The sequence below is a fragment of the Brassica napus genome, chromosome A10 (genome assembly GCF_020379485.1).
Source record: "Brassica napus cultivar Da-Ae chromosome A10, Da-Ae, whole genome shotgun sequence".
Lineage (NCBI taxonomy): Eukaryota > Viridiplantae > Streptophyta > Magnoliopsida > Brassicales > Brassicaceae > Brassica > Brassica napus.
In genome coordinates this window covers 16,799,156-16,930,405 of record NC_063443.1, presented here as the reverse complement: position 1 = coordinate 16,930,405, position 131,250 = coordinate 16,799,156, and the positions used below count along the sequence as shown (strand labels likewise).

The 131,250-nt window shown below is 36.8% G+C and overlaps 32 protein-coding genes, 1 long non-coding RNA gene and 3 pseudogenes across 49 annotated transcripts in view; 17 read left to right on the top strand and 19 right to left on the bottom strand.

The window, feature by feature from the left end:
- LOC106370667 (probable protein phosphatase 2C 69) overlaps positions 1-88 on the bottom strand; it is a 6,728-nt gene extending 6,640 nt beyond the window's left edge. For both annotated transcript variants that reach the window (XM_048742414.1, XM_048742415.1), the window contains exon 1: positions 1-88. This exon is cut by the window's left edge and continues 174 nt beyond it. The gene's annotated coding sequence lies outside the window, so the exon portion shown is untranslated.
- The window catches only part of LOC125579066, a 10,972-nt gene extending 8,382 nt beyond the window's left edge, over positions 1-2,590 (top strand). The window contains exon 2 of the long non-coding RNA XR_007317023.1: positions 2,374-2,590. This is a non-coding gene — a long non-coding RNA (uncharacterized LOC125579066). The remainder of the gene's footprint in view (positions 1-2,373) is intronic.
- On the top strand, positions 266-2,108 carry LOC125579065 (sulfated surface glycoprotein 185-like). The gene is made up of 2 exons (XM_048742421.1): positions 266-808; positions 1,070-2,108. The coding sequence occupies exons 1-2, from the start codon at positions 266-268 to the stop codon at positions 1,445-1,447; spliced, it is 921 nt and encodes a 306-aa protein (XP_048598378.1). The 3' UTR covers positions 1,448-2,108.
- LOC125579064 (aspartyl protease family protein At5g10770-like) lies at positions 2,351-5,884 on the bottom strand. Of its 3 annotated transcripts, none has more exons than XM_048742417.1 (4): positions 5,637-5,884; positions 3,990-4,105; positions 3,422-3,850; positions 2,351-3,330 (listed from the first exon to the last, which is right to left on the bottom strand). In XM_048742417.1, the coding sequence occupies exons 1-4, from the start codon at positions 5,792-5,794 to the stop codon at positions 2,507-2,509; spliced, it is 1,527 nt and encodes a 508-aa protein (XP_048598374.1). In that variant the 5' UTR covers positions 5,795-5,884; the 3' UTR covers positions 2,351-2,506. The 3 variants fall into 3 exon arrangements, with proteins under 3 accessions (XP_048598374.1, XP_048598376.1, XP_048598375.1); XM_048742419.1 differs by having other exon boundaries at positions 5,718-5,870; XM_048742418.1 differs by having other exon boundaries at positions 3,990-5,873.
- Positions 5,885-7,775: 1,891 nt separating this feature from the next.
- LOC106372454 lies at positions 7,776-11,766 on the bottom strand (annotated as a pseudogene).
- Positions 11,767-12,561: 795 nt separating this feature from the next.
- Positions 12,562-14,644, bottom strand: LOC106372450 (annotated as a pseudogene).
- Positions 14,645-14,857: 213 nt separating this feature from the next.
- On the bottom strand, positions 14,858-17,190 carry LOC106372449 (aspartyl protease family protein At5g10770). The gene is made up of 3 exons (XM_013812665.3): positions 16,862-17,190; positions 15,911-16,345; positions 14,858-15,834 (listed from the first exon to the last, which is right to left on the bottom strand). The coding sequence occupies exons 1-3, from the start codon at positions 17,082-17,084 to the stop codon at positions 15,011-15,013; spliced, it is 1,482 nt and encodes a 493-aa protein (XP_013668119.2). The 5' UTR covers positions 17,085-17,190; the 3' UTR covers positions 14,858-15,010.
- A 4,285-nt stretch (positions 17,191-21,475) lies between these two features.
- On the bottom strand, positions 21,476-22,793 carry LOC106370666 (enhancer of rudimentary homolog). The gene is made up of 4 exons (XM_013810663.3): positions 22,714-22,793; positions 22,416-22,521; positions 22,092-22,212; positions 21,476-21,778 (listed from the first exon to the last, which is right to left on the bottom strand). The coding sequence occupies exons 1-4, from the start codon at positions 22,714-22,716 to the stop codon at positions 21,679-21,681; spliced, it is 330 nt and encodes a 109-aa protein (XP_013666117.2). The 5' UTR covers positions 22,717-22,793; the 3' UTR covers positions 21,476-21,678.
- Positions 22,794-23,181: 388 nt separating this feature from the next.
- Positions 23,182-26,146, bottom strand: LOC106372448 (transmembrane 9 superfamily member 8). The gene is made up of 7 exons (XM_013812664.3): positions 25,902-26,146; positions 25,451-25,615; positions 25,254-25,363; positions 25,049-25,160; positions 24,851-24,963; positions 24,613-24,763; positions 23,182-24,521 (listed from the first exon to the last, which is right to left on the bottom strand). Exons 1-7 carry the CDS (start codon positions 26,007-26,009, stop codon positions 23,364-23,366), a joined length of 1,917 nt encoding a protein of 638 aa, XP_013668118.2. The 5' UTR covers positions 26,010-26,146; the 3' UTR covers positions 23,182-23,363.
- A 287-nt stretch (positions 26,147-26,433) lies between these two features.
- On the bottom strand, positions 26,434-27,941 carry LOC106372447 (CBS domain-containing protein CBSX3, mitochondrial-like). 4 transcript variants are annotated; one of them, XM_013812662.3, is made up of 6 exons: positions 27,759-27,941; positions 27,337-27,603; positions 27,171-27,252; positions 27,026-27,099; positions 26,886-26,946; positions 26,434-26,801 (listed from the first exon to the last, which is right to left on the bottom strand). In XM_013812662.3, exons 2-6 carry the CDS (start codon positions 27,595-27,597, stop codon positions 26,659-26,661), a joined length of 621 nt encoding a protein of 206 aa, XP_013668116.2. In that variant the 5' UTR covers positions 27,598-27,603; positions 27,759-27,941; the 3' UTR covers positions 26,434-26,658. The 4 variants fall into 4 exon arrangements, with proteins under 4 accessions (XP_013668116.2, XP_048598368.1, XP_013668117.2 ...); XM_048742411.1 differs by having other exon boundaries at positions 27,751-27,893; XM_013812663.3 differs by having other exon boundaries at positions 27,670-27,761.
- Positions 27,942-27,959: 18 nt separating this feature from the next.
- Positions 27,960-29,910, bottom strand: LOC106372446 (protein POLAR-like 1). Its single transcript, XM_013812661.3, has 2 exons — positions 29,176-29,910; positions 27,960-29,048 (listed from the first exon to the last, which is right to left on the bottom strand). The coding sequence occupies exons 1-2, from the start codon at positions 29,396-29,398 to the stop codon at positions 28,291-28,293; spliced, it is 981 nt and encodes a 326-aa protein (XP_013668115.2). The 5' UTR covers positions 29,399-29,910; the 3' UTR covers positions 27,960-28,290.
- A 169-nt stretch (positions 29,911-30,079) lies between these two features.
- On the top strand, positions 30,080-32,097 carry LOC106372445 (ribosomal RNA small subunit methyltransferase H). Its single transcript, XM_013812660.3, has 5 exons — positions 30,080-30,545; positions 30,637-30,867; positions 30,952-31,020; positions 31,096-31,288; positions 31,543-32,097. The coding sequence occupies exons 1-5, from the start codon at positions 30,159-30,161 to the stop codon at positions 31,965-31,967; spliced, it is 1,305 nt and encodes a 434-aa protein (XP_013668114.2). The 5' UTR covers positions 30,080-30,158; the 3' UTR covers positions 31,968-32,097.
- A 50-nt stretch (positions 32,098-32,147) lies between these two features.
- LOC106372444 (argininosuccinate lyase, chloroplastic-like) lies at positions 32,148-34,406 on the top strand. Its single transcript, XM_013812658.3, has 5 exons — positions 32,148-32,564; positions 32,644-33,024; positions 33,195-33,343; positions 33,428-33,884; positions 33,964-34,406. The coding sequence occupies exons 1-5, from the start codon at positions 32,247-32,249 to the stop codon at positions 34,216-34,218; spliced, it is 1,560 nt and encodes a 519-aa protein (XP_013668112.2). The 5' UTR covers positions 32,148-32,246; the 3' UTR covers positions 34,219-34,406.
- Positions 34,407-35,922: 1,516 nt separating this feature from the next.
- On the bottom strand, positions 35,923-37,218 carry LOC106372443 (CBL-interacting serine/threonine-protein kinase 5-like). The gene is given in 1 exon segment (NM_001315892.1): positions 35,923-37,218. A coding segment is annotated over 1 exon segment (1,296 nt).
- A 1,880-nt stretch (positions 37,219-39,098) lies between these two features.
- LOC106372441 (protein ALTERED SEED GERMINATION 2-like) lies at positions 39,099-46,280 on the bottom strand. The gene is made up of 19 exons (XM_048742410.1): positions 43,681-46,280; positions 43,483-43,551; positions 43,319-43,396; positions 42,901-43,035; positions 42,718-42,825; positions 42,517-42,645; positions 42,325-42,440; positions 42,123-42,240; positions 41,902-42,007; positions 41,593-41,729; positions 41,339-41,509; positions 41,139-41,249; positions 40,915-41,026; positions 40,363-40,697; positions 40,107-40,197; positions 39,895-39,990; positions 39,726-39,796; positions 39,521-39,648; positions 39,099-39,435 (listed from the first exon to the last, which is right to left on the bottom strand). The coding sequence occupies exons 1-19, from the start codon at positions 43,750-43,752 to the stop codon at positions 39,354-39,356; spliced, it is 2,265 nt and encodes a 754-aa protein (XP_048598367.1). The 5' UTR covers positions 43,753-46,280; the 3' UTR covers positions 39,099-39,353.
- Positions 46,281-49,001: 2,721 nt separating this feature from the next.
- On the top strand, positions 49,002-50,497 carry LOC106372440 (probable CCR4-associated factor 1 homolog 10). Of its 2 annotated transcripts, none has more exons than XM_013812654.3 (2): positions 49,002-49,245; positions 49,364-50,497. In XM_013812654.3, exon 2 carries the CDS (start codon positions 49,409-49,411, stop codon positions 50,243-50,245), a length of 837 nt encoding a protein of 278 aa, XP_013668108.2. In that variant the 5' UTR covers positions 49,002-49,245; positions 49,364-49,408; the 3' UTR covers positions 50,246-50,497. The 2 variants fall into 2 exon arrangements, with proteins under 2 accessions (XP_013668108.2, XP_013668107.2); XM_013812653.3 differs by having other exon boundaries at positions 49,344-50,497.
- A 3,156-nt stretch (positions 50,498-53,653) lies between these two features.
- Positions 53,654-55,895, top strand: LOC106370665 (zinc finger protein 3). The gene has a single exon (XM_013810662.3). It carries the CDS (start codon positions 54,976-54,978, stop codon positions 55,702-55,704), a length of 729 nt encoding a protein of 242 aa, XP_013666116.2. The 5' UTR covers positions 53,654-54,975; the 3' UTR covers positions 55,705-55,895.
- A 4,266-nt stretch (positions 55,896-60,161) lies between these two features.
- Positions 60,162-61,418, top strand: LOC106370664 (auxin-responsive protein SAUR50). The gene has a single exon (XM_013810661.3). It carries the CDS (start codon positions 60,685-60,687, stop codon positions 61,129-61,131), a length of 447 nt encoding a protein of 148 aa, XP_013666115.2. The 5' UTR covers positions 60,162-60,684; the 3' UTR covers positions 61,132-61,418.
- Positions 61,419-63,325: 1,907 nt separating this feature from the next.
- LOC106415682 lies at positions 63,326-64,746 on the bottom strand. Its single transcript, XM_013856445.3, has one exon. The coding sequence runs from the start codon at positions 64,574-64,576 to the stop codon at positions 63,413-63,415; it is 1,164 nt and encodes a 387-aa protein (XP_013711899.2). The 5' UTR covers positions 64,577-64,746; the 3' UTR covers positions 63,326-63,412.
- Positions 64,747-67,963: 3,217 nt separating this feature from the next.
- On the top strand, positions 67,964-70,177 carry LOC106372438 (polynucleotide 5'-hydroxyl-kinase NOL9). 2 transcript variants are annotated; one of them, XM_013812651.2, is made up of 9 exons: positions 67,964-68,106; positions 68,363-68,558; positions 68,629-68,726; positions 68,804-68,843; positions 68,931-69,088; positions 69,186-69,369; positions 69,450-69,627; positions 69,709-69,808; positions 69,897-70,177. In XM_013812651.2, exons 2-9 carry the CDS (start codon positions 68,392-68,394, stop codon positions 70,076-70,078), a joined length of 1,107 nt encoding a protein of 368 aa, XP_013668105.1. In that variant the 5' UTR covers positions 67,964-68,106; positions 68,363-68,391; the 3' UTR covers positions 70,079-70,177. The 2 variants fall into 2 exon arrangements, with proteins under 2 accessions (XP_013668105.1, XP_013668104.1); XM_013812650.3 differs by having other exon boundaries at positions 68,031-68,164.
- A 133-nt stretch (positions 70,178-70,310) lies between these two features.
- On the bottom strand, positions 70,311-73,252 carry LOC106372437 (probable receptor-like protein kinase At1g80640). 2 transcript variants are annotated; one of them, XM_013812648.3, is made up of 10 exons: positions 72,753-73,252; positions 72,234-72,374; positions 71,880-72,136; positions 71,681-71,813; positions 71,529-71,598; positions 71,360-71,456; positions 71,179-71,278; positions 70,972-71,090; positions 70,800-70,889; positions 70,311-70,719 (listed from the first exon to the last, which is right to left on the bottom strand). In XM_013812648.3, exons 1-10 carry the CDS (start codon positions 72,901-72,903, stop codon positions 70,567-70,569), a joined length of 1,311 nt encoding a protein of 436 aa, XP_013668102.2. In that variant the 5' UTR covers positions 72,904-73,252; the 3' UTR covers positions 70,311-70,566. The 2 variants fall into 2 exon arrangements, with proteins under 2 accessions (XP_013668102.2, XP_048598366.1); XM_048742409.1 differs by lacking the exon at positions 72,753-73,252 and adding an exon at positions 72,490-72,709.
- Positions 73,253-74,445: 1,193 nt separating this feature from the next.
- LOC106372435 (aberrant root formation protein 4) lies at positions 74,446-78,145 on the bottom strand. The gene is made up of 12 exons (XM_013812646.3): positions 77,940-78,145; positions 77,435-77,650; positions 77,181-77,330; positions 76,931-77,003; positions 76,667-76,833; positions 76,522-76,581; positions 76,301-76,451; positions 75,666-75,976; positions 75,514-75,585; positions 75,359-75,436; positions 75,027-75,176; positions 74,446-74,879 (listed from the first exon to the last, which is right to left on the bottom strand). Exons 1-12 carry the CDS (start codon positions 78,000-78,002, stop codon positions 74,619-74,621), a joined length of 1,752 nt encoding a protein of 583 aa, XP_013668100.2. The 5' UTR covers positions 78,003-78,145; the 3' UTR covers positions 74,446-74,618.
- Positions 78,146-78,317: 172 nt separating this feature from the next.
- LOC106372434 (trafficking protein particle complex II-specific subunit 120 homolog) lies at positions 78,318-83,389 on the top strand. The gene is made up of 10 exons (XM_013812645.3): positions 78,318-78,813; positions 78,934-79,140; positions 79,255-79,437; positions 79,514-79,623; positions 79,705-79,764; positions 79,904-80,192; positions 80,362-80,654; positions 80,950-81,830; positions 81,937-82,830; positions 82,922-83,389. Exons 1-10 carry the CDS (start codon positions 78,403-78,405, stop codon positions 83,143-83,145), a joined length of 3,552 nt encoding a protein of 1,183 aa, XP_013668099.2. The 5' UTR covers positions 78,318-78,402; the 3' UTR covers positions 83,146-83,389.
- A 2,863-nt stretch (positions 83,390-86,252) lies between these two features.
- Positions 86,253-87,083, bottom strand: LOC106372433. The gene has a single exon (XM_013812644.3). It carries the CDS (start codon positions 86,824-86,826, stop codon positions 86,377-86,379), a length of 450 nt encoding a protein of 149 aa, XP_013668098.2. The 5' UTR covers positions 86,827-87,083; the 3' UTR covers positions 86,253-86,376.
- Positions 87,084-87,587: 504 nt separating this feature from the next.
- LOC106372431 (mitochondrial inner membrane protease subunit 1) lies at positions 87,588-89,306 on the top strand. 4 transcript variants are annotated; one of them, XM_013812640.3, is made up of 5 exons: positions 87,588-88,174; positions 88,284-88,445; positions 88,528-88,752; positions 88,856-88,966; positions 89,054-89,306. In XM_013812640.3, exons 2-5 carry the CDS (start codon positions 88,317-88,319, stop codon positions 89,087-89,089), a joined length of 501 nt encoding a protein of 166 aa, XP_013668094.1. In that variant the 5' UTR covers positions 87,588-88,174; positions 88,284-88,316; the 3' UTR covers positions 89,090-89,306. The 4 variants fall into 4 exon arrangements, with proteins under 4 accessions (XP_013668094.1, XP_013668096.1, XP_013668097.1 ...); XM_013812642.3 differs by having other exon boundaries at positions 87,944-88,174; positions 88,535-88,752; XM_013812643.3 differs by having other exon boundaries at positions 88,052-88,174; positions 88,279-88,445; positions 88,535-88,752.
- Positions 89,307-92,567: 3,261 nt separating this feature from the next.
- LOC106372430 (putative protein TPRXL) lies at positions 92,568-94,337 on the top strand. The gene has a single exon (XM_022693617.2). It carries the CDS (start codon positions 92,814-92,816, stop codon positions 93,480-93,482), a length of 669 nt encoding a protein of 222 aa, XP_022549338.2. The 5' UTR covers positions 92,568-92,813; the 3' UTR covers positions 93,483-94,337.
- A 1,875-nt stretch (positions 94,338-96,212) lies between these two features.
- Positions 96,213-98,686, bottom strand: LOC106369971 (la protein 1-like). Of its 2 annotated transcripts, none has more exons than XR_002654562.2 (8): positions 98,299-98,683; positions 98,029-98,220; positions 97,723-97,865; positions 97,493-97,641; positions 97,284-97,406; positions 97,133-97,188; positions 96,885-96,934; positions 96,213-96,791 (listed from the first exon to the last, which is right to left on the bottom strand). XR_002654562.2 is itself a non-coding variant. In XM_022693044.2 (8 exons), exons 2-7 carry the CDS (start codon positions 98,186-98,188, stop codon positions 96,930-96,932), a joined length of 591 nt encoding a protein of 196 aa, XP_022548765.1. In that variant the 5' UTR covers positions 98,189-98,220; positions 98,299-98,686; the 3' UTR covers positions 96,215-96,791; positions 96,885-96,929. The 2 variants fall into 2 exon arrangements, 1 of the variants encoding a protein (XP_022548765.1); XM_022693044.2 differs by having other exon boundaries at positions 96,215-96,791; positions 97,133-97,143; positions 98,299-98,686.
- A 1,582-nt stretch (positions 98,687-100,268) lies between these two features.
- Positions 100,269-102,969, top strand: LOC106370661 (clathrin light chain 2). Its single transcript, XM_048742408.1, has one exon. The coding sequence runs from the start codon at positions 101,392-101,394 to the stop codon at positions 101,959-101,961; it is 570 nt and encodes a 189-aa protein (XP_048598365.1). The 5' UTR covers positions 100,269-101,391; the 3' UTR covers positions 101,962-102,969.
- A 165-nt stretch (positions 102,970-103,134) lies between these two features.
- LOC106370660 (probable glycosyltransferase At5g11130) lies at positions 103,135-105,729 on the top strand. The gene is made up of 4 exons (XM_013810657.3): positions 103,135-103,550; positions 103,691-103,887; positions 104,465-104,819; positions 104,895-105,729. Exons 1-4 carry the CDS (start codon positions 103,323-103,325, stop codon positions 105,555-105,557), a joined length of 1,443 nt encoding a protein of 480 aa, XP_013666111.2. The 5' UTR covers positions 103,135-103,322; the 3' UTR covers positions 105,558-105,729.
- A 135-nt stretch (positions 105,730-105,864) lies between these two features.
- LOC106372428 lies at positions 105,865-106,995 on the top strand. Its single transcript, XM_013812637.3, has one exon. It carries the CDS (start codon positions 105,867-105,869, stop codon positions 106,587-106,589), a length of 723 nt encoding a protein of 240 aa, XP_013668091.1. The 5' UTR covers positions 105,865-105,866; the 3' UTR covers positions 106,590-106,995.
- LOC106372429 (vesicle-associated membrane protein 713) lies at positions 106,668-108,284 on the bottom strand. The gene is made up of 4 exons (XM_013812638.2): positions 107,880-108,284; positions 107,513-107,703; positions 107,136-107,299; positions 106,668-107,014 (listed from the first exon to the last, which is right to left on the bottom strand). The coding sequence occupies exons 1-4, from the start codon at positions 108,097-108,099 to the stop codon at positions 106,924-106,926; spliced, it is 666 nt and encodes a 221-aa protein (XP_013668092.1). The 5' UTR covers positions 108,100-108,284; the 3' UTR covers positions 106,668-106,923.
- Positions 108,285-108,878: 594 nt separating this feature from the next.
- Positions 108,879-110,548, bottom strand: LOC106372427 (adenine phosphoribosyltransferase 5). Its single transcript, XM_013812636.3, has 6 exons — positions 110,147-110,548; positions 109,923-110,033; positions 109,680-109,772; positions 109,433-109,582; positions 109,282-109,340; positions 108,879-109,116 (listed from the first exon to the last, which is right to left on the bottom strand). Exons 1-6 carry the CDS (start codon positions 110,235-110,237, stop codon positions 109,048-109,050), a joined length of 573 nt encoding a protein of 190 aa, XP_013668090.1. The 5' UTR covers positions 110,238-110,548; the 3' UTR covers positions 108,879-109,047.
- Positions 110,549-114,711: 4,163 nt separating this feature from the next.
- On the top strand, positions 114,712-116,136 carry LOC106370659 (ethylene-responsive transcription factor SHINE 2). Its single transcript, XM_013810656.3, has 2 exons — positions 114,712-114,791; positions 115,157-116,136. The coding sequence occupies exons 1-2, from the start codon at positions 114,712-114,714 to the stop codon at positions 115,638-115,640; spliced, it is 564 nt and encodes a 187-aa protein (XP_013666110.1). The 3' UTR covers positions 115,641-116,136.
- On the bottom strand, positions 115,990-119,326 carry LOC106372426 (DEAD-box ATP-dependent RNA helicase 15). Of its 2 annotated transcripts, XM_013812634.3 has the most exons (12): positions 119,210-119,326; positions 118,965-119,078; positions 118,728-118,828; positions 118,336-118,508; positions 118,019-118,250; positions 117,815-117,933; positions 117,221-117,277; positions 116,940-117,124; positions 116,696-116,840; positions 116,514-116,597; positions 116,354-116,417; positions 115,990-116,253 (listed from the first exon to the last, which is right to left on the bottom strand). In XM_013812634.3, exons 2-12 carry the CDS (start codon positions 119,075-119,077, stop codon positions 116,243-116,245), a joined length of 1,284 nt encoding a protein of 427 aa, XP_013668088.1. In that variant the 5' UTR covers position 119,078; positions 119,210-119,326; the 3' UTR covers positions 115,990-116,242. The 2 variants fall into 2 exon arrangements, with proteins under 2 accessions (XP_013668088.1, XP_048598363.1); XM_048742406.1 differs by lacking the exons at positions 118,965-119,078; positions 119,210-119,326 and having other exon boundaries at positions 118,336-118,619.
- Positions 119,327-119,460: 134 nt separating this feature from the next.
- On the top strand, positions 119,461-122,996 carry LOC106372425 (DEAD-box ATP-dependent RNA helicase 15). Of its 2 annotated transcripts, XM_013812633.3 has the most exons (12): positions 119,461-119,566; positions 119,706-119,837; positions 120,063-120,163; positions 120,383-120,555; positions 120,652-120,883; positions 120,970-121,088; positions 121,626-121,682; positions 121,779-121,963; positions 122,063-122,207; positions 122,311-122,394; positions 122,491-122,554; positions 122,656-122,996. In XM_013812633.3, exons 2-12 carry the CDS (start codon positions 119,725-119,727, stop codon positions 122,664-122,666), a joined length of 1,284 nt encoding a protein of 427 aa, XP_013668087.1. In that variant the 5' UTR covers positions 119,461-119,566; positions 119,706-119,724; the 3' UTR covers positions 122,667-122,996. The 2 variants fall into 2 exon arrangements, with proteins under 2 accessions (XP_013668087.1, XP_048598364.1); XM_048742407.1 differs by lacking the exons at positions 119,461-119,566; positions 119,706-119,837 and having other exon boundaries at positions 120,272-120,555.
- Positions 122,997-123,218: 222 nt separating this feature from the next.
- Positions 123,219-128,052, top strand: LOC125579062 (annotated as a pseudogene). The gene has a single exon (XR_007317021.1). The product of XR_007317021.1 is annotated as an uncharacterized LOC125579062 (transcript).
- The last annotated feature ends 3,198 nt before the right edge of the window (positions 128,053-131,250 follow it).

The following is a 131,250-nucleotide window of genomic DNA, read 5'->3' as shown; positions in this document are numbered from 1 at the left end:
ACTCACAGCAATACGTATTAATTACATAATTTGGTGGGTCATTTTATAACCATATCCCTTTGCTCATTAGATTCCGAACTGGATGTTCTTAGACTAAAGGCTAGCCACATATCACATACTGACATATAAGTAGGGTATAAAGATGATTTTTATGAGGTAAAACCTCTCAGGCCCAGGTCCCTATGCTCGCCGCTTTGATGGATCTCATCCGCTTCAACTCCGCCGTTCAGCCTTCCTCCTCCTGAAGCAGATCTTCTCTTCCGTCATGCTCCTGATGAGGACTGCTCCTGCCCCGTCGCGCTTCAGGCCTCCTCCCGACCCACCTCCGTGTGGCCGCTTCCATGGATCTCTTCAGCTTCAGCCCAGTTCTTCAGTCTCCAACTTTAAAAAGCAGCTCTCTTCTCCCATGGCTCCGGTGGTGACTGCGTCTTCTCCATCGCCACTCCATCTACCGCCTCCTCTGTTGCGACTCCGTCTTCCTCCAGATCCCCCGCCGCCGTGGTCGTCTGCTACTGTGCCGTTTGAATCTATCTCCCCGCCGGAACCACCGGACCCTCCCGACGCTTCCTTAAGTCTCGTCATTCATCGGCTCTTTGACACACCATTCACCCTTTCTCAAGCATCTTTCAACATTCCAAATCTGGCTAGTGATGGTGTTGTCTCTCTTGTGTTCGTTGATGGCACAATATTTGGTTCTAAGTGTTTATATCCTGCAGTATGCAGTGCGATTTTTAGCCGACTTGTTGTTTGGAGACGTCACTGTTCTTCTCTCACTTGTGTTGGTTCGCTTACTCTCCCGTTCATTCTGGTTTGTCTCCTCTCCTCAAGCTCAGTTTGTTCTCTTGTAGAATGGTCTGAGAGGTTTGTTGTGTATGTAGCACCAGATTTGTCGGTTATGGACTTAGTTTACAATGTTCCAATGAACTTTGTTTCATTTGGTTCTACCTCTATGCCTGTTGATGGCTCTCAGGTCGCCTTAGTGCGATCTTCTACTGCAGTATGCAGTCTCCTTAGTGTATTCAGTCCAGCTCTTGGTGCTGTGATTTCGTGTTATCTTTCTTGGTGGCAGATTGAAGGAAAACTCGTTGGTACGCTTATCCCGGTGAATCGGGTTATGGAGGAATTTCATTACCCAATGGATTCCTTTGTGGAGCAGTTTCTTTTCCCAATATTTCCTTCTATGTGGAGTGAATTGGATGGCCAAGCGTCGCTAGTATTGCAAGGATCTTCCTCCTGGCTGATGCTCTTCTCTGCCTTTGTTGCAGTGTTTGTGACCTTTGAGGTTACACGGTATGCAATTATTCAAGAAGATTATGAGATCTTTCGATTTTTTATGGTCTCTTGTGATGTTGTCTATCGTCAATCTATCTTTTGCTTAATCTATGTATGGTTTGTTCAGTCCTTAGTGGCTTTGATGTACTCTCCTTGTGGAGAAAAACTCTTTTAAATTTCTAATGAAAGCTTGGTTTGAACAAAAAAAAAAAAAAGATGATTTTTATGAAATCAGCTATGACCACTAATTTAAGATAGTGTTAGAAAAGTCTACCGTGTTTATAAAGCTAATATCTCAACACTCTTGTTGAACCATAAAAAAAAAAGAAACATGCTAGACACAAAACTGTTTAGGTCTTGCTTGCTTTACCCCTATGACCCTTAGAAGAAGCTTTGAACATAATATCACTGCAAAAAGCTTGCACGAGACCCAGCAATAACCCTAGTATCAGCGGCGCCCTTGACGTTGACACTATGTTCCTTACTTTCTTCTCTGGCTTCTCTTTCTCTCAGCAGAATCTAATATGTCCAACGCAGGGTCAAAGAAAGAGACAACAGGATCAGCGGTTAAGGCCAAAGTCATGGGAAATGCAATCCCTACAATCTAAACCGTGCAACCACCATCGCAACCGTACAGAACACTGAGTTCGGAACCACAACGAGAACGAGGATTGAGATTACTAATTGAGCAGAGACAAATCGATTAAACCAGTGTATGTATTATTATTCGATACTTTTCTAATTTTATGATCTCTTTTGAAAGAATCTGAAACAGTTTTCATTAATCTCAGTCAAATCAACATTCCCCCTTTGTTAATTAAATACTATGTTTTTCATTGAGACGTTACTTATTTAATGGAATTTAATTGAAATTGGCCGGTTCTCCTTTGTAATTTTTGTTGGAAATGTTTCTTCCTGATGAACCAGAATTTATGGAATAGTCCACTTTCGTCGGAAGAAATAAAGAGTGTGATGTTTGACCTGACTCAAAATCTAAATTCAAGCCGGGATAAAGGAATGATATATGAATGTCCCATAAGCATATACCAAAAAAAAACTATGTACTTTGAGCTGTGGATACTTAATATGATCTGTATTAAGATAATGAGTTATAAACTTATACAATAGAAAGAGATGTGTTGCATACTTGCATCCAGGCAAAACGTATATCTCGTGTACTTCACACACGTTTAAGGATAAAGCTCCTTTTAAAATACAAACTTACTCATTTAAATCAATTACAACCATTGGGAGCAAACCCAACCCGACCGCCCGGACCGTCGTACACAACTTGTAGCGTCTTCTGTTGAACGTTCCCTAGAATAGCCACGTCATCATCCTTGTCATTCGCTATGAACGCCAAACAAACCTGCGACCTATCGGCCACGAACAAAACCCCTATCGGTTCAAGCTCCACGACGGTACCGCCTTTGAAGGAGAAGGAGACTTTTGGGACGTCTATGCTCTCCACGCCGGTGAAGTCGTAGCACGTGTCCAGCGGTGGCAATCCCGCCGCGGCCGTGTAATTCGACATTTTTTCCTTAAACGCGGTTCGCAGCGCCGCGTAGGCCTTGGGAGGGAGGCGAGTGATCACGGTGCCTGAGTCGATGATAGCGCCGGGAGTGGAGAAAACGGTTAGAGGGATCTTGAGCTCCTTGTCGTCGACGGAGATACCTACGATGTCTAGGCCGTATAAGGATGAGCTGTCTTTGACTGTGGAGACCGGAGTGTATTTGAGGAGGGAGTTAGATAGTCCAGCTGATCCGAAGGTGAGATGGCCAGTGTACTGTGGGGAAGACGGGAGGCAGTAGGAGAATATATTGTTGTAGGTCTTTGCCGTCTGCGAAGGAAATGAGAATGAGCCGCGGCCAAGACCGAGGAGACCGGCTATACCGGTGAAAAGTCCTTGGTTGTTCTGACCGCAGCCGAAGTTAAGACTGTCGAAGACATCGGAGTTTAAAGTAAATTTCTCCTTGGCCATAAATCCTTGGGTGAAGGATTTATCGCCGTATCCGGCAAGGTAGATGCAGTTGGAAGCCGAGCATTGTTTAACCAGACCTAATCAATGGGGCGATTATTATTATTATTTTTTTTTTAACTGAGTTTAAATTTTAAAAATAAAAATAAAATAAAAAACTGAAAATCGAACCTTGGGAAGTGAGAGAATCGCAAACGGGAGATGAGCAGGAGACGTTGGAGTAGGAAGAAGACGAAGAAGGGTTAAAGATGGGCTCCTTTTGGGAATAGCACTTTCCAGCACATGGCTGGCATTGCGTCCACGTTATATCGCTGCCTGTGTCGAAGAACAGAGACAGGTCGTGTTTCGGCGTCCCGATTCCGACCGTCACGACGTAGTTTCCATAACCGAATGTGATCCCATCTCTAGCAGGTAGGTCCGTTGACTGGCTTTGACTGACTCTGTCTCGGGCTGTTAGCTTCTTTGAAAGTTTAGAGTGGATGGATTTTACGCGCGCCTGGTCGAGTCGGAGGATCTCGTCATGGTCGGCTTTCTTGCTGCTTAGACTCGAGCATGGGCCGTGTCTGTGCACCACGTGCAGCGACGACTTGGTATTAGATGCTGAAATCAATAGATTAGCGTTAGAAAATATCCAAAACTATTACCAACCTCTGTTAATTTTAATCGGCATCTATCATCATATATAATAGAATGAATCGTTAGAGACTGAACTGTAATACTAGCTAAGATAATATCTCACCTCTCGGAGAAAGAACACATGATGATGATGGTGAAGGAAAAAGAGAGCTGGCTTGAATTCTGTGAAAAGAAACCTCTCCACTTTCTCTCTTTTGAGCTCCATCAGTACGACCCCAGCTGAGCCATACACAAAGAATTATAGTTACAATATTCAACGAACTCTTCATATTTTACACTTTTTCTCACAGTAATACTTATAAACTGTCGCTCTATTAATTGCATGTAATTGGTTGGTCCTTATATAACCAAATTTCTTTGCTCTAGTGGATGTTGTTAGACTCAAGTCTAACCACATATCACGTACTTACAAAAGTAGGGTATTGAGATATTCATGAAATCAGTTTATGCCCACTAATGTAAGAGTGTTAGTTAAGTCGACGTGTTTACTAAGTTCAAGCCATTGACATTAGAGTCTTTTATCACATATATTTATATTATAATAGAAGATTCTATCAAAAACTTGAGAAATTCATACGTCTTTCACATAAATTTCTCAAGATTTTGAGAGATTTTCTCAAGCATTTGAAAGACTATTTCTTTATAATATTGAATATATATGTTAATTAAGAAGTTTTAATTGAGAAACTTCCACTGCGTTGCCTAACACTTCAACTGAATAGAAGCGGAACTGATCAGGGCTGAACTGTAATAATATTAGTTATGAGCAGGATTATCGGGGGAGAGAGGGAGTGTTTTGTGGGTTTCTTAAGGGGGACACAAAAAAGCAAAAACCGGTTGCAAAATAGCTAGAACAAGGATCATTATTCGCTGATTTTTCTTGCATTGTTCGCAGGTTCCATTAATATGTGCTGACCCGCAATTGGTTCGTTTTTATTTTTATTTTTAATCGGACAAAAAAAAATAATAATAAAAAACTCATTTGGGTTTTACCGTTAATTATGGTCTGAGATAATATCTCACCTCTCGGAAAAAGAATACATGATTGATTTTTTTTTTTAATTAAGAACACGTGATGATGATGGTGAAGGAAAAAGAGAGCTGGCTTGAATTCGGTGAAAAGAAACCTCACCACTTTCTCTCTTTTGAGCTCCATCAGTACGACCCAAACTGAGCTTTACATAAAGGATTATAGTTACAATATTCAACAAATTCTTCATTTTTCACTCTCCCTCACAGTAATACTTATAAATTGTCACTCTATTAACTGCATGTAATTGGTTGGTCCTTTTATAACCAAATTTATTTGCTCAAGAAACTCTGTAGTAAATGTTGTTAAACTCAAGGCTAGCCACATATCACATACTTACATAAAAAGTAGGGTATTGAGATATTCATGAAATCAGTTTATCCACTAATGTAAGAGTGTTAGATAAGTCTAACGTGTTTATTAAGTTAAAGCCATCTACATCAAATACTTTTCAAAAAAAGTCTTTTATCACATATGTTAATATTATAATAGAAGATTCTATCAAAAACTTGAGAAATTCATACGTCTTTTACATAAATATCTCAAGATTTTGAGAGATTTTCTCAAGCATTTGAAAGACTATTTCTTAATAATATTGAATATATGTGTTAAGAAATTTTAATTGAGAAACTTCCACTGCGATGCCTAACACTTCAACTAAATAGACACGGAACTGATTAGGACTGAACTGTAATAATATTAGCTAAAATAATGTCTCACCTCTCGGAGAAAGAACACATGATGATTTTTTTGGAAAATAAGAACACACGATGATGACGGTGAAGGAAAAAGAGAGCTGACTTGAATTCTGTGAAAAGAAACCTCTCCACTTTCTCTCTTTTGAGCTCCATCAGTACGACCCCAACTGAGCCACGCATAAAGGATTATAGTTACAATATTCAACAAGTTCTTCATTTTCACTCTCCCTCACAGTACTGATACTTATAAATTGTCACTCTATTAACTGCATGTAATTGGTTGGTCCTTTTATAACCAAATTTATTTGCTCAAGAAACTCTGTAGTGGATGTTGTTAAACTCAAGGCTAGCCACATATCACATACTTACATAAAAAGTAGGGTATTGAGATATTCATGAAATCAGTTTAGGACCCCACTCATGTAAGAGTGTTAGATAAGTCATAAGTCTAACGTGTTTATTAAGTTAAAGCCATCAAATACTTTTCAAAAAGTCTTTTGTCACATATATTAATATTAGAAATGAAGATTCTATGAAAGTACGTCTTTCACATAAATTTCTCAAGCGTTAATTTGAGAGATTTTCTCAAGCATTTGTAAGAATTAAAATTTCATTATAATATTGAATATATGTGTTAAGAAATTTTAATTGAGAAACTTCCACTGCGATGCCTAACGCTTCAACTGATTAGACACGGAACTGATTAGGACTTGCATGCTTTAACCCCATGACGCATAGGAGAAGCTTTGAACTTAATATCACTGCAATAGCTTGCATGAGACCCATCAATAACTCTTTGATATTCCTTACTTTCTTCTGGCTTGTCTTCCTATCTCAGAATCTAGTATGTCCAACGCAGTGTCAAATAAAGAGAATACAATAGGTTCAGCGGCTAAAGCAAAAGTTGTGGGAAATGCAATGCCTACAGTCTCCCGTCCAAATGAATCCAACCCCAAAACAAGTCTTAAATGAAAAAAAAAAAGTCTTAAATGAAATATATATTACAGTCTAAACAAGTCTGTAAGTTTTGTTGTTAGTATTCATGTATGTACTAAACTACTAATAAATCATGTATTGTACAAGGATGTACCTTGGTTCTCAGAAGAACACACAAGAACAATTGTAAACGAATAATAGTTAAAGAAAAATAATTTTTTCTTTTAAGACAAATCATTTTTCTGCAACTTGGTCGGTGGTCGGTAATGAAAGAAATATTAAGACTAAGAATATTTTAACTTTAAGAAAATTTAAATACTGGTGAATACTTAGTTATAAGGTGCTTACATCAAAGTGTATATATATGTCTATGTAAAAATATATAAAAATAATTGATAAATATATAAAGATACTGTTAATTAATATTAAATAATATTTTTGTTTAAAATAACACATGAAAGATAAAATTCTTAAAATAACATTAATTAAAAATAAAATAGGTCTAGACATTAGTGATATTTTTCATATAAAAAAATAAAATTGTATCCGTAAATATGGGTGGGCACAGATCAAATATCCGAGTATTTGGAGGCATTCGTGTCGATTCGATCTTTAGCCACCTGAATATTCGGTGACTCGGATATCCAAAAAATTTAAATTTTTTAAAGAATATCTGATTTGATCAGTAAATAAAATAAAAAATTTAAAATAAATGTAAATCTAATAATAATATTTTAATATAAAAATAAAACATTATTTAACTTCTTAAATTCAAATACCTAATATAATAAATTTCATACATAAAAATATTGTAAAACTTATATAAACTATAATATATATAACATATATATAATTCTGTACATATATGTATATATATATATGCATATAACGGATCGAATTAAAAATTCGTTTGTAAAAATATTTGTATTTGTGATTTGCTTCTTTTTAAGATATTACATTTTAGTTATTGATTTGCTTCTCAGAGTAACGGATATCCATATTATTTTTTTGTTCAAAGCAAAACGGAAAACGAATAGAATCAAAATTTATGAAGATTTTGCCCAACTCTATCAGTAAAAAAAAAAAAAAAAAATATATATATATATATATATATATATATATATAATTTTTTTTGACATGATATATATAAGGCTTTTGATTCGTTATTTGTTTTGATTCAAACCGAAAATCTAGAGTTTCAATGAAATTATGTATGTGAATTTTATATTAAGAAATAAAATATATAATATGAATACATTTATGAATATAGTATGAATACACCTTTACATTTATTGTCAAATTATTATGAAGCTGCCACATGTCTATTATAATGTGAATGCATTTATTACAATATTTCTCATTTAATGTATAAGGGATAAGAAAAGAAACTATTGCATCCAAACAAACTTATTCTCGTACACATTGATGAAGGATAAAACTCTTTAAAAATACAAACTTACCAAATTTTATTATGATCAAACTACATACAACCATTGGGAGCAAACCCTGCCCGCGCCCGCCAGCTCCATCGTACACAACTTGTAGCGTCTGCTACTGAACGTTCCCGAAAATGGCTACGTTACCAACGTTAGTATTGTTTGCAAACGCCAAACAAACCTTGGACATATCATGCACGTACAAGACCCCTTTCGAGTCAAAAAAAAAAAAAAAAAAGACCCCTTTCGAGTCAAAAGTTCCACTACGGTGCCGCCTTTGAAGGAGAATGAGACTTTAGGGATGTTCACAGTCTCCTGACCGGTGAAATCGTAGCACGTGTCGAGTATCCGTGACCCCGACGTAGTCTTATAACTCGACATCTTTTCCTTGAACGCGGTTCGCAGCGCCTCGTAGGCCTTGAGAGGGAGGCGAGTGATCATGGTATCGGACTCGACTATAGCACCTGCTGTAGAGAACACGGTTAAAGGGATCTCGAGTTACTTGTCGTCGACGGAGATACCTACGACATCGAGGCCATAGAAGGAAGTGGCTGTCGAGATGAGAGTGTATTTGACGGAGTTATATAATCCTCCGGATCCGAAGGTGAGATACTGAGATGGCCAGTGTACTCTGGGGAAGAAGGGAGGCAGTAGGAGAATATGTTATTGTACGTCATCGCTGTCTCTGCCAAGCCCGATAAGCCAAGCGGCACCGCTGAAAAGTCCTTGGTTGTACTCTCCGCAGCCAAAGCTAAGACTGTCGAATACATCAGAGTTTAATGTAAATTTCTCCTTGGCGAGAAATCCAGAGGTGAGCGATTTATCGCCGTATCTGACACCGTAGACGCAGTTGGAAGCCGAGCAATTTCTATAGTGACCTTGGGAAGTGAGATAATCACAAACCGGGGATGAGCAGGAGATGTTGGAGTAAGAAGAAGACGACGAAGAAGGGTTAAAAATGGGCTTCTCTTGTGGATAACTAGTTCGAACACATGGCTCGCATTGAGTTCACGTCAGATCACTGCCTGTGTCGAAGACCAGAGACAGATCGTGTTTCGGCGTCCCGATTCCGACCGTTTGCTGAACCGATCGTTAATCCGTCTCTAGCCTGTAGATCCGTTGACAGGCTTTGACTGACTCTAGCTCGGCCTGTTCGCTTCTTTGAAAGCTTTGAGTGTATGGATTTTACGCGCTCCTGGTCGAGTCTGAGAATCTCGTCATGGTCGGGACTCGTCCTTGCTTGCTTGCTGCTCAGACTCGAGCATGGGCCGTGTCTGTGCACCACATGCAGCGACGACTTGGTATTAGATGCTGAGATCAATTATTTAGCGTTGAAAATATTAACCTCTGTCGGCACCAATCAACATATATTAGCTATGATAATCTCACCTTTTGGAGAAAGAACACAAGGTGCTGATGATGAAGGAAAAAGAGAGCTGGCTTGAATTCTATGAAAAGAAACCTCTCCGCTCTCTCTCTTTTTGAGCCCAACTGAGCCATACACAGAGGATTATAGTTATGATATTCAATAAATTCTTCATTTTACACTACTAAATACATGAAACTGGTTAGTCATTTTATAACCAAATTTCTTTGCTCAAAAAAGCTCTGTAGTTGATGTTGTCAACTCAAAGCTAGCCACATATCACATACCATTAATATGTAGGGTTATGACCATTAATATAAGATAAGTGTTAGAAAAGTCTAGCGCATTTATAATGTTAATAGTTCAACTCTCTAATTGAGCCAGCAAAAATAAACCCAATAGAGAAACGTTTTAGGACTTCCATCCTCTTACCCCATGACCCCTAGAAGAAGCTTTGAACCTAATTATATCAATGCAATAGCTTGCACGAGACCCCATCAATAACCCCCGGATCAGCGACGTTGATGTTGACACCATGCACTTTACTTTCTTCTGGCTTCTCTTTCTGTCATCAGAATCTAATATGTCTACGCACTGTCAATGAAAGAGACAACAGGATCAGCGGCTAAGGCAAAGTCGTGGGAAATGCAATGCCTACAATTCTAATTGAATACATCTTCAAAACATTAAGGAAATTGTTTACCAAAAAAAAATTATATATATTAAGGAAATCTAGTAGAATCGCTCCTTGTATTTTTACTTTTAATATACATCATGTCTTACACAAGTATAACTTGAGTGACGAGTCTCAGAAGAATACACGAGAAAAGGATTTAGTCTTCGACTAATGAGGGACGTTGTAGCCTTGTAGGTCCACCATATCCTGTCAGTTTTCAAGAAACCAGGGGCTCAACCAATAACTGATAAATATATAACAATATTATAATTAACTTATTGTATAATGCTAAAAATCCTATAATGATCAGAGAAAATGGTAAGGTTAATTAAATCTGAAAAATCATGTAACTGTTCATTAAAATATAACACATCAGATTATATAAACAAAAAAAACCACAATAACATTTTAAAGAGAAACGCATAAAGTATATTAGCAAAACAAACGCTTAAAAACGTGGCACGTCTATAGTTTAGCATTATGAACGTGTTACGTATATACGACAATTTATTTCTTTCTTTTCTGACATAGAGTTTTTTTTTTGTAACTGGCTTCACATAGAGAGTTTGTTCGTACGGTTTTCAAACTAGCAAAGAGAGAAGTAGAGAACGTGTTACCGCTATTTTTATTTTTATTTTTATTTTAAACAATGTTTCCAATTAAAGAAAAAGAGAAAAAAAAAAACAAACAGTGTTTCTAATAACAACTGCATGCAAGCAATCAAACAACTTAAGATATGCATATATTATAACAAATGCAACTCACTATAATTGGGATTCTTAAACATATAACGTGTAGCTTGTCCATCATGAAAGTAGCTGCATGATCGTTTTTAGGTGTTTCGATTTCTGATAGTCTCGGTGTAGCTCCCCCAACCTAGCTCGCTCTTGCTCTTACTCACGTCCTTGACCGGTATATCTTTAGATTCGGTTTCCCTAGGTCGGTCGGCGAAATTATTTGACAGTCTAGAGTGGATGTAGTCTAAGCGTGCTCGATCGTGCCTGAGGATGTTGTCAAGGTCGAGTCTCGTAACTTTGCCTCTCCTAAAATGCGAGCGCACGACATGCTTGTCCACTACGTGCAGCGGCTCCTTGGTATTTGATCCTGAGCAAATTCACGATAAAAGCAACATACGACCCAAATTAACATAAATTAACAGAAAGCACATGAAGATTGAACTGGTTAACAAAGATAATAATAACCTGTTGATGAAAGAGAGCTGAGTTGAACTGTGTGATAATCCACTTTTCTACTCTCTCTTTCTTGAGCTCCCTCGGTACAAACCCAATTGAGATATACCCAAAAGATTAGTATGATATTCAACACATTCCTCATTATGCTTACTAATATTACCCTCTCCCTAACAGCAGCAATATTAAGAAATGTCACTCAATTACATGAACTTGGCTGGGCCTTTTATAGCCAATATGTTTGCTGAAGAAAGTGTCTTGTTATTGGTGTTATGAAACCCTAGACAAACAATATATGCATAAATATATCACATAAGTTGGGACCCTCTTTCCACGTCCAGTGTACTAAAGGGGTTGTAATATTCCAAGTGGCTTACAAAAAGGGTTGTAATTAATTTTTCACTATATGTTTGTTTCATTCGGTGTGTTTTGTCTATATTCCAAGTCTCTAAGTCTAGCCGTATTAAAGGGGTTATAATATTCCACCAACTAAGCAATTGATTGAGCAGTGAATCCAGCGAACTAGTTGCAAATATGCTATTGTAAAAGTCCATGATCTTCGTTACTTTACTCGTTACACAAGAAATATTTATATCTAGTAAAACCCAACATTTGTAATTCGGTCACGTTTGTCGGTTTGACTGAGTTGAAATTATATTCCACCAGTTTGAATTTGAATTTGCACGCACGCGTCACAAAAGATTTCTTCACAAATCTAGAAGAACGTCTCTCTCACCAAAACCGAATATAACTCAAAGCAATATCTGCATGGGCTCTTATACAGGCTCCTAAAACGTTAAAAACATTTAGTTTGTTCACCGACATCATTTTGTATTGAAGTAAAAGCATGATTAATGGGAGTTCTTCGAATAAAGTTATTATCGGAATATAAAAAATCGTCTTTTAACTTTTAACTAAAAAAGTTAAAACTCGGCTCTGTATGAATGAACCAAGACCAACTGTAAGTCTGTAACGCCCCTTATTTAAGAGTCGGTTTTTACTTTTTTTAGTTAATAGTTAAAAGACGGTTTTATATATTCTGTTAAAAACTTCAAGAACTCCTGTTAATCATGTTCTAATATGTAAATTAACAGTTTGGGCTTTTAATACGTCATTACCGAAACCAATTAGTTTGTTCACCAACATCAGTCTGTATTCGAGTAAAATATGTAAGTTAACAATTTGGCCTTTTACACTTAGCTAAACAAACGCTTTAAAAACAATATTTGTAAAAGAATACGTACAAAAATACAAAGAGAGATAGAGATATGTATACTGCGGAGTGCAGGAATCGGGATGTCTATGCAAGTGTTTAGGAGGAATTCTTTGTTACGCTTTTTAAATTACGTGTTGAGAGAGATTTATAGATAGGGCGTTTAACCAATTGAGTGTACGACCATAGGTCAGGCGGTCAATCGGTTTCTTTCTTAACTCACACTTAAAAGCTGTTGAGTTTATTATGTTTCACTACATACAACCATTGGGAGCAAACCCGACCCGCCCGCCAGCTCCATCGTACACCACTTGTAGCGTCTTCTGCTGAACGTTCCCGAAAATGGCGACGTTACCAACGTTAGAATTTTTTGCAAAAGCCAAACAAACCTGCGACACATCATACGCGAACAAAATCCCTTTCGAGTGAAGTTCCACGACGGTGCCGCCTTTGAAGGAGAAGGATACTTTAGGGATGTCCACAGTCTCCTGGCCAGTGAAATCGTAGCACGTGTCAAGTAGCCGTGATCCCAACGTAGTCTTATAATTCGACATTTTTTTCTTGAACGCGGTTCGCAGTGCCGCGTAGGCCTTGGGAGGGAGGCGAGTAATCACGGTGCCGGAGTCTATTATAGCACCGGCAGTAGAGAACACGGTTACAGGTATCTCGAGTTTCTTGCCCGCGACGGAGATACCTACGATATCGAGGCCATAAAAAGATGCTCTCTCTGTGGCTGTGGAGATGGGAGTGTACTTGAAGGAGTTAGATAATCCACCGGATCCAAAGGTGAGGTGGCCAGTGTACTCTGGGGAAGAAGGGAGGCAGTAGGAGAATATATTGTTGTAGGTCATCGCCGTCTGCGACGGAAATGAGAATTCGCCGCGGCCAAGCCCGAGAAGTCCGGCAGCACCGTAGAAAGCTAAGAAGCTTCCTTGGTTGTTCTCGCCGCATCCAAAGTTAACGCTGTCGAATACATCAGAGTTTATAGTAAATTTCTCCTTGGCGAGCAATCCAGAAGTGAGCGTTTTATCGCCGTGTCTGGCACCACCGTAGACGCAGTTGGAAGCCGAGCAATTTCTATAGTGACCTATAATCAATGTGGTGAAATTGTTTTTACAAATTTGTTTTTTCTTTTACAAAAAAAAAAAAACAAATTGAAAAAAAAGCTGAAAGTTAAACCTTGGGAAGTAAGAGAATGGCAAACCGGGGATGAGCACGAGACATTGGAGTAAGAAGAAGACGAAGAAGGGTTAAAGATGGGCTCGTGTTGCGGATAGCAAGTTCGAACACATGGCTGGCATTGAGTCCACGTCAGATCGCTGCTTGTGTCGAAGACCAGAGACAAAATCGTGTTTTGGCGTCCCGATTCCGACCGTCACGATGTAGTTTGGTGAACCGATAGTGAATCCGTCTCTTGCCCGTAGATCCGTTGACTGGCTTTGCCTGACTCTATATTGGGCTGTTTGCTTCTTTGAAAGCTTTGAGTGGATGGATTTTACCCGCGCCTGGTCGAGTCTGAGGATGTCGTCATGGTCGGGACTCGTCCTGGCTTTCTCGCTGCTTAGACTCGAGCATGGGCCGTGGCTGTGCACCACGTGAAGCGACGACTTGGTATTAGATGCTGAAATCGATCAATTAGCGTTAAATTTGTCAACATCTGTTTATTATTCTTGTCAGTAACAGTCATCATATAAAGATAATATATCACCTCTTGGAGAAAGAACACATGATGATGATGGTGATGGAATAATAGAGCTGACTTGAATTCTGTGAAAAGAAATCTCGCCACTCTCTCTATTTTGAACTGCATCCGTACATCCCAAACTGAGCCAAACACAAAGGATTATAGTTTTGATATTCAACAAATTCTTCATTTTACATTCTACTTAATACATGGAACTGGTTAGTCATTTTATAACCAAATTTCTTTGTTCAAGAAACTCTGTAGTGGATCTTGTTGAACTCAAGGCTAGCCACATATCACTATCTTAGTGACCATTAATATAAGATAGTGTTATAAAAGTTAAGTCTACATTCAAGTGTTTAAAGTCTAGCGCGCGTATTAAAGGGGTTATATTCCACCAACTAAGCAATTGATTGAGCAGTGAATCCAGCCAATTAGTTGCAAATACGCTATTGTAAGTAGGTCCATGCTCTTCGTTACTTAACTCTGTTACACAAAGGAAATAATTTATATACAGTCAAAAGCAACATTTGTAAATTGTAATTCGGACGTTTGTCGGTTTGACTGAGTTGTAATCATTTTCCACCAATTTGAATTTGCACGCACGCGTCACAAAAGATTTCTTCACAAATCTAGAAGGACGTTTCTCTGACCAAAACCGAATATACTGTAACTCGAAAGCAATATCTGCAGACTGCATGGGCTCTTATACTGGCTCTTAAAACGTTTAAAAAACACTTAGTTTCTTCACCAACATCATTTTGTATTGGAGTAAAAATATGTAAATTAACAGTTTGAGCTTTTACAATAAACGTGTACCATAGACCATCACGTCCTCATACAAATTATACACTTGGCGCCAAATCCACAAATAAAATTTACCCATATGTTTTCATTAACTACACCCATTCGGAGCAAACCCGACCCGCCCGGCTGCACCGTCGTACACAACTTCCAGCGTTTGCTGCTGAACGTTCCCAAAGATGGCAGCGTTATTATCATCGCTGTTCCCCGCAAACGCCAAACAAACCTGCGACATCTTAAACGCGTACAAAACCCCTTTCGAGCCAAGCTGCACCACGGCACCACCATTGAAGTAAAACGACACCGTCGGGATCGTCACCGTTTTTAACCCGGTGAGATCATAACACGTGTCCAAGATCGAAACGGCCGACGTATTCTTATACTGCGACATCTTCGCCTTGAACGCGCCTCGCAGCGCCGCGTAGGCCTTCGGCGGGAGGCGAGAGATGACGGTTCCGGAATCGATCAGAGCTCCCGGAGTGGAGAACACCGTCGGAGGAATCGCGAGTTTCTGACCGCCGACGGAGATTCCGACGATGTCGAGACCGTAGAAGGAAGTGCCGTCGGTGATCGTGGAGATCGGAGTGAACTTAACGGATCTGGAGACTCCGGCGGATCCGAAGGTGAGGTGTCCGGTGTAGCTAGCGGAGGAAGGGAGGCAGTAGGAGAAGATCTTGTTGTAGGTCGCCGCCGTCTGCGACGGGAAAGAGAGCTTGTCACGGCCGAGGCCGAGAAGTCCGGCGACTCCGGTGAAAAGTCCTTGGTTGTTTTCGCCGCAGCCGAAGTTAACGCCGTCAAACACATTAGACGCCGTTAGTGTAAACTTCTCCTTGGCGAGAAAACCAACGGAGAACGATTGATCGCCGTATTGAATACCGTAGACGCAGTTCGAAGCCGAGCATGTTCCGGAATTACCTAACCGGAACCGGTTAACATAACCGGATCAGAAATATTAAACCGGATTTACAATAATTGAGAAAAAGAAAAAAACCTGTAGCAGAGGAGAGTGAGCTACACTCAGCCGATGAGCAAGAGACGTTGTGGTACGAGGAGGACGAAGACGGGTTAAAGATTGGTTCCTTTTGGGAATAGCAAGTTCGAACGCATGGCTCGCATTGAATCCACGTCAGGTCGCTTCCTGTGTCGAAGATCAGAGACAGATCGTGTTTCGGTGTTCCGATTCCGAGGGTTACGACGAAGTTTCCTGAACCGTAGGTGCTTCCGTCTTTAGCTGGTAGATCCGTTGACTTGCTTTGCCTGACTCGATCTGTGAGTTTTTTCGACAGTTTCGAGTGAATCGAGTTTACGCGCGCTTGGTCGAGTCTGAGGATCTCGGCATGGTCTGGACTCTTGGCTTTGGCACTGGTTATACGCGAGCACGTGCCGTGTCTGTGCGTCACGTGCAGTGAGGACTTTGTACTGGAAGCTGAGTAGATAAGTTCACGTTAGAAACAGCAATAAAATGCCCACAGATTTTCTTAAAAAATAAACATTATTTTGTGGTTGTTGATGTATATTATTATTCATATATTATCAAACAATGTAAAATAGAAAAATTTCTTGAAATATTATCAACTATTGGAGTCTAAAACATAGTTGTATTCATGTTAACTCACTAATTAACTAGCTAGGCAGCTAGCACGATATTAATCACAGCTATATGTTTGTCAAGCATAGACATCTAACTATATCACTTTCTATTATCATGTGATGGTAATGTTAATGCAAAATTTTGGTCTTACTTGTAACTTAATTAACTTAACAACTAAAGTATACGTCTGTATGATCTTTACATAATAAGGACACCAATAACGTAAGTATATACAAGGACTAAATAACACACACATATATATATATATAGTACGCTATATACTATATTCATCTATCTTTATGTATATAACTAGAATTCATCAGAAATTGAATTGGCCAAGGGAATATTTACCTCTTGTAGAAAGAACACAAGGTGATGATGATGAAGGGAAGAGAGAACTGAGTTGGATAGTATGAGAATCAATCGCCCTCCTCTGTTTTTCTTGAGCTCCCTCGCTACAGTCCCAGTTGAGACATACACAAAGGATTATTATGATATTCAACAAATTCCTATTAAAGCTCATTTTTGCTCTCTTCTTCTCCCTCACGTTAGTAGAAGTGTCACTCAATATCATGATAATGGCCGGTCCTTTATAACCACTCTTCTTTGCTCATGAAAGTCTCTAGTGGAGGTTGCTAAACGTAAGAAGCAATCCACTCATCCAAATATATCTTCATTTTGGGGACCCTATTCCATTGTTTCACTATCCAGTCAGATAGCGACACATCAGCTGGCAAAGGAGTATTATTGTTATTTTATGTGTTTTCTTCTCTCTTTCACACACCGATTTTAGCACAATCAAAGGGGAATAAAAGGTGAATTTATTCCACTCAACTATTCATTAAGTTGTGTATTAAGTAGGTGTCAAATTATGCATGGCTGTGAGATGCTTATAAATTAGTTTGTGACATAAACTAAAGTTTCAATTATTTGAATTGTTCAACGATAACACATGTATGCAATTTGCTCATTAACTAATGCGTGATGAGTCAATTCATAAGTCTTATTATTACTAAGGAGACTAATATTCATTAAATGCAAACAATAGTTAAGGTTGCTTTTACATTCAATGGATTTAAAGTAATGAAGTAGTAGTATCCAACAAAAAGGAAACAGTTTATTCAGGCGATCATTTCACATTCTATCGCTTGATTCTAGCTAACTTATACATGTGAGTAACATACCTTTTTTTTTGGGCAACTGTGAGTAACATACCATATGCTTGTAATTAATTGGGAACAAAGGTGTTGCTTCACGTAATCAATCTCAATGGTATTAATTATACTATAATCTTTAGTAACCATTTGATAGATTAAATAGTCTTTACATGAACGTGTATAACGTACAATAGTTTAATTAATTTACCGTAAAGTAATTGTGAAGTTAGACGACGGTAACTGAATTACATATAATCATTACTAGATTTTGACCCGCGCTTTTAAAGCGCGGGATTATTAATTTGTGAATTATTTGTTGTCGACATATTTATTAATCCGTGTTTTTAATTTTTGGTTTGGTTTCAGTTTGATTTTTTTTAGTTTTTGGTTAGATTCCGGTTTTTTGTTCAAGAGATATAAAAATTAATTTGACTATTGATGAACTTGGGTTTTGATTCAGTTTAGTTTTTTTTTTTCAGTTTGGTTCAGATAACAATGTTAGTAACTTGATAAAAATTCCGAGTTTGATTCCGTTCTAATTCAGTTACCGTATTTCAGATCATTTTAAATAATTTCGGTAAAATATTTTTCTTTTGGATTTTAGAGATAAAATATCGGATAGCTCAGATAAATTTAAATATTTCAGATAGAGTTATTTGGATGATTCAGTTCTAATTGAGAAATCAGAGTAATTTTAAATATTAGGATAAAAAGAAATAGGGCAACCTGTTTTTGGATAGTTTGGTTTTTACTATTTTTAGAATATTTTATAATTTTTAAACTAAAAATTTTGTGTATACCAGTAAAAACTCCAATATTATTGTCAAAACAAAACTCCAATGGAATATTATATAATTATAAAAATAAAATAATTAATATTTTAGGTATAAAATTTATTTTGGATATTTGTGTATGCATTCAGTTTTGATTTTTTCTTCTTCTAAAGATATATGAAACATTTAAATTATTATGAACTCGGCTTTGGTTTCATATTTTTTTGCTTCTATTTGAATTTGGTTATTGATTCTCGATTTATATATAGAGGTTTAAATCTGTTTTTAAAATCTGTCTTCTGTTTGAAAAATAATTGATTCAAACTTATTTTTAGAGATACATATATATATGTATATATATATATATATATTCTAAATATTAAGATTGTTATCGTATTAAAACAGTTGCAAGTATCCACTAAATAATTATAGAATATTTTTAGTATTTCAATGTTTATAACTATGATTTTTTATTCAATTTCCTCGATAATATATAATTAATAAATAATGAGAATTTAGAGGAGTTTTCTTAAATTTTTGCTAACTATTTGTTAAGATTACATAATCTTTGTTACAACAATATTGGAGTTTTGTTTTGACAATCGTACACATGAGATTAACCAAAGCAACTAAGACAAAACATACTGCCATAAACAGAAGGTCCAAGAATGACAACCTCAATCTCCATATCTAAACACCTTTGATCCCAGCCTGTATGAAACCTGTATATCCAAATGTTTGCTTGTGGCCAATCTTGTTGCAACCGAAAATACCACAGATCTGTTGAATAAAGCTGCAGCCTGCAGAGTTTTCCAAGTACGGTTATCTACTCTGAAATTTAGATGAGTTCATCCCCTGCCGACGGAATCGCTGATCCAAAATTTTACCACATGCTAAACTTTACGAAACCTCAGTCTCCTTGTAAACGTGAAAGTACCTTTGAGATCACTTTTAATGGAAGTGATTCTTGTATCTTCACCTTACCAAAGATTCTAGAAATATTGATGCTAAGCGAACAGATCTCTCAGGATCCTTTGACTTGCCAGAAGACAAACACAAATCCCCTGAAACACTAATTGAGCCTCAAACAAAACCTCGGTCGTCAACTGCGAGGCACCCTTAGACAAATCTTTTTCGTAATCACCTTGTTCAAAACGCCCAACTTTGATCTTCATCTTCCTCGAAACTTCAGACATATCATGTCATCGTAATCACCTTTAAAATCGTTTCGGACACATCGCCAAACTACACAGCGGTTACCTTCTTGAATCCTCTTTTGATTCACCAGAACACAACCAGAAATCCTATAAAACCCTAATTGAATTAAACCTCAACCAAAACTTCGATCTTCATCTTCTTCAAACACTCAGAGATATAGCCTTCAAATTTGCCTCTGTCAAAAAAATCCTATATGCATCATCACCTTTATTGTATATTGGAAATCATCGTTGAAACCTTCCGATACACAATTCTGTAATTATCTCTTTTATTAATATGAGTAATTAATATATTAAACATTATTAGTAAATATACCTGTTTTGATAATTAGAAAAGGGAATGGAATGTTTTGTAATAAATAGAAAATTTTAGGAGCAGATTCATAAGAAGTATTCTGCTTTAATAGTATAGATATAGCTGTCAAAAAGTTGAATCCACTTTATTCAAATTTGCAATTTCTTAGAAAGAAGATGACTAGATGCGGTCAGCTGATTGTAATTTAGAACCGAAAACATCCATGTATGATTGAGATGATAAGTCCACAAGAACATCAATTAAGTGCATGTGTGGGCCTCGTTGTGTTTTGCGGAAATTAATGGTACTAATATGATAAGTATAATGATTTACGAGTGGGAACTAAAGATAAAGATTCTTCATAAATAATCTTAATGTAGAGGAAGTGGGAGAAAGCTGGAATCTGAATCATAATTTCTAGAAACTTAGAAAGTGACTAATCGCTTTAATTATATGCCTTTCGGAAGCTCGAGAGCCGTCCAAACTATTATTGTTCACAGAAAGTTCAACACTTTTCCAAGTTGACCGTTCACAGAAATTCAACGGTTATACAAATTTGCCATTCACAGAAACTGTTTTTTGGTGTGTTACATGCATTCATATAAAAAATGAACATATATACAAGAAAGATAATATTGTGGTGGTACACTTATTAAAAAAAAGTGAAAGAGAGACCATTTAACAAAGAGTAATGTGGTTTTGTAACTGAAATTCCTTTTTGGATTTATACTTAGAAAATAGAAAGCTGATGGCTGATGTAGCAATATCATGGGAACTTATTTCTTTTTCTTTTCGTCCCACCATGGATTATGTTTTTATCCGATGAGTTTTCCACTAAGATAGAAATTTAATACGAATTTCCACTCATAGTTTATAGTGGGTAGATGTAAAGGGAGAAATGAAAGGAGTATTATCTTATGAGAATAAATTGATTTTAGGTTCATGTAAATATAATAACATTGGATGGTATGTTATAGTTAGTCTTTGCGTGTGCATATAAATATTGCAACTATCTTCCTAGCGTCGAGATGCTAAAACGCAGCGTGTTAATTTGGACCGACTAATTCATTTGCAGCGTGTTACTAGCGCCAAGCAATTAATTTCTTTGTTGGATAAAAATTGACTCAGAAATATCGATTAAACCGAACCGTACCGGTTTGGAAGCCGAGCACCTGCATGGGTTTGGGTTGTTAAAAGGCCCATTAGATAACTTCCTGCGTTGCGGAAACGCCCATCCAAAATCCGAATAATAGCTGAATCCGTGTAAAAAGTTTCCCAATCCGATTTGAAGAAACGGGTTTGGACTTTGGACTGTGGGTGTGAAGGATTTTTTTGTTCTTCCTCTTCGTTGTCAGTTTCAAATATATCATAATAGTACTATTAATCGCTACCCCCTCCCCCTCCTCGAGTTGGTTAGTCTGTATCAGAAGAAAATCTTGTGTTCATTGACAATCCTATCATGAGGAATATCCATGTGGACTTTATCATGTTATGTTCTCCTTGTAGCATTTTTAAGACTCAGAAACCAATATAACCTTTTCCTTTTTTTTAAACAATACTAGTGTTCAAGGTTAACACACATCCAAGTACCACCACAACATCATATTCTTTGAATGCATATAACATATTGTTACATTAGGAAATTATATATTGCATAAAAGGGTTATAATAATGTTTTGAGTAGCCTCTCTTAAGTTTTAATATGTTCTTCAAATGATAGTTCTAATTATCTCCCTCCACTGGCAAGTTTCTTGAGATGGTGAAGTGCCTTGTGCTTAATCCACTGCCTGTCATATGGCAGATAAGCATTCATGGAATGTTCATAGCTGCATAAGAAACCAGTGTGGATTTGTTAGAATCACTGTAACATATAACCACCAAATACTTATGATTCTGAACTAGTACTTTTAACCATCAAGGTAGCAACGAGCTTTTAGTATCAAATCATTGTTAGTTTTCTTAAACAACATCAGGATCCTAATGATGTGTCTGTACAGGTACTTTCAAGAGCTCAAGCGACTGGATTCAAGAAGAGTTTTCAACTCTTAAGCAAACTAACGGTAGAGACATGGACCTTTCAGTAAACTGATGGGAGAAAATGAACAAAAGCATCAAAGAGAGAGGGAGAGGGGGACTTACACCAAAGCGCTCAGGTCAGTAAGACCATCGATAAAATTGTAAAGATCAGCAATGTCATAACTAAGATTCCTGAGGGATGGGTTGATTTCCTTCAGCTTCCTTTCGTATAAGCCGCAGATACCTGTTCAAATGTCAGCATATGTAAGGAAAACAATTAAAAAGGTACCAAGTAAAAGCAAGTTATCTGAACATCCTAACAACTAACAGAACTATACAAACTATCTGCTATACCATAAAGACAAAAACTCAGCATCATCATAACAACAGTCAACAACTGAGGTAAAGTTAGCTATAAGCTAGTTTATTCGAATAAAAATAATAAACCATCGATAGCTTGGCCTATAGAATCATAGTCCATAAACGTCCTCGTAGCTCTGCTTGGTGAGTTTTGCAACAGGATGATGGTGTGTCTACCGTTCTGATTATTTGCCTACGCAACAAAGAGGAAGCTCAGCTTATAAGAACTGAGAGCATCAAAACAAAATCGAAAACCTAGTTTCTTCTCTGGATAACGAAATCGAATTTGATCTCAGCAGAAAGACTATGCGAGGATTTCAAACGCTATTGACTAAGGAATCAATTAAACTACAGTAAAAGGAACATCAGAGAAGGAATCGATTACCATCCTCAACTGGTAGTTTCACTCCGATAGTTCAATTGAAGACGAAGAAGACGAAGACGAAGACGACGAATATAATAAATACAAATACTTAGGGGGCAAATTCGTAAAATGGTACAGAGTTTCTGTCTCTCAACACGTGACATCTGTTAGTGAGATAAAACAGTGTGTATTCCATTTATGATATGAAAAAACGACAATCTGTTTCTGTCGTTAGCACTTAGCAGTGTGTATCCTCAGTAAATCCAAACGACACATATTCTCTTCTAAATATGAGAAACGACATGTAGTTAGTTCTCTCTTCTGTACGATTGTACCAGTCTTCACACTGTTCGAAAACACAACAGATCCGTTTTAAGTTCCCACCATTACAGAAGCAAAAGATATAACATCATCTTCATCAAAATGATCATAAATTCATAATGTGGAACGAATGAATCACATATTCTCGCTACAAATGGCATGGAAAGATTTCTCAAAAAGTGTGTTATTAGACAAATCAAACAAAAATACAAATATTATATCGTTTACATATAATAAAACCCCCTTTTGTTCTGCAACAAGAATAGACCTAAAAATGCAACAAAACCATTTTATAAAAAGAAACGTTTCCTTCTTTGTTCCTTCATCACCACCACCATCATCATCATCCTCTAATCGATCTTAACCGACGAATAGATGAGCCTTGTGAACCACAGACAAGCATAGAACCCAATTGTTCCCGTGAGCACAAAGAATGCATATGACGCGATCAGCATGTACCCAAAGTAAAGCATCGCCGACACCAGTTTTGTGATCTGAAGCTTTGTGAAGAAGTAGAACGTCGCGTAGAGGAATAGATACAGAGCTGAAGATCCCGATGTTAAGTAAGATCTCCACCACCAAAGGTAGTCCTCACTGCAGAGCTGGAAGTAGCAGAGTACTACTGTTATCTCGGCGCAAGTGACGATGAGGATCACAAAGACGAGGAAGAGGAACCCGAAGATGTAGTAGAACTGGTTGAGCCAGATGGATGTGAGGATGAAGAAGAGCTCGATGAAGACTGCACCGAAAGGCAGGATTCCTCCGATGAGGATTGAGAAAACCGGGTTCATGTACCAAGCTTGCTCTGGGATCTGCCTTGGGATTTTGTTGGTTTTCACCGGGTCATCAACCGCTGGTTTCTTGAAACCGAGGTACGCGCCGACAAAAACGAGAGGAACCGAGATGCCGAACCAGAGGAAGATCAAGGCGAACATTGTTCCGAAGGGAACTGCTCCGGATGACTTCTGCCCCCAGATGAGAGCGTTTAGGACAAAGAAGATGGATGAGACGACTGCAGGGAACAAGAAGGCTGTCCTGAAGGCGATTCTCTTCCACTCTGTTCCTTTGAACATTTTGTAGAGACGTGAAGAAGCGTAGCCAGCAAAAAGTCCCATGAAGACCCAGAGTAGAAGCATGGCCGTCATCAGACCACCCCGGTTCGAAGGTGAGAGGAACCCGAGCATGGCGAAGATCATTGTGACAAGTACCATGCCTAGACATTGGACCCCTGTACCAACGTAGACGCAGAGGAGATCAGAATTGGCTGGAAGTCTGAAAACATCACCGTGGACAAGCTTCCACCCTGTCTCTTCTTGAGCTTCTTCTTGAGTCTCGAGCTCGTTGTATCGTGAAATGTCACGGTAAAGGGTCCTCAGCATTATCATCGCCACCATACCAGACAGGAACAGTACGATCATGAGAGAATTAACAATGGAGAACCAGTGAATTTGGTTATCGTTCATCAGAAGATACGCATCCCATCTAGATGCCCATTTCACTTCACTTTCCTGAAAAGGAGCAACAGCAGGCAAGCAGAAAATTATTAAGAACAAGAACTCTATCGCATCTGTATAAGACGAAAAATCACAAAGTACTTGCCTGGAAATCAACATCATAAGTGAAGATGATCTCCTTCTTTTGTTCAACTTCTTGAGGGGTAGACGAGCTAACCACCAGACGCTTTTTGTGAGGATCACAGGTCGTCAGACGGGTTTTCTCACTCCACTCTCCATCGTATTCATGCTTAACACTACAAATCAAAGGGAAAGACTATCAATCCAGAAAAACAGAGGGAGACCCAAGACATATTCAAAGTATGGACAAGAAAGAAATGCACCTATAAGGTTTAACCTCAAATCCCACAATCCTCGCAGCATCAGTTTCTACATCTCTGTGATACCGGACTGTAAATGCCAAGTGATTGTGCATAAAGAACTTCTGCTCTTTGCTCTGTGTATACAAAACGCAATTTAACAAAAACGAACTACTTCACATACATTTGAAAGAATACTGCTAACAATCGAAACATACTTACCCCTTCATACTGGCCTTTAAGACCAACATGATAACCAAGCTGATAAACAACAGCGGGAGAGCCCTGATCCACTCTTTCGATTGGAACCACAAGAGGAAGGTTGTCAAGTATCCTACCACACACACAGAAGAAAGACTCGTAAAAAAACCGACAAAAGAAGAACATATTCTCCATACAAAGAAAAGTTACTATTTTTTGGTCATACATGTTGACACGGTACTCATCATCAATCTTTTCTTTAAACGCTTTGGCTGTCTTGGCATCAAGAGTGACCCGGCAGAGAATATTACACATCTGCGCCTCCCGCATTTTAAACTGCAGTTGTTTCAAAATCCACAAAGGTTAATAGAGATAAAGTACAGAATGATCATTTAAGAGTCAAAAATAGCAACAAAGACAAACCGAGTATGGGGCATTTTCAATCCGGTCACCACGAAGCACTTCTCCAAGATTCTCAGTACTATCCACAATCTTCTTAGGTTGACAAAAGGGAAGAGAGTAATACGAGTACGGAAGCTGAGTTTTGATAGAGGTTAACTTATTCACTTTGACCTTCAACTCATCACCCTGCAAACAAAAGATAAATCCGAATTTTTCCCAAATCCTCAATCACTAATAAACTAACGTAAACAATCAAATCAATGTAGCTCCTCTAAAGTGCCGACATTGTCCAGATCGAGAGACTGGCGAAAATCAAGCTAAACGTCGGTGCATCAGCACACCGACTCTCATTTTAAGTACTGACTAATCCTAAAGGCAATCAACACCGTAGCAAGATCGAAAGCTCAGATCGAGGAGATCCAATTCAGATCTAGAAGCCTAGGAGGAGCACAGATTCGAACCGTTTTTTTACCTTTTCGAAATCCTGAGGAGCGACACCTGGGAGGTAGAAAGAGTGAGCGGCGTGAACGAAGAGCAGAAGAAGGAAGGCGATGGCGGATCTCTTAAGCTCCATACCCATGGCTGTTCCCAAAAAGGAAAGTTTAGAAGAAAATGAGCAGATCTGAAGCTACGCTCTACAGTTTGTTTATTATCTTATACACTCCAGAGACGAAGACCCCGGAGGATTGTAATGTGATACATCCCGGTTTGTTATCCGGTTCGATCCTAAACCATTCTATTCGCCACGTCACTACTCACGAAGCCTTTCAACAAGTTATCCACTAATGGGCTTATATAGATGAGCCCACGGTATCATAAACCCATGCTATTTCCTTTTTCGACTAAACCCATGCTTAGTTAATTAATTAATTAACAAGCATTGCTAATCAATCCTCCTTTGTAGGCTTGTACTGACAAATATTTTATTTAGATCTGCCTTTGTAATGCTTTTTCCTTAAAACTCATTATGATGGATTTATCTAGCGAAATTAAACAAGATAATATATTCCAAAAAGAGATGGGAGTCTTTGGTTTTATTATCTTGCAGAGAGTAGCATAAAAAAGGGAAAGCACAAGAGCTTAGTCTTGACAAGTTAAGCAATTGAAACAGCAGATTAAAAACAACAAACAAACAAACATCAGACAACAACCAACCAAGACTCCATATATATACATCCATCTTAAAGCTTTCGGAGATTCATCAAGCACCGAAGGCTAGAGTAGCGTCTCTAGTAACCGCCCTGAATAAAGGCATTTAGGCGGTTAAGCTCCTCACGATGCTCAGTCACCACTGCACGGACCACATCTCCAATGGACACCATTCCTATCATGCCCTTGTCTTTGATCACTGGAATGTGCCTGATCCTGTTATCTGTACACATAACAGTCACAAACCGAGTTTTTTAAATTAAACCCAAAAAGTCTGAATCTTTAATTGAGAAAATATGTCCTTTACCTGTCATCAGCTGCATAGCGACCAAGACCTTGGTCTCTGGAGTCACGGTGATAAGCTTATTCTGCAAGTACCAATTCACAGATCCATTACAGCTCAATCCCAAAAAAAAAAAACAATTAAATCTTATTAATGTTTCATACCTCTTCAGTCATAATGTCCCCTACTTTTGTTGATTTGGATGATCTCCCTTGCACAATGATCTTCCTCAGATAATCTAAAATATATATAGCAATGTCAAAACACACAGAACAAAAGATTTGAATGACAGTTTAAAATTTATCTTACCTCTCTCTGTAATAATACCAGCAAGAGACTGCTGCTCACCAGGTTTCACAACAACCAAGGCACCAACATTGTGTTGTGTCATCTAACCAAACCAAAACCAAAAACACACATCAATCCCCAAAAAAAAACACACTTTCAAACCGATATGGCTCTATGGATTACTTACGGATTTAACAGCATCGTAAACAGAGTCATCAGTGGTACACCAAAGCCAAGATCCATCAGCGCTTTTGCCTTTGGCGTTCATAACATCAGAAATGGTTGTGCTCTCGAACCCATGCTCCTCCATACGAGCAGGCTGAGTGGACTCATAGCGAGTAGACAACACGGAAGGCTGAATCGCAGGGTTGACCACACGGAGATGCTGCAGCAGAGATGATCTCACAACGTTTCCACCGGAGACAAACGAACGAATCACAGCTTGCATCTTGACCTAACATCAGATTCAAATCAATCAGCTTACAGATCTAAAAGGGAAGCAACAGTAATCAAACTTAACAGCTAGAAGACGAAACTAATGAAGCTAGATCGAGAAAACAGAATGATCTGTATCAAAAGAAAGGTATAAGATGAGATGTACTTCAGAACCTGAGCTTGGAGAAAGAAACGGATCGGGGGAGGGAAGCTTGAGAACCCTAGAGTAAAGGTAAGAGACAGGTGACGAGAGTTGAGTGGAGTGTTTCAAGGGGTTTCTTATGGATAATAATAAATAACCTTTTTCGATAGTGATTCACTGACGACTTTCTCACTTTTTTTTATCCTTAAAATTATATATTATTAAAAACTTAATGATGACTGTGCATTTAATTATTCTGGCATACTCTTGCACTATCATTAGGCCCACTTCCAAACTCTAAAATCTCTCAGGCCCACTTTGATAGAGCTAGTTTTGGATTCAAGTGAATTATTTTGATTGTTTTGGTAAAATTAATATCTAACAGAAAAATATTTACAATTTTTCATCCCAAGAAGAGCATTGCATGAATTGGCATGTCTTTCAATATCTCTTGCTCCACAGAAAATTGAAAAAATAAAGGATCCATTAAATAATAACATGTTGTTTATCCACAAAAAATACAGACATTCTTGTTGTGTAATAAAACTTGAAAAAACAAATTTATTACCTAGAGAGAGGGTACTGACGAGTTTGAGAGCTGTGGTTGATTCTAGAAGGTTGAGGAACATGTTCAGAGACAATGTAAGCAGTGTCTTTCCACCAAGAAGCTTCAGCCTCCTTCACATGAAGCCTTTGCTTAGCATCTTCCAATGCAGTTTGCAGCTCATTTATCTTCTCTTCTTGTCTTGTCTCCATTAGCTCATGTAGCTTTCTCTCTAGCTCAAAGGGACACACTCCTTGTTGTTGTTCCTCCATTGGCCTTATTCCGCTTGAATCTTCTTCACACTTCTCTTGGTTGTGACCAATCTGAAGAAGCTCAAACTCAGCTTCAAGTTCTGCTTCAAGCTGATCCATGTCTTCTCCAAAATCTTCCCCCTTTCCCTTAAACACGTAACGTTCAAAAGAACCTTCACCTCCAACAGACAAAGATGTCTCCATTAACTGTGGAGAGTAATAGCAATCACTAGAAGTTTCCACAGCGCCACTTGTGGTTCCACACTGCTCTTGCTTCCCAGAGGCAAACCGTCGTTGTTTTCGCCTCAAATCATCATTGTGATCTTGCAATAACTTGTCTATTTCGTTCCTTAACTCAACAAACTCTTGCTGTTTACGCCTCATTTCATCGTTCTTGCATTCAAGAAGCTTCTCTATATCGTTACGTAGCTCGACTATCTTGTGAATCTCTTCTCTTCCATTAGCAATCAGATGCAGCAAGTAACAACTCATCCCAATGCTGAACAAAAACTCCCTTCTTCGCAGTTCTAAAGACATAAAATAAATTAGAGTTTTTAGTTTTTATTTATTTGTTTTGCTAACTAATAAATTACAATTAAGACGCAAGTTTAACGCTGTTCTGTTCATGCAGAGTACAAGAGATTGGAGTTTTACCGGAATAGATTGTCCCTGGCGGCGATTCTGAAAGTTGGGGAACTCCATGATGATCATTTATGATCCTCGCGCAGTCACAGTCTCTTACACGTTCTTCGGCCATAGCCTTCTTCTTCTTCCCTTTGACCTTGACCGGTGAGGGAAACAACCGAGCCATGACTCTCCGTGGAGAAAGATACCTGATCCTGATGCAACCTGCTCTCGCTCTTCCACCGTCGTCCATCGGGATTGAAGAAAAAGAGAGAAAGAGAGAGTGAGAGAGAGAGGAATGTATTAATGAGAATCACGAGAGAAACAGAGTGTTCTTTCGACTTCCATGCATTTTTGGGACTTTGGAGGGGAATTTTTTGAATAGTGTGGAAACTCTTTTAATGCTATCATATGATCTCTCCTCTTCTTCGAATTTTAGTAATACAAAATCTATAATAATTGGGCTTGAAAACAAAACAAATCTATTAATAAATGGTAAAGTTCAATTCACTATGTTTCTTCTGCTTGATACATAGTGCAATTCAATACTTTGAACGTGTAAAAAACCAAACAAATCTTTAAAGTACAATTAATTAGGGTCAAAAGTATGTTTGAAGATCCAAGGAGAAGAACTGACTATGTTTTTTAGCCATAAATAGTAATCTGAGTAATGTAACGTGGACCAAATGAAATGGTATTGTTGACCAATGTCGCTGGCAAAATACCACAATAAATTCGAGACAGGTTGTCGTTTGAATAATCTGTCTTTTCTCGGGCTAATTTCCGATGAAGAAACTGGAAAAAATAATTTCGTGTTAACTTCCTGCCGTTTCTAGGGAAACGAAACCACGCGCATTTCGCTGCTTTAGAAACCGAAAAGGATGTTGTTTTACGCTATTTATAGGCCCATATGTTTAAAGGCCCAATATAAGAAACGCAGTCTCTCTGTCTCTCTCTCTGGAGTAAACTTGTTCATCTCCACAATGGCGAAAGAGGCATGAGAAGAAACGGATATGGCGGGAGCGATTAGGGTGAAGCATATGTTCCTATGCTCTTCGATTCTCGCGAGCAACAACAACATCAACAAGGCTCTATCACGCCTCCCTCGTCGTGGTATCAATGTAATCGCGGGAAATCTGAGCTCCAGCGAGACGAAGAAGAAGGAGAAGGAGAAGAGGAAGAGGAGGAAAGAGATTGAAGTCGCGAGAGAGACGGCGGAAGCAGTGGTGAAAAAGGAGAAGAGGAGGACGCGTTCTAGCAGAGAGTATGAGATCGGCGACGACGAGGCTCCGTCCTCGCACGTGCCGGTCATGCTCGGAGAAGTTATGGACGTTTTCTCCTCGGTTCGGTTGAGAAGCTTTGTGGATTGCACTCTTGGCGCAGCCGGTCACTCTTCTTCTGTAAGTTCCTCTTACTTAGGAGGAATCAACTTCTTATGCTAAGTTTAGTGAGTTGAGATTTTTGAATGTGTAAATTTGTGTGTGTTTTCAGATTATTCAAAGTCACTCTGAGTTGAATCATTTCGTTGGAATGGATGTGGATCCTGTGGCTCGGAAACTGGCTCATTTTCATATTGATTCCCTTATGCATCCAACTTTGAAGGCTTCTATTGTGTTGAAAAACTTTAAATACATTAAGTCTGCGGTTGCTGATTCGCATCCGGAGCTGTTGGATGTAGGTGTTGATGGTATTCTCATGGACCTGGGAATGTCATCTATGCAGGTATGTTTTGATTTTTGTGTGCTTCGTTTCCTCTTGTATTGTTAACATCTCTCACTCACACTTGAAAATATTTTTATCGGACAGGTAAACAATCCTGAAAGAGGGTTTAGTGTACTTCAACAAGGACCTCTTGATATGCGCATGGATCCTCAGGTTAGTTATATAGACAAGTGAATGAAGCTCTCCCCTTGCTAAGTTCTTCTAAAATATTCGCTAACAATGTGACAGGCGAGTCTGACAGCGGAAGATATAGTGAACTCTTGGCCTGAATCCGAACTAGGGAGGATTCTACGAGAATATGGCGAAGAAAGCAATTGGCATTCACTTCAAACCAGAATTGTTAAAGCTAGACTTACTGGTGGGTTACATTCTACTGGTGACTTGGTGGATCTCATTAAAAGGATGTCACCACCAAGCAGAGGTATATATAATATAAATTGAGTCCTCTTTTTCTCTTGTTTGCTTCTAGTAATCTGTCTTTGATTTCTTGATTTGCATCTCAATGCGAGTTCCATATAGTGTTCATAGCTATAAGATATGGTTTCTAGGTGCAAAACACATAATGAATGATCCAAAATAATATCCTGAAAACATCAGAGTTTATTTTTACCTTATAGCAAAAGATGATGATGATCATTATAGTCTTATTTGGACGTCCATTTGAAAATGCTCCAGGAGGCAGACAAGGTTGGATAAAGACAGCAACACGTGTGTTTCAAGGCCTAAGGATCGCAGTCAACGACGAACTCAAGACACTACAAAACGCACTCTACTCATCCTTCGATGTTCTCTCCCCAGGTGGGAGATTAGCAGTCATCTCCTTTCATAGTCTTGAGGATCGGGTAGTCAAACAAACGTTCCTCGACATATTGGGGTTTCAAAGAGAAGAGACAAACGCAGAGATGAGCGTAAGACCAGAGAGACAAATCGAAGAAAGTATAGACAAGGAGCTAAAAGAGAAAGAAGCGTGGATCAAACAAACTGTAATCAGTTCGAAAGGGGTAATACTAACAAAGAGACCTATTACTCCTTCAGAGGAAGAGGAGAAACTGAACCGCAGAGCAAGGAGTGCTAAGCTAAGAGTTATTCAGAAGTTGTGAGTCACTGCTCTATAAAATGTTTCCCTTTCTCTCTTATGGTTTTGTTAGTTTTTGTTTTATCAGAGTGATTAAACCGATATGTACCAAAACAGAGATTTTTTCCCCGGTTTAATTTCAAATTTTCGAACCAGGCCGGTTAAAATTCATGATTCCTTTAACCATACGACCACTACCTACCTAAGTATTGAGTCTCTGAGTGTTGTCGCCTCAAAAAGTCATTTTAAGACCTTGAAACCCTTGTCGTGCCTCCTCTTCCTCCGGCACCTAACCTAACAACCAATGGGAGCACTTGATCTCTCTCTCTCACAGAGTCTCCTCTTCTCTCCGTCCCGCTCCTATCCTCCCTCCTCAACACCCCGCTCCGTCTCTTTTCTACCGCCGGGAAGCAAGTCACGGTCTCTGCCTCCCTTGCGTTCAATGAGCAGCCACGATGACAACGACACGGCCTCCAAGGAGGTGAAACTATGGGGTGGAAGGTTCGAAGAGAGCGTCACAGAGAAAGTGGAGAAGTTCACAGAGTCCATTTCCTTTGACAAAGTTCTCTACAAGCAGGACATCATGGGCAGCAAAGCTCATGCCACAATGCTCGCTCACCAGGTTTTTTTCACTTCATTCTATTGTCATCTTTGTATTTCATTGGTAAAGTCTTAATCTTTGGTTGTTGTTGTTATTACAGGGGCTTATAACAGATTCCGACAGGGATAGCATATTGCAAGGTCTTGATGAAATCGAGAGGAAGATTGAAAGAGATGAATTTGAGTGGAGGACTGATCGAGAGGACGTGCACATGAACATTGAAGCTGCTCTTACTGATCTAATCGGCGAGCCTGCTAAGAAGCTTCACACAGCTCGAAGCAGAAACGACCAGGTTGCTACTGATTTCAGGCTTTGGTGTCGTGACGCTATCGACACAGTCATCGTCAAAATCAAGAATCTTCAGACGGCTCTTGTTCAGCTAGCTTTGAAGAACGAGGGTTTGATTGTTCCTGGTTATACTCATCTCCAGAGAGCTCAGCCTGTTTTGCTCCCACACGTCCTCTTAACTTATGTAGAGCAGGTCTGGTTTGGAAGCTCTCCTTTGCTCAAGTTTTAGTTTTCTGCTTAGGCTATGTTAGTTGCATTGGTAGTATGTGCTTAGAAGCATCATAGGTTCTTGCATTTACTGAAATGAGATCTCTCCAACGCTGTTATCTCATATGTATGTTGTTGTGGTTAATGTATGGGCAGCTTGAACGTGACGCTGGTCGTTATATCGACTGTCGAGAGAGACTAAATGTCTGCCCCCTTGGAGCTTGTGCTTTGGCTGGGACTGGTCTACCTATTGATAGGTTCATGACTGCAAGTGCTCTTGGATTTACTGAACCAATGAGAAACAGGTTTGTTCCTAGTTACTACTTCTTGTTCTCTAATCTTGCGAGGTTGCTCATTTATTAAGTCTTCTTCTCCTCTACTTCAATCAGCATTGATGCAGTTTCAGACCGAGATTTCGTGTTGGAGTTTCTATATGCGAACTCCAACACAGCCATTCATCTATCGCGTCTCGGAGAAGAGTGGGTGCTCTGGGCGTCTGAGGAGTTTGGTTTCATGACTCCAAGCGATTCTGTATCAACGGGTAGCAGTATAATGCCGCAGAAGAAGAATCCAGACCCGATGGAGCTCGTGAGAGGCAAATCTGCTCGAGTCATAGGGGATCTGGTCACTGTTCTGACACTGTGCAAGGGACTTCCTCTTGCTTACAACCGTGATTTTCAAGAAGATAAAGAGCCTATGTTTGATAGCACCAAGACGATAATGGGAATGATCGATGTCTCTGCGGAGTTTGCGCAGAATGTCACGTTCAATGAAGAGAGGATTAAGAGAAGTCTACCTGCTGGACACCTTGATGCTACTACTCTTGCTGATTACCTTGTGAAGAAGGTAATGTTGTTGACTTGTCCATTGCTTTGTAGCTGGATCCAATAAGATAATATATCTTTGTGTGTGTTTGGGTCCACAGGGGATGCCTTTTAGGTCATCACACGACGTTGTTGGGAAACTAGTTGGAGTTTGTGTGTCAAGAGGATGTGAACTTCAGAACCTGAGTCTTGAAGAGATGAAGAAGCTGAGCCCTGTGTTTGAAGAAGATGTGTTTGGGTTTTTGGGAGTTGAAAATTCAGTTAATAAGTTCAGTTCGTACGGTTCAACTGGATCAAACTGTGTCGCTGAGCAACTTGGCTACTGGGTCAAGAAGCTGAAGATAACTAGCACCTGAGTTTAAACCTTGACGCTAATTGTTTCAGCGGTTTGAGGAAGATAGGTAACATTGGGGTTCCTTCCCTAGCAAAACCCCCCAAAAATAAAGCTTTGTTGAAGTTTATTTTTATCTGAAACCGACATTTTTGTTCAAGTTCTATGATACAATGTTTTTATATTTTTCAATGGCAAGAAGATTTAACTTAATCCACTTTACAAGACCACTTAGCTTGTTCAAGTCTTGCTTTACATATGATATGTAAAAAATCCAACCACATGAGAGTTAGAAAGAAGAGGGAGGAGTCCAGTGAGGTTGTACATGTGCATCTCTGGGCGGTTCAAACTCATGGCTGGTTCTGGTGGCGAGGTTGTACAGACTAAAGTCTTCGAAGGTCATGAAGTAAATTGAATTGGACTCGAGACAAAGATCAAGAGCTGGCCTCTACGGAGAAAGGATGGCTACTAAACAGGAAGACGCAGAGATCTCCTATTTCCTCTGTGTAGCACAATGTATCTGCAACGGGAGGACATAAGAGTACATGCCACACACACACATAGGAGAGTTAAATGTGACCAAAATAACTTGTTACTAAATGGTAAAGAGATATATTACCATTGAAGAATTTAATAAAATGCATTATGCATTTGGATGTAAAAAATTTGAACATGGAGGAGCCCACGTGAGATGGATCCCCCTTCTTCCATAGGAGATGAAACATCTGTTCATGTTATAAAAATGTATATTATCCTTTCGTTGTTCCAAAATTATCATTTTCCATTTTTATTACCACACACACATTGACACACGATATGCAGCAGTCATGATCTCATTGGTGTTGTCTCTACACATACAGTTCATTTTCTTGATTTAATAATAATATCATTTTGATGGTGGAGTCATTTTCACAATCCTTGTCCTTGAATCTCATGTTAGCCACTGATTGATGCTTCTTTCGGATTATTGGTCTGAATAATGTTAGTTTCTACAGGAAGCCTCAACTCTCTTCAATTGGGACGTGCAGTGGATTGAATTTACAGGTGAACCTCATCTCTTACTCTTTTGTTTATTTTAATCCTTGTTCTTGTCTGTATTCGTTTTAACTTTTTGGAGGACTTTTCTTTTATTTAGCTTCGATTCTTGTAGAATGATGGAGTAGTCTTAAAGAATGTATCGTCTTCACAATAATGCCTAATGACAAACTGAAATTGGACATGTAGAATATTCATGAAAAGTCTTCGGATAAACAAAATTATTTTGTTCTGACTTTATCCTCTCCACTCCACTAACTCTAATAGTATAATCTTCAATGATTTTGATTTGGTTAACAAATGGTGTATCTTTTCAACGTCTCTGAGACACTAAACGCGGCAGTGTTGGTAACCAATTCACTCATATAGCCAGTTTTTCTACCCTAAGTTCACTAAACCAATCGCATTGGAATTTTAACTGCAATAAACCAGTTGGTAACAAAATTCCCAATAAACCAATCTGGTCTATCTCAATGAATCCAACTCAAAAAAAAAATTCAAAATATATTGAGCTATAAATATTAATAAATCATGCTGTATATTTTAATATAGATTTTTCATAATTTTAAAAATGCTAGCCATTAAAGCTTAATTATATCAAACCAAACAATATTTAGGTTCAATGTAACAGTTCTTATGCTACAAATACAATACATTAACCGGTAAACCGGTGCACTCAAAACCAAAACTCTTGTTAAACCGTGCCATGACCATCGGGTATTTGATTAACCGCGGTATTATCGCCGTGCCATGACCAAACGATGTCGTTTAACGCAGGCCTAACTTCTTCGTAAAACCTATTGTACTCGAGAGTATCTCCCGCCGATTTGCAGAACTCCACCACTGACATCTCCGGCGCCACTTCGAACACTTCCGCCGTCATCGACAGCCGTCCCTTCCTCCCTTCCGTTTTCCCCTCAATCTTCACTCTGAAATCCTTCGTCGTCTTCACATTCATGTCCATCTCCTTCGTAACCGTCTCGATCTTCTCCATTATCTCCGCCGCCGAGGACCGCGACGTGAACACCGACTGAACCTTCCTCTTGCTCTGGAACAAGCTCGACAGATCGAACCCCGACGACATCGAGGAGATGAACTCGAAGGCGTTGAAGAACTTCGGCGAAACCGCCTCCGTCTCTTCCCGATCGTCGATTTCGAAAGCTAGCGGCGGATTAAAGTTTTCCCGGAGCCACGGCGTTCGCATGATCTCCGTCACCGAGATCCGTCGATCGGGATCGACGACGAGGAGCCTCGAGACGAGCCTCCTCGACTCCGGCGAAAACCACGGCGGGAACTCGAAGTCCGCTCGGAAGATCTTCCGGTACATGTTCATCAGATTCTCGTCGCGAAACGGCAAGCATCCGGCGAGAAGCGCGTACAAAACGACGCCGCACGACCATATATCCGCCTTCGCGCCGTCGTACCCCTTCTTACGCAGCACCTCCGGCGCCACGTAAGCCGGCGTTCCGCACTGCGTGTGGAGCAGTCCGTCGTGGAGGATCTGCTCCGGGAGCGAGGATAATCCGAAATCGGAGATCTTCAGATCTCCGTTCTCGTCGAGGAGGAGATTCTCAGGTTTTAAATCGCGATGAGAGACGCCTCTACTATGACAAAAATCAACGGCTGAGATTAGCTGATGGAAATATCTACGAGCCGCGTCCTCGTGGAGCTTGCCTTCTTTGGAGATTTTGTCGAAAAGCTCGCCGCCTCTAACGAACTCCATGACGAAGAAGATTTTGGTCTTGGTGGCCATGACTTCTTTTAGCTCGACGATGTTTGGGTGGCGAACGAGTTTCATGATCGAGATCTCGCGTTTGATTTGTTCCATCATGCCTTGTCGTTTCAGTACGTGGTCCTTGTTGATGACTTTGATGGCGACGCTCTCGCCGCTGGTGATCTCTTTGCCGTAGTAGACCTTCGCGAAGGTTCCTTTGCCTAAAAGCCTCCCCATCTCGTATTTTCCGAAGAGAACTCGACGTTCTTCCTCCATTGATATATTATTTATAAGTGGTGTTTATGTACGTACGTAGAATGAAATGGAAAGTGATATTAGAGTGAACGGAGGATGATTAAGAGAAGCTGTTTTGTTGATACATGAGAACTTGATAATATCACTCACAGCTGAAGAAGAAGAAGTGCAATTTCATGTTCACCATTGGAGGTGAGAAAGTAGAGAGATGAAGATGATAATGCAGAGTGCAATATGGGAACAAAAGCCATGGAGTGGAGGAAGTTATGAGGTGTCGTCGTTTTATATACACTCACTCGCTCACTCTTTCACTCATAACCATATGTAATAAGCCACTCATTAGGCAATATTTATTTAGTTTTCTGTATATAGCAGAATATTTCTATGTCACGGTCTGTTTCGTGAATTTACACATTTAAATTAGCTATCAAATTATTTGTATTTTATGTGTTGTTACAAAATGGTATGAGAAAATGAAGAAATATCAAAATATTCCTTTTAAATTGTTTGCAGTTAAAAACTAATATAATGGTGCTAGGACAAAAATATTTTCTAGTTGCAGCACCTGAGTTAAAAGGATCCAGACATGGTCGTTTGAGTTGAATTTTCTTCATTTGCTAATTATTTTCCCAACTAGGTCAAAAAATGAATATAAGATACGTTATTTATAAGAATACTTGATAATATACAATTTACATCACCTCACTTGGTATACAATTTACCAAGAATTAACAAAGAAATTTTTATTGTTGCTGCAATAAACAAATTTATATGAAAAATGAGTGTAAAACCATCAACGTCAAATGTAATAGACTAAAACCTGAATAATGAATAGCTAAACTGGTGAATGCATATGATACGTCTAGTATTTTGTTATCATCAGATAAAGAATAAGATGTCTATTATTTTTGTAAGTTGCTTTTTAGTCGATAGCTAGAATGCTATAGACTATATAGTTTACACATTTCCTGTAAAGAATATATTTTTCCTTCGACGTCATAAAATTAATAACTATTATTATGAGCAATAGTAATTAATACCGTCGAAGAAAAAGGAGTAGGGTTTCAAGTAACTCTCAAGAATATATCAATTATTGACAAAAACTTCTAAACACACCTTAAAATAATGTCAATAATTCTCTCCAACGGTCTAATGCCTTTTGTCCCCTTATCTTATTAGGTAGTTCCACCCAACCTTTCCAATATAAATTTTAAAGCTTAATTTAACATCATTTTCATAAACTAGCATATTTACCTAACTTTTATATAAATAGGTCAAGATCATTTGTAATATGCATATATTTAGTAACTCAAATCATCTCAAAATTTTATATAACTATTAGAGAAAATACCAATGACCAAATGTCTTCAAAAGTGCTTGAGAAAAGAAAATTAAATTTGAAACAAAAAACATTTTTAGTATCATGATACGGTTCATGCATATACTTTATCACATGCCTTCATATCCGAAAGAAAAGCTGACATCGCATATAAATTATATTAAAAAGAAAGAGAGAAAGACATCTCTTACAATATACAAATAAGAAACTACATACTTTATAAATTCTCAACCAAAAGGAAACCGTAAAAGTTGAAGACATGTTTCTTGTTTTGTGAGGCTCAATAAACAACCATCTCAACAATAAATATACATATTGCGTTTAGTAAAGAATGTTTTAGAACGATTAGGTAGGAATTCGTACGTTACAAACCATTAACCAATAATAATAACATCAAGAAAATCTAGTAATGCAGAAGCACGTAGGTGGGATCCGTGAAAAGTTAAAGTATAGCTGGTCATAATTTATACTAACAATCAAATATTAAACACGAAGATCGGACACACACACCCTTGACCCTTGTGGTGTGTCTCTCCAAACGAAACAGAACAAAAAATAAAACTAAATTTCAAAAGAGAGGAGATTGATAACTTGCACCCAGAAGAAGTAAATATCGCACTATACAGTATACAACACGAGTAAAAAAAGGCTAAAAGGAAGCTGTCGATGAGTTTTACAGGGACAAAGCTTTTGCTGCATTTGAAAACTTAGTCACAGACTTTATTTTTCATTATTAAAATTCAAAGCCATTGATACTCCACCAGCACCTTCACAAAGCAAGCTTTCCCTTTACATATACAGTCCCCATCCTGTTTTTTTAGCTCTGAGTACATTCAAATGGGTGAAAGTTCCCTTCTGCAAACTCTTGCATCCTAAACCTCTGCAGAAGCTCCACAGACCTACAAATGGATAACAAAACACCAAAATTTAACTTTACAAACTCTGATTCCTTCTGCCTTAGCTTAGTATCACAGAAAATCTCACAGAGGGTTCTCTCGATTGCGGCTTAGCTTCTGTTGATTACTCTCCATTGCTTCCACTACATTGGCTGTTGCAGGTCCAGCTGATCCACCCGCTACAATCGATGGCACTGATGCGATTGGACTCCACATCTCCACACACATTTTTTCAACTTCCAAATGTTAGTTTAAGAGCTCTTCAATTAAAAATTGCATGGGCACTTGCTTACCTTTATTGTGTTATCGATTCCACTCGTTGCTACAACGCTGTCAAACGGATGGCACTGGATGCAGTTCACAACTAGAAACAAAAGATAAATTTTTTTAGCCAACTAATGAAATTCGAGAAAAAATGATTTATATATTAATGGAAAGAAGTGATAAACAACAAACAAAAACCTGCTTCATCGCCAACAAGTACTTTCATAAGCCTCCCCGTCTGCTTCTCCCATATAAACCACCTACCATCATCACTTCCACACGCAATATATTCACCTAAAATGTGGTAATAAATGTTCACAGAAAGTCAATAACTATGTAATCTTTTTCCTACCTCGCTGGAATTGCATTCAGATGAACATAAAATTTGCAACCCGAACACAAAAACGCACCTCTCTGGCCGAGAAAACTGGCTTGCTTAATATCAGTTCCAATGTTACAGTGGCCAATATATCTACGCTTCATATCAATGGCTCCCTCCGGCTTTAATCACCAAGAAACCAATGGGGTAGATGGTATACATCAAGTTAACGAGGAGTATGAAACACAACACACAAGAAACCAAATACTAACTGGAACACAAATTTAATATGCTAAGTTTTTTTTTTCTGAAATACAATCGAACAGTTGCATAATCTGAAAACTAACCTGATAAGAGGTTCTATCATTTTGAGATGACGATGCAGTTCCTGAGGAGCCATTATCACCAGAATTTTCTATGGGCTTATTATCATCACTTACTCTATGAATTCTTAGATTTAGGCTACCACGCATAGCATTCGAGTCTGGATCTCCTCCTTCATCATCTGACATGGAAGTTTGAATATCAACCTCTAATTCCTCATCATAATCAGACTGGTCTCCTTCGGATCTCGACATATCATGCGAACTGTCACTGTTCGCCTCTGATCTATAAAGTATGTCGCTCAAAGAAAGTACTCTACCAGTTCCTCCTTCTGGCTCCTCTTTTTTGTCAGCTCCAGCTAATTTGTCAATCAAAAAACAAGTACATGGATATTAAAATGTAAAAATAAGAACCCTTGATCTGTATTATATTCTCGTAATTGCTTACTAGTAACAGATGATTATAATTTATGAAAAAGCGAAAAACAATACAACTAAACAGGAACAGCAAGAAAATATATAAAACAACTAAGCAGTTTCATCTAGAAGAAAAGACATACACTAAAGGTCACAAACCTGCTTGAAGATCCCTTTTAATGCTCTCCACCTTTGCCACTATATCAGCATCCGATGGTTTCAATTGTTGTGCAGCAGTCGCAAAATCCAGAGCTTCTTTACACTTTCCCAACTGCATGAAAGCACGAATATATACGAAAATGGAAAGGTGACCAAAATAAAGGACCAACAGTATGTCAGATCGTAAAATAAAATTTTAACTGCAATCAGAGCTATGAATTTACTTGCTGCAATGCTTCAGACATGTAGTAATGTGCTTTAAAAGATGAAGCATCAATTCTCCTTGCATTTTGGCAATCTCTTGCGGCCATATGAGCATCATTCTTCCACTTCCTCTGGAAAATAAAGAATTCAACTGATTGAGATTATCAGCGAGGACTAACGTAGGGATTCAAGGTAATTACAGGCACCAGTTTTAAAGGACCTTGAGCAACAATGCGGCACGAGTACAAAGGCATTCATGCCTTACGGCTGACTCAATATCATTAGAATGCGCATCCAGAACTTCATTAGCTGCCTCAATTGCATAGAAAATATCCGTACCCTCTTCTAAAGAACTTTTAGCAAGTTCTACCAATTCGGTGCACTTCTTTAACTGAAAAGAATAGAGTCAGATGCACTAAGCAAATGGGATGGCAAGGTCACTTTATGAAACAATTACAATAGGGATGTGCGTACCATTGCAGCGTTGCCATTTCTGTGAAAGCCATTTTGAGTGGTGGAAACCTGAGGTGTAGATTCTACATCATGGAGAATGTTACTCAAAGAAAAGAAGTTCGCTACATCTCCTGGTGTGTATTGCATGGTTCCAACGCCTACATGTAACAAATCAAGGTAAGAATCAAAGTACAGCGAGAAGAATCAAAACAAGTTTCGTTCCAATATGAATATTCACTTCTTTCTCTTAGCAAATGCAATTATATACCCGTATGCTTAACTATTCACGGAATTTAAGCTTAAAGCAGCAAGCATGTAAACTGTAAATACCATTATTTACATTCATCAGGTACACATGCTCCCCGCTGTAACTGAGCAAAACTTCTTCACCATTAGGACTGAAAGTTACATGAGTTAGGTGCAAATTTGTTCGCCCCTGAAATATTCCAAATACGTAGTGGACAGTGAGTTTGAATTAAAAAGCCTTTTATTTAAGAACACAGCAATGCTGAAGTAGAAGAGTATATTAATATCAATCAAATAAAACTAACACGTTCAGAAAGATGCATGGGACAGAAATAATTGACACATGGAGGCGGAGGCATCCTTTTCCGACATGATGTCAACGGAGGGAGCATCCTTCTATCGTACAAACGAGCAAACGCATCACTGTCAAAGGAGAGAAAAAAAATAACTAAGACGTTAATTAAGAAAAAGGAGAGAAATTTGATTCACAAACACGGTGACAAATACCTCCCACCAACGAGAAGTAGGTGTGGTCTTGTGGCACTTATATCACACGACTTCAGGGACAGAGTCTGCTTAGGAGGATCCGCTAGTGCTCTTTTGGCTCCACTTCGCAGGTCAAGCTGCAAAACTCAGAGCTATCAACAAGGCATCGCAAAATTCAGAGCTAATCAACATGTAACCAAATTTGAATATTACAAGAACACTGCGGCAATCTTGGTGAGCGGATCCAGCAGGAGGACAAGAGGTGGATTCACGGAAATCATGCTGCCGCAGAGTCCCATCTTCGCTAGCACTCCATACAACATTGGGGTTGCCTGGTTCGACCTGCATGATGGTAAAAAACAAACAGCTGAAAATGGAAGACACCAAAAAACTTATTAAAAAAAGAGGTCTTACAGCTAGCTTTTTCACTCTCCGCGTGTGGCATTGGTACATTGCCGACGGTGTAAGAGCATTGTCATCATCTGCTCTACCTCTTAACCCGGCTAGATTGAATAGCCTAACCTATATAATATATGACAAAGACACATCCCAATGAATACCAAATTCAATACCGAAAAAGGAGTGAGTTTAACATACTTCAGCATCTCCAGCACCAGAAACGACAAGCTCGTCAGAGGTTTCAGGGACGAACTTGGTACAGAATATATTGGCAGTATGCCCCGACTCTACAGAATGCACAAGCTTTCGACTGGAGTAATCCCAAATATTAACCTACAAATTACAACCAAAAAAAAAAAAATTTTAACATTCAATACAAGTCAACACTACAGAACCTCTCAACAGAAATCAGATGCTCAAACGGATTATAATTTACAAATCATTCACTCTCCTCCAAATCTATAATAACAACAATATGAACTTTTATCCACTAAACATCACTCCGGATCACTATAAACTGTTCTCTGCGACATCTTAAGCAAACCAAAGACGCTCATAAACAAATTTTTAGTTTATCAGGATAACGCAAGGAAGGTTAAAGGAATCAGATATTTACCCTTAAATCATCTGATCCAGAAACCAAGAGTGATCCAGTAGAGTTCCATGAGATAGCATTAACACAGCCTTGATGTCCCTGCCACACACACACACACAATAAACATTCATGAATTCAATTAAGTTATAAATAAACAAATCCAATAATAATAAAAAAAAGATTACCTCGAGTTCCTGTTCCTGGGAGAGTCTACGAACCAATGAAGAATGTAATTGCATTCTTTGATCAACGTCCTACACATACAAACAACACTCCCACAAAGACTCAATTAGTTTTGGGTTACACTAAGCAATGAGCCAAAATATAAAGTGAAGAAAAGTCTGATTGAGGAAAAGTAAAAGGGATTGAATAGAGAAACGTACATGACTTGGCTCCGTGGACCTCGAGTGGAGGAGATTGAAGATGTTACCATCATGGAAGCTTAGATTTTCCATGCTCGAAAGCGATCGCCACCACCGATCAGATAGAGAAGAAAGAAAGAAGCTCGAGACAAATACACAGCAAAATAAAAGCCCCTTTGCCTCTTGGCTTTGCTTTTTTTTTTTCACCGTACCCGCTGGATCATTCTACTGATGGATGATCCCCTGCGCATATATGTTGCGTATCCATGTACTCCCAACACATCTGAGCCGTTCGTTTCTTTACGATTTAATTTACTGTGCTGCTTTGTCAAAATCGAGTAATTATTGGTGAGGTTGACTGGTCTCAGCAGTAATTATTTTTTCGGCCCATTGTAGAATTCTTGTAAAATCAGGTTTGTATGAAACAGCCCATTATTAATTCTGCATTTTCTTCCGAAATTGAGAATTATAAAATCCTTTGAAAGTAGAACAATCCATGGAACTAGTAGGCTTCTACATACTCTACGGCAAGATCCTTAGCATGCAATGCTGGATCTGGATATCATCATGTGTTCAGCACACATCAAAGCCATTCTACTTTTCTTTTTTTGCAGTTTAAGAACATCAGCAAACCAAATTTAATTAAATTATAGTCTAATTTCATAGAATCATCGTCATGAAAGTTCATGCATCCCTGCACAGGAATGAAAGTCTATTCCGGGTCAATGACATATAACAAAGCGTCACGCTTAAAGATTTATCGTAACCAAACATAAATTTTTTATTACTTGTAATGAAACTGAAGAAACAGTCTTGGTATATACTGACATCACTAGTTGCCAAAGAATTTGGATACAACATATATCCTACTGATCGAAGAACCAACAACTCCAACAAATCCTACGTAAGAGAGAGGCTACTTGACGCAGGAGCAACACAGTATATGTTGTATATGCAATCTTATAGGCAGTATATCACAACTGTACAAGACCACAGAACTCATCCAAGTCATATTCTAAAATCCACAATGTTCAGTGCTCTATTTTTTGGTCATCTGAACAACATATGCATGTATATGTCTTTTGTACACATTTGTGATATCAAGTCATCAACTACATAACCATTAAAAGGCACCAAGTATATCTCTAATACATAGCACACATATGCATAGAGAGATAACTTAAAGATGTTTTATGCAATCTTGTTCCATAGTAGTATTAACCAACGTAATGAATGGGTATACCAATTTTTCCAGTCTTAAAGACGTGAGTCCGCCATATACTACGGATTTGCTAAAACATAACTACGAAAAATCTATTTAGCCAAAACACAATAGACATTTATTACTAATCTAATATTTATATAACAAATCCAGTAAAACCTCAACTAACGTTTGATGGTAGGATAGTTAAATGTTCCTATTAAATTGCTTTTGCTAGACGATAATCTTTTTCTTCACCACAACAATCGGATATTAGCTCACTCTCAGACGTATCAGTGTATATCTGACCATCTCTGGCTGATTATACCTCTTGATTGTGCACAGCTAATCAAAAGACCTTAGATCACAATAGTCACTTAACCAACACATAAACTACAATTCCTCTGATTAAGAGCTCATCAACTCCCAACTTTTGTTGATTGTCGCCATTAAACCATTGATAAACCCAATCTAATCTTATTCCATGGATTCAAGTGTATTCTATAAATAGTTGACTAACCTTTTATAGTTGGGGGACATTCAATATAGTTGTGATCTAGATCGTCTGCAAAAACAAAACGTGTTTGTTCCAGTGACAATAGAGATTTAGAATATAAACATTATACTCCAACGAGTCTAGCAAGCAAAATTGGTCAACGAAACGTAACCCAAACAGATCTTATGAGAGGTCTAACAGATAGTGAGATAGGGTCTGTGTATACACACATTCACATATATGTCATGTCTAAAGATATTATAAGACAAGATCATCTTGGAAGTCTAGAACCTATATCATATGCCAATCAAAGAAAATTTGGTATATATGCAACACATGTATATATAAATTGGTATACAGACATGAGCTAACAAATGATCACCAAGATTCATGAAGGAGAAGTTATGACAGAACGAGAATGAGCACGCAAAAGTAAACTGTATACATATTAATTTTATACAATTCTCCCTTTGTGTGCTCGGTCTCTTCTGTCAACTTCTTTTCCCCCATCAACATATATTTATTTGCGACCATATTTAAGCATGTACTATATAGAAAAAAAACATATATGTATGTATATTCATTTATATTCAGGTAACTATAGCCCAGAAACCGATGATAAAAGAGAGTTAAACAGAAAAAAAAAAAAAAAAAAGACACAAGTACAGATAGACGGTACTTGAAATCAAATCTAGGAATAATAGCAACTAAAACGTGACCTCGATCGATGGTTCCATAAAAGGAAAGTACAAATCTAAGTACTGACACAATAATGTAAATTAGGGTTTCTTCTCTGATTTACAGCCCTAGATCTCTTTCAAAAGAACCGAGTCTAGACAGAACTGAATCTAGAAAAAAAAAACTGAATCTAGAAAGAACGGTGATGAACTGATGATACACTCAGGGTTGAATCTGGAACGGATACAGATGAGTTTATTTTTTTTTTTTTTTTTTTTGAAGATACAGATGAGTTTATTTCCTTTAGTCTTATATGTATTATATCACTCTCTTGCATGCAACAAATGTATATGTGTCGGCTCGGTTTGCTCGCTATCGAAAGAAAAGAGAAGTTAAATAGAGAATCGTAAAACCCTAGAATGAACAAAATCTGAAGCCAGATTCACTGGAATCAGAAAATAAGGTGAGAAACAGAGAGGGAGGGGAGAAAAGTAAGTACGGATGAGAAACGCTTGGCTATGGTTCGTCGGAAAGAGAAACGTGTCTCGATCAAAGGCCAGGCTTTGTCGTTGGTCGTTTGATGTGATCTGAGAGACGATATGAGCCGTTGGATTTGTCTTTTTCTTATTCATCAGTTCTGTCTCTTTGCCGTATTATCTGTTAATAATGTCCTCCTCGTAATTGATTGGGCCTTTAGCGAGGGTAACACGCCATTAGCCAACGATTAGAATAGTTAAAAGTGATAGTAGTGTTAAAGTAACTAATGCGGTGGAAATATGGATTAACAGGCGGCAGGACTATATATGATGATGCTTAAGATCATCTCCAATTGCTCTACTTTTTTTTATATAGTTTACGCTGAAATAAAACAACTCGAACAATTTTTGCTTACATAATATTATTTTATAAAGTAGAATATAGAAAAATATCATTGGAGCAAAAGTTACTTTATAATAGAATTGTTCTATTTTTATATTTTTGTGTAAATTATAAAAAGAAAATAGTATGTTCATTGCAGATGTTCAATGCTTATAGATTAAAAAAAACTTAGTTGTGTTTTCCGTTTGTTTAAAAAATAAAATGAATATAATTAACAATTTGAATATCGAAAATAGTGAAAATGCAGATATAAAAAAGTTATCACTTGAAAATATATTATATATGGATATAAATTTAATATCCATAAAACTGTATACTTTTGTTTTAATCTTTATGAAAGTTTTGAAAAATCATTTTATATTTGTACTTTAACAAAGTCCTTTAGCAGAGTTAGCCATTAAGTACACTACACCCCCAAGACCAAAGCTGCACATTATAATTATACCGTTATTCAGAAAGGTTTTCAGATTAACATTTGTAGTTAACAAATAAAGTTATTAGTTTGGTATTCTTATGACTGAAGAATTACATTATGCTTGGATTCACTGTTAAATATCACATACGCTAGTGTACCATGACTAATAACAAGCTTATGTAGTGCATACCATCTTCATATATGACGTGATTGAAACCGATTTGCAAGTTAAAAGCACAATTGTATCAAAGAGGGAGTGAGACTAAATGAAAAAACATTCATTCAATAACAATCATAGTTTATTACTTTGGTTGAAATTTCGGTTCGGATTATTCGAATCAGATTCAGGTTCAGATTTGGTTATGGGGTAAAATACCTAGGCCTATGTCCAACTCATAAGAAATCAGGCATATATAGCACGTGTTGCCGTTTATTTGTTTTTGTCATCAACGGTAATTGTTATCTACACTCAGGCCAGCAAACAATTACGCATCAGTTATTACTGGACAACAAGAAGCAGAATCTTTGATTTTGGTGAATGTGTTGAATTCGGACACTTTTTATATAGAGAATTGTCGTAGATGATGGAGAATAGACAAGAAGCAGAATCATAACTTGTTATTTTCTAATAAATTACATGCGTTGACTGTAAGTAAGTATTAAGATGTATACTAGTTTATATGAAAAAACTGAATTAATTATTACAAAGGTGCAGATTATGCTTCAGGGTAAGTGGGAAGCACGATGATGCCCTTGACTCCGTATTAATAATGATCAGAATCAATATTCCTTTATCATTCTTTTTCTCATTAATAATTGTCTTCTTTGTTCAATTTATTGGCACTCGTTTGAGTTGGAGAATCGCTTTACGGATTTTTATGAACAACATGTTAACTTTGATGAAAGTATGATATACTACATGTTTTTTGATCTAGAATGATTATCTGCATGAACAGAGACGTTTATAAATCGTCATGAATCAGATAAGATTGGTGTCTATAACATTTTATGGTTGGATTACCCCACAGACATTGAATTCATTAAAAAAAAGAATATGATTATTGAAGAGAGAAAATGTTGTTAGCAACAAGTTGTTTAATGGGTGCATGTATCTGTGGATGAAACGTCTTGTACATATGCGTGTATACGAATCAACAAAGTCAATCATATAACAAGTATATATTTTTAGCAAAAGGAAATGTATAACAACTAGATTGACTAGACTATAACTTTTAACACGAACAAAATTCAGTATATATGCATTCTAATGAATATTATTTTTTCATGGGTAGCTTTCAGATTTAAGGATCCATAAATATTTTAAGATTATTTTTGATAATTTCATAGTTTTAAAACTATAAAATCTACATTGAACAGTTGTTTATAATTTTAGGACTAAAACAAGTGTTTATTTAAAACCGGCTATGATTTTCCTATACGTTCAATATAACAAGATTTTACAATATGACACTTACAATAGTTCAATTTCAACATGAAAATGAAGACAATTAATACTGTTTAAAAAGTGCAGAAAAATCATGGAAGTTAGAAACGAACGGAATTTCCGTGATGCACATTAATAAGAAATGGTTATCATATCAAAATATCATTCAATTATTTAAGAAACAAAAAAATAAAATTATTATTACAAAACTGAAGAACGGACAATACGGATATAATAATTCGCAAACTGGGCCCCCCTCCCAAAACGTAATGATTGATGTAAGAAGGCGCACGGTAAAACGTCGTCGTAACGAACCTTCCATCGGACAAACAAAAACGACATCGTTCAAGTTGGTTCACACACTTCTCTTTATTTATCCTCAAAACCTACCCTCTCTCCCCGTTGTCCGAGAACTCCTCTGCGTATCCTCTAGATCTGTTCGTTTTCGAACATCTGTTATTGCTTAATCTGAGGTACGTTACGTTACACTCCACCCTGCCTGAATCTGTTTAACAGTTACGGTTCGTTTGTTATTTTTTCTGTTTCTTATTTTTCTCTTTTTTTATCTCAGATCTACCGATCTCCGTACAGGTTTTGTTGTCCGTATGCTGTGTTATTATCAGATCTGTGATTCCTATGGCGGAGACTCTCAAAGAAGATTCGATAATGATTCGAGAGGTCTGGAACAACAACCTCCTCGAGGAATTCGCGCTGATCCGCGAGATCGTCGACAAGTACCCCTTCATCGCCATGGACACCGAGTTCCCCGGCGTGGTCCTCAAACCCGTGGAAACGTTCAAGTATAACAACGATCTCAACTACCGCACCCTCAAAGAAAACGTGGATCTCCTAAAATTGATCCAGCTCGGTCTAACCTTCTCCGACGAGGACGGCAACCTCCCCACCTGCGGCACCGACAAGTTCTGCATCTGGCAGTTCAACTTCCGCGAGTTTAACATAGGCGAAGACATCTACGCTAGCGAGTCCATCGAGCTGCTGCGCCAGTGCGGGATCGATTTCAAGAAGAACGTCGAGAAGGGGATCGACGTGGTCCGGTTCGGGGAGCTGATGATGTCCTCGGGGATCGTGTTGAACGATTCGATCTCGTGGATTACTTTTCATGGCGGTTATGATTTTGGTTATTTGGTGAAGCTTCTGACTTGCAAGGAGCTGCCTCTCAGGCAGGCGGATTTCTTCAAGATGTTGTTTGTGTATTTCCCCACGGTTTACGATATTAAGTACTTGATGACTTTCTGCAACGGGCTTTTCGGAGGGCTGAACAGGCTTGCGGAGCTTATGGGTGTGGAGAGAGTTGGGATTTGTCATCAGGCTGGGTCTGATAGCTTGCTCACGTTAGGCTCGTTTAGGAAGCTCAAGGAACGTTATTTCCCTGGGTCGACTGATAAGTACACTGGAGTCTTGTATGGTCTAGGTGTGGAAGATTCTGCTACTAGTACTGCTATTGCTAATTAAGTTTAAGAGGGGATTTGCATTAGGTTTTTTCAGTCTTTGTGAGTGTGAGACCAATTAGACTTTGTGTTTGTGTAAATTGGTTTTAGTAAGTGATTGTTGTTTCTTTGTTTTTTTTTTTCTTTTCGGGAAAGAAAAAACCTCTTTGATCAAATGAGGAGGGGTTGTTGTTAATGTTTTAGCTTTGAGTTTCTGAATGTATATCATTTCAGCTACCCCGTTTCATTAATAAATAAATCTCAAAATTATAATTTATTTTTCTTTTTTAGCAATGTGACATTTTTAAGTGAACGGTCTCTTGCAGCGGTTGCTTGTTCCATCTCGCTGTAACTGACTCTGCGTTGGAATTGGATTTGCAAAATTTGGTTTCTGTCGAAGGGAGAGTATGTGTGTATTTTGTAGTTAATCCATAAACGAGTTTGTAAAACATGTCAAATGCTGATTTGTGTGATATAAATGCTCAATAACTGTGGCCTAAAGGAAAGCTCAAGGACTTATTTATTATTATCATCATATTATGTACACCTGAAGAACATGAGTGGGACTTTAAAAGAAACAAAGCAATAGTAGCCATCCTATCATTCTATCAAGGACTACAGCAGCAGCAAGTTCTAACAGTAGCGTACTGTAAGAAAAAAAAAGGCATTTGGTGTATAGTCAAGACGACCTTTTAAGTTTTAACATTCTTTGGTGTCTGAATTGGGCCTTTAGTTGTGGGCTCTCATTGGACCTTTATTTGTATACTTGGCTTCTGATTTGGTCGTTTTGTGGGCTTTGATCTCTGGTCATCAGAAGGAGAAGAAAGGCCTGTGGCATTATCATCTAACGATTACACTTTTTCATGTTCGTCTAATAAATTAGATGTGCTTAATAAGTTTTACAAACATGTCTCTTAGACAACTCTTCTTCGAGTACTCTAAACATTCTTCTAGTCTAAAAAACCTGTGTAATCAACTCATATAATTGTGGATATATTTGTTTTAGTACTTTGTGAATGATTTTAGTAATTTTAGTTAGTAATGGATAAGAGAAATGATATTCAAAGGCCTTGCATGTTTATCAAATTGCTTTGTACCAGCAATATATCAGTGCCAACCCTAGTTATAACGATTAGTTTTTTTTTTTAGATTTCTAACGTATTCCATGAAAGAGTGCTTTGAATAGTTGGATTGGATCATGTAACTAATCAGCAGCACGTGTTTATTCCTTCAAAAGTTCAAAGTTAAGCCACCTCTTCTTTTGTGTATTAACAAGAAAGAAGCCGTCATTTTGTTTGAGTGTTCCCATTTCCCAGCACAAAGCAAGATACTCCCCCCATCTACACTTATTTGCAATGATACATATCACTGCTTTGCTGGTTTTTCATCGGTTATTTAGTTTTATAATCCTTTTATTTGTTTGGTTAAATACTTAAATATATACAAGAAAAAGTCAAATGTGTAATTATTTGGCTTCATGGATGCTATACAGCCATAAACATTTTCAATCCATTAACAAACAAAATAAACAGATTTCTCAACCCTTAAAAGTAGGGATCATCAGTGTTTAGATAAGATGAAAATTTAATTTTTTTCAAAAGCCTAAACTTTCAATCCCATTTTCTGATTGATTTAGCTGTCAAGCACTCGTATACTTGGCTGTTAGTTTGTTCTGTTGTGGAAAAGGTAAGATTATGGATATTTTTATTTTTAATTATTCATCACAAATTGGTAAGCAAGGTTAAGATGTAATTTGGAAGGGATGTTCTGAATATTTCTGGAAGAGACATATGAGATCTTACTAAAAAGATTTATTTGATTTGTGATTACTGATTACATAAACAATGTTATATTTGTAATCATTCATGTGGGGGTGTGTTTCCCCTGCACCAAGTCTTTCGCCTTCCCCTTTTTCATCATGTTTCTTGTTTTTTCTCAGTGTCATTAGAAATATAAATGACCGTATCCTTTCGTTACAACATCATGTGATCAGGATTTCATCTTGTAGTTTATGGAGTAGTTTACGATTGAGTTTCTCACTGAAGAAAACAAAAAATACAGATAAAAAACACTAGCCACTGTCGTTTAATAGTGAAATCAAATATTTAATTTTAATGATTAACTAACAATTATATCTTTTAACACAAACAAAATTGATTCTCCGAATCAGGTTCCCTATTTCTTAAGTTTGTAACATTGGACCCACCAATTATAGGTCGCATTCAACAAAAGACTCAACATACTTAAAACTACTTGTCCTAACTCCTAACTATTACATTTTTGGATTTTACTACACATTTTTATTTATTTATTTTTGGTTTCCACTAAGTATTAATTTAAGCTAAAGCTTGGAAAAATATAAACATATCAAAGATTCTTATCTCCAACCCTAGATGAGACGTGTTGTCGTTACACTTTGTTTTCCCACCCAAACCAGAACAATTTATTGGACTTCAATATTTTTGTAAAAAGCCAAACTATATTCATTTTTAATTAATACTCTATGACAAACCATTGATTATCTTCTGTCACTAACAAGGAGCGAACTACATACAAACTCTATAAATTAATAATATCAGAACTATAAAAAAGTTTAAATAATAAAACTATTAATTTACAAAAAAAAATAAAGATTTTTTATATTAGAATATATTTTTAAATAATAAGAAAATGGTTTATTCTTCGTGTATATATTAATTAAGTTTTTAAAATTTGACTTTCATATCGTTTTTATTATACTATTTAGTGCCAGAATTTAAATATAATTTTAGATATAATTTTACTAAATATTATCAAAATATATTGAAGTATTAAAAAATAGAGATGAACTTTTTTGAGAATGTAAAATTGTTTGTACTTATATAAATCTTATATAATTTTAATGGTACTATATATTTACATAGAATTTTTTAAAAATTATTATTTTATTATTTTATCGATTTGTATCATATTTTGAAGTGGTCTAGTTCGGAACCAAATAAATTTATTAATTAACATGTTTATTAATTTATCGAGTATTAATTTATAGAGTTTATATTGTAATTCTCTTTTGTCGCATTAAATATTATTGACTAATATTTTGTTAGTAATGACCTTTATTAATAACCTTTATTAATCCACAGAAAGAAAAAAATGTTAGTGCTAGATATCACTAGATATTTACAAATGATGTCGAGTAATTAAGACGAAACGTTATGAGAAATTATACTTGATAAAGTATACATATTTCCAAAGGAAAATAGATTCAGTTCTGAACTCTCAAGTGCGTTGGGACAGCAGAGTTGGCTCCAAAAACTAAAGTATTCAGAAAGTGATAATTAATGTCCCTTAATACATACAATAGCATTCAAGCGGAAAGTAAAGCATAGTAGAAATGATCACAATAATTATACATGGATCCAAACACACAAATATCCATGATCAATAATAGGAAACAAATAATGTAATCCTTGTTTCAACACAAGCATTCGACATATTGCTAAGGCCATTTAGTAACTATATATGGCACGAGAAAAACTACATGAAGAATCATATAAAAGTGGCAGTCACTGTGAAGTAGAATGTGTATATAGATTGGTACTGTGGATATGAAACCCCTTCACCGTAAAATCCGGGTAACTATTAAGGATTCCAATGGTTATAAAGAGGAGAGGAGTGAATATGAAGCAAACATCAAAAGGAAGAGTAGAAAGAGTACAAAAGAGAGACAGAGAAGCAAAGGAAATCAACAGTAGAAAGCTAAAAGGAAACAGATATGTCCACTTTCCTCTCAAAGTTTCAAAAGTACACAGAAACATCAAACATACCTGAATACTATCACTTGGTCCACTCTCCCTCTCTCTCTCTCTTGTTATTGAGCATCCTTTTCATTTCATTATCACTTGTTGTCATCTTCATCTACTCCATCAACAGGTTGTGTTTCATCAAACAAATAAAACGGGTCCCAGTTTTTTGGAAAATCTTTGGAACTGCTAAGCTTTCTTTTGTCTTGTTCCCCCCTCATCTCCTTTCTTCCTCTTACAAAATAGTCTAAAAAATATCCATTAGTTTACACAAAAACTGAACACTGTACATATTCAATCACACATTTGAAAGATGGGTCACCAATGATGGTTTAGTAATATCCTCTACACATATATCCGCGGTTGCATACGCTATATACACCATAAGAAGACGAGTTGGCCGGTTGGCCCTGGCCCCTATGAGAATCTGTCCATAGGAAACAACTCATCTATCAATCAGAGCCAGATTTATCCTGGTCACAATGGTCCACTCGATGATAAATATCAAGCACAGTTATAAACTATAAGAAAACATATATGACATGTAAGTTTTTTTTGGGTGAAATATATGGCATGTAAGTTGAAGAACTATTAAGCATATAAGGAAGGGCATAAGACATAGAGAAGAAGAAGAAGAAAAAAAAAATAAAGTAAAATAATGCATAATAGAGAACAGAGGTTTGTCTATCAAAGTAGAAAGCAGACAAATAAAAAGGTTGATGTGAAGTGAAAGTTGGCTCCTATAAAAGGGATAAACACAGGTATTAGATGGTGGAGTTCCAATCAGCTTCAAGTGTTTTGTTCTGTCTTTGTGTGTGTGTGTGTGTTGTGTGTCAGCAAAACCAAACCAAACCCATCTCTCTCTCATCTTCTTACTACTTTTCTCCACTTATATTAAAAACCCAAAAGCATTTCTAGCAAGTACTCTTTCCTTATGTAGTATCATCTTCTGAGAAAAAAAAACCATCACCTCATGGATGCCTCCAGGGACGAGCCAAAGCCATCTGATTCCTCATGCATCGTTTCCACATCCAACACTCTTTCATTGAGCCTAGAGCATTACAACATAGACGCAGAAGAAGATGACTATGACCAAAAACCAGGAGAGGAAGGCATAAAGCTCGACCTTATGCTAGCAGAATATGATTATAGTCAACCACAGATCAATCAAGAACTCAATCTCATCGACAACTTAGACGCGAGTGTAGCCACTCCGAGTCATAAAGGGTCAACTTCCACTGAGCAGAAGCTCTTCTCATGCAACTACTGTCAAAGAACGTTCTACAGCTCACAAGCCCTTGGTGGTCACCAAAACGCCCACAAAAGAGAGAGGACTTTGGCTAAGCGAGGGAAACAGATGGAAGCTTTTGGCCATCCCTATGGCTATGCTCCTGTTCCGTTCCATGGACAGTACAGCAACAGATCATTGGGTATTCAGGCTCACTCAATGAGTCACAAGCTAAGTTCATACAACGCCTTTGGTGCTGGTGAGTATGGTCAGTTCAGCTGGTCAAGGACACCACTTGTTCAGCAACCAGCCATAGGTAGACTATCTTCAACAATAGAGAACCGTCATCAGATGATGTTTCCTCCACCGTTGACTTCAACATGTGAGAACTTCGGTAGGTTCGGTGCTGGAACAATTCCAGTAGATTCTGAAGAAGAGCAGCAGAAGAACCTTGACTTGTCCCTCAAACTCTGAGATTCTTCTTGTCTCTTCAATTGTTTTTTCTTTGTGCTGGTTTTTTGTTGTCATTGATATGTTCACCAGTATTACTCAAGTGTTAGTACTTATTATTGTGAGTATATTTTGTCTAGCATAGATTTATGTTGTACATGTTTCCATATTTCTACAAGTTTTCAGCTAGACATCAATGGATTTCTTTTACTATATTAAACTTTTTTAGAGTGTGTAAGAAAGATATGGTACAGGCAGATTTTGTCATGGATAACCAGTAAAGAAAAGATTTATGGTCACAGTTTGGTTACCTAAAAGTTATAAGGAAAACATTCTTTATTTTTTGAATGAAGAAAACATTCTTTTAGTGAGAAACTGATTAACAAAGACACAGAAAGAAAAAAATAAAACAGATATAAAAGAAGAACTTGTTGTTAGTTGTGATGATGACAAGAAGCAAAAAGTTCAGAAGAACAAAACACACAGTTCATACATCATATAATCCCTAATAATGCAGCTAGTAGAACAAAAAATATCATGAAATAATCAAGAATCCAATGAGATCTTTGTGAGGCCCCAAAATTTGTGTTCACTAGATAAATAGTGAGTAATATTTGGCCTTTTGGATAATCTTTATGCACTAACTTACATATACATTAATAGAATGTACACAGTAACCATGTGAGTATGATCACAAAAGGTGGAACAACAGTCAAAACCACGAGACCAAAAAACAAATTTAAAAGGACTGACTCCAACTGCTTTACACATCTTGAGGTGAGACATGTCTACTGAAGCAAACATCAACACAAGAGTCTTTTCACGAGTTATATGAGCAAACTACCAAGCTGAGCAGGTAACTTGGAAGAACCAGAAAGTCCTCTTGAGCATGTAGCAGACGTGATACTATGGCCGACTAGAATTTGACAGTAATACTCAATTACGAAAGGTTAATTGTATAACACAACGAAAATTTGACAATGTTGCATTAATCTCTAAATATTGGACAACATCAAACGTTGGCATATGAATCTTGAAATAGCTCTTTACATTACCAAACTATTCACGTAGAACCAACTAGGACTATGCACATTTTCCTCGCACTAAAAATGTAGACAAAAGACAGATCATCTTGTCTGTTTTCAGATACACATTGGCCACAACCAACAAAAATAAACCAAACAGTTTCATAAATAAAACCAAGAATAACACCAAGGCGGCAGAAAATAACACATGTGAAGAAAAAAGTAAGTCTAATGGAACCAAACCTCATTTTGATTAATAACTCTTGGGTCCATTTATATCTTCTTGTATGCAACAGTTCTGACCCCAACAATATACTTCAATCTAAGTCACGCTTTCCTGTAACACATGGCAGAACAAAGTTGAGACCCACAGATTTTTGATGGATCATTCATCATCAGGTTGCTACCAAATATTCTACCCGCACGAAAAGGGTATCCATTTTAATACACTCACTGTTCTAGATGCCTTCTCGACGATGCAATGAGCATAAGAAAGAAAAAGAGAGAGAACAAATATATGAACAGTCATCTTTTCATTGTAATGTGACATTTTCCAGTGCTCTCTTGTTTGCAATGCCTTTAGATTCAAACATTTCTATAGTTTGAGTAGTTCACTTCTCCAGCGAACACTTTTTTGAACAAAAATCTTGATTTTTTTAAAGCCCATAATTAACGGTTTCTACAATTAGCTGTCATGAGATGAGTCGGCTTCTACAAGGTTTGAAACATTCGCTGATGTGATTAATTAGCGATAACAGGCCGAACAGCATTTCTTGAACGAAGGATAAGTTGGGTTCAGGCCCAAGATAAAGTAAACTGTATAAACTTACAAAAGAACACGGACTTACCCATTGATATTTGATCCTCTATGACATGTTGTATGACTGCAAAATAAATTAATTCTAAGGTGTATGACACTTGACACAACATCATACACAACTGATTTGGGTGTAACTTGTAAGTAGATAAAACCAACAAATCAGTTGATGTTTCTCTCCGATATATAAATGACTTTAATTTAGAAAACATAATTGTCGCTGGTTGCACAAAGCTTATGTGAGTTTTTTTTGTTGCTTAAGAACACATAATCTCAATTTAGTTTATCGTATTGCATTAATCAAGACGAAACCTTGGACAATGTTATTAGATGTCTGAAGATATTTTCTTAAATAAATCCAAGGTCTAAACTAAACATTGCTTGTTCGTCACACCACACTATATCTTCTCGTGAATACGCTTAGGGTCCTTATAAATAAATCTTTCTTTTGTTTTCCCTGTCATTAAAGAGACACGAAGATAAGAGTTAAAGTCAAAAAGTTAAACCTATTTCTAATAGGCTTTTATAAAGTATGCAAACTTGTAACAGAGTTATGTTTGCTTACTCATCATGATCCAACAAAAACTGAGTGCCAATTCATTATATAAAGGCATACGTAAAAAACATTAATCAAGTGTTAGATAGCAAGTTGAACAAGTTATAAACTTATGTATGTCTTATGTCTATTTATTATGTGTATATGGTGCACGAAGATGCAGGCCAACGCAGATTCATACCATCCATTTTTCTCTTGTATGAGCTATATATAATTTAATTCAATTCAAAGAAGCAATAATAATAGCTGCAGAAGCATTAATGAGGATGTGTTTCAAAGAGAAACCTAAAGAAAGATCCTAAGAACACAACTAGCAAAGTAGCAAGGGTGAGTACGTACGTAACCTATGGGGGAATGTATCCAAGCTTCCATAACATGCACTTTGACTGGCCCAAACTTATTTATATGATAACACATATTTTATATTCGTTCCACTTCAATCATCTGACATAAAATTTTGATTTCAGTATACATTTATCCATGACGATCCAGCTAAATTGATATTAAAACTGGAAAATGATATAAGCAAATCACGTCACATGCAGAATATGTGATATGTAGGAGGATATGAGCTGAGTTTATATCGATCAACCATTTTATTTTTGTATTCATCTTAGATTCTAGAGCAGTCTCATTAATTCATTTTATTGCAATGCATTAGGGGGACAATATATGGATCAAACTTAACCTATTATGCGAACTATGTAACTTAACAAAATTTCATCACATGAAAAATGTACGATATATTTCGATAATTCGAGAGAATCAGAATCAAGATTACATTTTCCCCATATATAAAAGAGAGATGTTTTTGGTTAAAAAAAAGAAGAAAAGATGTTTTTGGTTTCTTATTTCTTATAAAATAACAGGAGATGAGATGTTCGCACATGGGAGCGTGGACACATACGTAAATTACAAAAAACAGTGCTTTGGTACGCCGCATGCATTACATTATTTCCATTTTCACTTATACTGGAAAATATATTAAATCGTTTTGCCTTTGCTGATATATAAGATAATAATGTTTACTAGAAAAGTATGTTTTAATTATAAAAACCAGATATATAAACTAAAAAAATACGTTTGTCTAGTTGCACTTCCTCCCTTTTCCAGCTACGCATCTGGTGGGTCTTACTATTTCTTTCTGTTAATTAATTAAAACACTCATACTTCCGTGCAATGAAAGTATAAAATAGTAGTTTTTATTAGTGTTTCAAAATATTAATTTAGTTAGATGATTTGAAAGCTTTGACCCTAGAGCGGCGGTTACAGCCACGCCTTTGTTTGTACGACCACCAACTAACTTTGGAGCATATACTATATGTTTAAACTTAGGCTCTGAATGGTGACTGCGGGTTGAGCGGTGCGGGTTGAGCGGTGCGGGACAAGCGGTTCAACTGCGGTGTGGTTTTAACAGTTATAAAAATGTATAGATATATAGTATATATAGAGATTTTTGTTACTGTTAACTGCGGGACGGGGCGGAACGATTGTCACCATTCGAAGTCTTAATTTATTGAAGTTCATAAACTTGTATCTAATATTTGCTATGTTTTGCTTAATACTATGCCCGGTTACAAGCAGTTGTTAATTGTGCAAGCGTTTAAACTTGACATCATATCCTATAAACCATAGACTTTGCGGTCATCCATAAACTAGATCAGGGACATAGTTTCAACTTTCACATTGTGATAGAGAAATAGTTTCTACGTTATGTCATATAACTAGATGATAGATCATATCTTTTTGGCTTCGGTTGCTTAAAATAAAGTTTTATCATACACCACTGTACTACTAACATGTTTTTCAATGTGAAGACTTTACTATATATATGATGTATATAAAGAGAGAGATGACTCTTCATATCTCTAAAGTCTAAATTATAAGGTGGTGTTTTAACTTTAAAGTCTTTTCATAGACTGGTCTTTTTTCCAACACTCTTTTGTCATCAGCATATACTCTTATTCGGAATAAGAGTGTTGATCATGTTAATTATTCATACTCTTATTCCATATACCATATACCATATAGTCGTCTACTGGCCATTTCTCTTTAAACGTGACACTTCACCATATTGATATATTTGAATACTAAGTATGAATAATTAACATGATCAATTCTCTTTCTCTCTAATGACTGTCAGTTTATCAATATTCCCAATATATTATAATATTTGAAACCTTGGATTTTTATACAAACCGATCAACCATTAAATTTCACATGTCGAATCCATCATATATTGTAGACATCAACACATCCAATGTATCAAGAAGAAAAAAACATACAAGATCTTTAATGTTCCTCCTCCAAGAATCGTATCTAATCTTTCTTGCAGCAAAATAATTAAAACTAATCTCCAGAATAATTAATCTATCCATAATCCATCACACACACACACCACTACTAGTAGTCATGTCTCATCAGAAAGCAAGAAGTCAAAAGTAATAACCAACGTGGCAATCTCGTAATTAAATAGAAAATCTGAGGGCATTGCGTCGATCTCTTTACTATATAAACCCTGTCCTGTCCGAAAACTCAAATCCATCTGCTTCAATTTTCTCTTCCTTTCTTACACTTTCTCATCGAACTCACAAACCGGAATAAAAATGGCTGGAGGCATCGCAAAATGCAGCAAGATCCGACACATCGTGAAGCTGAGACAGATGCTCCGGCAATGGAGGAACAAGGCGCGAATGTCGTCTGCCAGACGCTGCGTACCGTCGGATGTGCCGTCAGGATACGTGGCGGTCTACGTTGGAAGCAGTCGCAGGAGATTCGTGGTGCGCGCAACGCATCTTAACCACCCGGTCCTCAAGAATCTCTTGGTCAAGGCCGAAGAGGAGTTCGGTTTTGCTAACCACGGTCCGTTGGTTATTCCATGCGAAGAATCGGTTTTCGAGGAATCGATCCGGTTAATTAACCGGTCATGTCGGTTCAACTGTACCGATGACTTAAAGAAAACCCGCCACGGTGGCAGTAGGAGCAAGCTGGATCTTTTGATCGAATCTCGGCCGTTGCTTCACGGTGTCTCCGATAAGGCTACCATCTGGTGAACGGGTAATGTGATTCGGGTCCATGGTGACGGACACGCAGGAGATGGCCGTGAAAGGTGGATGAGTCGTCGTTCCACCTGTGTCGTCCCGGGTTCGAATCCGAGTTTAAGAGAATTGCGGTCTAGTTTTGGTATTGGCTTGTAAAACTGATTAAGCAATTTCGATTTCATTTATTTATTCATTTGTGATTTAATTTTGGTATTGGCTGTACAATATATACAGCAATTTCCATTTATATTGATTTGTTCATTGTTCAAACTTTTCCAAATAATTAATGATGTCTAACAGTGAATTTCTTTTATTTCAAAATAATACATGTTTTAAAATTTTCGTACATATAAATAAAATATATTAAATTTAAATGCATAATTTTTATGATTATCTACTTTTATAATTGTAAATTAATAAAAATTCGGTAAATAATTTTTTTTAAAAAAAAATTACAGTTAATCACTATGAAATGGTAAAAGTACATTAAATACAAAAAATAATATTTTTTGAAACATTTATTTTTCTAAAATATTCATTTATATAAAACAGAAAAAGTAGATTATAGAGCAATGCTAAACAAAATAATAGTAATGTTTCGAATCAAGATGGGTTTATTGAACTAAACGCAAGTTTGAGATAACCGTATAAGAGTAACAGCATGCTCTTATATACTCTGTGACGTTTAACCTCATTGTTAAGCATCCTAGCGTAAATTCGATTTATAAACTTTGCCATTGGCATTAGAGTGTGGACACTGAACTTTGCTCAGCATGTCTTTATGGCACAACTCGAGTAATTCTTTGATCCCGGTCGACCACAGTATGCAGAAACATACCAAGACAAATCAACATATCACGAATTTGCAACATACAGTACTATAAAATTTATTTAAAAAGGTCAAGATTCTGAAACGGACCAGGACAAATGGAAACTCGATTAAAGTAGAGATAAACTGGCCCAAGAAGAACGGGGTAGCCCATCAAACCCCCAGCCCAAGGAAAAATCGTATCTTCTAAGCATCATTAATTCTACGAGTGCTTAGTCATTAATGAAAACATGATGACAAATAATAAAATTCTTGAGAAATTGAGTCCGCAGGAACTGTCGATCTGGTCCTCTGGAGATGCCTGCGTATCGTTAGCGCATAATTTAAGCTTATGTCACGTTCTCTCTACAACTTGTAGTTATGTGATGAAATAGTGGTTACTGTTGGTCAGTATCGTAAATTTAGTACTACAACAGAGGAAAAATCAAAGAGTGGGACCCATTATTCACATGATACGTTGGTACTTTGTCGGGAAAACATGAAATATTTCCCAAAAGGTGCCTTACACTTTTTTCCCAATCTTATGCACCCATCACCACGCCAAACATCAATGATACACTTATTACTTTCGTTTCGCTATTATGTTCCCCGATTAACTTTTGATTTCAAAATCTCAATTTCACCCTTTTCTCTATTAAATTTGCACTACCAGCCAATTATTTCAGCTATATCCTCCATTCATTTACATACATACATTCATCCTACATAGAAAACAAAAAAAAAAGTTTACCTTCAATATTATTCTCTAACGTTTACTGAAGTATATGTCTCGATATGCAAGTTGGTAATAGAAAGGGGCCACCAAAGAGTACAAAAAATATTACCACCATCTTACTTAATCCAAAGCTACAATCTGTTTGATTTATCATCCAAAAGGCACCGGAGTCAACATGCAACAACTAATATTAGTCTCAACTAATACAACAACAAGACACCGTGATTCAAATATTGATCAACCTTTTTTGACAATAATGTAGACTCAACTTTCTTTAAATAGAATAATCAAGTTCTATAATGTTTTTTTTTGATCAACTGTACTTTTATAAACAAGGAACCAGAGTTTAACAAGAAGTATCAAAAGATCAACCCAAAAGCCTCAAACAGATGAGGAGACTAAATATGGGTAACGCAGTACCCCAATATAAACCAGTTACGAGAAAGCAACATCATGTTCAAAAGTTTCTTTGAGCCAAAAAGGATAACTTCTGGCCACATAAGAATGCAACCTAGCTCCAAAAGAAGCACTTTGAGCGATGAGCTTTGCACCATCAAGTTCTATAATGTTAAGAGATATACGAAAATTGAGAATTTATATAAAAAAAAATTTTACTCCAATATATTTCCTCTGTTTGTCCGTGATTTAAGATGGTGGGGAAATAAAACGTTAAAAACAATAAATTTTTTCAAAATAATTCTTTGACCTTTCCTTTTTAGTTTCCCATGAAAAAAATAAAAATAAAAACCTCACTTAATCCACGCGTAAACCAATAAAGAGAATCCAAGACCATTGCCGGCGCCGGCGCCGGCAGATCCTCCCCCTCCGTACTCCGCCTCATCTGCGCTACTAGCCCACTCCATAACCGACGAGCTACACGCCGAAGAAGCGGAAGACATGGAGATCGACGAAGACGAGGAGCTCCTCTTGCTCTTAACGAATCTCCTCTTCATCTTCCTCCACTCAACGATCCCTTTAATCCCCAAGCTGCTCCCACACTGCTTCTGCTTCGGCTTCCACACAACGACGTCGTTTTTACTCCTCTCTTCCTCTTTCCTCTCATCATCCTCCTCCTCCTCAGCTTCGGGATCGCTCTCGAACCTAAACATGAACACCGCGTGTCCTCCCTCTCCTGAGGCTTTGCTCTGGAACAGCCAATTGTAAACGTCCCAGGAGATCTGAACGGGAACGCCGTCGATCTCCACTTTCTCGTTCCCTCTGAACTTCCACCTCAGCCGTTTGATCTGCAGCACCTGCTTCGAGTCCACGCTGAAGGACAGCCTCGCGTCCTCGTCGACTCTGCAATCGATCGAGATCTCTCTGCTCTTACCTCCGAACCTCGCCTTCGTCGAGAAAACCCTAGCGCCGAACACGTGCTCCTTCCTCAGCAGGAGAGCTTGAGGATTCGTCGGCGGTTTCGCCGATTTGACGCGAGAGTAGGCTTCCTTGACCGAGTCTCCGACTAAGAGCCCCATCTCTCCGTCGACGACCACGGCGATGTAGAAGCCGGATCTAGGCTCGGATCCGGAGTCGAATTTGGCGCGGGTCAGGTCCCAGAAGACTTGGATTTTCGGGGAGACGGATCTGGATCCGCGTCTTCGCCAGAAGGCGAGCGTGTTTAGGTTGAGGTGGAAGGAGACGGCGGAGGAGAGGGAGAGGTCGGCGGAGGAGAAGGAGAGAGGGGAGGAGCGGTTGTAGTAGTCTTGGGAGTGGAGGAAGAGGTTTAGAGAGTGGCCTCCTAAGAAAGTGCGTGACCATGTCAGGTAGAAGACCCCGTGATCCGTTTGGTATAGGCACGTTGTGAGGTTCGGGTCGCCGGAGACTAAAGGAGACGGTGACTGTGGAGGCGGAGGATGAGGAGGATGATCGGAGGTAGGGCGGAGCCAAGCGGGGATGTTGCGAGAGGGAGACATTTCTGTTTGCGAAGAAGAAGAGAGATTTTTTAGGGAGTTGTATTGGGAGGTTTTATTTCTTTCCTTTTTTTTTCTCGAGATGGTTTTTTATTATATAGTTTTTTTTTGTTAACTCGTAAAATGGAATGGTTTATAAAATGATGTTTAGCTCGAATCATACGTAACAAAAATTGGATGCAGGCTGCCAAAAGAATAAAAATTGATAGAACTTGTAAACTGACTTTTTCAAACTTGACTTTCTTAGTGGGATGATGATAGATAGATTCAGCTGATACACATATTCATCCCCCTTGTTTGTCGTGTGTAGAACACGGTTTAACTGTAACCTATCTGTAATTTTTGTAGCGTTGATTGTTTCCATATGTAACCACCAACACTTTGGTAATATATTGCTTCGTCTTTTTTTTTTCAGGCTGTAAAAAGTGTGTAGAGATTAGGGTCCCTAGAACATTGTTTAGTTGTTCAGCTATGAGGAACATGATATGATAACTGCTTGCACACTTGACTCTTCATTGGAGTCTTTGGAGAACATAATCAATAGACTATCCATTATTTCACATTATAGAACCTAAAAAGTGATAAAAATTTAAAATACTCTGTATTCTATTTCGTATCTGATTATCTACACTTGTAATAATACTCGCTATTGTTTGATGCTGGACATATATATACGTCTAATTGTGTGTAAACTCTTAAATTGGTATATAAATGGCATTGACAACGTATTAGGAGTTTAATCTTAAACCGTCCTTTATATCACATTAGTGTGATCATTATTCTCTAGTCTATTGCTAATTTCGGAAGACAATTTATGATGCATCCCTTATGCTGCTGGGAACAAAAATAATTGGTTCGGTCGAATAAACAATACTATCGCTTAATAAAACATCGTTTTCAGATTATTTAATTATTTTAAAGTCGTATTTTATTGCTTTGTCGAGTTATTCGGAATTCGAATACGTTGGCAGACAGCTAAAAGGAGCTGGATAAGTACTCAATGAGTTATTGAAAAAGGCATATCCATATTATTAATTTGATCTTTTGTTACAACTGTATATCTCATCATTCCTACTACTATAAAATAAACTGTGTGTTCGAAACTTCAACTTCAAGAAAGTAAAACTGTAATTTCTAAGCAAACCACTATAGCAACTAAACTTTATTTTCAAACTATATATATATTAACTAAACTTTAAGCGTAAATGTGACATGAAATTGTTTATTTCCACTTGCCAGACTGCCACTGTATTAAAAATCTTGCCTGTACAAACATGTGGATTGATCTAAAGGATTTGGGATGATACATCAAATGGACTATTCTCCACTAATATTACATAAACTAATTGTTTCATGATTTACATGTTCTTTATATATTGAACTCTGGGTTTTATTTTGTAAACACTGGTTTTTACAGTCAAAATTGGCAAACTCAGCCTTTACATGAGTTAATTATACAATCTTATCGGGTAGAAAAAAACGATTTGAAGAGCTAATGTTAGGATCATTCAGATTTCAGAATTTTATATTTGTACCAATTTTAGATTGTAAAACCAGTGTCTGATATAATGAACATGTAAACCATTAAACCTAAGGGTTTAATAGTAGCATTTTTATGGTTAAAGATAGTCGGTGGTCGAATAATTCTGTCGGTCACCACTTAGAACGGATCAAAACTGGGATAGAGGAGCATTTAGATATGTGTTTTCATGTGTAAGAAAATAGGAAGTTGAAGAATCAATCATTTATCGATTTTTATTACAAGTGTATACATTTTAGACGTTTAAGGAAACTAACAAAAAAAGTAAGAGAACGATGAAGAGGAAAATGGTTGACTGGAGGGTTTTATCGTGTGGGGAGACTTAAGACTAGGTCAGTTTGAAACAACAACACGCATTTTAGTATTCAACGTTTCAATTAAAACTCCCCTCATCTCGAGTCTCACCCTTTCGTTTTCTTAATAGACTGACCCCTTGTTAGATTCTCCTCCCAACTTTTTGAAAATACATCTTTTTTATCAGACCCACTTCATTAATATCTTTGACTAAACGACATAAAAAAAACAACATATACGACAATGTTGCGATTATATATAGATAGACCAATAATTTTAGTAGAGATTATTGTTTCCATGTAGGTCTTATCACTAACTTGGAAATGGCTTTTAACTTATTTGCAGTTCACAATAGTGTATCTATGCATATTATTTTAAACTATACTATGGTTCGCTTATAAAACAATTAATCAATCGGCGGAATATTAGCTGCGATGAAGTAACTGAGATCTCGGACGATGGCGGTGGGAAACAGCAGGTTCATGTCTCGAAGGTAGGGATGTCAAATGGGCATGCTGTCCATGGGTAGCCCATGTCCAAACCAATATGGACATGCCCATATTTGATCATAATTTTGTTTTGTGCAAATGGACGAGGCCCAAATACACCCATATCCAAATGGACAAAACCAGATGGACATGGACGGCCCAAAATTTTAAAATATTTAGGGTTAATGTATTTGAGTAAAAATCATGTTTTCCGTCAAAACCGTAAATCATATTTTCCCGTTAAAACCGTGGAATAACGTTTTCTTGCCAAAACCGTAAAATCACATTTTTACGTTAAACCCGTAAAATCTCGTTTTCCGCCAAAACCGTAAAATCGAAATTTCCCGCCAAAACTGTAAATTTAGTTTTTCCGCCAAAACCGTAAAATCGAATTTTCAAGTTTTTTCGCCAAAACCGTAAATCGAGTTTTCCCGCCAAATCCATAAATCGAGATTTTTTCGCCAAAACTGTAAAATCGAGATTTTCCGCCAAAACTGTAGATATACTTTTCTGTCAAAACCGTAAAATCGAGATTTTCCGCCAAAACCGTAAAATCGAGATTTTCCGCCAAAACCGTAAAATCAAGATTTCTCGCCAAAACTATAAAATCGAGATTTCCCGCCAAAACCGTAAAATCGAGATTTTCCTCCAAAACCGTAAATCGAGATTTCCCGCCAAAATCGTATCTATGCTTTTGAATTCTACAACACATAATAATATATTAAATATGAATTTTTGTATGTTAACACTGATTTTTTAATTGGATTCCGCGGAATGCCCATTTGGAATGGTCCAATTTGGTCTGGACAATTTGGACTTGGTATAATTTGGACTTAAAAAAAATAATGTCCAATAAACTGATTTGTCCATTTGGACATGCCCAGTGGACATGGACAGCCCATTTGACATCTCTACTCGAAGGTGATTAGTTTATACTAATATACATACGTAATTGTGAACCACTTATACCACCAAAAAAAGAAATGTGAACCATTGCATGATCTGCACCAACACAAGAAGGGGGTCCACCACGTAGAAATAACCAAAGTTAGACCCGAACCGACTTAATTATTAACCGGGTTGGTCTGGATTTAAAATTACCGGTTTGGGTCAATTCCGGTTCGGTTTAGAAAGTACTTAAATTTAAAACTCGAAAACCCTATTCTCGTTTCTTCTTCTTCGTCTTCTTCTCAGGCGGCTCCAAATCGCCGGTAAGCATATCTTCTCCGGCTGCTTCAAGTTTCGTTGCTCTCGTGATATCTACAACAAGTATGTTTATGTAGAGCTTCTGTTTCGATATCTAGACTTTGTAAACTTCACCTCGGTTACACTAGGATTATAAATCGAAGCAGTTGTTACGTTTTAAGGAATTGAATAGAGTTTTGGTTATGCCATTAGCTTCAACCCTTTTATAAAGCACTCTTACTAAATTTTCTGTCTTTTTTAAAAAAATTGAATTACTCATAGAGGAACAGAGCTGCACGAGTGGCTGCAAAATGTCGGAATCAGAAAAGAAACCACTTATCATACCAAAGGACTGGTCTGATGCAGCGAGTTCCGTTTCCTGCATTTCGTTGCAACCGCCTGTAGCTTTGGTCTGTGGTCCTAAAGACAGTGGGAAGAGCACGTTCTCCCGCAATCTTGTTAAAGTTCTTCTACAAAGGTCATTGCTTTATGTCTACAATGCAATCTTTTCTCTGAATGAGTTCGCTGAAGATGTAATGGTTTTACAGATACAAGAGAGTTGCTTATTTGGACATTGATGTTGGTCAGCCTGAGTTCACTCTACCTGGTTTCCTCTCACTCACAGTTGTCGATAGATCAATTCTAGGTACCTCTCTCTCTCTCATTGTCTTGTTTTAGTAACGCTTATGTTATTGGTTTTACATTTTTCTTCTTTTTCCTTAGACCAGGATTGGGCAGCTCCATGTTTAATGACACCGGAGAGGTAGTTTTGTTTATATATTTTGATTTAATGTTAAAAAGGCATTTATCCTTTTTTTTTATATATTTTCTCTTTGATTTGATGATGCAGATGTTTTTTCTATGGTGATGATTCTTCAAAGAGAGATCCAAAGGCTTATCTACAGTTTGTGTACACCTTGTTCGATTACTACCAGCTTAACTTCTGCAAGTCGAGCGAGAATAAAACTGCGTTGCCTCTTGTCATCAACACACCAGGCTGGGTTAAAGGTTTTGGTCATATCTATCGTTCATTTGTTTGTGTGTGTGTGTGGAACCTGTTTTTTCTTCCTTTTTTTCATTAATATTATGATTATGAAATCTTTAGGTATTGGTTATCATGTATTGGTGGACGTATTGAGATATGTTTCTCCCTCCCATGTTGTGAAAATCAACATCTATGATTACAACAAGAACCTTCCAGCTGGGTTGTTCTGGTTAGACGGTTATCATGATGAGATACCTCATTTGATGGAGATTCAATCTGCTTACCGAGTCAGTTACAAGCGATCGTAAGTCCTGTACAAAAGCTAGTTTTAATATGCTTTACTGTTTCGTTTAGTTTAAAGGTTTATGTATTCTTCTTGTACAGCGCAGCAGAAAAGCATGATCGTCGTTTGATGAGGGATGCGCGTATAGTCGCCTACTTCAAGCAATGCATTAAAGGAAAAGAAGTAGACACGAACAAAGAGCTAAGCTATGAGCTCGCTTCTCTTGTTCCTTATGAGGTTCCAATATCGAGTTTAACAATCAGTCATCTACATTGTCAGGTGAAAAAATAACTAATATGAAAGGTCATATCTTCCTAATCTGTATGTCTGATAATGAGTTTTTTTTTGGTTTCTTGCTAGATCCCAAGTTCAGAGTTGTTTTATAGTTTGAATGCTTCCATTGTTGGCTTGGGGATTAGCTCTGATGTGTTTGAAGATTTGCCTTTATGCGTTGGTCTTGGTAAGTTGCTCTATTAGCATGAGAACCTTATTCAATCTTTGATTTAAGGTTATTTTATGATTAAGATTGGGGTTTTGGATGTGAATAGGAATCGTGAGGGGTATAGACACCGAGAGAGGAATCTTGTATGTGATCACTCCAGTTGCTGAAAATGTAGTTGAGAAGGTTGATCTTCTATGGCAAGGCTTTATCCAGTTACCTACTAGTCTTTTGGAGGTGAAGGATTACAGGTCTCCATATCTATCTCCCTATGTCCTAGCTTCCACCTAAACTTCATCTTCTTATTAGACTTTTATTGCTCAATTTTTTCTGTTTGCTACTAGTATGTATCATCAATTTATCTTAATACCAAGTTTGAGCTTTTTTTAATTGGTCAATATTTCAATATACTAACACCAAAGACAAAACCCAAAAAGTCATTTGGTATTCAAATGCTCTAGCTGGACAAAGAGTGTGATCACTAAAACAAGTTGTAATTCAGATTGTTATATAGAACGACATCTAATCAGAAACTGAAAATAATTATGTAAATAATTCTAAAAAATTTTAACCTGAAAAAGAAGTCGCTCTCATTTACATAACTGAGTTCAACAGTGAAAGGAAATAATTTTTGTCGAAAGGATCCAAAAGATGAAAGAAAAACTCAGTTACTGCAATGTTTCGGTTAAAGAACTTTCCAACTCGATATATACACATCAAAACCACCTACAGTGTCAATTTTAAACCGATTTAAAAAAACCGGTACTAAGTTGTGTGTTTTAGCAGTGATCCATGGAAGCAGATCTTCTGATGGTTTTCAAGGTTCCACCAAGTTCCATGGTAACCAAAGGTATAAGAGAATGCAAGACGTCTGTAATCAATGGTCTATAACTCGGTTCTGGCTGCACGCACAAAACCGCCACTGCTGCCACCTACACATTTACATCCACAACTCTTTTAGTCTATATCTCAAAACCAAACCACTTCTCTCTAGGATTTGTGCTAAACTAACCTGGTAAAGATGTTTCAAGTCCATGGTGTCTCTAATAGCAGGATCTATGACGTTTGGTAACTTGGTTCTATCAGTGAGATAAGGCATTGCCTGACAAGATTAAAACAAAAAAAAACACAATTCAAGATTTCAAGTCTTAAGAGAGTTGACAAGAAAAGAAAAACACAAGTACCCAAGTGATGATGGATTCGCATTCACCAGGACCTATCTTCTCAACAGGTTTTTTCCCAAGTAAAAGCTCTAATAACACTACTCCAAAAGCATACACGTCACTCTTCTCTGTCAATTGTCCTAATATTCATTTATATAAAACAAAGTTATGGTAATGAAGGAAGATGCATCCTTATCATATGAACATAACAAAGTTATATATTTTTACCGTCGAGAAGATACTCTGGTGCAACGTAGCCAACTGTTCCTGAGAGCTTAAGGTTCTTCTTCTTCGGTCCATTCACAACAGCAAGACCAAAATCTGAAATCTACATTTTCACAAAGATGTGAGAGCGTTTAGATCAATAACAAAAGGAAAATGATACTCTAAAGATGGATTATTTGTTTACCTTAGCGTTGAAATTACAATCCAATAATATGTTGGAAGATTTCATGTCCCTGTGAATAATAGCTGGATGGCAACGTTCATGCAAATACTCTAGTCCCCTTAGTTGAAAACACACAAACAATAGTAGTTTTAGTAATAGAATGTTGAAACTGTTTGAGTAAACAACTAACCTCGCTATGTCAAGAGCAATCTTCATCCTCATAGGCCATGTGATTGTGATCGCTAAACCTCTAGAAGCTCCTGAGAAGATATACACAAATGAACATAAAAGTTTAAAACTCTCTTCAGCTACTAAGAATATGTGAATATGTTTTTTTTCTACCGTGCAAGTGAGATTCCAGAGAGATATTCGGCATGAGCTCATAGACAATGAATCTTGCGGTATCATTAGTGCTATAACCCAATAAGGAGATTATATTCGGGTGCTGGATCTTACTCAATATCTCAACTTCACACTGCAAAGCATAGTTAAAAATCAAACTAGTAATATGGCAAGAGTTTTCAAGATTATATTATTGCACCTTAAACTCTCTTGCTGCTTCGTCATTGTCACAGTCTAGCTTCTTAACGGCGGCTTGAACGTTGTTGTCTAGTGTAGCTAAATAAACGCATCCAAATCCACCTCGACCCAAAATGTTACTCTCGTTGAAACCATTAGTTCCCTTTTCTATCGTACTGTAATCAATCAACGGCACCACTCCCTGCTTTGTAGATCTCTTGTCCAGTGTTTTTGAGTGAGTAGACCGATTCAAGAACCGTGAGAAACCACACTCGCAGCCTTCATAGAGGTAAACACATGCATATATCACTTTCTTGAATTTGAAGTTGAAGGCCATAAAGCAACAAGAACATGAACAAGACTAAGAGGAATTTACCTGAGTTCTTGAGGTTTCTTCTTCTATGAAAAACCCAAAGAGAGCAAACTAAGATGATTGCAACTAAGGAAAAAGAAGCTCCAAGTGAAACCACCAGTCTCATGTTGTCACTATTTTGTTTATGCTCTCCCTGTTGATATCCTGATAAAACCAAACCAAACCAAAATAGTTTTTGTTAAACCGCATTAGACCTTCATCAGATTCAAGAAAATTGCAGACCAAGAAGAGAAATCGTGTGAAAAGTTACGAGCTTTACGGCAATAGAGATAAGCGTTACAAATGAGAATGGTAAGTACAAAGAAATTTTTCTTGTGACCCAGTGGAGAAAACTCCCCCACAACCACAAAGCTACAATCTTTTTCAAAGAAAGGTTGAAAGAATGCTACTTTCTACCGAAAAGATGAAAGTTATAACGAACAAAAGAAACATAATCATTAAAGGCATAGGTGAGCACGAGTAGCCCGAATCTGAAAAAAATTGAAAGAAAAAGAAAAGTTAGAGATATGAGTTTTTTTTTACCAGGAGACAAGGCAGGAGTGAAAGCAGAAGAAGAAGGCTGAGGAGCAAGAGATTCTTCTTGTGTGTTGAGGAACACAACATCACATGTGGATTTGTGAAGAAGAACAGAAGCTTGTAGTAAAACAATTGCTGTAATAACAATTTGCTTCATTTCTTTGTTTTTTTGTTTTTTTACCTTATCTTTATAAAATTTTAAATTTCAAAAAAAAAAAACAACCAAGAATTATTCAGACAGCTTTGTTTAAACTGGTTTTCAGAGAAGAGAGAAACTGTGTAGTTCAAGAGAAGACAAGGAAGAAAGAATGTGTTTGAAAGTTTGAGAGAGAGAGAGAGAGATGTTTGAGAGAAAATATTCACTTTCTTATTAAACCATTGTAGAGAAGCTCTCTGCAAGGAAAGAGGTAAAAAGAAAGAGACAAAAAGGATTCGGACAAGAAAAATATTGGGTGGAGCAGTTACCATAAGATTATCGGAAATTTCGTCTGCTTAGGGGAACAAAATATTTGGTATTAAGGTAAACAAATATATCATTTTATAAAAATAAAAAAAATATCATTTTATTAACTAATATATGTACAGTAGATATATATACATGCCTTGCCTATACCGTGTCAAAATTTATTGTATTAATAAAATGCTAGAGATTGTTTTGGTATTAAGGTATACATTTCTTTACAAATTTACATACATACACGTTTTTGAAAGTGAAATGTTTAAGAAAATAGTGCTAATAATGTTCTAGACTTGACTTTCCAAAGCTCCATCAGTATTAAAAGTTATAAAGTAATTTAAACAAGAAAAGTTTTTGTTGTAGAATCTAATAAACTAAAAATTGCGATGACGAATCTGCTCTATTTATGTCTGATAAAGAAAAATAATAAAGCTTTTTATTACTCGGTGTATTTTTTTGTACTTTCAAATATAAAGTTATCTGTTTAGAAAAGGTTTTAAAACTAACGATGTGTAGCAGTCGGGTAGATGACATGTCAACCATCCATGTGAAGACCACTGAACGACGATCTATGTTAGGCAGTATAATAACATTTTTCTTTAGATTTTGAAATTACGTAATCTTTTGTTAAATTGACAAAAGCATGAAAGCAAATACTCTCTTCTAAGTAATCCCACTTATGTATTAATAGACACATACTATCTTATAAGTAATCCCTCTTATGTATTAATAGACACTTTATTATGTGCTAACTTACATATATAAAAAGATAAATTTCCAATAATATAGTATATATTTTGGCTCGCAGTTGGACTTTCTGGTGGAGACGGGAATATTATCAAATTACCTGATTAGTTGCTATGTAGTTAATTAGATTTCAAAGTGCAACTACTTTCGAGTTGTTAGGTGAAGAATGGTTTGTCTTGAGAAAAAAACTATTATGGGACAATGTTCTAATTATTCATATTACTTAATTTATGCACAAGAAACATTTCGTTTCTTCCATCTTACAAATCTTAATAGTTTTTTTTTTTAATTTCCGTGTAGCATGTGTAGCGTTTCCCGGTTTCCGACTTAACTATTCTTCACGGACTCTGGTTTGAAGAAGAATCTATTTTTTGTATACAATTTTTTTTAACTTTATTGACGTCTACGTGATAAGTCAAAACATGAGGTTACCTTTGAAGCCAAGTTCAGGGGGAATGAGAAGTTGAAGACTTTGTATGCAAGTACACAGGTCTCTTGACACACACAACATTAAATAAAATGAAAAAAATAATCTTGAAGCATACAATTTGACGAGATTAGATTTTGAATAAACAAAGTTGCAGGAAAATGGATTTTGTAGTGCTAGGTACTACTCTGCATACAACTTGGAGCATTTGCATAGTTCCTTCCCCATGATTGTTTTTACACTAGTGACTTTTCAACCTTTCTTCCACGAGCTCAATGCACCAATATAGAAGCGATTCAATTCGGTTAAGAATGCACAGAATCTCAAGTGAGGATTCCTGGTCGTGATCCTTCTCGCGTTGGTTCTCTGCGATGCTGCCGCTCACAATAGTTCGAAGAGGCAACAGCCATCCCTTATAGTCTCTCTCCAGAGTCTTCTTTGACAAAAATCCATTGCCATCATTTAGCAACGCAAACCTATAGAGGTTCAGTGCCGCCAGAACCTGCGCAAACACAAAACAATATTTCATGATTTTAAGCAAAGCTAATCTCATTTGAACTGAACGGGGTATTACTACAACGTCTATATGATGCACACAAGAGAGAACCGAATATATATTAATCTTAAAACATAGGAATGAACAAATTACCTCATCACTCTGGTCTGGGAAGAGTGGAGGACCACCATGTGGAGGCTTTAACACCAACTCCACTAGCTCAGAAACATGAGCATCACAGTCCGTAGCTTGCAAGCTGCTTGTGCTCATGTTGTTTTTTACTTGATCCAGAAGAATCCCTCTCTGGGTGATTTAGCAAAACAATATATTAGTTGTAATGGGTTGCCATTTTCCTTTTTAAAAAATAGGACTACAGAAGACATGCTAAACTATGCAATTTATGATGTATATTCATAGTCATCGTCTCTGTCCAGTGTTACATGCTTTACTATTAGTAAAGTTCAAGCGGATACGAAAGTACTAACCATTGTGGAAGACTGGGAGTTTGTGACAAGGGCTTTTAAAACGTCAAACCTCTGAGGAACCGGTATATCAGATATAATCTAATCAAATAGCAATAAGAAGATTAGTAAGACGAGACATATAATCATCTCTGTCTAAATTTTAATTATATAGTTACCCTCTTTAGTGTCTCAAATGTCTTCTTCCTCAGATCCGCGTCAGGAGCATACATGATCACCAACGTAACAGCCTGGGAGAAATAAACAAGACACTTTAGAATGCTTGTAAACCCTGAACGATGTAAAAGACTAGAGAGATTAGATATTATGCCTGTAAAGCAGCATAGATGCTAGTTGTGTAATGCGAACAATCTATTTCCTCGTTGCATTGAGATGGAGCTGCTCCTTTGACTATGTCAAGCAAAACCTCGATGGTGCGTCTCTTGAATTCCCAGAGCAAATCTCCAGAAGCGAGTATGTGTTTCAACATCCCATATGCTTGCCACCTTTTCGCTGGATTGCTTTGAAGCTCATCCACATCGTTAGCAACATCTGCAACCTCGGGTGAGATCCTCGCCCAGATGAATAGAAGCGATGCACCCAAGTTGATGTCATGGAAAGAGTTGAGGAAGTCATCATCATCTGTTCAATATACAAAGTATTGATGGAGATGAGAAATTAGGAAGTACTCCATCCTTTTTTTATTAGATGACGTTTTAGAGTTATGTACATAGATTAGGAAAAAAATTATTTTCTTGTATTTTCTATACATAGTATTCACCTGACCTCAAATCAACCAATAACAAAATATATTCCATAATATAAATAGTCAAACAACATTAAAAAGTTAATAAGTTCTACATTGGAAATTGAAAACGTCATCTAATTCGGAACCAAAAAAATCTCTAAAACGTCAAGTATTAAAAACGGCGGGAGTAGTGATTATTTGAGTATTAAGAGACTAACCTTTCGAGATCGTGCTTAGTAATCTTTCAGGGTCGTTTCCAGTGATTAAACCAAGGTGTGTTAAGCCACAATATGCCAATAAAGGTTTTAACTGCATCACCAGAGGAACACCAGAGTCCACCTTGTCTTTGATGCTTACTGAAAGAACAGCCTGCAAGATCAGATCAATTCTCAGGTATTGAAGGAAAGATTCAGAATATATTTTAAATTTAAGTACTAACCGTTATCTGCATCAGATAGAGACCAAGCAAACTACGGACATTTGTGCCTTCTTCCTTCTCCTGTAAAACAAGAAAAATAGATCAAAACATGAAACAAATCAAAGAATGAACACTTTAGGTGGTGATTTAGTAAACCCTCACACACCAGTTTTGAAGCAACATCTTTAATGGAAACGGCAATGCCTAGAGCCTTATCAAATAGACCTTCAGGTTGCATGTCTGGCTCCAATGACATGTCCTTCAAAACTTTCAAGACAATTGGAACTGCAACTTTTAGCTGCTCGTAGTGACGTCTCCGAACAGATAGAAAAACTGAAACAAACAAAAAAATTTGAACAACTTTTCAGAGCTTCATTTCAGAAATAAAAACCGAAACAAAATAAATTTGAACAACTTTTCAGTACAATACCTTTAGAGAGCCCATGTAATAAAGGAGTAGAAGAACTGGAGAGTGAAAGAGAGACCCGTGCAGCATCGAGTGCCTGGTCATTCAGATTCATAAGCCCATCAAATTGACAAAATACTCAACCATTTATATGAACTTGTTATATTCTTATTCCAAATACCAAAGTACCAATAAATCAACTTACTACTACTACTAGTATATTTATTTATGCATTAACTAGCCTGATGAGAATCAAACTCCAGATCTAACATACCTCACAAAGAACTGAAAGCATGTCACGTGGATTGCATGCTTCCACAAACCGATCAACGATAGCCTCAGCTAACTCTAGACATCTGCTTGATAGGCCTGCAAACTTGGAGATTGCTTTTGGCAATTCAAATGACAGTGCATCCATCACATCCTGTAACACAATGAATTTGGCGGAGAATCCATAAGTTCAAATCAAAGTTAAATCCATAAAGAATATCTTTTTGGCTGTCAAAAGAGATGAAAGAACAAGAGTACCTGATCAATCCGCGGAGACGCTAAAAATTTCAAAATTTCATCTAGAACTTGGATAATAACATCATTCTCCTCATCATCACTAGCATTCAAAGTTACATCATTCTCATGCTCATCATCGCTAGCATTGGAAGCTACGTTCTCTGACAAAGAATTAAGACAGCTGGCAAGCTCTGTGACCAAGCTCTCCAAGTCCAGAGACTCTCCAGCTTCAACTGACTGAAAGTACATAAAGATGAGGGAACCAAGTGGCATGAAGTAAAACTATTTCCAAACCTTAAGCATTCATTCATTCAATCAACACACAAAAAAACTGAGGAGAAAGTAACAAAACTGTTTCCTCTAGACAATACATAAACCAAAGAGTTCGATCGATCATATGTGAAAGTTTGATTTTTTTCAATATCAATCCATATTCCGATGACACAATTCACTCTACTGACAACGAAGAACTTCTATAAATCTCCCAGAAACCCGAAAGCGAGGAGAAGAAGTTAGAGAAGCTTACCCTTAAGCTCCCGGCTAAAATCTCTCGTACACGATGCAAATACGAAACAGTAGCAGCAGACATCTCGTTCCCTACAGACTCTGAGCTCCGTACAATCGTCGACGCAATCACTAGATCGAATCTAATATACGATAAAGATTTGAACTTTTGGGTTGTGTTTCTCTCGGACAATAACTAAAAGGTTTTGTAATGAGAAAAGGAAATTTCGGTAAAAAGAAGAGAGGAAAGGTTATTTATGTAAATTTCGAAAAACTCTTCAGTTTCACCAGGTTGAAATGATCGGTTAAGCGAATACACCTTAACCGGACATAACCGTATTAATTAATTTAATGTTAAGAGTAAGCTAAAACTCGCTTCCAAACACATCCCACGTTCACTCACCTTCCTCTCCCCTCCAGATCCGGTGCACTCACTCCCTCCCTCCCCAACCGAAAGATCCTAACCTCCTCTCCCCGATCTCGCCATGGAGCCTGACGTCAGCATCGAGACTTTATCCATCATCCGGATCGCCGTCCTCCCGATCGGCACCATCCCTCCGCCGCTTCTCCGGGACTACCACTCCATGCTCCTCCGCCACCACACGATCGCCCTCTCCGCCATCAGCTCCTTCTACACTGAGCACCAGAAGTCCCCCTTCACGAATCAGCCGTGGGACTCCGGATCCCTCCGCTTCAAATTCGTGCTCGGCGGTTCTCCGCCCAGCCCCTGGGAGGATTTCCAGTCTAACCGGAAGATTCTCGCCGTGATCGGGCTCTGCCACTGTCCTTCCTCCCCTGATCTCGTTTCCGTCACCGAGAGCTTCAACGTCGCGTGTAGGAGCTACTCGTCGGCTCTTGTCCGCCGCTGCTTCGCCTTCTGCCCCGGCGATTCGCAAGTGAGTTGGAATGTAGATCTGCTAAGGCATTGTAGCTCGATTCGGATAGATCTATTATGTCAATTGGAATTGACGATACTATTGATGATACTATGATGAATGTACACTGTGTGTTTGCAGCTTGAAGATGGAGACAAGAAGGGTGAAAATCTGATTCTGTTTCCACCATCCGATAAGCAAACTCAGGAGTTTCATCTGCAAACGATGATGCAAGACATTGCGGCTTCGCTGCTAATGGAGTTTGAAAAGTGGGTTCTCAAGGCGGAATCTGCTGGCACGATTTTGAAGACGCCTTTGGATTCCCAAGCTAGTCTCAACTCAGAGGAGGTTTATGTCTAGGTGTCCTATAGTTTAGTCTATGCTTCATTTCTTCCTGTGGAAGCATATAAACTTATTGCCGTAGTTTTTCTGGGCTCTCATTAGTTTTGGTGTGTAATGCAGGTTATCAAGGCCAAAAAGCGTAGACTGGGACGCGCTCAGAAAACTATTGGAGACTATTCCTTGTTGGCTGGTTCGCCTGTTGATGCCAATGCTCACTACTCCACTGCTTTGGAACTGGCCAGATTGACAGGAGATTACTTCTGGTATGCGGGTGCCTTGGAAGGCAGTGTTTGTGCCTTACTGGTATGAAACTGCTGTCATTTGTCTCTCTTTATATTTAGTATACAATCATCTTAGTTTTCTATTTTCTTGATATTAGGTAGATCGAATGGGTCAACGGGATGTGGCTTTAGAGGATGAAGTTAGATATCGATACACTAATGTTATCTTACACTACAGAAAATCATTTATTCAAGAAATTGCTCAAAGGTAATTTAACTCATTACCTCTTTGGCACTCTTCTTCAGTATATTTGTTACTGCAAAATAGTAATCAATTCCTTCCTTGCAGAGTTTCTCCCCTAAGCTTTGAACTTGAAGCTACCCTTAAACTGGCGAGATTTCTTTGCAGGTATCATTGTATGCTCTCTATTTCCTTAAAAATAGATGGGTTGTGGGCAGTTTGTAATTTTTGTTTTCTACCTACTGGTTGAATTCACATTTGGTTTTTGTTGATCTTAACCATTCATACAATGGGATTTTTATTACAGGAGGGAACTGGCTAAGGAAGTAGTAGAGCTATTGACCAATGCTGCCGATGGTGCAAAGTCTTTAATTGACGCCAGTGATAGGCTCATAGTATATGTTGAAGTAGCACGTTTATTTGGAGAACTTGGTTATCAACGGAAAGCAGCCTTCTTCTGTAGACAGGTCGCCCAATTGTATTTGCAGCAAGACAATCGATTGGCTGCTATCAGTGCCATGCAAGTTCTCTCTATGACAACTGATGCATATAGAATCCAAAGTAGAGCATCCGTGTCAAAAGTTTCTGTTAACAATGTGAGTTTGACAGCATAAGAATTATTCTTCTTCTCTTGTGGTTGATTGAGCCTTCTTTATAAACATGTTATTTGGTATCATCACCGTTCATTATCTTGGTGTATCTCCGCGTATTATACTTTGATGTTCAATTGATTTATTGTATTTTATATTGTGTTTGTTGGTAAAGGAAACTGGATCTCGTCAACCTGATGCTGGGAAAATGCATCATCATTCCATTGTCTCCCTGTTCGAGTCCCAGTGGAGCAGTTTGCAGATGGTTGTGCTTAGGGAGATACTCCTCTCTGCTGTTCGTGCTGGAGATCCCCTTGCTGCGTGGAGTGCTGCAGCAAGGCTTCTGAGGTGGCATTATCCTCTAATTACACCTTCAGGTCAAAATGGGCTTGCTAGCTCCCTTGCAAATTCAGCGGATAGATTGCCTTCGGGGACTCGCTGTGCTGACCCTGCCTTGCCATTTGTAAGGTACGTTTGTTAGCAGTCAACCATTTTATTCCATGGATCTGTTGCATTGTGCTCTCTCTTACCCCTACGATACACCCTAACTTGATCATGTGAAACTTCCTTACACTCCCAAGTGGAGCAACAAAATGCTAATAATTTTTCATCTATATCGTGGCTTCATATATGCCCCCTTTTTTTTTGTATTTCAAGATCTTCTTCCATGTTTGCTTGGCAGCAGACTCTGGCAAAACTGTTTATTTTTCGGAAAGAAAAATTATGGTTCACTTAAAACATTTTTCGTGTAATGATATTTCAGGCTATTCTCTTTCCCACTCCATTCTTCCCAAGTGGACATCGTAAAACGCAATCCAGCAAGAGAAGATTGGTGGACAGGATCCGCTCCTTCTGGGCCATTTATCTATACTCCTTTCAGCAAGGGAGATGCAAACGAAAGTAGCAAGCAGGAATTGATATGGGTGGTTGGTGAACCAGTTCAGGTCTTAGTGGAGTTGGCAAATCCGTGTTGCTTTGAATTAAGGGTGGATAGTATTTATCTCTCAGCTCACTCAAAAAACTTTGATGCCTTTCCTGTCAGTGTGGACATTCCCCCTAACTCCGCAAAGGTGATCACGCTATCTGGTATTCCAACAGCAGTAGGACCAGTGACAATTCCAGGCTGCACAGTTCACTGCTTTGGTGTAATCACAGAACATGTTTTCAGGGATGTTGACAATCTACTTCTTGGAGCAGCACAAGGACTCGTATTTTCTGACCCTTTCAGATCCTGTGGATCTGCAAAGCTACGACATGTATTTGTTCCTAATATATCAGTTGTACCGCCGTTGCCCCTCCTTGTGGCAAATGTTGTTGGTGGTGATGGTGCAATTATTCTGTATGAAGGTGAAATTCGCGAGGTGTGTATAAACTTTGCAAATGCTGGTACAGTCCCAATAGAACAAGCACATGTCTCGCTCTCTGGAAAGAATCAGGATGCTGTTATCTCTATAGCGGATGAAGCTTTACAGTCTGCTCTTCCCTTGAAACCCGGGGCACAAGTGACTCTACCTGTGACTCTAAAAGCTTGGCATGTGGGGCCAGTGGATTCGGACAATGCTGTTGGCGGTGGCAGGAACGCTGCGGGCAACACAGGGAGACCAAAAGATGGAACTAGCCCTTCATTGCTTATTCACTATGCAGGTACAGTACAGATATGTCGTTGACGTATTTTTTGATGATCTTACTTTAGCATGCCTCACGATTACTAAATTCTATATATGCATGTTTGTATTCGCGTTTTTTGCAGGACCGGTGTCTAACAATGGAGATCCCCAGGAAAAAGAATCTGTCGTGCCACCTGGCAGACGTCTTGTTGTTCCCTTACAGATTTGTGTTTTACAAGGTTTATCTTTTGTGAAAGCTCGATTGCTTTCCATGGAGATCCCTGCACATGTGGGTGACAACCTTCGGGATGAAGACATTGAAACAGAGAGCAATACAGACAGACTTGTCAAGATCAATCCCTTTCGGGGAAGCTGGGGCTTACGGTTTCTTGAACTCGAGTTATCTAACCCAACGGACGTTGTTTTTGAGATCAGCGTCTTTGTTCAGCTGGAAAAATCCCCAAAGGAAGATGATTCTTCCCCAGTCCAAGATTCTCCAGAGTATGAGTACCCAAAAACAAGAATCGACCGAGACTATTCCGCTAGGGTACTAATACCATTGGAGCATTTCAAGCTACCGGTTCTTGACGGTTCGTTCTTCACAAAGGACCCTCCGCCAGGCACCCCTTCAAGTAGTAGACATCCGAGCTTCTCAGAGAAGAACACGAAAGCTGAGATAAATGGATTGATCAAAAATCTCATTTCTAAGATAAAAGTCAGGTGGCAATCGGGAAGGAACAGCTCAGGAGAACTGGACATAAAGGATGCAATTCAGACAGCTCTCCAGACGACCGTGATGGATGTGTTGCTCCCAGATCCGCTAACATTTGGTTTCAGACTGGTCAGAAACGATTCGGAGACAAAAGCTCAGTCACCGTTGTCAAAGGGATCAGTTTTGTCACATGAAGTCACACCTATGGAGGTTCTGGTCCGCAATAACACAAGCGAAGCAATCAAGTTGAATTTAAGTGTTACTTGTAGAGACGTAGCTGGACAGAACTGCGCTGAAGGAGCTGATGCCACTGTCCTATGGGCTGGTAATTTTCCATCTTTCTTTTATTAGGTGATATTAATATTAAGATTGTAGGTGGTGGCTTATACATGCATATTGTGGCTTGATTTTGTCAGGTGCTCTTAGTGGAATCTCAATGGAAGTTGCGCCCCTGCAAGAAACAAGACACTGTTTCTCGCTCTACTTCCTTGTTCCCGGAGAGTACACGATGGTAGCGGCGGCTGTGATTGAAGATGCTAACAATGTACTTAGAGCAAGGGCAAGAACCACATCTCCAAACGAACCCATCTTTTGTCGCGGACCGCCTTTCCATGTCCGTGTCACTGGAGGCGAAATGTGATCTGTTTCCTTGAAACCATATCAGGTTTGGGCGTTATGCTCTGTTTGTTTGTTAATTTCACTGAGAGAATCCATTGTTTTAAGTACTGGTTCTAGATATATATGTGCTTGTGTGTCTGTGTTTTTTTACCTTTAAATATTTTTGAGACCATCGTGAATGTGCTGTATTCTTTTTGAATCTTACGGCCTCAGTTCTGAGACCGCTCTTCTCAAAGTAATTTATGAAACGATCGTCACCACCATCATATCTTGTGAATAACATGGAGAATTAATTCTCTTGTAGCACTTGTGAAGTTATTGGTCGTATGTAATCTTATACAATTAGTAGAACCACTTGTTATTTATATTTTGCTATCCCTAATATAAAAATTAGATGCAGCCAACCTCCGTGCCGTTTACGTTTTATCAAATACCGGAGCTGCAAAGGTTGCCGGCAAACGAATGAAAGAGGTATTCCTCCGCCGTTGTCGAAATTAGTAAAAAGTTATTATGACGTTTCTTCTATTTGGGCCTGGCATCATCACAAGCCCCTTGGCCTTATTCATTGTCCATTACGGGTTTGTTTTGTCATAATATAAATCAAATTGGATTTGTAGAATTTTTGATTTTTCATGAAGATGGAGAGATACTAGCTAGTAGCTAACAGTACAGTAGTGGTAATCTACTGCTAGTAGGGAGAGTCTCTTTTAACTTTTGAGAGACAAAAAGACACTGGGGAATACGATTGCATGACGTGGCATTCCGACCGTTTGAGGGGTTCTTATTAGTCTTTGTCTTCTACTTATATGACAGTAACCTGAGAAGAGCGCTTCTTGCTTGCTAGCTGGGCCAATTGTAAGAGACAGCTGTGTGTTATCTGTAACGTAACAGTGACGAAACAATTGCTTCTTCGTCTTCTCTTTTGTCCTCATGGATAGGATAATAATAATAATGTTTTTAGTTTTTACGACTGAAAGATTCGTTATCTGAAAGTGACGCGAAAAAAATAAAGTGACAGATCAATAATAAAGTGCTAGTGAGTAAACTATGGGATAGAGAATAAAATACACAGTAGGACAAGGAAGTTCACAACATTCTCTCACTCTATCATGCGCTTCTTTATGTACATGTTAGCCAGTGTATACTGAATTTTCTGATTTGATATTCTACCCAAAAAGATAAGATAAGCACATGTGTTAGACTCTTCTGGTGCTTCTGTGAAAGAACTTCAGATATATGTCGGAGAAGAAGCTCTTTGGGAACACCAATACGATGAAATAACGTTCGAATCAAGTTTGACATTATTTACAATTAATAAAAAAGAAGTTTGACATCATCACATACTCAGCCTGCACATACTTATCCTAATAGTATTAATTTAGGATCGAGAATGTATCTTTCTACGGCACCATTTGCAACTTGAGGTCACGACCTTTTTATTAAATATAATATTGGAGTCGCGTAGATGCAGTTTCTCTCGTCACCAAACATGCTGAGAATTACAATACAAGTTAGACTTTATGCATCAATTATATTTACAGGTACTAACAATACTCAGCGTCTGTAACTAACTCTAGTGTACTAGGATATCTTCAGATCTCGATGGAACTTGGAAGCATGCTTAATACTAAAACTATTGTTTTACAACCAACGTAAGATTCAAATTCAACATGTTAAGATATAACAGGAGTGCAAAATTTTCTGACATTCTGATATCGGTTTAAACTATGTCGTGGTTTTGTTTACTGTGGGTTTGATTGTATTGATCATTACTCATAAGTCGTTTTCTTCCTATGTGGTCTTGTACTTGTGTCTGTGGTTGTAGAAAAGTTAGGTAGATGGGTCTTTTATCGATAGTCATTTGTAATAATGATTTTGTTTTTAATAATTACTCCATAAATAATGATAAAACAGACGAAAGCATAGAGCATAATTACTCCGTAAATAATGATTTTTTAGCACAAAAATATTGATACATAGTTAAAAACTCCTTATCTAGTCTATATGGGTCCATATCGCTTTTTATACACATTGTTGTAGTATATAAGCTTTTTTATCTAGACAAATTTAATGACGATGATTGAGAATGATGTTGTGACTTTCATGGAAGATCAGGTCTATCTATAGCTATTGATAGATTTTTTAAAAGTGATAATTAAATTGTAAAAAGGCATACTAGGCAAAAGAAGTAAAGATTCGAGGTATCAAAAAAGAAAGCGACATGTCGACCGGTGGCAAGTGGTGTTTCGCTAGATTTCACTACATAACATCCCAAACATATCAATACATGTGAAGAAAGCGTTTTTTGTTACCCTTTTTCTTCTTTGTTGCTTTCGTCCCCACTTCGCACTCTTATCCTCAGTCTCTCACCACTTGTTTCGTATATCTCTTAATTTGATTTGATAAAATCGTTGTAGATAATACGATACTAGTTGACTTGACCACCACTATCTTCACTCAGCTTTACACGCTTATGCCCGTGACATCTTTTACCAATATCTCTGCATCTTTGAATCATCACTTTTCCAAATAATATATAATCGAAATGTAAATAATGATTCTTCGTATTGCTAAACTTATATACTCCAGTTGCTGAATCAGGTTTCATGTGTATAGAAAAGTATAACCAAACTACAGTGTACAGTAGTACCACGTGATTGAAAAACATTATGAATACTACGACGGTCTCGCTCTGATCATAAACATATAACTTTCTCTTCTGAATCTGTTTTAGATAGTTTTTAATGTTTTAGTCTCAGTAATAGTTATCTACATTTGTTGGAATATAGTTTTCGCTATTTTTGATACTTGACTTGTCAAATGCCATATCGTTTAGAATCTTCACTTGACTCACGGTTTTATTTAACAAGGTTCCAACAACACTGATTAAATTATCCTTTGCTTAATAATTTCCCCACACTCATCATTGCAGCTCTCGAGCTCTAGACTAATCACCAAACACCCCAACATCTTGTGTATCATCAGCATATACAATGTGCTAATTAGTAACCGCTTTCCAACTCCATTATCCATGTTTGATTAGCCAATTTTTATTTTCAAGAAAACTTCTACAAATCAGAGAGAGATATAGTAAAGTAAATGTTTAATTACAAAGAAAGATCAGAGAAAGATAAAAGAAAATGTTTATTTAATCTTTTTGCACATATCAATCTATATGCCAAAGAGCATTTACATTTATATTAACGACCTCGTATTCACTGCGCGTCATACAAATAAAGAAACTAATCAACAATCAGAACGAGATCAAATCAACCGTCGCCGATCTTTTCGCCACCGGAGACGCCGGCAACCTCGCCGTGAAATTCGGAAAAGAAACATCCTCGTACGCTCGCACGTCGTCCTCGAAATTGAGCGCGTAGCTCAACGGATCGTAGCTGAAATCCACAGAAGGATAGCTCTGGCTCTGGTGCCTCTGATGATGATGATGATGGTGTTGATGAGCGCAGTTGCTGTTGCGGCACGTGACCTTGATGCGCGTCTTGACGCGGCGGCAACGATCTCTGATCTCGAGCTCCTGCGCGGTTGATTTGAGCCACTCGTAAGGAGATTTGGGAGTTCTTGATCCGATCATGGCTTCAGGCTCGACCACGGCGTTGGCTCCTAAGCAGCAGATGGGAGATCGCATTCTGTGGCCTCTCGTTGATCTGGCGGCGGAAGAGGGGGAACTGCATTCGTTGTACATCTTCTTGAGATTCTTTGAATAAGTTTTTGTGTAGAGAAGATTTATTTTTTGTTGTTGTTGTGAAGAAGAAGAAAAGGAAGACGGGTGAGTGAGAAAAAGAAGGATTGGGGAGAGAATAAATAGGAATAAAAAAATAATTAAGGGAAGTAAGATAAGGCAGTCCGTGTGTGTCGCGTGGGCTTGGGCCCGGTCCCGCGTTTTTTATGCCGTTTTGTTTTGGTTTTCGTTTCTACCCACTGATTTTATATTACTTTGATATTTTTTATATTTAATTTAATTTTTATTCTAACCAATTACATTTTGCAATTTTTAATTTATATTTTAGTTATTTAAAAAAAAACAAGTCTAACCTTTGTGGTTTTAGTCATAACATAAGTATTATATTAGAAATTGTTATATATGTCTTATTATATAAAGTTCGTGTTATCTTTTATCCAAAGAAAACAAATTCAATCAGCTCTTAGATTTGTTATATAAACTAGTAATAATTGTGTGTTAGAACAAGTCCAATGAAAAGATTTAAAAAGAGTATATACTATTAAAAAATTAAAAATAACAAAAAAAATAGGTGAGAAAATAAGGAAGAGTTATCTGCACCTATCTTTTTAGATATGAGTTTTATAATTATCATTTATTTGTTGGTTTCAACGTTTAAAAATAATTGAAATTGAAATTTTCTGTTAAAATATTAGTTTTTTAGAAACTTTTGACAATTTTTAGAAACCTTACCATCTCATCTTCTTGATCTCGAATCTGAATTTTCAAACTCATCTCTGCATATTAACACCAACACACACTCAATAGAGCTATAATACTCCACTACATATGGGTCAGAGATTCCATCAAGCACCTCTGTGGTTAGTTGAGGAACCTTAACTCTTACTTGGTTTCTGATCACAGCATTTTGAGGCAGTAGTAGCAAGTGGTAAACTTTCCTGCTCCAATACATGTTTACTTTGGAGACTGATGTGTCTAAACGATGCATCAGTCAATAGAATGAAGACAGAGATGGAACAAACCTGTAACAGTGAGCTGACGAGCAGCAGAAACCACCTGAGATACATCATACATATAAAGCTATTTCCATAGATTCAGACCAAAGCTCAAAACGTTTAGCAAAATAACAAATATACCCCTTATTTATTTTTATTTTGTCGACGCCCCTTATTTATTTATATTTTACGTTCTAACCCATAAGGTTTAGTTTATAGTATTGAAATTCTCAAAGAAGCCCCTATATTTGTTGTCTGTTTTATTTCTCAACCCGAAGAATGTAGTGGCTGCGACGAGAACTTCACCTTAGAAGCTTGAACCCTAAACCCCTCTCGCGATCCAGATCCAGCTTCAGGTACGATTCCGATCACCTCCTCTCTAACCTTTAGCTCCGCATCTCCTATATCAAAACTTCGTACCGTTTAGAGTGTAAAATCACCAACTACTTGTCGTTTTAAGTGTAGAATCCGACCTCGTTCGGTGCCTTGGCAAGAGACATGAGATGGCTGAGATATCTAAACCAATGGCGTGGAACAGCGAAGGAAGCGTTGGAGCAAGTATCAATCGTCGCCAAGTTTCTCTGTTTGATCCACGTCACCGATCGTTACATAATCTCATCCACTCACGTCTGTAAACCATTGCAATTCAATCTCTTTCCCTTCATCTTCCACAAGTAATCTAATTAGGGTTTATATTGGGGGTTTTAAGGTTCAAGGTCCTAGCATGCTTCCGACGCTTAACCTCACCGGCGATGTCATCTTAGCTGAACATTTATCGCACCGGTTCGGTAAGATCGGTCTCGGCGACATTGTGTTGGTTCGGTCTCCGACAGATCCAACGAGGATGGTGACAAAGCGGATATTGGGTTTAGAAGGGCATAGACTCTCTTTCTCTGCTGACCCTTTGGTCGGTGATGGCTCAGTCAGCGTTGTGGTATGAGCTCTTCATTAAAAATTCAATCTTTTGGTAAAAAAATGTGCAAAGTTCTAAGCTTTAGGATTTGTTAACTCTATTTATGTGTTGCTTCTTGGAATAGGTTCCAAAAGGACATGTTTGGATTCAGGGGGATAACTTGTATGCTTCAACTGATTCACGTAATTTTGGACCTGTACCTTACAGTCTCATCGAAGGAAAAGCTCTTCTACGGGTAAGTCTTTGTAGTTCGGAACCTTCGTTTCTAGCTCTTAAGTTGTTGTGGGATATAGAAGTGGTAACTATATGTTTGCTTCTTTAGGTCTGGCCACCACGATTCTTCGGGTCATTGAGGTGACGATCATACACTTTCCGAATGAACTCATTTGAGTAGTGTAATGTATCATCCAGATTTCGATAAAATCACAAAAGTGGGATAAGCATTTTTGCTCGGTTTCTTTATTGGCAATATTAGAGAAAGCCATGGACCTTGACGTTGTTTTATAGCTGAAGCTACCTTTAATGTTAAGAGAGATTTGGGTTTGTTAATTGGGTATTGAGCAAAGTTTTAGATATGTTGACGGGTTAGTGGTGTGATCCCAATCTATATATGCCTGGTCTGACCCGTGATAGTTACTCTTGCCAACTTGCCGGGGAGTGTGTGTTTGACGTTTTACTAGTTAAAAGTTTTGCACTAATCTCTTAAAATGTCAATGACAATAGCCAATATAATTTCGAAACTTAGCAATGACAATCACTTCTTCAACATTGCTTCATATAAAGTTAAAAGGAGAAAATAGACGAGTAACTAATGGTATGGTTAAAACCTTCGACATGATTGATGTTGGTAAAACATATATAATAGGTTTTCTGGATTGTATAGATAAGACCAAGATATTCAAATGTCTATTTTAGGTGGATGGTTATTGCCTAACCAAATCTACAAAGAGGTGTCTAAACAGAGAAGAAAAAGAATGGCACATCAGCATAATATCATACAGTAAATATCATCAGCATAATAGTATTGAATACAACATCATTGTTACCTCCGCTTTTAATAATAGGGATTATCAGAATATACCGGGATAAAATAAGCATATTCTTTTTAATAAAGGGGTTCTCAAATTAAATAATCACCAAAGTCTAGTCTACCATTGGTGGCGTGAAGCCATCAGTCAATACATAAAGATTCTTCTGTTTAATATTATCACAGCATAATTTTTTATTGCATGATATATTAGACATAATTTCCCGTTAATAGAGGACTCTAACACGGTTTATACTCTCCCTATCGCCAAAACAAAAATCAATATATTTGCTCTAAATCAATTACCCAAGTTTACAAGATTACTCTCGTGATCTTCACGCCACTATAGTAAAAGACTTTCCTTGCTAATAGAAAAAACTTGAAAAAAGCAAAAATGTAAAGCTAACAAAAGAGGTGCTTTGAGATAATACTAGAGTACTAGTGTATTATATATAGACTGTAATAAGAGCAATAATCACATGACCCACTACATGACCATGACCAGGATCATGACCGTGTTAAATAACTCTAAATCTAGTGTCAGACATTGGATCACCAGTTAACACTTTTGTCTCTCGGATTGTTATGAAGAGGCTAGGTAAGGCTGGACACGTATGAGACTCGGCCACACGTGTTATAGCTATGTGGAACGAGGTGGTTTGATGTTGTTGGCCTATTGCTTTAACACAATGTATGTCCCGACCATACAAAACTAACTGTTTTGTCCCTAACTCACCCAACAAGAACTCCATGTGCCCCGCATTATTGACCCCCCTACTATCTTACATTATTTTATTTTCCTTAGATTTGTCTAAAATCAACCCGTTACGATCGTCCTACCTACTTTAGTATGTGTATAATGTACAGGCCCTAATGTTTAATATATCCGTTTTAGTTATTATACTATGTTAATGCCATCAAGTTTGAAATATTATTACTACGAATTACACAAAAGTTTGATATACTGGTACTATGAATTACAGAATATGGGTCTACCGAGACCATTTCTCTTTCATAAAATGTTCTCATCCACCACCAGAAGACAGGACAATATGTGGTTAGCTAATTTATCACCAAACCCGCTGTTTTTTTTGTTAGGCTATAAAGAAGATAACAAATTCCTTAAGCTCAGTCATGAATAAATCAATCAAATCTCGAAGATGCATTGACTTGGCTCCTTTCCATCTAGTAAGTCACCCAAAGATTATTACCTCACCTTAAAAGTGGACTACTATGACCCAAATCCTAAAGCCAACGTTAACTATATTCTTCAACAAGTCTTGACTGAATATACGTCTGTTTTGATGGCTACAAATAAGCACATTGGAATATGGCTGTTGAGAGATGTAGCATCTCACGTACAATCAAATTATTGGACAGTATATAATCGTTTTTCAAGAGCAAAAGCCGCTTAAAATTTAATTATAGTGCTAGTAGTTGTACCTCTGGTGTTGATAACATGTGTTTTAATTAATTACTTCACAAGTGTTGGAAGAATATTTCGAATCATTAGTTCCATCAATACCTAATTTGAGTCTAATGTCAAACAAAGTTGGATGATTCTCCTCCACTGAAACAAGTATAACGAATTATAGTTTCATTATGGGTATAACCTTGCTTTGAAGCCCCTCCAAGAATTTGGCCAATTCACCAGTAGGTTTGAGGTGAAAAGTTGTTGACATGTCTTTCATTGGTATAAATTAATGTCTCCCGAATAAAAATATGGCATTACGATGTTTCTGTACAAACCATTCTCTTTTTGTGGGCAAACCATATATAATGTGTGTTCGAATTGACGATTGCCAGTGCCTTCTACAGAACTAGATATGTCAACTTCTGTCTTTAGCTTCCCATCACTCGTCTCTTTAGTTAGTGTTATGTCTCTTCCAGCAAACATATATATATTCTTACGGTTTCACCTTGCCTATTAATAGAACCAATTAAAAGGAGAGGTCCAGCAACCCTCCTCAGCTATTTATGCTATAATCAGTGAGATCGTAAATGCTTGTTGATATTTTTACGTTCTATATTATTGTTGGATACTAGTAGCTACTTTTGAATATTAGCAACTAATATTTGATGTTAAGAGACCAAGTCTAACAAAGAATTCCACATAACGCGTGTTTCAGACCAACACGTATAAAAAAATTGTGCAGTTGAAAAGTTTGACATAAAAAAAATCTTATAATTACTTACATTTTTGTTTATAATTAATTATCAGTAATCTAATTTTTTAATTGAAAATATGTTGAAATAGGTAAACTATCTTATTTTTGTCAAAAATAGGTAAACAATGTAATAGTCAAATTGGTTTATTATACTCTTGTTTAAGTCACATTTTTGTATATAAGTATTTTTGTGAATACCGTAATGAAACTATTGGATCGTGAAGACAAATAAAAGACCACTGGAATTGTAAATCCAGCTCCTGCCAAAACAACGGGCAATGACATTTCGTAGTTATCACTGACATCTTCCTTAGTCATCATACGTTGCAGCTTTTGTAACTGTCCACAAAAGCTTTCCTTAGACTTCTAATGGTAACATCCATCCTGCACCGTACCGTAGTTAACAGTAATAAAAATCTATACATATACCATATATCTATACGTTTTTATAACTGTCAGAACTGCACTGCAGTCAAACCGCTTGTCCCGCACCGCTCAATCCACTGTTACCATTCGGAGCCTTAATGTCGCCCTTCTCCGCCGTCGGATCAAGAACACGATTCATTTCGAAACGGCAAAACTGCCAAGTTGTAAAAAAAAAAGAACTAAAAAGAAATAAATAAAAAGCCATTACTATTAGCTAACCATGGTTAAATTTGACTAACCCGATATAGAATCACCCAAATTTCGGAAAAGGTCAAACCCTTTTAAAGTATTTACAATTCATGCCATTGGGTCAGCTTTTGCTATAAATTCGGTTGCTGAGACTCGCTAGGTTTGCCGAACCAACCTCCCTCCGGGACCTTCTAAAGAGCAAAAATCTCTCAGTAGCCTCCTTCCTTCTTCTCAGAAGACTTCTTCTAAATCTCTCTTTTGACTTTTAAAATATGCAAAGAAAAACAATGGTGACAACATCCTCTCGTACCAAATCAAACGGCCATGTGCTCCGTTCTCAATCGCCGTCGGGTCGATTCTGCGGCGATTACTCCAAATCCACCCCATCGTCGTCTTCCTCTACCTTCGCTTCGTCTACGAGCTCCAGCTTCTCGTCTCCGTCCTCATCCTTCTTCAGCAACCACCACCGATCCGCGTCTCCGACTCGCGTGAACCTATACAACCCTCAGCCGATTGCTCAGTCCTTTCGTTACTCTCTCGACAGCAGATCCATCTCCCCTACCAACAGATCCATCTCCGTTACGAAGAAGCCTCAGCCTAGCAGCCACCACCACCACCACAAGATCTCCTCTTCCCCGAGGAGGTGTATGTGCTCTCCGACGACTCATCCCGGATCTTTCCGATGCAGTCTTCACAAAAACGTTGCGAATCCGCACGGTCAAGGCGCGTCGTCGTCGGCGTATCCGACGAACAGTTTGAATATGCGGAGATCCGCGATGACGAATTCGCTGGTGAGAATCGGTGGGGTTGAAGGAGAGTGGGTGAGGAGAGCCTTGACGACTCTGATAAGGCCTTCGTCGCATCATCTGAGACGAAGGGCTGCTTATCAGCCTCGTCCCAGTAGGCTATCGATCATGTCGAAAGCCACCGAATGTAATTGATTTTGATTTCAGGTTTCAGGTTTGCTTTCTCTTTTTGAAAACCACAGGCGTTAGATCTGGAGAAGGAAGACTCTAATCTATAGCCGGTGGCGACTGTGGATGAGAATCTCAACCTTGGAATCGAGTTTTGTAAAACGAAGATGATCTTATAATTTTTTTGTTTGTTGTTGGGTGAAGAAAGATGTATATATTTACTCTAAAAAAAAAGAAGAAATGTCGGACTCGAGAAATTGAACCTAGCTAGAATCAAATCTATGTGAACTGATCTGAATCAAAATGTTCAATTCTGTTTTTTTTTTTACTTATTCATGAAACAAGTGAGATTTAGTCTCATATCCATTGTATTTGTATGCAGTGTTTGTCAGATTCCCGTTTATACGTTTCCCGTGAAGTCGACGTTCGTTGACCGTCCCGTTCACCGTTGTGCGTTCCGTTGATTTTCGAGGTATGCGTTGTTCGTCGTGTGAGGTATGGTATGTTCTTTTATTTATTTCGTTTTTTCTTGTTTTTTTTTTTTTCTTTTTTGGGTGTGGTTTTTTTTTTTTTGCCTTTTTCTCCTATTTTGCAGGTTGCGTTTGGTAATGGAGTTTGAACTACTTTAGTACCCGGTTACATGGAATTGAAAGATGAACAAAAAATAACCAGCAGAAGTGACATAGAAAAATGGTTTCGAAATGGTCTTTCTGGATGAACATTGATGACAATATTTCACATAAGGACTGGAGGAAAAAACGAGAAAGTATATTTTGGATAGATGATGACTGACCAATTAGAAAACGACCGAACATGAAAATTAGCAGAGGATTTGCTGGAAAATAAATTTGAATAATCGGAAATTGGGAATCATTACATTCATGAACATCTAAGTTGAGAATATTTGAAAGAGGAGAAAACTAGAGCTAAGAGTGTTAAAGACCGTCTTTATGATCTTCGGAACTATTATACTCGATATTATACATCCAAGATACGTCCATCATTAGCATTAAATATTAGTGATGAATAGAAGGGTTGATTACCACAAAGTTGGATTAGACTTGTAAGCTTCTCTAAATTATGGATCCCTTCTGGTTAAGATCGGTTTATGTTCAATCTGTCTTGGTTTAAGCATTGAACCCATACAATTTTTCTTGGGATATACTACCAAATTGTCCCGTTTGGGTTTCGTTACATATACACATCCAGATAGTTTAGCTAACTGGCTCATATGTCAAGATTCTGTTCTAAGAATATGTCAAATTGACAGTGGCTCTCACTCTTTTTATAATCTACCGCTGCTTCATCAATACATGAGCACAAGAGATAACAATGATACATTGTATATGTTTTGAGACGCATCTCATGCTATTCTATACGATTTTGTAATTACACCCACCTGATTCTGTTACTGTGCGCGATGCTTTTGCAAAATACTTGCATTTCATGTTGTTTCGACTTGGCTGCTCTCAAAATGGGAAGAAGGGTCGGGGACAATTTATGTGAGCGTCAAATAGCTTTTTATGTCTTACGTTAGATCTTGTTTATTTAGAGTCTGGAGTTTAAATAATTGATAAGTCATAATTTTTGTTTTGTAAATTGGAGAATGGTAGTTGAAAAATAAATATCATATATTCAAATTATAGTGACATCATGAGAGATAAGCCGACTATAATTATTACTAGTAGTGTTCTAGATCTTCTAAGAGCATCAGCATTATTGAACCTCTTGAAAGGGTTCACAAAGCATTTTTTTATTATTATTTTTTTTTCTGTTTGATTTTTGTTTTTATAAAAAAAAAAAAAAAAATTTATAACCGGATCAACCGCGGGCCGCCACGTGTCGTGGGGCCCGCGCTACAATGATGATCCGGGTTCAGTGCAGTGAACTTCTAAGAGGGAGGTTCATTGCTTTTGTTTATTTTAATATTTTTTTTTTTCGAAAACTGTGTGAACTGCCCATGGAGTTCACTAATGCAGATGCTCTAAGAGGCGCATTGCAATAAATTGTACGAAAAACTGATGAAGAAAGGGTGAAATAAGGGATTCAATTTTATAAAAGACGAGAAAGAGGAATGAAGATAGGGGTAGACGTCTTCCTTACCTGTAACAGTATATGCCACCATCATATTGTTCAATTATTGATATCATACTACTAGATAAGTAATGATATATTTACTCTTATATAGTAATATTGATATCTTTTCTCATCATGAATTAGGCTCATTTCATAGTGACATCATAGCAAGCCGACCGACTAACTTGCAAAATTCCTAAAACGTAAACAAATATAAGAGATATACTACTACTACTTTATTCCCAATTATTATCACCACAAAAAAAAAAAGAGAGAGGACTTGGGCGTGATGATGCGTGAAAGCGATATTATTAGGATTTAGGTGCGCTGGAAACCAAACTTCTTGTGATGTTCAACCAGAAATAAACTATTTAATCATCTTCCATAATTATCAGGGAGATGCTGTTTTAAGATGGTGCAACTAAGATTTCATCTTCCATATACAAATCTTTTGACGATTTTTAAACTTTACGCAAGTCTTTATACCATACATAGTTAGTTTGATTTACAAGATACGTATCGATCGGCACTATTAGGCAATACACCATGTAGATAATGGCTGGCTGATTTTTTATTTTGGTTTTTAATAAATACAAACCGTTACTTCTGATGTGTCCACCCCAACGAAGGCGTGAACATCCTTAAACGGCTTCCCAGAATTACTCTTCAGGAGAACGTGATATTTGATTGTGTTTAACTGAAGATGCTGTTAGTAGATTAATAAGAGGTTACATTCATTTGGTTAGTTCAAGTCAGAAAATGACGAAAGTGAGTGTGTTTTGCGTGGCGGATTGGAAATTCCTGAAAAAGACTTGAAGTTCGGGTTGCTTGTGTCCGAAGCGTGAGGTTACAAACTTAGTATACCTTTTCTCTTTTAATTCCATTGTCTCTACTGTAAGTTTTGTCAATATCATACTAAGCTATGTTCTCAAGTTCACACGTAATTTGTTGTTGTTGAGCTCTTGTTCATCTGACACGTTTGTGAGTGAGTTTAGAGCAACTCCAATGGTGTTACCCACCATTGGAGTCCTTAACAATATAATATAATTTTTTTTTCTTTTTGAATAGTTAAGAACTTTACTCTAAAATGTATGTGCAATGGTGTTACCCAATATGGAATCCTTAAGAATTAAAAAATATTAAATGTGTTGAAGCCTGACTCTTGTATTATGGCTATGGAGGTAGCCACTAGTGTCAATGTGTTGAAGCCTTACTCTTTGGTCTTGTTTCCATGTCTTTCCACTACCTTCGATTGTAAACCTATAAGCAATGGTAAGTTTTGTTTGTTTTTTGATGGATGTAAATAGACTAAATAAATTAGATCAAATATGAAATAGCTATTCGTAGTATTACTTCCAGTGATCCCCAGTGTCGGAATTTGAATCATCTCCAAAGCAGCTAACCTGAACAAAGAAAATGGGTTAGCAATAAAGAGAATGCAACTACATATTGAAACCAGCACAGAACTTCAGAATCCACATACTACTAGCTCTCTAAATCAACATCCTGGAAGTAGTAGCTGTTTATAGTGTCCAATTGTTTTAAAAAACTCTTACGACAGATCTTTTACATCCATGCTTGGCAGATGAGGGAATACAAACCTCTAAGTTGCCTGAAATAGTGGATGCATGCAAGTGACTGTGGTCAGATTCAAACCCTTGGGATAGGTACAATAATACAAAACAACCAAAGTCAGCTCAAGAACATTAAACTTAAAGACAAGAAAATTAATAGAAGTAGCCAGACTCTTACTTTGCCTCGGATTCAGAACCGTTCCTATGTTCAGAACCGTTTTTCTGATTTGCAGAAGCCTTTTGAGGACGGTAGTTATCAAACTTTTCTTCATCTTTCTCCCTATCATCATCAAACTCTTTCCTGAAAAAGAGAAAAAAAATATTTTTAAGTAAAAGCATTCTGAAAGAAACCTTATGAAGTGAGAAAGAGTCAGTAAAGAGGATTACTTTGGTTTCATTTCCAACTCAAGCCCAGCAAAAACCAAACTTTGCTTCATAACATTCTGAGCATCCTCTTCAGTAGGGAACTCAACCAAGGCAACACCACAAAACACTCTCGTCTCTGCTACATGACGAGGCATCCTCACACTATTAACCTGCAGAAATACACATATATAATCAATTACTCTTAACTATTCTCCAAAGATTAAAACTGACTAATGATGTAGTGCATTTACCTTCCCGTACTGACTGAAAAAGGCTTCCACGTCTTCCCTTTTAACATCGTACGAGAACGGTGAAGCAGCTACAGTTCTAGCGTTAAGCTGTTCAATCAAATCTTCAAGCTTCAACAACTTTGTACTCCTACCAACCTTCTTCCCTGTGTAATCAAATCCAAAAGTGATCATTATAATATAAAAATATACTTCTCCAAACTAAGCACAGTTATCTTAAGAAAGCTCGTGAATTTGAATACAAAAGACAGGTCTCAGTGTAGCCTAACACTTAACACAAAGATTATACCAAGCCCTTAAAGAACTCACCATCTTCAGAAACCTTGAGAGCAGAAGAGGTACGAAGAGTATCAGCAACAGCTTTGATGGTATCTTCAGGAACCTCATCTCCTTTGGAATCACCCAGCTTCAAATAAGCTCTCATCTTACTGAAGTTATCAATACCTCGACGCCTTCTGTACAGCATCATTTCATAAGCTTAATCGCACTCCCATAAGTTATCTGCCATTGGAGTTAAAGCATTCAAGCATCTGATCAAACCACAATTCGTATTCGATTAGAGAATTCGAAAATCAATACCTCGACGCCTTCTTTACCGGAAGGTGCGGCGGAAGCGGAGGTGTAGCCGGAATCGGGATCAAGGCTCAGCTAAAGGAAGAGAGCGAGGCAGAAGAATCCCAGAGCCATCAGGAAGAGGAGAGCGATGAACCAGTTCTGCTGATAAAAGGGAAATTCGGGGATTGCTTTCCTCGCCGAGGGAGGTCGTAGAGACGAATCAGAGGAAGGAGATGATGTTGCCAGCTCATCTGGGATCAAAGCCAAAAAATCCTTAACTAAAAATTATTTTTTACCTAAAGCTAATTTAATAATAGTATTTTATCCTGATTTGCTTAAGGATTAGCGCTAAGAAATAGCTAACATCCCGCGTTGCGGGTGGTCTTATGTTCCTGGTCAAACCGACTTTTAACCAAAGCAGATGAATAAGGACCATAATGCTATATTAATGACTATATTAATATCTACATAATTTCCTCCGAAATGCACTTCTTGTGTTGCCCTTTTCCTTTTGGCTTTTGATTATTGAATTTCTAAAATCTTCTCTTTTGAGGTTTGTTGTTTAAAGAACGGACAACTTTAGTTGGCTCAACAAACAAGTTCTCGGAGAAATTTAATTTAATAGTCGCTATTTAAAATATAATGGAAAATATCAGAAAATGATCATTGAGCTTGCTATCAACTTATTTAAATATTTTTAATTTATTTAAAGACCTAGACCAAAAGTATTAAAAGTTTACAATTGATGACTTATGTTCTTTACACACGATCATAATCTGCGAGCTATGATCCTTCTCTTTTGGCAACGATCCAGTCTTGATGGATCCTAAGTTGATAATATTTTGTTTATTAACAATTTCACATTCCAAAAAAAAAAACTTAAGGAACTGGTCAACAACGGCAGTTCAGTGATCGAGGAGACCTAGCTAGATATTCAACATATTTTTCTGTGGAATACCTCATTTTAATTGTGACATCAAGCTATCAAAACTAAAAGATTGCGGTCACATATGAAGGTCTTCAATCTGAAAATTTAGGTTTTAATAAATACAAAGCGTTAGTCAGCAGCTGAGGTGGGGGAAACGAGAAACGAGTGATGAGTAGTGAACCACACGCTTTCAATAAGATTAGTAATTAACCATTAAGCTTTAGCTAGAGAAGAGCCGATCCAGAGACACTACATGTGACGATGAGAAACCACCAAGAGTTTATATAACATTTTTCGTTCTTCCATGCTGGTTTGGCATTTTTCACTTTATTTTTCTCTATCCTAAAACTCATCCACATTCTTTTTGTGAGTTCGTGATTCTGTCTCCTGTATAATTCAAATCGGTCCATCCACACATACTCTTCAAACAAAACAAGATACTTGTTGTCTTTATCAATGTAATTCATATTCGTAGATAATCTACAACCACTCATAATAGAAAATATACAAAATAAAATCGAAGTAGAAAACGGCAACGTTCACATGTTCGATGTCAATTGGAATCTAGTATGAGCTCCCGCCGGAAAAATAGAAGTTGAGGAACGAAGAAGTGTAGTTGATTGCGAAAAGTGAGGTTAAAATGTAAGAAAAGAGTTGAAACTTAAATAGAGTCATGACAAAATATATTGCGTACGTCCATGAAATTGTGTGAATTGCTCCACCCCAGGCTCTGATAACGACAATCAATCTTTACGTTTGGAAGTACAGCTTTTTATTAAATTACAATAATGGAGTTCATAAAATCCCATGTCCCAACCATTTCACGATATTTTTATAATTAGTTCCTTGATTCTTTAACCCTTTATATAAGGACCAATATACTAGTTGACAAGTCACAAAAAAAAGCACGAGCCTAAGGAATTAGTCTATGGTTTTAAGTATTGGGCCGGCCCATCCAGAAGCCTATACAAGTTTTGGCCTAGTATGATTACAGAAGTTCGAAAGCATGAACCAATATACGTTCCTCTTATAAGGTGGGATCAAACCTATAAACATTTTTTTGAATAACATCTCATTTACTAGTATTAGTAATTAATTTGAAAAGATATAATTATGTGGTGATATAGCTGCAACTGAAGCTCCTATACTGTCCCTTAGACAAAGAAAGGGGATTCAAGAACCCGTTTAACCCAATAGTGTGATTGTGAGAGAATAGTGGGATTGTGAGAGTGGTGGCTTTTGAAGACTTGCCAGCTGAAGATTTCATGAGAAAAGAAGATCCATGTGTGGTTATCATGTTGAAGAAATCGTAAACGAAATCCAAGACAAGGGAAAAGCAGATCTATTTCCGGTTTGGAACCAGACATTGATTTTGTGGTGGAAGATGTTTTGCATTCTCTATTGATTCTTGACATATGGGACCATGACAAGTTTGGCAAGGTGAGATAAATGTTAAATAAACTAAACTTAATTTATGTATGAATCTACAAATATAATATAAAATAGGGAGAGTGATAATGACACTTGACTGTTGGAATAAGCTTGTTTCATTTGACTATTAATGAAGAACGAAAAATTGAGGAAGAAGATTAGGAATTTAGGAACTGAAATGGTGGAGCAACCTCAGTGCCGTGCGAAGGATTTCAGGGGCCTAAGTCAAGTTTTAAAAATAAATTTATATACAACTATAAAAAAAACAATTTTTTAATATGATATATCACATTCGCGAAATACATAAGTTTAACACTTATTACGTAAATATGATATATTATGTCCTATAAAAAATGTATATGGATTTAGAAATTGAGTTATTCGATTCTCGTGGATAGTTTTTTTTTAAATATAAGTTTAAACAACTAAACTAGAAATTATTTTAAATTTTGGGGCCCTAGAAAACGTAATATTATTTAGGGGCTTAAGGCGAATGTCTTTTTCAATACACTATAAGCACGACTCTGAGCAACCTGCGTGAGAAGAAAAAAGAGTTTTATTAGTCACGTGTGATACGTACACATGATCAATGAAATTAAAAGGAAATCATCTTATTAAATAAGAATAGGAAATAACTGAATTAGCATTTTTAGAATAGTAATTTTCCTTACATTGTTGCTAAAGGTTTTGCTATATATATTGAAGAGACACAGATTCGTCTTTCTTACTGTTCGGTCTGAAACACAAAAGTTGTTATCATGTTCTCGGAGATGTCTGTGTACGGCAGTTACTCTAACGGAGACGGCATCTTCGGATCCAACGGTGGTCACGACGGTCCTATCTTGCCACCGCCGTCCGCGATGGAGTCTGATGAGGGAACTGCTCTCAGAGAATGGAGAAGACAGAATGTAATTCATCTCGAGGAGAAGGAGAAGAGAGAAAAGGAGTTGTGGAACCAAATAATTGAGGAAGCTAATCAATTCAAAGAGGAGTTTCATAAGAAGAGAGAGCAAACTTGTGAAAATAACAAAGCAGCTAACAGGGAGAAAGAAAAGCTGTATGTGGAGAACCAAGAGAAGTTTTACGCGGAAGCCAGCAAGAACTACTGGAAGGCAATAGCAGAGCTAGTTCCTAAAGAGGTTCCAACTATAGAGAAACGAAGAGGGAAGAAAGAGGAAGATCCCAAGAAGCCTTCAATCTCTGTGATTCAAGGTCCAAAGCCTGACAAGCCAACCGATCTCTCAAGAATGAGACAGATATTGCTGAAGCTCAAACAGCACCCAAAGAATGTTCAAACCAAGCCCACCGAGGCTGTTGCTGCTGCTTAATAAGCCATCTTTGTTTTTCATCTTTGTGTGTTATATATACAGCTGAGATATTGTAAGGGCACATGTGTGGGTTATTATTAACATAGTTATGTCATGTTGGATGATACTTGATAGCATTCATGTTTGAACTCAATCAGAAATCATTAAGAAGTGGTTAAATAATTTTAAAAAAACGATCATTAATAATAATAACAGCTTTTCTGAAATCTTATTTTCGCTTCTTCTGAAGGCAATCCAACGTTTCTTTTTTTCTTAACCACAATCCAACACGAGTGATGTTAGAAGGAGAGTTTCAAGAGTGTTATGAGTTAGATGGAGCTAAATCAGAGGAGATTTGTATCCATCTCTAATGGAGATTTAAGCTCAAAGACGCCTCTTGATTCTGCTCTTGCCTGTCAGCAGTTCAGCACAATTACTTTACCTTTTCTTATTGTCGTTTCTTTGCTTTTTTCTGTTGTATAGTGTACTGGTGACTGATGTTACTCATCCTTCCTTCCTTGCCATGCAAGAAAGCAATATAAATAAGTTTCAAAAAAGAATAAAAAGAAAGTAATATAATTAAAGAAAAGCATACACTTATTTTGTTAATATATTGTAAATTGTGACTGAACTGAGAGATATTCGTGTAGATTGCGTTTTTGGCCTTTTAGGGATTTTTCAAAATCTTGAGTATTATCGCAAATAGCACAATGAAAATATTTTTTCGCTAAAATATAGACATCGTACTATTACTGATGATCTTTTCATGTATCGTATAGCCCTTACATATAAAACAAGAATATTTAAAATTTTATTGAGGAATAACGCCCAATTATACCTAACAAATCTCAACCAAATCGATAAATTTGCGTTGAATGTAATATGTTTTTGATATAATTATTTCTATGTGTTGATAAGTACCACAACTTAAATCTAAGTCAATCTTCAAAGCAATAAAAAACGAATAAAAAGCAAAATATATTTTGTTTGAGAACCGATCGAACCACTTCCAACCTAAACCGTGCCAAAGAAAAAAAAAACCACAAAGAGAGTCACGTTTAATTACTTGAATGGCATGCATTGACCAAAACAATAAAATTAATTGAATTTGTTAACCAAAAAATCTGAAACCGGATAATACGCCAATCAGTAACACACATATAAATAGTTCAGTATAGGGAAGTAAATAAAACAAAAGAGTAATAAACCTGAGAGAACCAAAACAAACACACAACCCTAATTAACATTCATCCTTTCTTCTTGATCAGCTCTTCTTTTTTCTTCTGTTAAATCAAAACAAACCATAATTATATTAGATTATAGATTCCTAATCACGCCTCGAAGTAGTAGATCAGGAATAGGATATAAGTTACTAATTACTAATGGCGGATCTCACTTGTACGACGCCGTTTGTGTTATATCCATTACTCGTGATCATCCTCTTCTTCTACTCAGTTAACCACCGTAGCGGATTTCTCTCCTCCGTCGTCGACGACGATCCTTCGTGTCATCTCTCCGTCTCCCCGCCGTCTTCTCCTGAATCAGTTCTCTCTTACTTCAGATTCTTTCCTTTACGTTCTTCTTCGTCATGTCTCACCACTCTCAACAACGTACGTTCAAACTCTTCTTCTTGTTTTGTTAACTTTGTTTCTTTTTATTTTCTTGTGTTATGTCTTTTTAGTGTTAGCTATGTTAGCTACGAGATTTTCTATTCATTTTTTTAAATTAATGTTGTTTTATAATGAAACAGTCTTCGTCAGAAGGTACGGTGGTAAAAGAAGTCGATGAAGCAGCGGAGAGAATCGAAGAAGGTTTGGCGATGGCTAGAGCCGCCATAAAGAAAGCCGGAGAAGTGGATCTCCGTCGTCGTCGTGATCGGAGGAATGGTTCGGATTCGGGATTCGCATCAAATGGATCTATCTATCTCAACGCTTTTACTTTTCATCAGTTAAGACCTTTTCTTTCTCCTATTTTTGCTTCTTCTCTATCTATACATATTTAGGTTTAAGCACATGATGTTATGAAAAATATACAAATTAGTATACAGTTTTTTTTTTAAACATCATTGTGTAGTTTGATCACTAGGCATTTCCCTTGTTAGATTTGAATTAGTTTGGCTTAATAAATAGTGGAGATTTAATAAATAAATGTAGATAACAAGTAGGTGCTCAATAGATATGTACTCTCTTCCTTTTTGTTTTCGCCAACTTTTACTCTAAACCAACTAAAAATAGTATGTGTCAGCATCAAAGTTCTATATGACTTTCCATTTTTAGTAACCTGTGCAATACTGGAGTTTCCAATTTTGTTTAATACTTTCGAGTAAAGTGTAGTTTTAGCTTTTAGTTCTCTCCATACCTTTTCTCTCAATCTCTCAATAGTTTGACCTTTGCAAACATAATCATTCACCTTTTTCGTACTTCTATGCTAAAAAGTGTCAAAAGTCTTACACTATACTCTCCATTTATAGATATAATAATATAGTTATGCATATGTAATGTTTTTCTAAATAATTTCATTACAGGAGCCACAAAGAGATGGAGAAGAGATTTAAGATATGGACATATAGAGAAGGAGAGGCTCCTCTGTTTCACAAAGGTCCTCTCAACGACATTTACGCTATCGAAGGCCACTTCATGGACGAGATCGAGAACGGGAAAAGCCGCTTCGCCGCAGCTTCACCGGAGGAAGCAACCGTGTTCTACATCCCTGTAGGGATCGTCAACATAATACGATTTGTCTATAGGCCTTACATTAGCTACTCACGTGACCGTCTCCAAAACATTGTCAAAGACTACATCTCTCTCGTCTCTGACCGTTACCCTTACTGGAATCGAAGTCGCGGTGCTGACCATTTCTTCCTCTCGTGTCACGATTGGGTGAGTAGTAGTCACACATTTCTTGCGAAATTTTTTTTTTTTTAAACTAACCCTAAATATTCCTTGTTGTTCAAGGCACCTGATGTTTCAGCGGTAGATCCAGCACTATACAAGCATTTCATCAGAGCTCTCTGCAACGCCAACGCATCCGAGGGATTCAAACCGATAAGAGACGTTTCTTTGCCTGAGATCAAGATTAAATACGGCAAACTAGGGCTTACACACAACGGAGAACAGCTTCAGAAGCGCAAACACTTGGCGTTTTTCGCCGGAGGGTCTCACGGAGAAGTCAGGAAAGTACTTTTCAAACACTGGAAAGGAAAGGACAAGGACGTCCTTGTCTACGAGTATCTCCCCAAGTCAATGAGCTACACGAAACTTATGGACCAAGCAAAGTTTTGTCTGTGTCCTAGCGGCTGGGAAGTGGCGAGTCCGAGAATCGTGGAGGCTTTTTACTCTGGTTGCGTTCCGGTCATCATAGCTGATTCTTACGTTCTCCCGTTTAGCGACGTGTTGAACTGGAAGACGTTCTCCGTTCATGTTTCTGTAGAGAAGATACCTGAGATTAAGAAGATTTTGGAAGCGGTGTCGGAGGAAGAGTACTTGGAGATGCAGAGGAGAGTTCTTGAGGTTAGGAAACACTTTGTGGTGAACAGACCATCGAAGGCGTATGATATGTTGCATATGATTATGCATTCTATTTGGTTACGTAGGCTTAATGTTCGTATTCCTCTTTGATAGTGATACTATAGTGTTATACTCTTTGATAGATGAATACACATATCAAGTTGACAAGTTCTATTAAATATCTAAGACTATGACTTCTTCTCGTGTTGCATTTTATATTTAGAGAAGGTTGACAAAGTCAAGAACGCGACATAGTGATGAGTTTTATCGAGTCAAAGTCAGCATCATCGTTGCAAACTCCTAAAAGCAATAAAATATTGTTACGGAAACGTCTTATAAAGAGGGAGAGAGAGAGAGGAAGAGGAACATATTGTTCTCGAGCTCTCCTCTGTTCTAACTAATCTTCGTGTCTAGATAAAGATGAGTTTATGTTCAGAGATCTCTCTACATTCTGTTCCTCTTTGGAGTAGAGCATGTTCTGTTTATAATGGGGACGATCAAGACTCTTTTCTACTCTACCCTGAGCTTCTTTCCTCTCCATTGAACAAGTCTCTTGTGATCAAAACCTTTGATTCGTCTGGCGTTGTCTCTGTCGGAGAATACAAAGTCAAAGCTAGTCTTTCCTCCACTCTTCAGAGTATTTTCGACAAGTATGGTGACATTGCATCAGATTCCAAGATCCAGTCTCTCTCCACACGGACGTACCATCTCGAGACTCTAGCCGAGGTTGTTCTTGAACTCCAGTCAACGCCTCTGCATCGGCTGACTGAATCACGAGCTAGTGAGATTCTAGCGATTGTTAAGGACATAGAAACCGCGAAGATCCGAGTAAGTTGGTTCCGTTCTGTTCTTGAGGAGGTTGTTGAGGCAACCAGGTTTATAAAAAGACATGATACGGTAGCTAGAGAGAAAGAGGTGTGCGAGCAAGGATTGGTTCTTGCCAAGCAAGAAATGGAGTTGAGTTTGAAGAAGCTTGCAGAAAAGGAAAAAGAGATGAGGGAGTTCCGAGAGAGATTGATGAAGACAACAGGGAAACTGGGGTCTCTGGAGATGAAGAGGTCGTGTCTTGACAAGAGATTCGAGTTTCTGAGATCTAAGGTCGAGAAGTTTCAGGGTCAATCTGTTTTTACGGACATTTTGTGAAGCATCTAATGTCAAGAACTTCTATGATTACATATAGATCACATGATTAGAAATTTGAACAAATATTCACAAATCATCTAGCAAATGCTATAACTTAGCCGTTTTATATCCCACCCTTATGTATCACATATCACAGCATATATTGCATTGGAAACAAACATGAATGAACAATTGAGCATTCACAGTGAAAAATAACATTTTAAAATAACGATCGATTCTCTACATCAAAGCACAAAAACACACACATTTTACACCATGCATTACCACAGATTACAAAACCAAAGCAGAGCCTGATGAATTCCCAAGAAGGGAAAGGCGAGAAGAGAATGTATTCTTACTTGAAACAAGAAGGAAGACTTGGCCCGTGGCAAACAAAGGCCATCGCGATATATACAACCACTGCGAGTACAAGTATCAGTGCAATCCTGTACAAGGAAAAAAAAACAAGCCCATGACCCAAGAAAACCAACAACAAGAACTCTAAAGACAATGTAAGGTTATAAAATCTACTTTCAAACAAATGATCAACTCCACAAGAAAACTTACGTAAGCTTAACATTTCTCCACCACATGACGCTTCTGAAACGGCGAGCTTGCTTCCTGAAACGAAAAGTGTTCCCTTGCATGTTTGCCGTTTTATCAACTAGCAACTCCAGACGCTCCCCTCTGTCCAAGACTTTATCGATATTCTCAATCATCACGTTCCTAACCTGAAAACGAAAACAAACGCAAGCAGAAAATTAATAAAAATGCCAAAGAAATGAACAAAGACTATAGTAACTAGTGAAGATAAACTGATGGAAAAAAAAAACTATTTGATGTCATATCAATTAGAGAACACACAAAAAAGAAGAAGAAAAGAGAGTTTTAAAGGCATCTCCAAAAATAGAGTAAGCCACCGGAGATCGTCTAAGCAATTGTACCTGAGTCATTTCACCTTTGATTCTGCTAACCCTGTCAGCATTGGGATCGTTGGAATAGTATTCCATCTGCTGACTCAACACCCTCGAAAACTCATCGTTCATGGAGTAGGCTTGAGCAGAGTGAATCGCACGGCCGTATGTTCTCACAAACCTCTGATGAATCTCCTCCAGAAACGCAAACGGAACACTCCCTGCCGCATATAGAAAAAATAGTTCGTATTAAAAACACTTTAACTAAACCAAACTCTCATATACACAAACAAACAGTTTTTAGCTTCCAAATCCCTAGAATTGAGCTTCCGCATAACCGATTAAAAAAATCGAATTAAAAATAAATAAAGTAAAAACTGAGAAGATTGGGCTTTACTTCCGGCGGTTTCATCGGCCATACAGAGGACGGTGAGACCATCGGTTCGCTTCACGTGGAAGACGTACCGATCCTGAGAGTAGGACACGTGGCTATCCACATCTTCGCCGGGCAGCTTCTCCAAAATCTGCTTCGCGATTGAGCTCGCGTTGGTCGAAGTAGCGCTAAACTCCGATAACACCACCGATCCACGAGCCACCAGCGCATATAAGATCGCCATCTACTCCAGCAACTGTAGAAACCTCAGATCTTGACTACAACGAAGGAGATGAACACAATCCCATCTCTAGCCACAAACTGATCTATTCGACTGCGAAATCTCAGAATGGTTCAACACCGACTCGCAAATCGAAGTATCTCTCGTCCTTTAGCTATTAGCAATGATTTTAAAAGTCTTTAATCTGAAGCCCGCTTACAGTGACCACTTTTTTTGAATTTTGAATATTTTTAGGCGCAACAACGTATCTGGCCTCATTCTGAACTTTTTGGGCTTGTGGCCCGATTCTAATTACTATCTTACACGGCCCATTATGTTTTTTTAATTAACATACTTCTTTTCTCGGTTAATATTTCTTGTTTTTTTAATATAAATACGTTACTCAACTGTTGAAAAGTGCAAACTATGAAATAATGAAATTGTATTTTAAGAAAATAGAACAAGTATATGATTGTATGAACGTAGTGACCAAATCATAGTGGTTTCAAAAGCAGACAACATACTTCTGTTTTAATATTGAGTTCAAATTATAAAAAAAAATATATATATATAATATTTGGAACTATACAACTGCAGTAATGAATAGTATTTTGTCGTAGAATACCAACCAACTTCTTTCCAGAGCTCTAAAAGCAGTAATAACTTTAGTAGACCCACCACTACTTGTACTTTGCAGGTTTCACGCATGAAATTAGGAAAGTGTTTTATAGGCTTCTTTAATAATAGAAATCTCGATATAAATTTGATTAGGGTAAGGTTAATTAGTGATCCACCAAACCAGCGACGTAAAGAGGTTTCTGTTTCCCGGTTTTACCAACCGCTGCAGTGGAAAGTACACATTATTGTCCTAACTCATACGTTAACACAAACAGCAAAAATTTTAAAGAACATGAACTCTGTCTCTGCATGAGGACAAAAAGCTGAACCGGAATTAACCGGGTTGTATCCTAATCAGAATTCATCTAATCCACTAGGCTCCACCAGCACATAGAGCGGCTTCCCTTCCAGCTTGTGTTGTCCCTATCACAATTCAAAATTTTACAATAAACTTAAACGAGTAAATTTCAGTTGATACCATAATCCTAAACCGAACCACAAAACCAAATCTATCACTAAAGCCATATCCTTTCTGAAGAACAAGCCGAAAGGTAACTTCTTAACAAAGTAAGAAGAAATGTCACTCACCTTGACTTCAGGCAAGCCGATAACACACGCACATTCCACAACTTCAGCTCCCTGGCTTTCTATATAGTGTCAAAGTGTTAACAAATGTCACATAACCAATGAAGATAAAAGTTCATTATCAATCGAAGAATATAGGAAAAAGGAGAAATACCCATGAGACTAATAGCGGCGGAGAGTGTGCCACCGGTAGCGACAAGATCATCGATGATAATGACGCGTTCTCGTGGCTCAACGGCGTCAACGTGCATCTCTAAACGGTCATGTCCATACTCGAGCTCATAAGACTCCGATATGACCTTCCCTACAATTACATTTTTGCCGTTTTCAGAATCTCAATAGACTATCAACAACAATTAAAAAAAAAACAGATAATGAAGTAAAAAAATGTAAAATATTACCTGGTAATTTTCCGGGTTTACGCAAAGGGACAAACTTTGCACCTATGGCTAATGCAATAGACGGACCAAACATGAAACCTCTTGCTTCAACTCCTATTCATATACAAGCACTTGCATGTAAGAAAATCGATTTTTTTTTCTTTATTGGGTAAAAAATAGTGACGATATAATAAAGAAAACAGAAACTAAAAAAAAAAAATAGAGATTAGTTTACAAAAAAAAAAAAAAATAGAGGAGGTTTACCAGCAACAACAGAGATATGCATGTCTTTGTAGCGATCAACAAAGATATCAATTGTATGTTTAAAGGCCTTGTGATCCAGTAACAACGTTGTTATGTCCTGAAACATAATCCCTGTCCGAGAGAAAACAAAGAGACTTCTATCAGAGAATTGTAATAACAGGAAAAGAGCATGCAAAACGTCAGGTGTCTCGTGAAACGAAACAGAAGAATATGTTTTTAAAGACCTTTCTTGGGGAAATCAGGAACAACTCTAATAGCTGCTGATATAGCTTCAAGCCTTGGATCTCCTTTGAGCCCGTTCTCCGCCGCAAACATTGCTTCTCTACCTTTCACTCTACTTACGAATTTTTCTGATATATAAATATCTGTCAAAGAGCGTATGAGTAATATATTTATCTCTCTTTCTCTCTATCTTTCCTGATGAGTAAATGAAATAATTCAAAGTGGAGAAGTATTAAATTTCCCTCGTAAAAGAAGGAAAATGAAATGAGATCAGATCATATCTCTATATGTGATTCTGTCTTCTTCTGTTCACCGCCACTTGTAGAAGAAAGTAGTTGTGAGAGAGCATTAAATAATTTTTTTTTTAATAGAGAGCAGAAAGAGATTGGAGTGTGTGTATCCCACGCACGAACTGAGTCGGCACATAGAATTTATGAACCGCAATAATCACAAGGGCTAGTAGCAAGTGCCAAGTAGTAGTAGTAGTATTAAAGAGAGGGAGAGAATCCGAAGGTGGAAAGAAAATCTTATTGATCTTCGAGATAATCTTTGGTTTTTTGTCTTTCTTTCTCTCTCACTCTATAGTCTTAACGTTGATAAAAAAAAAGTCTTGAACAAAAGACCTATAATTAGAGAGAGAGATTCGATACTCTCTGCCTCTCTGCATATAAAACCATTTCTATAAAAAGAAGCGCCCATTCTCCTATAACTAGTTCACATATTCACATTCCTTGTTTTGTAGCATGTCTCCTCCATCCCCATCAACTTGCATAAATAAATATTTTGCGAACTGGAGTACATTTGTAGGCGTGGGGGATAGATTACTTTTAGTTCTAGTCAGCTATCTCTCTTTCCCTTAAACCTCTCTTCGTAGGTGCTAACATTTCTGTCTCCTACACTAAACTTTTGTGCAAGTAGGAGAACTAGTTTTTACAGATTGCGTATATAACAGTTACTTTTTAGCTAGCAGCAGTACTGGTTTTTATGTGAAACCAAAGCGTAAGTAAAGTACTTAAGTACAGAAGCAATCAAACACAAATACTATCATTAGTAAAGAGCCAAGGTGCGCCAAAATTTGAGTGGGACATGCTTACTATTACCAAATTGTATGGTTTTGGACCTTTTGGTAGATGGTATGGTACATATATTAGTTTTGAATTCAGCTTTAGATATGATTAATTATAATCTAACTACACTTTCTCAACCAAAATATAACATGCAACCGCACGTCAACTTATAAAAACATTAAATCAAGAATATAATAAAAGGTTAGTGGAGTAACTAAATTTTAAATATTTTCTTAGTGTGAATCTGAAATGATTATCATGGATGATGATAAATAGACAATAATTTCTTAGGATAGTTTTCATGCAAAGAAATAGTAAAAACCACGTGATTATAGTTGGCTAGAAAATTAGAACATCCATATAGCTTTCAGCTGAAAAAATCATTCTCTAGTTTAAACAGAAAAACAAGAAGAAAGGACTGCACGAGCTACAAAACCAACAGTCTCAACAGCTTTGTTTCAATTTAATTCCAACCACCGAATCTTATATCCTCCACAGCAAAGCCTACAAACATGAGTCCATAACATGCTTGTAAGGTTTTAACACAATAAAAAGGGTCACCATCCAGTTTCATACACATAGCTCTATTAGTTGAGTGAAGAATTCCTCCTAATTATATTTAGAAACTATGAATATATCAGAGTTCAAGTTGAAAAGCAATCTAAGCATATGGAGTATGAGAGTATCTATATTGTTAAAGAAATAGAAATCAAAAAGCTTATGTATAGAGTTGCTCTTATCAGCACCATCAAAAAAATACTAGTTCAGATATAGACAAAAATTAAAGTGGCAACTTCGAGGAGATATCCCAAGTTTTTTGATGTAGTTTAATAACTAAATAATCATTCAGTATGAATGATTAACATCATATTGAATTTTATCTAGATTATTTAACTATTGTCAAATTTAAAGATAACACAAGCGCAACTGTAAGAAGAAAGACAATCTATTAGAGTAATATTTTACATGTTTAAGAAGCATGTAAAATTAGTGAATTGGCATGTTTAAGAAATAAGAACCCTTTTGAACTGTGATTTCATTGTGGTTTTAGAAAATTTTAAAACACAATGGTTGTGGAAACAAGACATGTTTGTAAGCCCATAATTTTTTATCCCGAGAGTCAAATCAACCATTGCAATTTGGCCCATAGACTGGTAGACATATTCCCAACGCTGAAAAGAGTATTGATGGAAACCCAACAGTATTGACTATATAATTCTCCTTCTTGATATGAAGGACCTTGGGGGTGGGTGTACAACTGTACATTTTAAATTAGGTTAGATGAAGATTAGTTACGGTTAAATAGTTCGACCAGAAGCCATTTAATGAATTCGTACTAATATTAAAGAAAAAGTTGATTAATTTAAAAGTCCGAGTTAGAGTTTGGGATCCACCATCCTTGCTATAATATTACAGTGTCCATTATTTATTAATTCATCACAAAATGTCGCAAGAAAAATATTAAAAAAATATCTCCAGGAATGTTAAATACGTATTAACAATCCGAACTAGTTTCAATACGCATTCAAAAATTATAGATTGGATATCTATCTTGTTCAATCTATAAACTTTTTCCATTTTATTGGAAGTATCATATCAAGTTATCAACAAAAGTCCAAAGAATATCGTTCAAAAAAAAAAAAAAAACAAAAGTCCAAAGAAAACATTATTCAATTCTACTACTTTGATAGAATATCATTTACCGAGTGTGACAATCTACTTTTGTATTGTTAGCTACGATTACAATTAATCACACAAACTTTAAATATCCCCTTCATCAGTTTTGTCCATAGTGTGAAACTTATTGTAAAAATTAGTGTCTGTATCTTTTATTTCATTTTTCTATCAAAAATGTTTCAGACCGTTTTTTGTCCCTTCAGACCAAACATCAGAACAGGTTCAGATCGTTTTTCTTATCCTCTCCACCAGTGATACTGGAACCTAATAACTTAAAGCACACTTTCCTTGAAAAGTGTTTAGTACCAATAAAGCTATTGAAGTTTGCTTACTCCTCGCTGTATATATATGTTAACCAATCTGAACTTTTCAACTGCTCATTCAGATTTTTCACCGCTGATAGTAAATCATGGAAGACAGCTTTAATTCGAAGTGTGTCTGTATTGAACAAAAACACGAATTTATGTACGTATTAACGTATGTAACTTTAATACGTGTGTATTATGAGAAGGCAACATAATACATTCATTTTTTCTCAATAGAAAAAAAAAACACAATACATTACTTTTGTCTGTAGGTACTAGGTAACATAACAAATTATGAACTGCTCATCGGATGGTTTACACAAATAGTAAGAACTAATATTGTTAAAGCAATAAAAAAAGAAACTATTGACATTAAGTTGGTAATAAAAGTTATATTTCTTTTTTAGTTTCGTTATGACAAAATCCGAGAATGTCGGCTTGATTAAACATTGGTGTTTTCTGCACTATCATTTTTATATTTTGTTACAAAAAGAAAAAGCTGAGGCTGTTATTTATGTGCACACGTGTGGATCAAATACTGGCACCACCTTTATTTATAACTTCAGTTACAGTAAGTGCCTAACCATATAGGACTAAAAACATCATTGCAAATGTTGGTGTATACATTTAATCTAGCATAAAGTCTAAATAGTTCTTGATCTATTGTGGGTTTAACCTTAAATGAACGTTGAAATATCTACCGCCTTCACCACCCGACCCAACGATATTTATTTGGCTTTTATTTTACATATATGGTTGGAAAATTGATAAATGACAAAATTGACTTAAAGTGGAAGATAAACAAATGGTGCACCGGTCAACTAAGCTGAATATCTGACGTGACCTCGTCGCTATGTTACTTACATCCAACAAAGATAGGTTAAAAATCAGTTTTGTGTGAAATAAGTTTTTTTTTTCTTATATTTTGGGTAACTCAGTTTACAAGTGTAGTTGAGATCAGACCGTAAATCAAGACTCTATGTTTTGTTTATGTTGAATGCACATGATTTTAAAATCGTTCCTTGCTTATGTTGTCATATAGTACATCAGTACATTGTCAACCAATATACTCCACCAATACACCTTTATATATAAGCGCTGAGATAAAAAAATTTGTGGGTATCAAAACTTAGGCATGATCAGTCCTTGTATGGCCATGAAAGTTACGTTAGACAAATGAAAGTTCAAGTCGTGTATAAACTAGAGTCATTCAGAAAAAGTAAAGAAGTTGTGTTGATAAATGAAGCATTAGATATCTACTGATGTTACGGAGGCTTGGAGAACAAATAGTGGGCTCAAAACATCTTGATTATAGATCATAGACGAAAAGGTCAATTTACAAACAAAAGAGAAAATTCAACGTGAAGCTCTATATAAATAGTTAGTTGGAGACATAAAACAGTAACATCAGACGCTAACCCGTCTGATTTGTCTCTATCTCTCTTCTGGTTGTCCGAGTTCTTAGAAATAAACTAAAAACCCTAAAAACGAAGAAATATTGAAGAAAAATTTAAAAAGATGGTACACTCGAGAAAGTTTCGAGGTGTTCGCCAACGCCAATGGGGTTCTTGGGTCTCTGAGATTCGCCATCCTCTACTGTAAGTCTAGTGTCTATATATGTTATTATATATGATACCAATTATTTTACTTAAATTCCTTACATACTTGCATTTTTCATATGAAAGACATTATTGTTCTCATCAAAATTCATTTCTCAATTATAAGATCATTTAGGCTGAATATGTGACGAAAACAAACCATAAAGTGATCGAAGTTGTAGATTGAATTTAATCACCCTCATTGTAAACGTTTTAATGTGGATATTCCTATAATTGAAAATGTGTACTCTCTATAGGTACAAAACAAACTAGAAATGAAGATGTAAACACTAAAGTTTACCGTTCCAAACTGGTATGTATTAACGAGTAATGTATTTACATATGTGTGAGAAATTTATATGCAGGAAAAGAAGAGTGTGGCTTGGAACATTCGAAACAGCAGAAGCGGCTGCGAGGGCTTACGACCAAGCAGCTCTTCTAATGAACGGCCAAAACGCTAAGACTAATTTCCCGGTCGTTAAATCGGAGCAACAAGGCTCGGACAATGATCACGACCCTAACTCACCTTTGATGTCTACAAAGTCCTTATCTGAGCTTTTGAACGCTAAGCTAAGGAAGAGCTGCAAAGACCTAACGCCATCACTAACGTGTCTCCGTCTGGACACAGACAGTTCCCACATTGGAGTCTGGCAGAAACGGGCCGGGTCGAAAACTAGTCCCAACTGGGTCATGCGTCTCGAACTCGGGAACGTAGTCAATGAAAGTGCCCATGAGTTGGGGATGAAGAAACAAGACGTGGAGAAAGCAGAAGACGTAGAAGAAGAAGCTAATGTTGATGAGGATCAGTTAGCTATGGAAATGATCGAGGAGTTGCTGAACTGGAGTTGACTTTTTACCTTACCGGATGAAAGTCTAAAGAAGAATAATGGTGGGTTTTTTTTTCACAAGCTTGATTTTCGGATTTTTTATATTCTTTCCACAGTTTATAGTGTGATTAAGATGGATCTATCAATCCATAATACATGTAAGAAAATTGTTTAAAAATACGTGTAAAAATGTATTATATACACACACATGGGGTTGGTGTATATTAAGATTTGGGGTCTATATCGATAAATCTCCTTGTATCATTGAATGAATGGGACTAAATGTCAATTTACTGTTATTAACAACTAAAACGATATTATAAGAAAGAACATCAAGAAACAAAATACATACTGGTTTCCACGAATATATCTTGGTTCAAAGACTATAGATCATGAATACTCGAACATAGTAAATATTGTACACACACACGACATAATCTAACAGTGCGCTCTGGCGAGTTACTCGATCTCTTTTACCGAAGAGTTGCAAACGGTCTAAATGAAAATTTGTCCAGAAAGAAAAGAACAAAGATGGAAATTTAGAGGGGATGATGTTTGACGATAGTTGCAAAGCTCTCTGACGCCTGTTGTAACCTGAAGTTCTCGCTGAGAGACGATGCTACTTTAAGAGGGCACTGAGCAAAGAATAACACGAAACAACGTCAGATGTCAAAACCAGAAACAAACATTTTAGCTGTTTTGAAGAACTCGTAAAAAAGGATAAAAGACGCTTACTGTATGTGGAAGTATCAATCTGTTCAGGAAGTTCCTTTATATCAACCTCAAACCTGGCTTGCACCTGTAAACAAAAGAAGTTACCACACCATTAAATACCCCCAACAACTCATATCAATTCAAAGCTAGGCAGACGTATCAAGAAGATCAAGCTCCATACCTGATTAAGAACTTCCGAGTCTGAAGCTGATGCCACAAACGTGATCGCAAGACCCTTTGTTCCAAACCTTCCAGCTCTCCCGACCTATACCATAACAGCAATGTTACAAGAGCCCTTTGTTCAGTGAGAATCAAAATAATTAATATGAGATCTCAGGATTTAAAAAATAAACGAACACTTACCCTATGAAGATATGTATCAGCAGAATCTGGCATGTCGTAGTTGATAACAATGTTAACACGCTCAATGTCAATGCCTCTCCCTACCAAGTCTGTCGCCACTAGAATTCTCTTGTGTCCTTCCTTGAAACTTTTGTAGTGAGTCAGCCTACATATAATATCATTGTGAAGAATTAAGAATTGGTCACTATCCAGAGCGGCATTAAGAGCAAATCGGGGGGTGGTCCGGAAGAAATAAAATACAAACCTCTCTTCCTGAGACATGCCAGAGTGAATGCATATTGAGGGGAAATTGCATTCAATAAGCAACTTGTTCAGCTCCCCAGCTCTGCTAACGCTCTTCACAAATATGACAACTTGATTGAAGTCCAATGCGTCAAGAAGATCATTCAACTTGCGGTTCTTCTCCATCTCGCTCAGTTTGATGTAGTGCTGTTACAACGACATGACACAAAAACAATCAGAACGCTCAAAATAATATACATACACCAACCAATATGAAAAGTAATGAGACATAAGTTAGATTACCTGGACAAGCCCATGAAGAGTCAGTTTGGCTTCATCATCAACATATATTTCCATTGGCTGTAAGGAACAAATATCAGAGTAAAGTATATTAGCAAGCTTTCCTCAGGAAATGATTTCAACAAAATTTTGTGACGGAAACAGAACCCCTGAACAGAGATCCTCGTCCACCAGGTTTTGCATCCTCAAACACCAGTATTGCTCGGAACATTAAGGCCACTCAGCGTGATGAAACCTTGAAACCTCACTACCCCCGACTCAAAACCCACCCAGCACCATGGCAACTCAATAGAAAAAAAACACACAATGGTGATATATGATCCCACTGCGCAAAGACATCACTGAACCTCTCCAAAGCTATGTGTCGCCTTCAGAGTCTCCCAAATTTTCCGAACCCTAACATACTACCCAAGGCCACACCAAAGCTAAGTGACACCTTCATAGGCTCCCAGTTCTCCGAATCCTAACATACTACACAACGCATTATTGGATTGAGACCAGGTGAATCAAATGATAGGTTTCCCGGGCGAGGTGTGGTCAAATAATTCAAGAGAACAGGACTTGGAAACCGAGGGAGTTTTGGCCGTAGGAAATTACATCTTGCATAAATTTCTTGCAGACTGGGCGTATCTCTTTGCTGAGCGTTGCTGAGAACATCATGACTTGTTTATCGTGAGGTGTCATCTTGAAAATCTCCTGCACATCCCTCCTCATGTCTGGAGAAGAATATTTACAAATGTTAAAAAACAGAAAAGACAGGGATAATATCTTTATAAACGAGGATGTTAGAGGTCAGCATACCGAGAGACTCGAGCATTTTATCACATTCGTCAAGAATAAAATGCCTCACATTCTTCAAAGAGAGATCTTTGTCCCTGGCGAGTCCAAGGACCCGACCAGGTGTTCCAACAACAATGTGAGGACATTCATTCTTCAGCAAGTCTTTGTGAATTTTATTGTTGACTCCTCCATAGAACACTGAAACCTTCGTATCAGGCAGATAGGTACTGAATCGCACAAACTCATTGCAGATCTGCAAATAATTTTCATTATCAAGCATGAGAAAGCTTGGGGACAGGCAGCAGAACTAGTTAATAGAAGCAGAGAGGACGACATACCTGGTAAGCTAATTCCCTTGTATGGCACAAGATTAGGGCGGACACCTGGCCAGGAGATGGCTCGATCTGTTGCAGAGTCGAAAGCACAAAGACGGCAGTCTTCCCCATACCAGATTTTGCTTGGCAGATAACATCCATGCCCAAGATAGCTTGAGGGATACATTCATGTTGCACTGATGTAGAGCCAAAGAAAATTGTAGCGAAGGAACCGTTTAGAATTAGAAGATAACGTTACGAAATTCTAAGCTCGCTCCAAATCAATAGATCGAAATAGCGTTTATTACCTGAAAAAATAACTAAAATGTCAGTACACATAGCAATTATATAAGTGGTCGGAACAAAAAAGTCAAGATGCAAGCTCAGAAACAAGGCCAGGAGTGAAATGAACTTGCCTTCGGATGGATGCTCAAATCCAGAGTCAACAATAGCTCGGAGAAGCTCCGGCTTCAAAAGGAAGTCTCTGAATCCAGAACTGTGTATGCCAACATAACCTCTGCCACAAAGAACAAAAATATTATTATCTTCCATGAAGTTTTGCAGTAAAGAACTTACAAATTGCTACTCTCATAATCTCAGAAGTAGCCAATATTCTCATGAAACAGATCGAAAAGAGAGAAAAACAAACGTACTTCTTCACGGCATCGCCATTTACTTTAGTAGCAGAATCTAGAAGTTTCTCGTCCTCTTCCTCATAGTCCAGAAGCTCCTCCTCGTAGACTTCGTTGTCTCTAACGTCTCCCATACTTCACAAGCGGGAAGATACACAAATTTCAGATAAATTTCCACGAAACCTCAGATTCAGCGAGAAATCGTATACACAGACATCGTTACTAGATCCTAAGCACAATAAATTAGTTGAAGATCGAGAAGATACCTGAGAATTGAGCGGAGCTGATTAGATCTCGAGATCAAATTAGGGTTTTCCAAATCTCTTGATAGGGTTGACACGAAAATATCAGAGAGAGAGAGAGAGAGAGTCCCAATATCCGCGAGACTGGATAGGGTTGACCCGAGTCAAACAAGGCTTTATTATGGGCCTAATACGGAAACAAACTCAAGAAAACACTTAAAATTGTAGGCCCATTAGTATAAAGCCCATTAGACACTCTTAACCCTATAGTCTCCGTAATACGTATATATATACCGAGGCAACAGCGCGGCGTCTTCTTTTAGTCATTTCGTTACTCCTTAAGACGATTTCGAGATCCAACTTACTCTGCTCATCTCTCAGGTAAAATTTCTCAATCCACATCTCCATGGCGATTCTACACTGTTAGGAGTTCTAGAATTCAATTACGTACACTGTTAGGAGTTGGAGTTTTAGGTTTTTGATTCGGGATTTAGGAATCTTACGGGAAGTTTAACTGCAGCTTGTAGAATTTGGAAACTATGGGAGACGCTAGGGACAACGAAGCCTATGAGGAGGAGCTTCTGGACTATGAGGAAGAGGACGAGAAGGTCTTAGATTCTGGGAATAAAGTTAATGGCGATGCCGTGAAGAAGTGAGCTTTTTTTCCCAGACGCTGGTAGTTTATTTTTGTAGATTACTGTAATGCTTGTTAGCTGTTAGGGTATCATCTGTTGCTTACTTTAATTAATAATAGCAAATGTCTAAGTTCTTCAATACTAAATTCCTGGAAGCGAATAAAAGACTGTCTTCTGTAATTTGTAAGTTCTTTACTGCAACTCTTCATGGAAGCTAATAGTATTTTTGTTCTTTGTGGCAGAGGTTATGTTGGCATACACAGTTCTGGATTCAGAGACTTCCTTTTGAAGCCGGAGCTTCTCCGAGCTATTGTTGACTCTGGATTTGAGCATCCATCCGAAGGCAAGTTCATTTCACTCCTGGCCTTGTTTCTGAGCTTGCATCTTGACTTTTTTGTTCCGACCACTTATATAATTGCTATGTGTACTGACATTTTAGTTATTTTTTCAGGTAATAAACGCTATTTCGATCTATTGATTTGGAGCGAGCTTAGAATTTCGTAACGTTATCTTCTAATTCTAAACGGTTCCTTCGCTACAATTTTCTTTGGCTCTACATCAGTGCAACATGAATGTATCCCTCAAGCTATCTTGGGCATGGATGTTATCTGCCAAGCAAAATCTGGTATGGGAAAGACTGCTGTCTTTGTGCTGTCTACTCTACAACAGATTGAGCCGTCTCCTGGCCAGGTGTCTGCGCTTATCTTGTGCCATACAAGGGAGTTAGCTTACCAGGTATGTCCTATTTACTTCCTTAACTCCTGCTCTCTTCTTCTAATAAATAGTTCTGCTGTCTGCCCCCAAGATGTTGATGTTGATATTTGTTTGCAGATCTGCAATGAGTTTGTGCGATTCAGTACCTATCTGCCAGATACGAAGGTTTCAGTGTTCTATGGAGGAGTCAACAATAAAATTCACAAAGACTTGCTGAAGAATGAATGTCCTCACATTGTTGTTGGAACACCTGGTCGGGTCCTTGGACTCGCCAGGGACAAAGATCTCTCTTTGAAGAATGTGAGGCATTTTATTCTTGACGAGTGTGATAAAATGCTCGAGTCTCTCGGTATGCTGATCTCTAACTTCCTCGTTTATAAAGATAATATCCCTGTCTTGTCTGTTTTTTTAACATTTGTAAATATTCTTTTCCAGACATGCGGAGGGATGTGCAGGAGATTTTCAAGATGACACCTCACGACAAACAAGTCATGATGTTCTCAGCAACGCTCAGCAAAGAGATACGCCCAGTCTGCAAGAAATTTATGCAAGATGTAATTTCCTACGGCCAAAACTCCCTCGGTTTCCAAGTCCTGTTCTCTTGAATTATTTGACCACACCTCGCCCGGGAAACCTATCATTTGATTCACCTGGTCTCAATCCAATAATGCGTTGTGTAGTATGTTAGGATTCGGAGAACTGGGAGCCTATGAAGGTGTCACTTAGCTTTGGTGTGGCCTTGGGTAGTATGTTAGGGTTCGGAAAATTTGGGAGACTCTGAAGGCGACACATAGCTTTGGAGAGGTTCAGTGATGTCTTTGCGCAGTGGGATCATATATCACCATTGTGTGTTTTTTTTCTATTGAGTTGCCATGGTGCTGGGTGGGTTTTGAGTCGGGGGTAGTGAGGTTTCAAGGTTTCATCACGCTGAGTGGCCTTAATGTTCCGAGCAATACTGGTGTTTGAGGATGCAAAACCTGGTGGACGAGGATCTCTGTTCAGGGGTTCTGTTTCCGTCACAAAATTTTGTTGAAATCATTTCCTGAGGAAAGCTTGCTAATATACTTTACTCTGATATTTGTTCCTTACAGCCAATGGAAATATATGTTGATGATGAAGCCAAACTGACTCTTCATGGGCTTGTCCAGGTAATCTAACTTATGTCTCATTACTTTTCATATTGGTTGGTGTATGTATATTATTTTGAGCGTTCTGATTGTTTTTGTGTCATGTCGTTGTAACAGCACTACATCAAACTGAGCGAGATGGAGAAGAACCGCAAGTTGAATGATCTTCTTGACGCATTGGACTTCAATCAAGTTGTCATATTTGTGAAGAGCGTTAGCAGAGCTGGGGAGCTGAACAAGTTGCTTATTGAATGCAATTTCCCCTCAATATGCATTCACTCTGGCATGTCTCAGGAAGAGAGGTTTGTATTTTATTTCTTCCGGACCACCCCCCGATTTGCTCTTAATGCCGCTCTGGATAGTGACCAATTCTTAATTCTTCACAATGATATTATATGTAGGCTGACTCACTACAAAAGTTTCAAGGAAGGACACAAGAGAATTCTAGTGGCGACAGACTTGGTAGGGAGAGGCATTGACATTGAGCGTGTTAACATTGTTATCAACTACGACATGCCAGATTCTGCTGATACATATCTTCACAGGGTAAATATTCTTTATTTTTAAAATCCGGAAATTTCCATATTAATTATTTTTATTTTCACTGAGCAAAGGGCTCTTGTAACATACTATTACTGTTATGGTATAGGTCGGGAGAGCTGGTAGGTTTGGAACAAAGGGTCTTGCGATCACATTTGTGGCATCAGCTTCAGACTCGGAAGTTCTTAATCAGGTCTTGATTTTTGAGCTTCTTTATACGTCTACTGTCTAGCTTATTATTTATATGAGTTGGGATATTAAATGAAGTTGTAATTTCTTTTGGTTACAGGTGCAAGACAGATTTGAGGTCGATATAAAGGAACTTCCTGAGCAGATTGATACTTCCACATACAGTAAGCGTCTTTTATCCTTTTTTACGAGTTCTTCAAAACAGCTAAAATGTTTGTTTCTGGTTTTGACATCGGACTCTGTTTCATCTTATTCTTTTGCTCAGTGCCGTCTTAAATTAGCATCGTCTCTCAGCAAGAACTTCAGGTTACAACAGGCGGCATGGAGCTTTGCAGCTATCATCATCTCCTCAGAATTTGTATTTTAGCTTCTTTTTTTTCTCGACAATTTTCATTTAGACCGTTTGTAACTCTTCTCGGATTACTCTCCAATTCGCACTGATGAAATCTGTCATGTGAGTCATGTTTTTTCTACAAGCTTTTAGTATTTTAGGTGTCTCAGGAACGAATATATAATGGTTGTTGTGGCTGTGCTTAAAAATCATATTCATATGTTAGGTATACAGTCGAATTACGTACTAAGTAATAGACTTTTTTTTCTGGTCAAGTACTAAGAGTTTGATTGGTGAACATTAGTATAAACAATATTTTTTAAAAAACAAATTAAATTTTTTATTATTTTTAAAAGATTTCAAAATAACTTTTTTGATAAATTTTAATTTTCTTTAAAAAATTATTAAAATGAAAAAAATATATCTATAATTGAAATATGTCGCTTTGCAATAAACAAAAAGAAAAGAGAGCTCTCGACTAGTCTTTGAAATACTAAGATTATTGAGATTTTCCGGTATATTAATTTGCCAGCCGGCTATGTGTTGTTTTTGTCGTAAAAAATTAAACTTATTTTTTTCTAAAAATTAAATTTTAAATTAAAAAAAATAAAATATTTTTTATGAAAAGTATGATTTAAAATTATTTTGCATTTAAAATATAATTAAATTAAATATAATCTATTATTGTCAATAAAATATATATAAATGTAATATATTTATATCATTGAGAAATAAGCTAATTATATATCATATACTTATTTTATATGATAATTTTATATACAAATTATTTATTACTTTACTAATCATTGTATTAGTTGTGTTTATGAGTATAATGCTTTTGTAGCATACTGTTTTTGTAATATATTGCTACTGCTTTGCCATCAACTCTATCAGAGGCTTAAGTAATAGATTAATGGCAGAAGACAGTGCATACAAATTCAAGATATCTAATTTTTAAAATACATACAAGAAAAATAGAAGGGTTGAATAAACTAATGTTAAAACAGTGAAAAAGAGGTTTGCTTGAAAAAAGAAAAGAGAAAGAGAATGAATTTCATAGATAATGGGTATGATTAGTTGAACTGTAATTTTAGAATTTTACGGTAAAATTTAATGTGTAGGAATTTTTTATTTAGTTTTAAGCCAAGTTCGGAACTATGCTATGCGCTAGTCGGACGGTGATCCCTTACCGAGCGAATTATCAAAAATCAGAGATTAAGCAGAATATACGTAGAGCCTAGTTTTTATATTTTTTAATTATATATAATACATGTGAAAACTAAACATAGAAACAAGATATCCGACCCGGACATAACAAATTATCAACAAATCAGACAAAAAATAGGGGAGTATTTGAAGATTTTCTTAGAATTATTATTGATGTTGTTATATAATAAATAGTCCATGTAAACAACGAAACTCTGTTGTCCAGCGGCTAATGTGCCCAGTTAAAGTCACAGAACGATGGTCCTATTCATCATACAATTATCAGTTTCCAACTTTTGTGACCGAATAACATAGATTCGCCACGGCCAAGGTTCGTAGAACGCTTGCTTGCTGCGTTTTAGAACAGGGATGGAATGTACATTTAATATTTATTGTTACAAGAATAAGATTGATACATCAAAAAGAGGAGATTTTAGAATAAAAAAAATTTACAGCTATTTTTTTTTTTGGCTGTAGCTTTAAAATCCAATATAAAACATGATTGATGATTTAAAAACAGTAGACAAAATTAAAGCTAAAATCAGCTCCTGCAGTCTACCCAATCATCCTTGATGTATCCAAAATTCTATATTAAAAAATGTATTTTGTTTAAAACAAAATTGGTAAATATATTGGCTATTTATATGAATTGTAATCCCCTAATATATTAAAAGATAAACATTTGTAATAAATGTGTTCACACTAATTGATACGTAGAAGTCTCACAGTCATTTAAAAATTTATTTGTTCATATACTAATTTTCTTAACTCCAGCGCATACAATTTAATGTGTTCATACACTAATTTTTTAATCAACTCATTTTTAGTTTCAGCATTTTTAACTTTTGTATTAGTAAATTGAAGTTATCTCCGTGCAACTACTAAATAATATCATTGTTGAAAAAAAAAGTTACAAACTCATTAAGATTCGCATCAACTAAAATGTTGTAATGAGAATGTTTTTAGAAATTGAAAGTTTCGTACCTTGCGAAACTTGACCATGGTTGAAGCTTCGGTACACGAAAGCAACAAATAATTGTAAAAGAATATAAATTAAAGAAATTGAGGTGAAAAACACCACACACAAAGTGTGATCTCTAATTTAGCCAAGTAATGCTTTTTACTGAGTTTTCATATCAAATTAAGAATTAAAAAATAATCATATTGGTAGGAAACAAATTATAAATCAGAAAATCTTTAAAAGAAAATAAGATCATTTGCAAAATCAATTGAAAAACAGAATTCAAGTGCCGATTGAAGAGATCATATTATTTTCGACGCAACCCTAACACCTTCTATTCGATTATATCTTGTTTTTAATATATTTACCCAGAATTGTTTTATAAAAAAATACACGCTATTGGTTGTAGAGTACGCCAATTTTACAACATGCCTAACAATATTGACACGACGGACGCCCAACAATATCATATATTCAAAACTATGAAAATATCTAAAAATTATGTAAGTAGTCACAAATAAATATCTAAAAATTACAATAAGAATGTTCAAAATACTTATAATATCTATTTTTCTCCATCCAAATATTTAAATTGAACTAATTTTAAGTAAATTTAAGAATTTATTGTTACATTATTTAAATATTTAGGTTTTATATTATTTTTATTTTTCAGATTTTGAGGAAATGAATCCGAACAGATTTATTTCTTCCCTAGAAAAAGCTATACAACAAGTCCCTTAGTACAATGTAAAACAAAAAATTTAATTAACTATTTCACTCTACACATGACACAGATCCTTGTAATCTAATATTTCTTAAAAATAATATATGTTTATAGTCCAAGTATAGTTATAAATATATAGTAGCAACTATTTGATTGACTTAGCATATAAGTATATGTTTATTATCATGAATTGCAGCAGCAAATTTGTCTCTTTCCTTTGAACTTTTTTTTAATTAATATTTTTTTTAATTCAATGCCAAGTGTCAACTTAACTCCAAAAGAATCTTGTCAGAATGGAGTCAAAATTACGTGTAATAGTCAAAACATTAAATAAAACTGTAGCAAAACCAACTCAGAAAATATTCACTTTCAATTTATTTGTAACCGCTACTTAAAACTACCACAAAGCATCAAATCTATGGTTAGATAAGATAACTAAATATTTACATTCATTGGCTCAAAATAATCTTTTTACATAAATGCCACTTTCATACGTGTGTAAAACGAGTAGGATGACCTTATATCTACCAATCAATTTCACATTCTTCTCCATCACAAACTAGTCATGTCACCTCCAACACTAGACCAACTACACACCTACCATGCCCAAGAAAGGGTGATATTCTCTAAACTGGTCCTACAATTTTCAAGTTCACCATCTGAATCACTCCTTGTCATGGCTACATGGTTTTGGCTTGAAAACTTTGGTTTTGAAGACATTTTTGCAACCATCTTTGCTCTTCCAGATCGACTCATTGCATCTCTTGCTAACGAAGCTGTCTCCTGCTTCCGATGCATCGAGTCCTCTGATCCCCCAAATGGCTTCGACCAAATCCCTCTCACTTCACGATATTTGCAAAAACAGATCTCACTTTCCATGATTTACAAATATCGATACACCGCCATTGCTGGTATCAAAACCTTTCTAAACACCATTTGTTCTAGAATCTTTTCAGACATCCTTGCACAAGTTCTTCCATATTCTTCACCACCATATTTCGTCCCCGGATTCCACCCATCTCTGATCATACCTGGCTTCCCGCATCCGACTTTCGGAAACATCAATGTCATGCGACCTGATCTAGGTTCTGGGGTTAACACCTTCAACAAACAACTCGTTCCTATTCCCAAAGGGTCTTTGGGAGTGGAACGATCACTCCATGGAAAGTGAGAACGATCGAACCATGTTTATAACGTTTTCTCGTGGCTTTCCTGTGTCGCAGGCCGAAGTTAAGGAGCTTTTCACCAACATATTTGGAGAAAAGTGTGTGGTAGGCGTTTACATGCGAGAAGACTGCGTAAGTTCACCTAATATATTTGCGTGTAACAATGATCAGCAACAATCACTATTTGCTAAGTTGGTTTTGGACTCGGTGGTTACGGTGGATCGTATATTAGAAGGTGAGAAGCTCCAAAAATTTCGGATCAATGGTAAACACATTTGGGCTCGCAAATACAACGATAAGAAGGACGGACGTACTTGCTTCACCTAAAAGTTGAAAGAAAATCTAATTTTTTTTTGTTCATCTTTATCTTAATGTTATAATTTAATAATAAGAAAACATATGTAATGCCTGACGCCTAGCTCTTTAATTTTGTACTTTCTCATTATGAATGAAATATGTGTTCACATAATTTAGCAATGTCACTGCAAATTTACTTTAAAACAAATGTAACACAAAACTATATTGTGCATGAACACATCCTCTTTTTTATCAAGCTTATGCTGATTCACTTTTGATTAGGCGATTAGTCAGAATTTTATCTAGATCTATTGACTTGAAGGAAATAATTTCCCAAGAACCATATTGTAAGTACACTATCAAATTACTTTTCAAGTTAATTTTCTTCCAAGCTTATTAAAATATAAAATTGTATATTTCATATAATATTTTTGTTTTGCTTTAGTATTTACGTGAATACAATTAAACTACATAATAAAATGTCACAAAACTAACTAAAATATATGATAAAATATTAACTTCAACATCAATTGGCAGATATTTACTAAATTCAAATTTCTTACTCATATTTTATGCATGCAGTAGTTTTTATCCTTTTAAAATACAGATATTACAATATAAAATAAATGACACATCATAATATTATTGGTAAAAGTTGAAAAATTATCGGTTGTAACTGGTAAATAAATATTTGAACTAGTGGAATAAAAATAAATGTATTAACAGGAATGGAGTATAAAAAATGGAATCGATTAATTCCATTTATTCATGAACAAATTTGTTATGGACTAATTTTCTTTGTATATCTATTTATTTATGGAATTGACGAAATGACTATTTTATTTTATTCATAGTAAACGATAAAAGTGGAATTAATAGAATCGATCATTTCAGATCATTTTAATTTAAAAAATACAATATTTGAACTAGTTGAATAAAATAAATGAATTAACAGAAATATAATATAAAAATAGAATCGATCCATTCCATTTATTCATGAACACATTTTTTATGTACTAATTTTCTTTATATTTATCTATTTATTTATGGAATTGACGAAATGAATATTCTATTTTATTCATGGTAAATGATAGAAGAATTTGTGGAATTAATAGAATTAATTATTTCTTATCATTTTAATTAAAAAATACAAATACTTGAACCAGTGGAATAAAATAAATGGATTAACAGAAATGAATTATAAAAATGGAATCGAACCATTCCATTTATTCTTGAACAAATTTGTTATGTAATAGTATTATTTGTATATTTATTTATTTTCGGAATTGATGAAATGGCTATTTATTTCATTTAGGGTAAACAACAGAAAAAACTGTGAAATTAATAAAATCAAGCATTTCATATCTCTTTAATTAAAAATAAAAAATTTAGTTGCAGCCATCATCTTCCGCCATTTGGTTTAGTAGTAGTAATAGAAGTAAAATTAATATCGACTGTGCGCAACACAATCCACGAATACAGAATACAAAGAGACAAAAGTTTAACGTTATTGTTAGAGCAAAAAAAAACAAGATTCTCTAGAAATAACAATTTAAGGTTTAAAAGTTAACAATTTTAAAATCATTTGCGTCTGTAGGGATTACAAATTTGTTATGCAATAATTTTCTTTGTATTTATCTATTTATTTATGGAATTGACGAAATGACTAATATAAGTGGTAAACTATAAAAGTGGAATTAATAGAATCAATCATTTTATATCATTTTAATTTAAAATGAAATCGATTCATTCCATCTATTCATGAACAAATTTGTTATGTAATAGTTTTCTTTGTATTTATTTATTTATGGAATTGACGAAATGAATATTCTATTTCATTCATGGTAAACGATAGGAAAATTTGTGAAACTAATAGAATCAACCATTTCATATTTTTTAATTTCAAATGCAAATATTTGAACTAGTGGAATAAAATAAATGTATTAACAAAAATGGAATATAAAAATGGAATCGATCCATTCCATTTACTCATGAACAAATTTGTTATGTAGTAGTTTTTTTTGTATTTATCTATTTATTTACGGAATCGATGAAATGACTATTTTTGTAATCACTTTTTATTTCATGCATGGTAAATAATAATAAAAAATCGTGAAATTAATTGAATCACTCCATATCACTTTAATTAAAAAAAAATACAAATTCAGTTGCAGCCATCATCTTCCACCATTTGGTTTAGTAGTAGAAGTAAACTTAGTATGGACTGTACGCAACACAATTCACCGATAAAAAAAATACAATGAGACAAAAGTTAAATGTTATTGTTAAAGCAAAAAACATTAAAAAAACACAATTCTCTAGAAATAACAATTTTAAAAATAATTGCGTTTGCCGGGAGTCAAACCCGGATCTATTGCTTGGAAGGCAATTAGACTACAGACGCTTGTTGGAAGTCAACTCGATCACAATTAAGTTATCAGACTACATATTTATTTAGTAGTTCCATACAGAGTTTACAGTTCTAAACTCTACGCATTCAGTCGTTTGTACATGCTGATGCTGAAGATAGCAAGCTGGAGGAAGTCGATTAAAAGTTTTATATCTTGTCACCTGACATGTAGTGTCGATGGCCAAACCAACTATTAACTATGTCTTTGTTAAAATGCACTCACGTCCTTTTATATCGTTTATATACAGAATTGATTTAAATAATCTCAACTTTATCTACTAGAAATAGATGGATCACAATTAAAATATAGAATGACTTGATAGAATTGTCAGTCAACAAAATGAATTCTAACATCTAATCATACAAACTGTTAGGTAATCACTTTGGACATCTTCCATTTTCTTTGTTCACGGCAGCAAGTTGTCATGACGAAAGGGATTTACGAACTATACAATAATACGATACTATTATCGTATCCTTATACTGAGATGATAAAAATAATTCTACCAAAAAACTCAATTACGAATTGACTTTTAAGAGCCATCGCTAATTTGTGTAATTGATAATCATATGTCACAATTTCTAGAATAACTATCCACCGAATCTTTTCTTGTGGTGGAAGTGGTGAGGTAGAACACAATGGCGAATGGTACTACGAAATAAATTTGGTAATAATAGGAATCCAACGTTTTTTTAAATCAAACTAGGAATCCAACGTTAAAATTGAGAAGTTTACTCTGGTATAAAAACCATTAATTGTTAAATAATTATGAGCTAAACTCCATATAAACTCATAGGCACTCACCTAATTTTCAATGTGTACAATATTGAGAAAACGATCAGGTTAATTGATACAATATTGTCTCGTAAATAAGACATTGTTGCCATCTTTGCCACAAAATGTATCTTATCATCTTTAAGAAAATGATCAGGTTAATTTATACATCATATGCCAAAAAATGTATCTTCTCATGGTATTAAAGCATATGATTGTCAAACCTAAATCATGTTAAACAATTAGAGTAAGAATATGGTTGCTTCCCATAAAGCGACAAAGGTTTTACAGTTTAGAGTTTTAACATACTATATTCTTCCTTGAACCGGATTTGACCCCATACTCTTGAAACATTTGAATGGACTCCACTCTTATGAAGTCCCTTTTTTAAGAAAAAAAATAAAATAAATATATATTAATATATTAATATGCTGACAAAAAAATACTAATATATAAAATGTTAAATGTAAAATAGAAAGAAAATGATAAAAACAGTTTTAAATTTTTTTATAAAAACAAATTTATAATAGACTAAAGTTTTTTTACCAAAAAATAAACAAAAATGTTTTCTTAAAAACTTTGAAGTCACTAAAAATATTTTATCTTAAGATATAATTTAAGTTAAGATTCTGTTCAAAAATATTTTAAAAAGATAAAAATGAAATTAAAATTTTGTTTTGAATAAAGCTCCAAAATCTTATACGGTTATACCATCAGACAATTTTGACTATGAAGAAATATATATAACATGTGATATACTCAGCCCGTCTCAATAATATTATAAACCATGAGCTGAGCCAAATTTGGAGTTTTTTTCTTAAATTTTTTTTTGGAAGGGTCTTAATCTAAACTCAGAAAATTCAAAATTGTGATGGATCTTGTGCAAATGTGTCTCCAACACATGTCCAGAACCGGACCTGGATAGACTATAGAAGATGGATAAACAAAAATTGTTTCTTCACATCTTCTATATAACATGTGATAAACTAA

Excerpts from the sequence above, each read along its gene's own strand:
- LOC106372430 (XM_022693617.2), top strand. The coding sequence starts at position 92,814 with ATGCAAAGAAAAACAATGGTGACAACATCCTCTCGTACCAAATCAAAC.
- LOC106372434 (XM_013812645.3), top strand. The coding sequence starts at position 78,403 with ATGGAGCCTGACGTCAGCATCGAGACTTTATCCATCATCCGGATCGCC. Across the intron at positions 79,141-79,254 it reads CTAGTCTCAACTCAGAGGAG|GTTATCAAGGCCAAAAAGCG; the intron begins GTTTATGTCTAG and ends TGTGTAATGCAG. Across the intron at positions 82,831-82,921 it reads TGCCACTGTCCTATGGGCTG|GTGCTCTTAGTGGAATCTCA; the intron begins GTAATTTTCCAT and ends TGATTTTGTCAG.
- LOC106370664 (XM_013810661.3), top strand. The coding sequence starts at position 60,685 with ATGGCTGGAGGCATCGCAAAATGCAGCAAGATCCGACACATCGTGAAG.
- LOC106370665 (XM_013810662.3), top strand. The coding sequence starts at position 54,976 with ATGGATGCCTCCAGGGACGAGCCAAAGCCATCTGATTCCTCATGCATC.
- LOC106370660 (XM_013810657.3), top strand. The coding sequence starts at position 103,323 with ATGGCGGATCTCACTTGTACGACGCCGTTTGTGTTATATCCATTACTC. Across the intron at positions 103,888-104,464 it reads AACGCTTTTACTTTTCATCA|GAGCCACAAAGAGATGGAGA; the intron begins GTTAAGACCTTT and ends ATTTCATTACAG. Across the intron at positions 104,820-104,894 it reads TCCTCTCGTGTCACGATTGG|GCACCTGATGTTTCAGCGGT; the intron begins GTGAGTAGTAGT and ends TTGTTGTTCAAG.
- LOC106372446 (XM_013812661.3), bottom strand. The coding sequence starts at position 29,398 with ATGGACGACGGTGGAAGAGCGAGAGCAGGTTGCATCAGGATCAGGTAT. Across the intron at positions 29,049-29,175 it reads GCCAGGGACAATCTATTCCG|AACTGCGAAGAAGGGAGTTT; the intron begins GTAAAACTCCAA and ends TTATGTCTTTAG.
- LOC125579065 (XM_048742421.1), top strand. The coding sequence starts at position 266 with ATGCTCCTGATGAGGACTGCTCCTGCCCCGTCGCGCTTCAGGCCTCCT. Across the intron at positions 809-1,069 it reads TTACTCTCCCGTTCATTCTG|ATTGAAGGAAAACTCGTTGG; the intron begins GTTTGTCTCCTC and ends TCTTGGTGGCAG.
- LOC106372447 (XM_013812662.3), bottom strand. The coding sequence starts at position 27,597 with ATGCAAGCTGTGATTCGTTCGTTTGTCTCCGGTGGAAACGTTGTGAGA. Across the intron at positions 26,947-27,025 it reads GGGACATTATGACTGAAGAG|AATAAGCTTATCACCGTGAC; the intron begins GTATGAAACATT and ends TGGTACTTGCAG. Across the intron at positions 26,802-26,885 it reads CGCTATGCAGCTGATGACAG|ATAACAGGATCAGGCACATT; the intron begins GTAAAGGACATA and ends TTATGTGTACAG.
- LOC106372429 (XM_013812638.2), bottom strand. The coding sequence starts at position 108,099 with ATGGCGATCTTATATGCGCTGGTGGCTCGTGGATCGGTGGTGTTATCG. Across the intron at positions 107,704-107,879 it reads GGCCGATGAAACCGCCGGAA|GGAGTGTTCCGTTTGCGTTT; the intron begins GTAAAGCCCAAT and ends TATATGCGGCAG. Across the intron at positions 107,015-107,135 it reads TGGAGAAATGTTAAGCTTAC|GATTGCACTGATACTTGTAC; the intron begins GTAAGTTTTCTT and ends TTCCTTGTACAG.
- LOC106372431 (XM_013812640.3), top strand. The coding sequence starts at position 88,317 with ATGAGATGGCTGAGATATCTAAACCAATGGCGTGGAACAGCGAAGGAA. Across the intron at positions 88,446-88,527 it reads ACATAATCTCATCCACTCAC|GTTCAAGGTCCTAGCATGCT; the intron begins GTCTGTAAACCA and ends GGGGGTTTTAAG. Across the intron at positions 88,753-88,855 it reads ATGGCTCAGTCAGCGTTGTG|GTTCCAAAAGGACATGTTTG; the intron begins GTATGAGCTCTT and ends TTCTTGGAATAG.
- LOC106372428 (XM_013812637.3), top strand. The coding sequence starts at position 105,867 with ATGAGTTTATGTTCAGAGATCTCTCTACATTCTGTTCCTCTTTGGAGT.
- LOC125579064 (XM_048742417.1), bottom strand. The coding sequence starts at position 5,794 with ATGCGTGGCTCAGTTGGGGTCGTACTGATGGAGCTCAAAAGAGAGAAA. Across the intron at positions 3,851-3,989 it reads ATGTGTTCTTTCTCCGAGAG|CATCTAATACCAAGTCGTCG; the intron begins GTGAGATATTAT and ends TATTGATTTCAG. Across the intron at positions 3,331-3,421 it reads CGATTCTCTCACTTCCCAAG|GTCTGGTTAAACAATGCTCG; the intron begins GTTCGATTTTCA and ends CCCATTGATTAG.
- LOC106370659 (XM_013810656.3), top strand. The coding sequence starts at position 114,712 with ATGGTACACTCGAGAAAGTTTCGAGGTGTTCGCCAACGCCAATGGGGT. Across the intron at positions 114,792-115,156 it reads GAGATTCGCCATCCTCTACT|GAAAAGAAGAGTGTGGCTTG; the intron begins GTAAGTCTAGTG and ends ATTTATATGCAG.
- LOC106372425 (XM_013812633.3), top strand. The coding sequence starts at position 119,725 with ATGGGAGACGCTAGGGACAACGAAGCCTATGAGGAGGAGCTTCTGGAC. Across the intron at positions 121,089-121,625 it reads GCAAGAAATTTATGCAAGAT|CCAATGGAAATATATGTTGA; the intron begins GTAATTTCCTAC and ends TGTTCCTTACAG. Across the intron at positions 121,964-122,062 it reads GGCATGTCTCAGGAAGAGAG|GCTGACTCACTACAAAAGTT; the intron begins GTTTGTATTTTA and ends TATTATATGTAG.
- LOC106372433 (XM_013812644.3), bottom strand. The coding sequence starts at position 86,826 with ATGTACAACGAATGCAGTTCCCCCTCTTCCGCCGCCAGATCAACGAGA.
- LOC106372427 (XM_013812636.3), bottom strand. The coding sequence starts at position 110,237 with ATGTTTGCGGCGGAGAACGGGCTCAAAGGAGATCCAAGGCTTGAAGCT. Across the intron at positions 110,034-110,146 it reads TCCTGATTTCCCCAAGAAAG|GGATTATGTTTCAGGACATA; the intron begins GTCTTTAAAAAC and ends TCTCTCGGACAG. Across the intron at positions 109,117-109,281 it reads TCGGCTTGCCTGAAGTCAAG|GGACAACACAAGCTGGAAGG; the intron begins GTGAGTGACATT and ends GAATTGTGATAG.
- LOC106372441 (XM_048742410.1), bottom strand. The coding sequence starts at position 43,752 with ATGGAAAATCTAAGCTTCCATGATGGTAACATCTTCAATCTCCTCCAC. Across the intron at positions 41,027-41,138 it reads TGTCTGAAGCATTGCAGCAA|TTGGGAAAGTGTAAAGAAGC; the intron begins GTAAATTCATAG and ends GCTTTCATGCAG. Across the intron at positions 39,436-39,520 it reads CGCAATCGAGAGAACCCTCT|GTCTGTGGAGCTTCTGCAGA; the intron begins GTGAGATTTTCT and ends ATCCATTTGTAG.
- LOC106372426 (XM_013812634.3), bottom strand. The coding sequence starts at position 119,077 with ATGGGAGACGTTAGAGACAACGAAGTCTACGAGGAGGAGCTTCTGGAC. Across the intron at positions 117,278-117,814 it reads GCAAGAAATTTATGCAAGAT|CCAATGGAAATATATGTTGA; the intron begins GTAATTTCCTAC and ends TGTTCCTTACAG. Across the intron at positions 116,841-116,939 it reads GGCATGTCTCAGGAAGAGAG|GCTGACTCACTACAAAAGTT; the intron begins GTTTGTATTTTA and ends TATTATATGTAG.
- LOC106372440 (XM_013812654.3), top strand. The coding sequence starts at position 49,409 with ATGGCGGAGACTCTCAAAGAAGATTCGATAATGATTCGAGAGGTCTGG.
- LOC106370666 (XM_013810663.3), bottom strand. Across the intron at positions 22,213-22,415 it reads TATAGGCCAAGCTATCGATG|GTATCTGCGGCTTATACGAA; the intron begins GTTTATTATTTT and ends ACATTTGAACAG. Across the intron at positions 21,779-22,091 it reads ACTGACCTGAGCGCTTTGGT|CTATGAACATTCCATGAATG; the intron begins GTAAGTCCCCCT and ends TTTCTTATGCAG.
- LOC106372435 (XM_013812646.3), bottom strand. The coding sequence starts at position 78,002 with ATGTCTGCTGCTACTGTTTCGTATTTGCATCGTGTACGAGAGATTTTA. Across the intron at positions 76,582-76,666 it reads AAGATGTTGCTTCAAAACTG|GAGAAGGAAGAAGGCACAAA; the intron begins GTGTGTGAGGGT and ends CTTGTTTTACAG. Across the intron at positions 75,977-76,300 it reads ACTAAGCACGATCTCGAAAG|ATGATGATGACTTCCTCAAC; the intron begins GTTAGTCTCTTA and ends TATATTGAACAG.
- LOC106370661 (XM_048742408.1), top strand. The coding sequence starts at position 101,392 with ATGTTCTCGGAGATGTCTGTGTACGGCAGTTACTCTAACGGAGACGGC.
- LOC106372437 (XM_013812648.3), bottom strand. The coding sequence starts at position 72,903 with ATGAAGCAAATTGTTATTACAGCAATTGTTTTACTACAAGCTTCTGTT. Across the intron at positions 72,137-72,233 it reads AAGAAACCTCAAGAACTCAG|GCTGCGAGTGTGGTTTCTCA; the intron begins GTAAATTCCTCT and ends ACCTCTATGAAG. Across the intron at positions 71,279-71,359 it reads ATTGTAATTTCAACGCTAAG|ATTTCAGATTTTGGTCTTGC; the intron begins GTAAACAAATAA and ends GTGAAAATGTAG.
- LOC106372438 (XM_013812651.2), top strand. The coding sequence starts at position 68,392 with ATGTCGGAATCAGAAAAGAAACCACTTATCATACCAAAGGACTGGTCT. Across the intron at positions 69,089-69,185 it reads CACACCAGGCTGGGTTAAAG|GTATTGGTTATCATGTATTG; the intron begins GTTTTGGTCATA and ends TGAAATCTTTAG. Across the intron at positions 69,370-69,449 it reads CGAGTCAGTTACAAGCGATC|CGCAGCAGAAAAGCATGATC; the intron begins GTAAGTCCTGTA and ends CTTCTTGTACAG.
- LOC106372444 (XM_013812658.3), top strand. The coding sequence starts at position 32,247 with ATGGGAGCACTTGATCTCTCTCTCTCACAGAGTCTCCTCTTCTCTCCG. Across the intron at positions 32,565-32,643 it reads CCACAATGCTCGCTCACCAG|GGGCTTATAACAGATTCCGA; the intron begins GTTTTTTTCACT and ends TTGTTATTACAG. Across the intron at positions 33,344-33,427 it reads ACTGAACCAATGAGAAACAG|CATTGATGCAGTTTCAGACC; the intron begins GTTTGTTCCTAG and ends TACTTCAATCAG.
- LOC106369971 (XM_022693044.2), bottom strand. The coding sequence starts at position 98,188 with ATGATGCTGTACAGAAGGCGTCGAGGTATTGATAACTTCAGTAAGATG. Across the intron at positions 97,866-98,028 it reads TCTCAAGGTTTCTGAAGATG|GGAAGAAGGTTGGTAGGAGT; the intron begins GTGAGTTCTTTA and ends TTGATTACACAG. Across the intron at positions 97,642-97,722 it reads TTTTCAGTCAGTACGGGAAG|GTTAATAGTGTGAGGATGCC; the intron begins GTAAATGCACTA and ends GTATTTCTGCAG.
- LOC106415682 (XM_013856445.3), bottom strand. The coding sequence starts at position 64,576 with ATGTCTCCCTCTCGCAACATCCCCGCTTGGCTCCGCCCTACCTCCGAT.
- LOC106372449 (XM_013812665.3), bottom strand. The coding sequence starts at position 17,084 with ATGATATTGAGTGACACTTCTACTAACGTGAGGGAGAAGAAGAGAGCA. Across the intron at positions 16,346-16,861 it reads TTGTGTTCTTTCTACAAGAG|CTTCCAGTACAAAGTCCTCA; the intron begins GTAAATATTCCC and ends TTATCTACTCAG. Across the intron at positions 15,835-15,910 it reads CTCACTCTCCTCTGCTACAG|GTAATTCCGGAACATGCTCG; the intron begins GTTTTTTTCTTT and ends GGTTCCGGTTAG.
- LOC106372448 (XM_013812664.3), bottom strand. The coding sequence starts at position 26,009 with ATGGGTATGGAGCTTAAGAGATCCGCCATCGCCTTCCTTCTTCTGCTC. Across the intron at positions 25,161-25,253 it reads GATGAGTACCGTGTCAACAT|GATACTTGACAACCTTCCTC; the intron begins GTATGACCAAAA and ends TGTGTGTGGTAG. Across the intron at positions 24,522-24,612 it reads CTTATGATGTTGATTTCCAG|GAAAGTGAAGTGAAATGGGC; the intron begins GCAAGTACTTTG and ends GCTCCTTTTCAG.
- LOC106372445 (XM_013812660.3), top strand. The coding sequence starts at position 30,159 with ATGGCGGGAGCGATTAGGGTGAAGCATATGTTCCTATGCTCTTCGATT. Across the intron at positions 30,546-30,636 it reads CAGCCGGTCACTCTTCTTCT|ATTATTCAAAGTCACTCTGA; the intron begins GTAAGTTCCTCT and ends GTGTGTTTTCAG. Across the intron at positions 31,021-31,095 it reads ATATGCGCATGGATCCTCAG|GCGAGTCTGACAGCGGAAGA; the intron begins GTTAGTTATATA and ends ACAATGTGACAG.